Source organism: Gorilla gorilla, chromosome 11 (assembly GCF_029281585.2).
Source record: "Gorilla gorilla gorilla isolate KB3781 chromosome 11, NHGRI_mGorGor1-v2.1_pri, whole genome shotgun sequence".
NCBI lineage: Eukaryota > Metazoa > Chordata > Mammalia > Primates > Hominidae > Gorilla > Gorilla gorilla.
This window is the reverse complement of record NC_073235.2, coordinates 124869171-125013349: the sequence shown is the minus strand read 5'-3', so window position 1 is coordinate 125013349 and position 144179 is coordinate 124869171. Positions and strand designations below refer to the sequence as shown.

At 41.6% G+C, this 144179-nt stretch overlaps 2 protein-coding genes and 1 long non-coding RNA gene across 5 annotated transcripts; 2 read left to right on the top strand and 1 right to left on the bottom strand.

The window, feature by feature from the left end:
* The first annotated feature begins 14214 nt into the window (after positions 1–14214).
* RNF228 (ring finger protein 228) lies at positions 14215–20704 on the top strand. The gene has a single exon (XM_055380554.2). It carries the CDS (start codon positions 14778–14780, stop codon positions 15813–15815), a length of 1038 nt encoding a protein of 345 aa, XP_055236529.1. The 5' UTR covers positions 14215–14777; the 3' UTR covers positions 15816–20704.
* Positions 20705–30585: 9881 nt separating this feature from the next.
* Positions 30586–31068, bottom strand: LOC101153313 (coiled-coil domain-containing protein 140). Its single transcript, XR_004069647.1, has one exon. It is a non-coding gene; the product is annotated as a coiled-coil domain-containing protein 140 (long non-coding RNA).
* A 4898-nt stretch (positions 31069–35966) lies between these two features.
* Positions 35967–134956, top strand: PAX3 (paired box 3). Of its 3 annotated transcripts, none has more exons than XM_019021643.3 (9): positions 35967–36434; positions 37740–37975; positions 39300–39426; positions 40656–40790; positions 102642–102847; positions 113522–113687; positions 114554–114768; positions 132661–132907; positions 133414–134956. In XM_019021643.3, exons 1-9 carry the CDS (start codon positions 36350–36352, stop codon positions 133446–133448), a joined length of 1452 nt encoding a protein of 483 aa, XP_018877188.1. In that variant the 5' UTR covers positions 35967–36349; the 3' UTR covers positions 133449–134956. The 3 variants fall into 3 exon arrangements, with proteins under 3 accessions (XP_018877188.1, XP_004033318.1, XP_004033320.2); XM_004033270.4 differs by having other exon boundaries at positions 39297–39426; XM_004033272.4 differs by lacking the exons at positions 102642–102847; positions 113522–113687; positions 114554–114768; positions 132661–132907; positions 133414–134956 and having other exon boundaries at positions 35984–36434; positions 39297–39426; positions 40656–40852.
* Positions 134957–144179: the final 9223 nt, after the last annotated feature.

Genomic DNA, 144179 nt, shown 5'->3' with positions numbered 1-144179 from the left:
TTTATGTTGTCTCATATGTCATGTAGGCTTTGTTCATTTGTTTTTATTAATTTTTCTTTGTTTTTGTCCTACTGGGTTTTTTCAAAAGACCAATCTTCAAGTTCTGAAATTTGTTTTTCTTTTTGGTCTAGTCTATTGTTGAAACATTTGAATGTATTTTGTGTTTCATTTAATGAATTCTTCAGTTCCAGAATTTCTGTTTGCTTTTTTTATGATATCTGTCCCTTTGGCAAATTTCTCATTCATATCCTGAATTGTTTTTCTGATTTCTTTATATTGTTTTTCTGATTTCTCTTAAATTTCACTGAGCTTCTTTAATATCATAATATCATTGTTTTTCATAAATTTCTTTTTCATTGGAATCTGTTGGTGGAAAGTTAATTTGTTCCTTTGGAGGTGTCATATTTCCTTGTTTTTTTTTTTTTTCATGTTTCTTGTGTCCTTATATTGATATCTGTGCAGCTGGCATAATAGTCACTTCTTCAAATTTTTAAAATTTGCTTTCATTGGGGAGAAATTTTTTCTGAAGACACATCTATGCTATTGGTTGGTTAGGACACTTTGGCCTTGATTCTAGGTGTGTGCAGTAGTGTGGTCTCCATATGATTTCTCTGGATACAAACAGTGTCAGTAGTGCCTATGATTTCTTTAGTGGCTTAGGGGGCTGTTATTAGTGGGGGCTGTGGTAAAGTTTTGCTGTGAACAGGCATGTCAAGCAAGCCAATCCTTGGGTTCCAGTGGTGACAGCAGCAGTCCAAGCATCCCTGTCCTTGGGCCCCACAGTAGTATACACTGGCACTAGTGTTAGTGGGTTCAGGTCAGCTGATTATTGGGCCACCAGGAGGATTCCTTGGGTGTTGGCAGTCACAGCAGTGAGCCAAGTGGGTGGGAGGGTCCTTGGGCCCCTGGGCATCAAGTATGGCCTGGGTGATGGCAGTAGCAGTGGCAGGACAATCTCTGGCTATCCTGGTGTTGGTGCTGACTGTGTTGGGCAGGGTGGGCTTGTCCCTAGGCCTGCAGCTGGGGCATACAAGTGGGTGGCAGCTGTGGTGGTAGTGGCAGGTTGGTGGGGCTGTCCTCAGGCCCCTGGGAGGGGTGCTTAGGTGCCAATAATGGTAGATGAAGTTGGGCAATCCCAAAGCACCCAGACATCATGCTCAGGCACTAGGGGAAGGGGGATGGAGCCGGGTCAGGTGGGCCTATCTTCAGGCCCTCTTGGTGGTACATGTAGGTGCTGGCTGTGGTAGGCCAGAATGTAGTGATCCCAGGCCATTGGCAGAATGCCTGGGTGGGAGCAGCAGCAGCTGTGCCAGGACCCTGCTGCTAGGGAGGGCAGGGTTGCTTTCAGTGGCAACAGTAAGGTGGCTGGGGAGCACACATTTTGGCCTCAGGTGGCTGCTGTAAGTGAGGTAGCCTTTTTTTGGGATGCCTTTAAATGCACAGTGGCCCTGCTACTGGAGGCAGCTGGGTTACTGACAATGACTTGCATTTTGGCCTTGGCAGCAGAGCCAGCTGCGGTGGTGAATAAAGGTGGAAAATGTCAATGGGGCTCCAGGGATGTGAAGATACAGGGGCTATTGGGCCCTCCAGCAGAATACAGTATGATAGGGGCTGTGTTCTCAAAATGGTGCCTTCCTGTAGCTGCTTAGGATTTAGGAGCTGTGTAGGACCCTGTGTGAGCTTCCTCTCAGAAGGAATACTGTGGGATAGTCTCCAGGCAGCTCCCTATGTTAGTCTCAGGGGCTGCTTGAGTTGAATGGCTCAGGGTCCAGGCTAGGATTTCAGGAGTCCATGGTAAGAAGGTGGACCTGCCGGGGGTTTCTCATTCACCCTTTTCCCACATTGGAGAACTTCTCTAGGCTCCCAGCAGATGCCTGCTGAGCAGGCTGCCTCCCTTCCCCATCCTTCCTTGTCTTACATGTTTCCTGTCACTTCTCTCTTAAATTCCAGCATTCTCTCTCTCTCTCTCTCTCTCTCTCTCTCTCTCTCTCGGTGATCTATTTGAAGTGTGATTATGCAGTCACTATCTTGGTTCTTTGTGGAGAAGGCAGCTCCGGATGCCTCTGGTCAGCCATTTTGAAGGCCCTCCTTGGTTGATTAGATTAATAATCTGGCCAGCTGGGATACAGTCATGTACCTGTCTTTCATGTATTTGAATAGTTTCTACATACTCTGTCCCTTTAGTTCAATATGCAAATGTGCATTCTTTTAAAAGAAACAATAGCAACTCTGGTGAAGAAAATTTGAGTTTAAACCAGAAGTGGATTTACCATGAAACCAATGAAGCTTGTTTCAAGGCCCCTTATTTGAACTTGAAGTGTTCCCATGTCCATATGTTCTCATAAAATTCACAGGAATATATTTTAACTGCAAATCTTTAAGACCATTGTTTCTTTCCACTTCAACTTCCCCTTGTTAGGGTTAGGTAGCATCGAAGAAGCCACGGGCATTTTTGGACCGTGTTTAAGGAAGTTGATCTTTGGTTTTGGTTTAGTGAAATATTTATGCAGTTCACAGATTCTTCCGTGTAGAGGTTAGCTGTCCCAGTGCAGAAAACAATTTTCAGTCCTAATCTTACCACTCCCTATATCTGTGCATCTAACTTTATAAAAGGAAGGTGAAGGGCCCCATATAACCCTCATAATATGCCACATTATTAGGGACACCAAAGACAAGCTGGTCAGTGAGTGTCGTCAATTCAGAGTACTTAAAATTACTCCCTGCAACAAACAAATCCCTAAAATGCCTTGAAATTTTACAGCCCATATATGAAATTCACTTGAGATAAGTGTTTCCAAAATTAATAATAATCCTAAAAATGTACGCGCCAATACCAACAAATTGTGAAGCCAAAAGGAACCTTTCCGTACTATTAATTTTTTAAAAATATGTTGTTTGATCCACCATGCTAGAAGAAATACTGATTTCTTCTTCTAGTCTCTCCCAGAAAGTATGACAAAATTCTTGTGGCATGAATAGACAATCAAATAGTATGCAGACAAATAATTTTATTGAGGGGTATGTCAGATAGCTAATTAGTTGAAAAAAATTTTTTTCTGGATTTTGAGATTGTTCCTGAATTTATCAACTTTAAATGTTTTGTTGTGGGAGTGGTTTATTTTATAATTCTAAATGAATACTTAACTTCTTACCAAGCAGTTTTAATTATTTTTCTTAAAAAGGACCTCCAAAATGGTATAAGCTTCAGGTCCATGGGCTTGCCCCTGGTTGAAGTGAGTACCTCACCCACATACTCTGATAGTGGATGGGAAAGAACCTAATGGATCTGCGCTTTACAACTGCCTCAGTCTCCTGAAAACCAAATCTGCTTATTATTAAGTCAGCAAATGCACAGTTGATGGATTGTAATGACTCTGAAGGAATCTGTGTGGCCAGAAAGATAAATAATACATTGTTTAAAGGTTTTTGAATTCTTATAATGTTTTGGAAGAAGACATTCTTTAAAATACAAAAGAAATTAAGAGGGAGGATGTATCATGGTCAGAGACAAAAATACGTAAACAACCAATTACGATTAATCATGCTAGATGAAAGGTGATTTGTCTCTTATTTCCGTCTATGGGAAATATTACAAAAACATCATCATGTGAAGAGTCAATTAATCAGATACCATCTAACAGAGGCAGTCTATCTTGGCTCAATATACCCTTAGAATCTCTTTGTTTCTTTTCAGCAAGGGTACTGCTGCACGTAGGATGGTACATGGCTTCAAATAGATGATGCGAATGGCATATGGAAGAAATTAGCCTGTTTCTTTATTGTTAACACATCCGGTTCTCCATACATGTTGAATCTCACTCCCAGCTTTAGCCCTTTATAGGTATAAAGGGAGAAGTCGATTCCTATGTTGGTAGATGTGCCCCTTTTTCTTATGCACTTTCTCTCCTGCACCACTCAATATTTATAATGCAGCATCTGAACCTGTTTCTTTAAAATTCTCTTCTCTTAAGGCTTTTAGTCATACCTTAGATACAGGTTTACTAAAAAAAAAATTTTGAGGCTGTAAAAATTTGATAAACACTTGTTTATACCACATCGAACTGATTTCTTTACATCTTTGTAACAGTACTTCTCAGAGCCTTTAATGAGTAGAAAATATAGACTGTAGTTTGGAATACTTCCCAAATTATTTGATGACAAAAACTCTTTTTGAGGAACTAATATTTTAGAGACCATAATTTCAGGAAATTCTGCTTCAGACTATAATGAAATGAGATAATGGAATTTAAATGCTTTGTTTAACATAAAAACCAAAAAATTATATGGTACTTTGATAATAACTATTATTATTATTAAGACTACCATGTTCAAAGGAATCAATTGTTTCTCTCATTCTTTTCTAATAGGTGTCATTTAAACTGTATGTATAGATCTGAAAAGAAGATGCACTAAGACAAACATATTTGCTTGCATAATTTTCTGCTGCAATAGTTTTGTTTTACAAACAGATTGAGAAAAATTATACAAGCTTCTAGCTATCGAAATTTTTCCTGTGGCCTCAGTAGTTTTCACTATGTTTTTAAGATTCTTCACTGGATTTATCAAAGAACAGTGACTATCAATGCAACCCCTATCAGAATTCCAATACTTTTTTTGCAAATGTAGAAAAATTCATTCTAAGATTCATGTGGAATCTCAAGGGGCCCTGAATAGCCAAAACAAATTTGGAAAAGAAGAACTAAGTTGGAGCATTCACACTTCCTGATTTCAAAACATATTACAGAGCTACAGAAATCAAAACAATGTGGCACTGTCACAAACACAGACAAATAGACCAACGAAATAAAATAGAGAGCCCCAGCTGGGCATAGTGGCTCACGCCTGTAATCTCAGCACTTTGGGAGGCTGAGAAGGGCGGATCACTTGAGGTCAGGAGATCCAGAGCAGCATGGCCAACATGGTGAAACCCCATCTCTACTAAAAATACAAAAATTAGCCAGGTGTGGTGGCACACACCTGTAATCCTAGCTACTCAGGAGGCTGAAGCAGGAGAATTGCTTGAACCCAGGAGGTGGAGGTTACAGTGAGCCAAGATTGTGCCAGCACACTGCAGCCTGGGTGACAGAGTGAGACTTTGTATCAGAAAAAAAAAAAAAAAAAAATAGAGAGCCCAGAAATAAACCCATGTGTATAATCAAATGATCTTTGACAGGGGTGCCAAGATCACTCAAGGGGGAAAGGACAGAGAAATGGAGAAATGGTACTGAGAAAACTGGATATACGTGTGCAAAAGAATGAAGCTGACTTTTATTTTATACCATATACAAAAATTAAATCAAAATGAATTAAAGACCTAAAAGTAAGACCTAAAATTATAAAACTCATAGAAGAAAATATAGAAGTGAAGCTTCATGACACTAGACTTGGCAATGATTTCTTGGATACAATACCAAAAGCACTGGCAACAAAAGCAAAATAGACAAATGGGACTGCATCAAACCTAAAAACTTCTCCACGTTGAAGGACACAATCAACATAATGAAAAGGCAACCTATGGGATGGGAGAAAGTATTTGCAAATCATATATTTATGGAGGTTAATATCCAGAATATGTCAGGAATTTCTACAATGACTCAATGACAAAAAAATTTAATAACCTAATTAGAAAATGGGCCAAGTCATTGAATAGACATTTCTCCAAAGATGATATACAAATGGCTAACGGGCATACGAAAAGTTGCTCAGTATCACTAATCATCAGAGAAATGCAAGTCAAAACCACAATGAGATTTCACCTGAGACCCATTAGCATGGCTATCAAAAACAACAGCAACAACAACAAAACCCAAAAAACAAAATAATAAGTGTTGGCAAGGGTGTGGAAAAATTGGAATACTTACATACTACTGGTGGAATTGTAAAATGATGCAACTGCTATGGAAAACAGTATGAAACTTTCTCAAAAAATTAAAAATAGAACTGCCCTATGATCCAGCAATCTCATTTCTGGGTATATGTCCAAAAGAACTGAAATCAGTACGTCAAAGAGATATCAGCACTCCCATGTTCAGAGCAGCATTATTCACAATAGCCAAGAGCTGGAAGAAACCCAAAGTGTCCATTGATGGTTGAATGGATAAACAAAATGTGATATACACATACAATGGAATATCATTCTGCCTTAAAAAGGAAGGAAATGCTAACACATGCTACAACAAGAATAAGCCTTGAGGAGATTATTCTAAGTAAAATAAGCCAGTAACAAAAAGACAAAAAGCATATAATTCCACTTATATGAGCTATCTAAGTGGTGAAGTTTACTTTTAATGGCAAGAACTGCAATTACTTTTGCACCAACCTAATACAAACAGAAAGTAAAATGATGGTTACCAGGGGCTGGGGGGAGCTGGGAAAAGGAATTTGTTCTTTAGTGGGTATAGAGTTTCTGATTTGAAAGATAAAAAGCTCTGGATATCTGTTTCATAGCAATGGGAATATACTTAGCATTACTGGACTATACGCTTAAAAAAGGTTACGATGATCAATTTTATGTTATGTGTTTTTCACACACACACACACACACACACACACACACACACACACACACACACACACAACCATAAATAAAACAGTGACTGTCTGGGAGCTCCTCAAAGATGAATGAAGGCTATTTATAACTAGACTTTCTAGAACAATTGACTTTTTTTTTTTTTTGTGACAGAGTCTCACTCCATCACCTAGGCTGGAGTGCAGTGGCACAATCTTGGTTCACTGCAACTTTCCCTTTCCAGGTTCAACAGATTCTCCTTTCTCAGTCTTCCAAGTAGGTGGGATTACAAGTGCCCACCACCATACCTGGCAAAGTTTTGTATTTTTAGTAGAGATGGGATTTTGTCATGTTGGTAAGGCTGGTCTCAAACTCCTGGCCTCAAGTGATCCACCTACTTTGGCCTCCCAAAGTGTTGGGATTACAGGCATGAGCCACTGTAATCTGTGTAGAACTGTGTAGCCACTGTAAACTGTAGGCCAAGCACACTGTTAACTGTGCTTGGCCTACAGTTAACTCTTGAACAATTTAGAGGTTAGGGGAACCATCCCCCTGTTCAGTCAAAAATCTGCATGTAACTCTTGACTCCCCAAAAACTTAACTACTAAAAGCCTACCATTGACCGGCAGACTTATAGATAATATAAATACTTGATTCACACATATTTTGTATATGTTTTATAAGCTGTATTCTTACAATAAAGCAAGCCAGAGAAAAGAATATTATTAAGAAAATCATAAGGAAGAGAAAATATATTTACTATTGATTAAGTGGAAGTAAATCATCATAAAGGTCTTCATCCTTGTCGTCTCCATGTTGAGTAGGCTGAGGAGGAGGAGGAAGAGGGGTTGGTCTTGCTGACTCAGGTGTGGCAAAGGAGGAAGAAAATCCATGTATAAATGGACCCACGCAGTTCAAACTCATGTTGTTCAACTGTACTTCTCTTTCTGTGTACCTTTGTTCACTTTTGTTCTAATCAAATGAGTTCTTTTAATAAATTCCCCTTGGAGCCAGGATACTTAAGAGATTATAAATAGACGGCATATGTGTATAATGGGTGTTAAAAGTGAGAAATTGACACCAAGTCTGAAATGTTTTCATTTGATGTTTCCTTTCCTTTCAAATTTTGCAACTGGTGATCAAACACATCAAGGACTGCTTGGCCATACAGTCTGTGATGCCTTTTACTACTTAGATCTTTGCGAAGTATCAAGGAGACTAGAGTCTCAGAAGCTGGGCCATCTCCTCACCTCCTACAGTCCATGGGAACCTACAATACCTCTTCTTTCAGTCAAAGACTTGATTAGACTTAACACCATCTTTGGCTTTTATTCTCCCTCAAGGTCAAGACCATCCCTGGTGTCAGGTTGGGAACTTGAGTGCCTTTAGTATTTCACAGCACTAGGGCAGCCTTTTGAGTTTTGAGAATCATTGCTTTGATAGAAGTGCCAGGACAAATAAAGGTAAGAAATGCAATACAATTGCAGCTTCATTTACTCCTATTTGTGGCATCCAAGAAGGTGTATTTCTTTATATTAAAAGTGCTGTATTTTACTTTTATTTCTCAAAGAGAATATTCATAGCTCAAAGAGAAAGAGCTTTTGCAACTTCAACACACATTTTTGACCTGATAAAGTGTGTTTATATTAATAGCATCAAATAAAAGGGTAGAATTATAAGAGGGAAAAAATTTTCTGGCAACAATGCAGACTTGATTGAAAGAGTCCAGGCTACAGAATAACCTTTCAGAAATAAAGTACATTGCATGTATTTCCATTTGATCTTGTGTTGGCATACAAAGTGTAGGAAATATTAGAAGGGAAAAAGCTATTTTAGAATTGAGCCTGTAGCTGGTTGGCATAGAAAGCATAAGTTCATGAATGGCTTCCAGATATTAAGGTAGGGCAATCATTTTCCCAGGTGAGGAGATGACCCAGCCTCCTAGACCTGCATCTTTTAAAACTTTGAAAAGATCTGAAGAGCAAAAAGCTTCAGAGACCATGTATAGATTAGAAACAGGTATTTAAACAAGTATTTCTTCCACGGTGGATTTAGTAATTCTTACAAAATCCACCGTGGAAGAAGCTCCTATTTTTCCATTATGCCATTTTACCATTGTTCTATTTATTATATAACATTGATAAGCTCCCATATTTCTTCTTCATCTGCTTTGGCCCATGCAGTCTGGGTTTTGGAGCAATGATATCACCAATGCCTTGAGTGATAAGGGCAGTGGTCTGAGGTCTGAGCAGAGCCTGTGAAGAGTGGAGAGAGGAAGAGAAGGACTCCTAGGACTAGTGCTGGGCAGTGAGCTCAGCCTTGATTTTCCTCCCTGTTTCAAAAAGGGGACATCTGGGCTCCCCTCCCGCTTCAGCGCTTCCTTGAATTCTTTCTGTTTTGTTTTTGTTTTGAGATACAATCTTGCTCTGTCACCCAGGCTAGGTACAATGGTGCAATCGTGGCTCACTGTAGCCTTGAACTCCTGTACCCAAGGGATCCTCCCTCCTCAGCCTCCCTTCATAGCTGGGACCAAATGTGCACACCACCACACTTGGCTAATTTTTATCTATTTTTATATTTTGTAGAGATAGGAGCTGGCCATATTTCCCAGGCTGGTCTTGAACTCCTGGCCTCAAGTGATTCTCCCACCTCTGCCTCCCAAAGTCCTGGAATTAAAGGTGTGAACCACCACCATTAGCCTTCCTTGATTTCTTTTTTCTCTCTTTCTTTCTCTCTCTCTCTCTTTCTTTCTCTCTCTCTGCCTGCCTGCCTGCCTGCCTTCCTGCCTTCCTTCCTTCCTTCCTTCCTTCCTGCCTTCCTTCCTTCCTCCCTCCCTTCCTGCCTGCCTTCCTTCCTCCCTCCCTCCCTCCCTCCCTCCCTCCCTTCCTTCCTTCCTTCCTTCCTTCCTTCCTTCCTTCCTTCCTTTCTTTTCCTTTCTTTTTTCCTTTTTCTTTTCTTTTTTTACAGTGTCTTCTCGGCTGCCCAGGCTAGAGTGCAGGAGTGTGACTCACTGCAGCCTCAAACTCTATAGCTCAAGGGATCCTGCTGCCTCAGCCTCCTGAGTAGCCGGGACTACAGGCTAATGTTTTAGTTTTTTGTAGAGACAGTCTCTCTGTGTTGCCCAGGCCAGTCTTGAACTTCTGTCCTCAAGTGGTCCTCCTATCTCTACCTCCCAAAGAGCTGGGATTACAGGTGTGAGACACTGCACCCAGCCGTAGATTTCTTAAAGACGACAGAGAACAAAAAAAAGGGCAAAGGAAAAAAAATGAACAAAAGAGCTAGATTCCAGATTATTTTCTCCAGTCCCTCAAAACTAATGTGCTTAGTGAGGTCTTCAAAAATGTAGGCATTATTTGTGCTATTTTTATACAGATGATCCCAATTTTGAGTGTGTCTCTAAGATTGATGACTGTTATGAACATTTTTAAATATCACGGAAGATAGTAGTGTAATGAGCATCTGTATCCCTATCATCTAGCTTTATCCATTTTCATACATTATGACAGTCTGATTGTTGACTCACTACTATTTACTAAAGTCCATGCTTTAGTTGGATTTCCTTAGCTTTTCCCTAATGCTCTTTTTCTGCTCTAGGATTCCCTCCAGGATGTTACTACATCACATGTAGTCATCCTGCCTCCTCAGGCTCCTCTTGGCTCGTCTATTAAATTATTGGGTCCAGGAGGCCAGGTGTATTATCACCAGCACCAATGGCTTCTGGAATAGGACCTCAATAAATGTTGATTGAATCGACCTGGTTTCTATTTTAAAATGTCAAGGCTTTGACTGAACCATCTAGTACCTGCTTCTGAGTGGCATGATCTGCCTATGTATATATATTCCTCCAATATCTACAGTGAGATTTCACTTTGTCCTGATGTTTTATGCAGGGCTTTATTTATTGCAAGTAGTAGATCAATAATGTGTGATTAAATTCATAGGTCAGGCCTCTGCCTGGTCTTCTTGATGGAGCTACTACCTGTATCTCTATCTCTGAAATAACAGAAGAGATGCATGAGAACTACTTTGCTCCTATTGGCTGTGTCACCTTGCGCTGATTACATAAACTTTCTGAGCCTCTCTCACAGGGTTTCATAAGAATTACTGAGATCAGGTATAGGAACCACTGACATAGATAATACTGAGTGTTAACAGCAGCCCAGGAGTCTTTGTGTGTTATGTGTACAGCATATTCAATCTTCACAACAGACTTGTGCAATAACCACCCTTATCCTCATTTTACAGTTTGGGAAACTAAAGCACAGAGAAGCTAAATAGCACATCTAATACTACACAAATGATGAGCAGCAGAACTAGGATGTGGACTCAGGACTGTCAACTCACACTCTATGTTAATGCTTTTTCCCCACTAAGTCCTTTGTGAGACAGTAACCCCAAAACTAAAGCATTCTCTCTCTTTAGGTGGTCAGTAGAGGAAATCTACGTAAGAGATTGCCTGAGACCATGGCTGTCTCCCATTTATACACAAATCTTCAAAAATAAAACAATTCAGCAAATAGTGGATGTCTAATATGTTCAAGCATGAACAAGATTCTTGCAAAGCCAGTTCAAATACTGACATAAATACAGGATGAATATCCCTTATCTGAAATGCTTGGGATCAAAACTGTTTCAGATGTCGGATTTTGGAATATTTGCATATATATAATGAGAGAGCTGGGGGATGGGATCCTAAACATGAAATTCATTTATGTTTCGTATACTCCTTATACCTATAGCCTGAAGGTAATTTTATACTCTCTCTCTCTCTCTATATATATATATACATATGTATATCTAAAAATGGTATATGTATACATTACATAGATACATATTTTGAGACAGAGTCTCGCTCTGTATATATGTGTGTGTTGTGTGTGTGTGTATATATAGATATATATATATATATATTTTTTTTTTTTTTTTTGAGACAGAATCTCTGTTGCCCAGGCTGGAGTGCAATGGTGTGATCTTGGCTCACTGCAACCTCCCCCTCCCGGGTTCAAGGGATTCTCCTGCCTCAGTTTCCCAAGTAGCTGGGATTACAGGCGCCCATCACCATACCTGGCTAATTTTTGTATTTTTTCTTAGAGATGGAGTTTCACCACATTGGCCAGGCTGGTCTCGAACTCCTGACCTCAAGTGATCCACCCGCCTCAGCCTCCTAAAGTGCTGGGATTATGGATTTGTGCCAATGTACCTAGCCTATATAATATTTTTAATATTGTATTAATTTATATATGCATCGCATGAGGTCAGGTGTGGAATTTTTTCACTTGTGCCATCATGTTGGTGCTCAAAAAGTTTTGGATTTTAGATGTTTAAATTAGGGATGCTCAACTTATGCCGAGTTCTTTGTTTCTGATCCCTTTCAATACATCTTTCTCTAAAGTGGAACTCTAATTCCTACATGAATGACCAGGCTTTACTACTTAAACCTTCAGGTGACACTGGCACTGGCCTGACAGTCTATTAAGACAGGTGTCTATGGCCTGTGTCACACAAACTCACACTCTTTAGCAATGTCACGCCTCCTCCCTGTACCTACAGAAGCCCCACATGGCATTTTTATGAGTCCTAAAAATGAATGATTGACTCTAGGATATAAAATAATTGAAGATTTGGGCTCCTCTGAAAAACCTATCCAAACTCAGACAGTAAATTTTACCATGGTTAACCAAATTCTTGCAATTGTTTATGACTCCATCAACAGGATGTGTTATTGACAAAAGCTGTACTGGACCTCTCAAAGAGAGTTCAGTATTATCTAAATGACCATGAGCTATAGAAGAAATGCCTGTAGTCATTAAATTCTTTGAGAATGCTATCTTACACTAGTTAGGAGCTGTAAGATATTACTGGTTTTGGTTTCACTTTAACCAAATCTGTGACTTTGTGGTAGCTCCATGGTCCTCAACCAGAGACATTTTTGGTTGTCACAACTGGGGAGAGGTGTTACTGACATCAAGTGTGTAGAGGCCAGAGATGCTGCTAAACATTGAACAATGCCCAGAACAGCCCCGCATCAAAGACTTATCCAGCTCCAAATGTCAATTATGCTGAGCTTGAGAAACCCCAGTGTCATCCTACACTCTGTGCCTCAAGTCTGTCATTCAATGGTGAGAATGCATAATAAAGTGAAGCTTCAAAATCTTAAGTGTTTTGCCCATATGCACACCATATTGAAACATATAGACCTTCAGAACTATTTTTAGTCACTTGGTATGGAGGCCACACTAGCCCTCCTGTTCATGTGCTTCTCTTCTCCCAGATACTCTGTTTTAAATATGTCCTACATCAGCATTACGTCTCTTCTCAGCACACAGCTACTCAAGGCTTAAAGCACAAGAACCCAGTTTAACACTGTGCATAAATGAGCATTTTCAGGCTTTTCCCAGTCATACAACTAAATGAGGGAAAGAGGACAGAAAGCCACTTCCTATAGTTGGGTTAGTGTCACTTTGTAATATTCCAAGGCCAGACTAAGGCCTTCTCAGGATGTCCCCTCAACCCACCCTCTCTGATCACCACCCCATCACTAAGTGAAATGCTTAAAAAATTGAAAGAATGTTATTATCCCAAGTAATAATTACAAAATTAGAAACTAGGAAATGGAAAATAGTGGTTTTAATGAGCTTCACTTAAAGCCCTTCAAACTGAAGACATCACATTCACTATTAGCATGGAGTAAAACATTTATTTTCAAATGTCATAGAAACAATATTTATAAGTCCTCTTCTCCACCTCTTGTGTGGTGATTTACTCATTTCTCTCTTTCTTTCCTTCTTTTTCTTCAGCTTGCTTCCCATCCAGTCATCCTTTTTCACAAACATTCCCTGGGGGCATCTTGCTGTCTTCTGCAGAGAATCTGAAAAAAAAAGTAGGAACATTCCCAGCTGTGGGAATCCAGAACATTCCAAAGTCATCTTTTCTTTTGTTGAGGGGGAAGGTGGGTTCCCTGCTCACAGGGTGAGGCCCAACCTGGAGAAATCGGGGGACAGACTTTCTGGTTAGGAGTATCTGAACACCACCCCTCAGTTGGTCCTCAAGCCCACCACTCCTGTCACCCAGTGCTTCTTAAACAAGCCCTATTTCTTGCTACCCGGTCCAGTTGATCTTCTGTTTTCATTAAATCAAGAGGACCTGTCCCATGTTACCCCTAGAGTTTCAGCTGTCTACATGTGTACGTTAAAAGTTTAAGTGGACGAAGCCAGTGAGGGAGCCCAGGAACTCGGTTTAAGCCGCACTTTGACAGTCTGTGAACCTGTTTGACAACTTTCTCCCCTCTCTGCCTCTGTGAACGCCTGTGCACCAACGAAATAGCCACCTAGATCCGCTGTGGTCAGCGTCAGGAAAACAGCAAGACCCAGCTATGAATCTGTTGTCTTCGTCCTCCTTTAAATCTCAGCAATATTTCAGAGAGAGAGAGGGAGAAAAAAAATACTGTTCAGCTCAAAAATTTCCTCTAAATGATACAAGGAAAACGCCGCCGCTCCGTTTGTACCCTAGATGTGGGCTGCAGGGCTGCCTGGGCTCTGCTAACAAAAGCACAAAGCGTGAATGGCCTGGTGATGGCTGTTTTTTCGCCCTTGGACGGAGAGATGAGATCACGATTTTCACGAAGAGAAGAAACCGCCGCTGCCAGGCGGTTGAGGCTGCCGTTTCCCCTCCCCGCGCGGGTCCCGCATTACATCACTGGTGAGCTCTGGCTTGGGGGTGGGTGGGTGAAAACGAGGCTTCGCCAGGGACCCAGCCCCCGGGCGAGGAGGATAAACAGAAACACACTGGTGGGGAGGTCGTGTCGAGGAAGAGAAAGAAGGAAAACTCAGGAACCGGTTTCCTGCCACCACCCCGCGTAGGGGGCGGGGGACTGCTGGGGTAAAAGGCAACATCTTTATAAAGCAGCCGCACCCCAAATCTCCTTCCCGCGCGCCTCCAGGCCGCCCTCAACTCCCAATTTCAAGTCCAACAAAAACCGATATCCTAAGCTGCTGGGAAAGCTGCGTTGAGGAGGCCGAGGGGGACTGCAGAGGAGCCCAGGGACGGGGAGGGACCGTGGTGCACGCGCCGGGGGCGGGGGGCGGGGAGGCGGGAGGGGGAGGCGGTCGCTGCTGCGCCCCCGCCTGGCCCAGCCAGCGGTGCCTCCCCCGCCAGGCGACAGCAGTCAGAGGGGGGAGGCAGAAGCGCCTCCTCCCCGCCCGGAGCCCAGGCCGCGGTGCAGGGGGAGGAAGGCACCTCACCTTGCCCCCGATGAGGGGCGGATCATGCCATGGCAGCGCCGGCGAGCGACAGCGGCGGCAGCCAGCAGAGCCCAAGCAGCAGCCCCGGGAGCCGGGAGGGAGCTGGGGTCGCCGCGAAGGGAGCCCCGGACTGCGGAGACGCAGGAGCCCGGGACGCAGCGGAGACGGTCTCCGGCCTCCCTCCGCTTGAGGACTACGAGTGCAAAATCTGCTACAACTACTTCGACGCGGACCGGCGCGCGCCCAAGCTGCTGGCGTGCTTGCACACCTTCTGCCAGGAGTGCCTGAGCCAGCTGCAGCTCCGCGCCGCCGCCGCCGCCGCCGCTGCCGCCGCGCCTGAGCGCCCGCCGCGCCCGCCGCCCTGGCTCTGCCCGCCCGGCGCCATCGCGTGCCCGGTGTGCCGCCACCGCACGCCGCTGCCCGACAGCCGCGTGCACGGCCTGCCCAACAACACCAAGCTAGCCGAGGCCTTCCCGCTGGCTTTGCGCGCAGCGCACGACCCGCTGCCCCAGGACCGCCTCCCGCCGCTGCCCGCGCGCCTGCCCGCGCCCGCTGCTGCCCCGCCGCCCACCCCGGCCCCGCCACCGCCGCCCTCCCCCGCCCCACCGCAGCCGCCGCCGCCGCCGCCTGCCGAGGACGCGGCCCCCGGGCCTCGAGCCCGCCCCGGCCTGCGCGCCCCGGGCGCCTACGACAGCTGCCAGAACTGCAAGCGCGCGGCGCTCACCGCCGGCTGCGTGTGCGTGGTCTTCTCCTTCCTCTCCATGGTGGTGCTGCTCTTCACCGGCCTCATCTTCGTCAACCACTACGGCGGCGGGGGAACCCCCGGAGGCGGGGCGCCCCCTGGCGAGGCACCGGCCACCGGGTCGCCCTCGCCCTCGCCCGTGGGGCCCATCTGCCTGTCGGTGGCCAGCATCCTGGCACTCTTCTCGGTCGTTGTCACCTGGGTCATCTGCTGGCTCAAGTATCGGCCCGAGGGTGCGGCCGCGGGCTCGACGGGGGGCAGCGGCGGCGGCGGCGGCCCGAGGGCACGGGCTGCGGCGGGCGGCGCGCGGAGGAGCGACACATAGCCGGGCCGCGCCGCGGAACTGGCGCCTGCACCTCCAGCCCCGCGCGGCGGGAGAAGAGGGGGCCTCTGGCTCGGTGCGCTCGAGCTTCTGCACCCTCTCCCTATTGCCCCCGGGCTCTCCTGGACTCACACCCTCTCCCAACTCGGCCACTGAGAAGCCTCGGTTTTCTGTCCCTCGGGCTTCTGTCGCCCCTCGCCCTTCGCGCTGGGCCAGAGAGGGAAACTGAACAGGAAGGGATGTTGTTGGGGGGGGGGGGGTCTCTTTTGCCTGGACTGTGCAAAATTGACCTCCGCGTTATGCACCACCCTCGTCCTCGTCAGAATGTGCGGCCATCCCTCCCTAGAGCACAAAGATCTGCAGAGACGAAGCAAGGGGAGGGGGAGCCCCACCGCCCCGCCTGAAAGCCGGTTTTCTGGCCGCCAGGACTTGAGAGTTTCTTTAAAGGTGCAGCTGCGCGCGTGCACACGTGCATCTGTGGCGGCTGTGAATGGACTTGAATTGCCCGGAGGAAGAATGAATGGGATGTAAACGTGAGAGGAAAAGGGTTTCCTGCTTCCTAGCGGTCCTGGAAAGGGAGAAATCCTGAGCGCTGAGAGTGACGGACACTCCCCGCCGGCACAGCGCGGGCGTGCCGGGAGCTGCTGGAAGAACAGGCAGGCAGCAGCTGGGCGCGATGGGGCAGGTGCACGGCGCGCGTGCGCGCTCGGAGCCGACTCGGAGTGGCCGAGGCGGCGGCGCGCCCAGAGCGGTGGGCCCTGTTGCCCATGGCCGGGTGTTGTCTGGAGCAGAGCCCAGAAGTCTCATCTCCTGGAAGCTTGTGGTTGTTTTATTCACGGTGTTACTGCCAGGAAGTCATTTCATCTTCTGTAACTAGACTCAGGGAGCTTAAAGAGCCTGTTCTCCCTTCTCTCAAAAGTGGCTTACGGTTGCCCCCACCTGGAAGATATTGAAAGCTATTCACACAGAATGTAAACTAGATTTTCTCCTTCCCCTCGCCTTTTTTTCTTAATTTCATTTAACATATAATTTATTTTTGAATATATAAATCTGAAAATTTTTGTGCATTAAGATTTCCAGAAAATTGTTTGATAAGCAGTGACATTATTCCCATACCTCGAGTCCAAATACATTTCGAAATTAGGAGCAGAAAATAAAAGCCTGTTGGTAATTGATTCAATATTTTATACTGTGAAATAACTAATGACTTTTAATTATCTGATAAAATGTAAACTAGTGCCCAAAGATGAAATCAACTAACTGAAGGTCTTTCTGCCTTTGGCTACAAAGATATATATCGTATACACTTATTAGAAAGTATTATATGATTTTGAATTTAGCTGTTTGATATTGTTGGAATTACTGAAATGTTCACATACAGTCACATGAGATGAAAAATAATATATATCTATCTGATTTTGTAACTACAAAGATGAATTGCCAGTGTATGTTGCAAGTGGGTTAGATGCCTTTTTTTTTGAGAAGGAAAACTGTTCCAAATGTATTTTATATGAAAACATTCTTTATTCCATCTTTTGAAATTTGGAATAAGACAAAGTTTTCATGCTTAAAAATCACGGAAGCTACTGAAGGTATGCTATTATTCCTCGAGTATTTATGCAAGCTGTCTGCATGATATCCTGACACTATTCTATTAATTGAACTTGAATCGAGCATTTGTATCTATCATAGGAGTGAAGTAATTTATTGGCCATTGATAAGTGGTTTGGCTGCAATGTAGAAACTACAGTATGAAGTGTTTTATGTCTGCATTGTCTTAATAATAAAAACAAGAGGTATTTATAGAAATATCTATTTTCATGACATTAATTTCATGGTAAAATTGCTCCATTATTTATGTGGCACTTCTCTTCCTTAAATACTGTCCCCATCTAAATCCAAATTTCACATTTTTAAATGGGGCTGAGAGAGAAATAACTCACACATGGAAATGTGCGTTGCTAAGATGGGCATTTAGTGGGATTATTTCTAGGAATAATGACCCTGGAAGGCCCAGTGAGATCTGTTGTATTCTGAAGAGAGAAGTAACTTACATATTTACTACCACAACGTCCACTAAAACTAAACTCTGTTGTCAGACTTTGTTCTTGCCTTCTATGAAATGTTTTTAGGTTTCTATTACCAAAAATCACTTTTCGGAACTTGGTTTTAATTTATTTATACCCCCACGTCTTGTGTTTTACTTCTATATCCATTTTTACCTCTTATTCATTCTTTATTTACCTCCATTGCTAAGATTCTGTTTGCACTAAAAACTGTTGAGTTGCACAAGTGCAGCTACACATGTATATATGTATGTATTAGGTTTATGTTTAAAGATATATTATGTATAAAATATATGCATACTGGTAACAACTTGGCTTTGTGGCTGTAACCATTGTACATGTGCACACACACATGAGTTTTTTATGTGTGCTAAACTGGCAACCTAGAAGTCTGTCTAAGGTTACTTTGGGCACCAGGTTTCTTTTTAGAGTTTAGTTGTGCTCCAGAGAAGTATGCCAATAATGTAACCTAAAAGATTCCTCATAACTGAGAAATACATTCTTGAATCACCTCGATGGCAACAAAAGCCACATTTTGCTTCTCTTATAGATTGCACGTGTAAATTTCATGTAATTGAAATTTGAGTTAGAATACTTTTAAGTCAAAGAGACACACTTAGCAGATCAGTATCTAAACATGGAGAGATATTTTCTGTGGCTTACCATGCTTTATTGCTAATTTCTGATTTTGCTACCAGGAACTGAGTGGCAGGATGTGGTCATGGAAAATATGTGTCTGGTTTCTAGTGATTATCTGGCACTCAGGTCTTTCTCCCCTCTCTCCATTCAGCAGATTGGGTTTAATCATTTATATTTACGTGGAAACACCTATACACCAGCACCACCTTAGACAAAGCAGGAGTTTAAGAAGTAATTGTTGAAATAGCAAGTAAGTTGTCTGGAGGATTCCTGGTGAAAGTGGTATTTTTTTCCCTTCCCATGGCAACTCTTCATCTCGGAAAAGCTTGATTCAATCCTGGACACCTCTACTACCAGCAGAGTCACTACAAAAAGCCAGGCCTGGTCTGGTCTTTGTACCTGCTTGGAAACTCCTGGTCCCCATGGGCCACATTCTGCCTAGGTTCTGGGGCTACAGGTTAGACTCATCATGCTTTCATAGGATCTACATTTCAGGTGAAAGAAACTCATGATGCAGGTGGTGAATTAAACATTCAGTCTCTGAATACAATATGATTTAGTGAACAACAGGCACATCTAGAAAGCACATTGGATTTGGGGTCAGTATCTGCAGGCAGGAGGTGTAAGCCTGAACATTGGTTCTCTCTTTAGTCGGAAAGACCGTTAAAAATCATTTAACCTCCTTTGAGTCTCAGGCTCCCTATCTATAAAATTAGGGGTGGGGAGTATCAGCGCCCCCTACCTCATGGAGTTGGTGTGAAGATTTGTACACATAAGAGGGTAAATTCATGAAAATTCTTTGGAAACTAAAGCCCTATATGGACCTTGCTTTTATTTAGGTCTCCAAGTGTCTAATATTACCTCCCCAGAGAGGTCTGCCCTGGCCACTCTATTCCCAGTGGATATCTATCCCAGTTTTACTTTCTTAATGAGATTTACTTTGTATAATATGGGTTATACTGTTTGCAGTAGTCTTAGTTATCAGTTGCATTTTTCATCACTCTCCTGCAGAATGTAAAGACATAAACAGGAACTTTGTCTATCTGGTCATCCATTTGATCCCCAAAGCCTTAACCAGTTCTGGGCACATAGTGAGTGGCTGATAAATGTTCTGTTGAGTCTGCTGAAGGGACACTCTGGAATTAATCTTAAGTGACTTGGCTTTCCAGACTCACACTGACCATAACTCCTGAGATCCTGGGAGGCTTAGGTAAATAGTTTCCTTCCTTCATAAGAATTTTTGAAAGGCAAAAAAAAAAAAATGGCAAGCACTTTGAGTTTTGAGAAAAATTAGCACTATAATAGTGGAACTCTTACTGTTTTATATTCAGTGATAGGAACCACTAGAGAGACTAAAGGACATTTGGCCTCCATTTTTAATCAGTTCTGCATTGTGTGACATTTTAAGGTACCTTTGTGAACATGTCTACATTGTCGCCTCCAAGGCTAGCAGCACCTGCGTAACTGGGAAAAAAGCACATTGCAGTGGAATTTCCAACATGAGAAAAAGATCTATTAAATTTCTTACTATTTGTTACTCCCTGTTTTCTTAAGTATTCAATCTTTGCCATTTTAATAAATCATTATTTTTAGAATTGCTAATTTTATGATCTTAATAACTAAGCAATTTCCCAGTTATTATGATCTTAATAACTAAGTAATCCCCCAGTTATTCTGTGATTCAACTCGTACCCTCTTTAATCATTTAATTCCTGTTAGCTATATTTGTATTTCACATTTCTGCTATTATACAAAGATGATGAAATTCACTTTATGGACAATGAACTGCATGCTTGCTAAATATGCATTACACTTCTTCCTTTGAAATCATATGTTTTTTATTGTATTTGTTATAGTGCAAGTTTATTTGAGGAGCAGCTAATATTTACAGTAGTATCTATTTCTGAAATGAATGTTAGAAATGACTGCAGCCAGATCTTAGTTTGAAGTTATGTGAATGAAGAAAGTGTAAGAAATTGAATTTATCCTCTGCTAGAGATCTCTTTTGATTTTCCATATAAGATAAGCTTTGTAATATATATTGGCATTGTTTCATCCAATCAGTTTTGATTCTAAGCCTTCTGTACTCTTAAGCAGACTGAAATATGCCAAAGAAAAACAAGTTTGTTTCTGTGATGAATTCACAATAATTTCTGATTATAAAATATACTTGGAGAAGTAAGAATATTCAATGCCTAATTTCCAAGAATATTCCTAGGAGCTGAGGAAGAATGTGCACACTTCCTTTTTTTTTTTTAAGCTGTCTTTGCATGTAAAATTGGATTATCTTTGGTTTAGAAATACCACATCTCCATGGGGTTGAGTGGGGGATATTGAAGTAGGAAGAGAGTGGAGAAAATATGCAAAAAGTTCCTTTAGCTTTTAATCTTACAAACATACCACAAAATAAACAGAAGAGAGCATGTTTAATCACTGCAAGAATAGCACAATTTTGTTTCAACAACTATGATTTCAAGAACTGTGGTAATATATGGTCCACTCAGCTATCTCATAGCACATAAACAAGTATTCTCCATCATATATAAATAACACATTTGTGTCACTACTGTGTGACTTTAAAAATATTTTGTAGTCAAATTTGAGAGGTAGAGAGCAGGTTCTATCTGATGCAAAGTTTGGGGAAGAATTAACTTCCAGTGAGAATTAGACAGTCTTTGCTCGGAAAAAAATTGGAGGGCCAAGTTCTGCAAGGCAACTGATTTGTCCATAGAAGCTCATTTCCTATTAAATTCACACATAGCAAATTTATCCACCGACGTGAGCTTTATGGATGTTCTCAACCCTATTAGCACGTTAGAATTACCTGGAGAGCCTTAAAAAGAAATTACAGAAGCACCCTTCCTGCCCCCAGAGACATATATTTAATTGGTCGGGGCAGCGGAGAAGGACATGCATCGGTATTTTTTAAAGGCACCCCATGTGAGATTATTGTGCAGCCAAATTTGAAAGCCATTACATTTAACGTATTTACTGAAAGGCGACTGTCTTCCTAATCTCACTTTAATGAACTAAACGCCACCAGGTGCCCTGTCTTAGAAACCGATTGGGAGATGCTGAGGCAATGCTTAGATTTTGAGTTTTGGAAGTGGTCTTGGATCACCAAAGGAGGGTTATTTAAACGTTGCTTCTCTCTCTCTCTCTCTCTCAGACACACACACACACACACACACACACACACACACACACACACACACACACTCCGGTTACCTTTGCGTTCTCAGGAAGGTTAAGTAAATACTTGCATCGGCATTTGGCTGCTGGGCTCTTTTCTCATATGGGAGGGGTGGCGGTTGCTCCTTCCCCCATCAGGGGGCTTTTCTGTGGGCTTCCCCATCCCCCACAAAATAGGTGCTTTCCAAGTCCCCCGTGTCATCAAAATGCAGTGACAACGAGGGGATTTGAGGACGGATTATGCGGATAATCAGGGAAGTCTCGAGGTTAAATTAACAAAACATCGCCAGTGATAGATGTGGGTGTCATCGCCAGTGACAGCTGAAAGGGGAATCTCAGCTTGTCGGCTGGTCGCTGACAGCTGCCGACGGGCGAGCTGATCTAGCGCAGAGTCCTGTTTTAAAATACTCGCCAGGAGAGCTGTTAAAAAGATCCTTTTTAATAGTAGCCATTCAGCGTGTAAATTAATTCCACGCTCTTGGGTGCAGGTATACTTTGGTTTGCACAGAGGCCGAGCTTCCGGCAGTCGGTGGGAAGAGGGGATTACCTCCATTTCTCTCCTTGTGGGTGCGCACGCCGGCGGTGGCTCGCAGCTGAGCCCAAGGGGCAGGGCGCGCGGACCGAGGACTGGAGCCCCTGCTTACTCTGCGACCGCGGCCCGGGGCAGCCACTGCCACTGGGACACCGGGGGAGGCTCTCGGGTGGGAGGGGCAGAATCCTGCACACTGGAGCTGGCTGGGTCTTCCTCCTCCCCTGCAGCCTCTCCGACTGCAAAGGACCCAAGGCCGCCCGGGGTGACAGGCGTTGAGCCCCTCTCGGCCGGGCCAACGACGCTTTAGGCTGTCCCGTTCGTCCCACTTGCCAGCTCCATTACGGGTTAGTTTGAGATCGGAAAGGCAGAGGAGGGCTCGGGGACAAATCGAAGGCACAAGGACGCTGTCATGATCCCACTTATCACGCGTGGAGGGAACCAGCGGCCACACTATCTTGCCAACCCCATCACTCGGCATCCCGGCTGAGTTTGGTTTGCCTTTGTGCGAACCTGGTATTCAGCCTCACCTGTGACGTCCCGTATTTCAGGGGCTGGGGAGTAGGTTATTTACAACCGGATGACGTTTTTAATATTCCAAGATGCCCACGGGCCGCTCCCAGAGCCCGCCCGAAAGCTCCGCGTTCGCATTTATTTGTAACAATAGCAGAGGTGCCCCAAAAAGTAAATTAAGAATAAAACAAACGCCGGGTGCGGTCCCTGCGCCCTGCGGGGAGTCGCCTTCGTTTAGTCCCAGGTTTCTCCGGCGCTTTCGGCCCCCAGCAGGGGTTCGAGAATCTCAGCCCCAAAGGGCTCCTGAAAACCTGCTCCCCGTCGAAAGTCTCCTATTTCCTCCTCGGCTTCCAAAGACGCAAAGAGCATCTTGACACACCCTCTCATTGTCCGAGGGCGGGGCAGCGTGACCTGGACACGAAAGTTGGAGGGGGGACTTGGAAACACCTTAGGAGTCTTGAGGTGCGTTAGTAAATTTCTTCCCAGGGGCCGAGCCTGCGTCCTCACGCCCAGGGGCCCAAGACCCGGCCTCTGCAGCAACACAGTCCTTATCCCAGACCTTCTACGAAGTCTGCACAATCAGACTTGGCGGTCGGGAAGAAGGCGAGGTTCTCTGCGGGGCTTGCAGCGGAGTGGGAATGACTCAGAACGCCCGCAAAGACGCCGCATTCCACATGCAGAGCAGATCGGCTGTAACAGGAAGGCGAGAAGCTTAGAATTCTTACTTTATATCTTCATCTTCCGCCTGCCATTGTCCCGACCGACTTAGAGGCGGAGGGTTGAGGCTGAAGTGTCTCAAGTTGTTTTCTCACGGCAATATAGGCTAATAAATCTTCCCCGGGAAGAAAAAAAAAAGTTGTTTAAAATAAGCAAACACTTTAGGCAGGGCACAGTGGCTCACATCTGTAATCCCAACACTTTAGGAGGCCGAGGCCGGAGGATTACTTGAGGCCAGAGGATTACTTGAGGCCAGGAGTTCCAGACCAGCCTAGGTAACACAGCGAGATCCCCGTCTCTAACAAAAAATACAAAAATTAGCCGGACCTGGTGTCACACGCCTGTAGTCCCAGCTGCCTGGAAGGCTGAGGCGGGAGGATCGTTTGAGCCCAGGAGTTTGAGGCTGCAGTGAGCTATGATCCGGCCACTGCACTCCAGCGTGGGTGACAGAGCAAGACCCTGTCTCAATCAATCAATCAATCAATCAAATAAGGAAGCACTTTAAAGTGGGACTATTTGATGTATTTTAAAAGGGAAATGAGGTGAAGTAAATTTCTAAATTATTTCCAATCGAGATAAGTTAGTTTGGTGTCTCCTAAACGTATTAAAGGTGACTTTTGTTGACATTTACTTACTGCCACAACAAGGCAAACAATGAAAGACGAAGTATTTAGGTAGCTTCCAGACCTCGTGCTTTCCGGGGCTGATCAAAGTAGTAGAAAACTAGTACTTTCTAATGGACCAGGACTGGTAACATAACCTTGTCCTGATTTAAACCCTAACACAGCGGCTTCTTAGCTGTATGACCTTGGGCCAGTTAATTAACCTATCTCTACCTCCTTTTCTCATTTTAACTAGATATAACCTAATTGATTTGAGCAGTAAGTAGATGAATCTTTGTAACATACTGAGAACAATACCATTACATACTAAGCACTCAATAAACATATACTTTTATGATTCACCATTATCAAGTACTATTGTCACCACATATGGATTTCCTTAGTTCTCCTGAGATACCTTATTCAGCTTATTTGGATGGGGACCCCCTGCAGCAGGACCAAGAAACAGCAGGCCCTCCAAGCTCTCGTGTTGCCAGCCCCAAGACACCAAAATATCCTCCGAGAAATTTCATGAAGGGTGTCATCTTATTCCCAAGACAGAGACTGAGACAGGTGAAAGGTGAGATGGCTTAGCAGTTCGTAATGCTAAGCAGGGCATAGTGGCATCCTCTTCCCTGATTCCCCCATCCCGGCACTTCGGTGACTTCTACTTTAAAAGGGTTTATTCCAAGTATTTGATTTATTTACCTTCACCTTTTCTCCTATTTTTCTGCACTTTTGCAAGGTTTGAGCAGGCAAAGTCCAAACTTGATTTATTTTAAAACCTTGGGAGCAAAACAAATAGGTTTTTTCTTAAGTCAGTACAAAGTGAGGGTATATGTAATTTGTCTAGCCCATGATAGGATCATAAATATTGCATTTTCCTTTCTAATATCTTTTTCCCCTATTATGGAAGAGTGAATTGGGGATGCAGATCAGTTCTCCCAGTGCAACTGTGTCCTTCAAATTGGCAATGATCATTGTTGCCTAGTGTAATATACCACCTGGATTCCATGTAGAACATCAGTTAGGATTCATTTTATCAGAAATACCTTAGTAATTATATTCTGATATTTGATGCCTCCCTCTATTTCTCTCTCTCTTCCTCCATCGTTCTTTTCAATTTGGAGCAATCTTCTCTTTTTCCAGGAGTTTTTCCCTTTTTCTGTCTCTAAGATTATCCATTCCTAGGACTTTCCTGCTTTTTGAGCTTGGAAAGCTTCTCTGATTTTTCCTGCCACCCTGCTTTTGAATGTCCCGTGGTCTGGCTCCTGCCCTCCTGAGTCATCCTCCTCCAGTGAAACCCACACAGTTTGCTCTTCTGAAAGTCAAACTGCTTCACCAAGCAGAAGAGTGGAGCAAAGCCCTTATCATGTGACCTTGTACTGAGGGACCAGAGATTATCTTCTATTACAGGCACGATTCTCATGTCCCCATTATGACAGAGGTACCTGGTCTTTCTGAGAACCTCTTTGGATTGCTTTGGAGGTATGAAGATTAGGTTTGGAGATGCCACGAAGATTCCCTTTCAACATGGGCCTTCTCACCTCTTCCACCGGTATAGGTTTCTGTTTACTTCCCTGATGAGCAGCTCTAAGTTATTTATTGGTAGGTTTTACTTTATCAGTAGTTCTTGTGATAAGTAAGTACCGCTCTCTTTGACTATGAAGCACTTCTGCATATTGATCTGAGAAACCTGTAGTGTAGTCAGGTGCGCATGGTGGCTCATTCCTATAATCACAGTGGCTTTGGGAGTCCAAGGTGGGAGAATGGCTTGAGACCAAGAGTTCAAGACCAGTCTTGAGACTCCATCTCAAAAAATAAAGGGGGGGGGGGGCGGGAAGAGAGAGAGATAGACAGACAAGAGAGAGAGGAAGAAGAAGTAGTGGATTAAGAACAAGAAGAAGAACAAGAAAACAAAAGAAAGAAGGAAAGAAAAAAGAAAGAAAGAAAGAAAGAAAAAAGAAAGAAAATCCATTGTCTTTTTTGAAGCCTCTACTTTTTTCAAGCCTCTACTGCAGGGCAACACACTGTTGCCTCCACTTCATCTGTCGCATTCCTTGGTCCCAGACTTCTTAGGCTTTCAAAGATGTGTTCAAAGACTTTGTAATAACTTATGAAACCTTGTGAAAATATTTCCTCCTGAATTCTTCCTGCTGGTTTATTTTCCATTTATCTCACAGAAATACCAGCCAAGGAATGATGACTAGTTCTTTAGGGCCTTGGGCTCCTCTGGATTATCTGGAAAGAGGAGTCTTCCACACCCCTCCCACTGCCAAAGTGGTAGTAGCTCCTCCGAATCACCCAGGAGGAAAACACAGACTTGCCGCCACAATGTGGAGCAGGGCACTCCTAGCTTTCCCAACACCTCCCCTGCCTTGGAGGGAGTTTCTTCTCGTATGGGAAATGGGAGTGACAGGTCCTGTAGAGTGGGGATCTGGACACCAAGAAGGTGCGCTGTCATTTTCTGTCAAATAAAAATGCACTTTTCAGCCGATGGGGGCTAGATGAAGAGGCCCAGGTCCATCCTGGATTTTTGAGCCACGATCACTGGAAGGGAGGAGGCTCATACCTCTGGCATGTCAACAGTGACAGCTACCCTACCCCTGGAGGTGGTGAGAGGAACAGAGCTCAAGGCAGCCTCAGCCGGTCCATCAGAAGGTTCAGTCCCCCGTCACCCCTCCCATAGCCATTTTGAAATATCTTCCCAAAGAAGACAATGGGAAACATCTAGAGAGATGCTGGGCCCGCAGAGGAGGCAAGCACTACCTCTTTTGGAGGGAAGCATATCTGCAGATTTGGCTGCCCAGGCCCTGCCAGGAGTTTTCCGGGACCTCAGACTGCCACAGCACAGTAGGCATTCACTAAAGTGTTGTGGACCGCATGGTTTCATCACTTTCCTTTGTCCTTGCCTTTCCTTCAGCCAACACTCCTTCCTTCTCTCCCTTCTCTGCAAGGAGCTACAGCTCCGTAGAGCCTGCCCAGACCACTCCTGTTGAAATATCAACTGCACCCCAGCCTTTCATACCCGCCCACTCACTACCCCACGCTTGGTCTTTCAAGCTTCTCCAGAGCTGAGCCTCAGTCTTACAACCAATCTCCTGGCAGGGTGCATTTCTACATTATTTTTTGCTATTTTCTAGACCATCAGCTGTGCCAGGGCAAAGGCTTTGGTCTGTTTCGTTGCTGTGGCGCCAGCACTCGGAACGGCACGTAGTAGAAGCTCAATAAGTGTATGTGGAATAAGTGAAAGGCCACGTGCGCCGGAGTGCGATCGACTCCAGGCGAAACTGGAAGACTAGCCCGGCCGACGATTCAGTGAGGGAAGAGAGGGACAATAAAATAATCTGGTGACCCGCAAGATTCGCAGGTGTCTCAGGTCCAGAGATGACCCGTGAGCAAAGGAGCCTGAGAACTTTCAGAGGGAGAATGAATGATTGAATGTGAGAATGCCGGACACCGGAGTGTGCCCAGCTCCAGCACTAAGGAAACAGCAGGGAAGAGGGAGGTGCTCCAGGCGCTGCTAAACCCTGGCGGGTGGTGCTAGTGGGCCACTCCCACACGCACTCTCGTCTCCGCTAGTGCAGCCCAAGCAGCACAATGGGGCAGGTTCCTTCGCCCGCCACCGGGTGTCCAAGGCTGCTGGGGCTCAGTAGCTCCCGGCAGAGCGCTCGAAGGAAAGGCTCAGTGTGAGGTGCGACTTTCTGCTTCCCGCGGAGGCTCCGAAAGGCCCTTGAGCCAAGGGTGCCCGAGGACGTGAGGGTGGGCAGGCCAGTCCTTTAGGGTGGGAACCAGCTGAGGGCCAGACCTCTGACGCCAAGCTTGATCCAGCTTTTATAATTTTTTTTATCCAGTAGAATCTCTTGAAGGGACGATGGTCCAGGCTCAAAGCGCAGAAAGGTTAGGACCTACTAGTATAGGGTGGGACTAGGGAGCAAGGTCAGGCCAAGAGGTCAAACCCTGCTTTGCTGAGAGAGGTGGTCGCACAGGACACCCCGCCCCAAGGCGTTTTCCCTTGAAAGCCCAGGGTAACCTGCCTTCAGCGGACAAGACTGCTGCGGGGCTGCCCGGAAATAACCTGAGTTTGCACCCACCCCCTCTAACCCCAATCTCCAGTCAACTTTCCCACTTGCGACCCGGAGGCTGCGAACTTTCCTGGTTCTCTATGGCAATAACTGGAGGATCCCTCTCTCTCCCCAAAACTCACTCCTGAGCAGTGTGCTGGTCCTATGGCAACCTGGTCACCTGGGAGGAGTTGGTCGCCCTGACAACAACTTCTAAGGTCTTCCCCGCCCCATCCCCCAGAACAGTTTTTCGGGGCGTCCTGGGGCAACAGGAGGTTTTCTGCCTCCCGCTGTCACTTCGCCGCAGGCTCTTTTTTAGGGGGTCCTAGGGAAGAGGAGGACTGAGAACCGCGTGGTCCCCACTGAGCCTGAGGGTGAGGGGACGGAGGAAATGGGCCATGAAGTGTCCGCGCGAGTCCCTATGCGAGTTTCTGCGTACGAGCGCGTGCCCAGATAGTGAGTGGGGGTTATTTTCCGGCCTGTCAGGGGATCTAGAGCGGTCCTGCTAGCGCGCAGCCAGCCGGTATTTCAGGAAAGGCCTCCCTGCTCGCCGGGTGAGCAGCCAGCGCCAGGCGAGCCCAGAAAGGTGGAAGTCACGGTGGAAACGCCGGCCACGCGGCTCCTTCTCCAAACGCGCTCTGGGAAGGGATTAGGCGCCCCCTGCACTTTCGCTTTGGGCGTGATTGATGCGAACGGCGCGCTAAGGGCTGCGTAATTAATAAAGATTACGCCGGTTTTGTCGAAACGTTCCTCTTAATTAATGAAGAAGGGGGGCGCCAAGGGTGTTTGATTTGCATTTGGAAAATTCCCTCGGCGGCTCGGGCTCAGTGGTGAAGAGGCCGCTGGGATCCGGGACTAACGGGCAACCTCCAGGCCGAGGCGTTCTTGTTCCGGATCAAGTGTACCCGATCCTGTTCCCCTCGCCCCGAAATCTACCGGGCCGCACTCCCTGGGGCTCAGGGCCCGACTCAAGTCTGTCTCCATCCAGCCCTCCTCGAGTGGGCCTCCTTGCCTTCTGCGGACATTGGCGGGCACCCCCGCCCCCCAGCCCCGCACACTTCCCGCAGAACCTCCTGATCCTTCCCCGTCCTTACCCCATCTAGAGGGTACCTCCAGGAGCCCAGATCACCGATCCTTGGGCTCGGCCAGGGCTTTCGTCGCTGCCCTCTGGAAGGGGGCCGAGGGATGGAAAGAAGAATTTATTCCGTGTCTCTAAGACCAAAGGGCGCTCAGGGAACGCTGAGAACCCTCCCCGCCCTGCGTGATTGTGTGTGTGTGAGTGTGTGTGTGTGTGTGTGTGTACATGTGTGGTTGTTTGTGTTCCTGTGTGGGTCGTATACGTGTGTTTCGGGGAGTGGTTCGTTTTGTTAAAATACTACATTTTCTCGGGCCTTACTGTCCACCTGCTGCAGCCCAGGATAAAAGAACCTCCTTTCCCCAGCGTTGCCGCAGTGAAACACACTTTCGCTTTAATCATAGACTCCTCCACCCTGGTCCCGGGTTGGAGGGGGAAGCAAATGCTCCCTGCCCAGCAGCAGCTGGGGGCAGGGAGGTGGGAGAGACCCACTGGCCGCGTGGAGGGCCCGAGAGCCGAAAAGCGGCTTCAAAGGTTTTGGTAACGACTCTTCGGCCTTTATTTATGCCCCTATTAATACAATATCCATCATGTAGATATCGATCTTTATCCTTTAAACTGATACGCTGAGAATCAATTAGCCATGCAGATTACATTTCCTACATATCCAAATGTTAGTCTCTTAGGCTGAGAGCCGGTGATAATGTATTTTTGCAGCCAGATAGTATTAGATTTCGTTTAGAAAAAAAAGAAGACGAAGAAGAACAGGAAGAAAGGCTCTCTGAGTCTCCTTCCTCTTGGGGCTACTTGTCTTAACTCTTGGCCCGGCTGAGGCTGGGGTGCCCCTCATAGAGTTTTCCGGGGCGAAGAAGCGAGACCGCGAGGATGATGCGCGCGCAGGGCCACCGTGGGGAGCCGGGCAGCTTTCTGCAAGAGGGCTCTGGGAGGTTGGCGGGTTAGCAAGGAGTCTGCACTTCTGCCGCGTGCTCCCTCCAGCTAATCAACGGGTCTCGGTGGCCCCTTTCGATGGGTTTCTGTGTCGGAGATGGTCAGTTTTCATCTTTTTAGAATTTTTCCACCTGGTTCTCCAATCTCCAAGGTTCTGGATCAAAATTATTCTCCTGTCCCTCGCTCCCAAACGTACGACTTGTTTAAAGGTTCATCTCCAGAAAAAGAAACTTTATTTAAAAGAGGAAATGGGTGTTTTCTTGGGTGACGGGAGATGAAAAAGTTTAAGGTCTAGGAAGGAACTTAATGCAAATCATGTGTAGAAATTCAGGAAGCTTAGGCCTCCTGCTTTGGTTGTGGTGATGAGAGTTTCTCCCCTCTTCTCTCCCCCGCGTTTTACCTCCATTCTTCCCTCCTTTTATTATTTTTTAAAATTTCTTTCCTTCTTTCTCTCTTTTCTTCTCTCTCTCTTTCTTCTTTTTCATCTCCTCCGCCTCTTCCCCAATTTTGAAAGAGTGAGGGGTCGGGAGAGGACGTGTCCTAGGGCGGGCAGCCCTCCCGGGGTCTGTGGACTGTGCGCTCTCAGGAGACGCCCGGGTGGAGTTGGATATCTCCGAGAGGCAGGTGCGCGCAGCACTCTTCAAAACGCCTCTCTGCAGTCCCAGGTCCGCGCTCCCCAAGAACTGGCCAGATCGCGCCGGGCTTGGCCCCTGACAGCTCTGCCTCCTCCACCTGTTGCGTTTACTCCGTTTAGTTGGCTGTGCAGTCTCTGGCCCCAGGTGTGCTTTTAAAACTCGAGGAACGCGGGTGCTGGACTCATTCGCAGCCTCTTGCCTCTGGTTCCCGTGATCCCACGGTGGCGAGCTTCCAGGCTCAGCGAGGAGATCTGGGTTTGAACATTCATCTCCCATGTTACTCTTTTCTTGCTCCTCGCGTCACTGGCCCCTCTTTCCTGCCGCTGAAATCCATCTCGAGGAGAAATTTTCTAACAGACCCAGTTTGAGAAGCGGCTGAGGCTCACTGCGTTGGTTCAGGAGCTGGGGCCGCGTGGAGTCAGAAGGAGTCCAGTCCTGATCCGAGCGAAAGAAAGACCTGTTAGTTCCCCCTTCCCAGTACCCTCCTCCCCCAAGAGCAGGACACACAGCTCCAGCTCTTTATGTACCGGCGCCCGGAGGCAGGAGTTCCTGGAGTGGTCACTCGCCTACTTTTTTGCTCCAGGAGTCAAGGAAACCAGCGGACCCCAAGGTTTCTTTTATTCACTTCCTCCAGCTCTGTTCCCGCCCCCACCTCACTCACAGCCTTCACCTGCCTCCGCACAGATCAGATTTTCTGGTCTTTCCAAGGCCTAGGCTGCCCGCTCCCAATACAAGACGGTCCCCCAGCTAAATAAGGCCCTTCAACCCTTACCCCTTTCACACACGCCAGATTCTTTCACACACACACATACACACACCCGGAATACACACACTCCCCGAATACACACACCAAAGAGCAGTTACCGAAGAATTTCTCTTCTAAACATCACCCCCACCCCACCATGAACTTTTACCTAATTGAGCAGAACATTTTTTGGAAGATTAGACAGGACTTACTTATTTTTTACAAGACATCCTATTCCTCCCGCCCTGGAGAATCGGGCGGCGGGATCTTGTCTTCCTTGTTTGCCTAAAAATAATTTTCTCAGACCCAAATGAACTAGGACACCAGCTGCTGTGAGATTTATTCTTCTCTCCCTCCCTCACTGCCTTAAAAAAAAAAAAGTACCTCTCTCTTCTTTCCCTCTTTTCTTTTTCCTTTCCTATTTTCCTTCTCCCTTCCTATCTTCCCACAAACCATATGCTCCTTATTGTAAACCCGCTCACACGTTCCCTGGGGCTCCCCCAGCTGAAGGAGCAAACCCACTTCGGCTGACCTACACCACGTTTCAATGAGATGTCCACATCCTCATCTAGTCCCTTAATCCGAACTCATCCCGACTGATTTTTCGATGGGGAGAAGAGCGGCGCCAATGATTTTGACAAATAACTGCGGGGGGCCTAATGACGGTCACTGAGGCAGCGGCTGCGAAGGACCACGGGTTTAACCCGGGCATTCACCAATCCTGTATCATCACATCCGGACCGGAAGCTCATGATCACGAACCTGGCGTTTTGATGTCCTCCCCGTGAGCCCCCGGCAGGCTTTCTGTGGGATTGAGGGTTTCTCGGCGTTTGCCCAACTTTTACTGCATCCTGAGAGTCACGCCTGGGGCCGGGCGGGTGGCCAGGAGCTTCTCTGCTCGACCATGTCAGCCTGCCAGAGCTCGGCCCTTCAAACGGGAGGAAAAAGGTCTGGGTGGCAGACGCCACCCCCGCTCCCCACTAGGTCAGGGACATTATTTTGCATAGATCATAATTTCCTCTTAAGACCTGTGTCTGGCTGAGTATGAAGTCAACCCTCAGAGGCCCTGAGAAGTCCACGGGCCATGAAACCCTTGTGCCAGTGTCCTCAAGTGCGGAGGCTGTGCGCTGAAGGGTGCTTCACAGCCCAGGCCGAAGTCACCCAAGTGCGACTGGGCTGTAGACGCACGCATCCAAACGGGCTGCGAGGGAGAACCTTCAAGCTAACAAGGGCACGCTCCACTCAGGCCTGGACAGCCAGCCCGCTGTTATTTTCACCTGTAGTGTCTCTGAAACTAGGGGCAGAGGCGCAGAGGGGACAACAGAAGCTATCTCCCCCGCCCACCTTTTTTTTTTTTTTTTTGGTCACATTATCCAAATATCGTCTTCAAGGCTCCAGTTTCATTTCGAACGTGCACAGAGCGTGAGTGGACGCTACACTCGTTCACAACACCGTTGTGGAGAGTCCCACTGATGCTTTCTGGGTAATTTGTTAGCCCAGGGAAAAGTCACTGCCTCCCAAATCAGGGTTCAAGGATGCAGGGCGCGGGCCCTCGCCTTCCAAGCCCCACCGCTGGGTCATCCCTTTACCAATTAGCGCCTGTACCGCGGCCAAATTTGGCACCAGGACTCCTTGGCCCACCGGCTGCGGATAGGGAAGTGGCCTGGACTCCCATCCAGCTGCGGGGTTTGGGTGTGGGGTGGCTTGGGCTCCGGAGAGACTTCAGAAAGAAATAAAGGGGAGGCCCAAGACTCGGAGACAGAGAAAGAGTGGCTGGAATCACCCGGCATTCCTGAGACCTGTTGCGCCCTGTTCTGCGGAGTCACGGCTCTGAGCCGGGTTAGGTTTGGCGGCGTGCGGGCGCCCTAGGCCAGGCAGCCTCAGCCAACTTTGCTGTCCTGGCCATCCCAGGTCGGACTTCGGGGACACAGGCCACAAGAAATTTAGATTCATTAAGTCTTTGGCTGTGGCCCAGCTGTCCAGAGCCTAAGGGTGCGCTCCCACCCCTCTCCGGGTCTCCAGGGACCTCTGGCCACTGGCCGGTGGAGAAGGGCCGGGCTGATCATCTGGGTACATATGAACCTCAGAGCGCTCAGCAGAAAAGAAAGAGGCCGGAAAGGAGAGAAAATGAGTCGCCTCCTGATTCCGGAGCTTTAGGCCCCCAGCACCCCCACATCCTTGTGGCCTCCATTTGTACATGTTTATAGCAAGTGACAGCTAGTTTATGAACCAGCCCCCATGGGCACTTAAGACCCAGCTCAGCCGGCAGTACCTCCGTTCAACGGTCCCGCGGACTCTGCAATCTACGGGACCGGGAGAAGGAATCTGGCAGCAAGCGCCTCCCTCCAGCATCTGCCGGCTCTTAGGAGAGAAAACTCCCGGCAGGAGAGAGACGGGTGGACGCTGGGAGGGCTTGGAGACCAAGCCTCCGGCTCAAAAACAAATGAGACTCAGCCCTAGATGTTCTTTAACTGCTCGCGGGGTCCAAGAGTTTATTTTAGCTGAGAGTTGAGCCTACTTTTGCCTTCTTGAAATTACACTTCGGGTACCTCCTTCACCCAGCAATTACCGCTGACCCCAGAAAGTGCTCTGTCGACTCTGCTCAACCTTTGGGAAGAAGAAAACTTGGAAAAAGTCTAGCTCTCAAAATGCTATCGCTGAGAAGTGGCTTAAAACGTACGGACACAGGCTTTGGTGGCCCGAATGCCTTAAAAAGAAAATGAGAAAATGTTCCCCTTGAAAAATTGAATCATTTTATGTAAAACCAGGTTAAACAAGGCACATGCCTCCTTCATGGGTCCAGACATTTTTGGGAGTCTCCTGAGACCTGTCTCCGTGGCTCTGAGGGTCAACCAAGCCTTCTGGCATCAGGCAGGCTGAAAGCTTGCCTGGTTTCCCCAATGGTGAGTGGGTTTTTAAAGGGCCAACTTGTGGACTGCTGAGCAGCTATACCCCACACCCCCCTACATCTTGCCTTCTGAGTTTGCCTTAATTAGGGAATGGGGAAGTAGGGTTGGGGGCCCGAGTTCACGTCAAAACTGTCAAAGGGGGTGGGGGAGGGGGACAGAGAGAGAGGAGTGGAGAACTCCCTCCAGGGGCAGGAAAAATTCAAAAATCGTAAAAGGAAAAGGGGGAACTTGAAGCCCAGAAGTCATTGTTTCCTTTATTTCAAGGGAAAAACCTGCCCGATTCTCATCCTTTTGATTGATTAAGGCCCTGAATACCTCGCGGCCCCGGAGTGACAGTCCCTGAATAGACTCGAGCGAATAAAGCGCAGTGCAGAGCGCGGGGCTGGCACTCGGGGGTGTAAAGGAGGCGAGTTCGCTGGCACTTACCAAGTTATAAATAAAAGGCTATGCACAATGGTACCTTCTCTAAGGACAGACAGTCTTTACAACACTCCTGGCGTCATATCCTGCTGGGGACACTTCAGCTCCTAGCCAAGACTTCGTTCCTTTTATTTTTCCAGCAGTTTAGTCTGAATGCCATAATAAATTCCTGAGAACAAACGCTGAACCCGGGCAAAACTTTAACATACAGACACATCTCTGTCGACGCATCGGGGATCTATACGTAGAGATTTAGAACCGCTGCTTGCCAGAGCGGTTTTTACATCAAGAAGAGGAGCCAGGTTTTTTTCTGCACCCTCCCCCACACCCCCAGCCTTCAACTAACGAGTGCTTGGGCCTAGCGACGGCTGCCTGTGCTTCACATTAGCCCCGCTTGCGGACGGAGAAGACAAAAGAACATCAGCGCACCCTGGACTCCTCCCGGGAGGAACCCCATCGGGAGGACCCCTTAACAAGCCTAGGCCAAGGGGCACTGACCACAGGAAGGAAAGCTAAATATGTCTGGGGCCCCAGATGCTTTCTTATTGGAATTGTGCCCCCTCCAGTGGCAGTAAGCCAAGAGAAATGAGAGCGAGACCTACAGGTAGAAAAAATGAGACATAGAGAGAGACACAGGAAATCACAAGAGGAGTAGAGGCTGAGCGAGACACACACACAGAGGCACAGAAAGAGACAGAGAGGGAAATAGAAAGTCAAGGAAAGAGTGATCAGAGAAAGACACACACACACACACACACACACACACACACACACAGTGACAGAGACAGAGAGACAGAGAGACAGAGACAGAGAGACAGGAACTTCTCCGCCCTCAGCAACTGCCATCTCCCTGGGGCTGTCTCTCTCAGTTTCCACCAGGCCAACCTTCTCTCCTGGGCAAGGGGCGCAGCGCGGGTCCCCCTCGGGGCCAGCAGAGGCCTCGGCACCACCAGAGATGGGAAGAGAAAGTGGTTGCTTTTGCCCAATCAGCGCGTGTCTCCGCCACCCGGGACGGTCTCCCCGTCGGCCAATCGCAGCTCAGGGCTCCTGACCAAGCTTTGGGTAAAAGAACTAATAAATGCTCCCGAGCCCGGATCCCCGCACTCGGTGTCACCACAGGAGGAGACTCAGGCAGGCCGCGCTCCCGCCTCACCAGGCTCCCCGGCTCGCCGTGGCTCTCTGAGCCCCCTTTTCAAGGACCCCAGTCGCTGGAACATCTGCCCAGACTCGTACCAAACTTTTCCGCCCTGGGCTCGGGATCCTGGACTCCGGGGCCTCCCCATCCTCCCCTTTCCCGGGTTCCAGCTCCAGCCTCTGGACTAGGAACCGACAGCCCCCCTCCCCGCGTCCCTCCCTCTCTCTCCAGCCGTTTTGGGGAGGGGCTCTCCACGCTCCGGATAGTTCCCGAGGGTCACCCGAGCCGCACTCGCCTTTCCGTTTCGCCTTCACCTGGATATAATTTCCGAGCGAAGCTGCCCCCAGGATGACCACGCTGGCCGGCGCTGTGCCCAGGATGATGCGGCCGGGCCCGGGGCAGAACTACCCGCGCAGCGGGTTCCCGCTGGAAGGTAAGGGAGGGCCTCAGCGCGCCGCCAGGATCCCAGGGCCTGGGACCGGCTGCCTCACCCCATCCCCAGGCTCCGCAGGCTCCTTTGGTGCTTCCAGGAAGCCCATTCCCCGGGCATCCCACACCCCAAGAAGCACCAGTCGGGGGCGAGGACCTACTCGATTTCCTTTCTGCAAATGGAGCGCGCTGCTCTCTGCAAATCCTGGCGGAGCTGGGCGGCCAGGCCTGCAGCGAGCCGGGGAGACTTGCCCCTGTTGTTTTGGAAATGCCGCGGTGGAGAAGGAGGTGAACCGGCTTCTGAGCGGCAGAAGCAACTTCTCCGCAATTTGTCCGTTCGAAATTGTCTCGAAATTGTCCCGGCTGCGCCCACACTTGTGAAACATATGTTAGTTCAGGAAGCATTTTTTTTTTTTTGCCCTGCAAAGTTGTGGTGGCTAACGCCGCGCCATTGTGATTGGAATTTTTAGAATAATTAAATAAATTAGAATTCTATTTATCTCAAATAGCATCTAGAAGTTTCTATAACTTGTTTAGGAATCGCCTTTCCGTCCACTTGAAGATTCTGGGAATCCCGGGGAGGCAGGAAGTCTTGCAAGCCTGAGCCGTTTTCAATGGTTTTCCAGGTTAGGGCGCCCCAGCAGAGATGCTCATCGCCCCCCTACACACTCCCTTCACACCCAGCCTAGAGTAGAATGTAACACCCAGAGCAAGAATGGGGGCTGGGGGCCCAGGAGCAGCCCTGCCGCTGCTGTGGTCTCTGTCCCAAGATGTAACAGGTGACACAGGCACTGCTGCTTGGGCCTCCTTTCTGGACCCTCTTTGACCCTTGGCTGCTGCACTTTTGGCTAGAAACCCCAAGGGCTATCAGCTGGCCCAAGTCCCTTAGAAAGGGAGAGATCCCAATTGGACAGGGATCGGTGGGAGCAGAGTTCATCAAGGCCAGCTCCTGGGTGAACTTCTCTTCGCCAGGAGGCTGTTTCTAGAGCAAGCTAGACTCTCTACCAGCTGCAGGGTCTCCTAAGTTGCCACTCCCCGGGCCCGAAGGGGAAGACGCTTTCTCTGGGGAGAATTATTTTGCCCCACGTGCTGTCTTTACACAAGATTACATGCTCTATATTGCTGAATAATTTGAACAAATGTGATTGAAAGGAGGTCTGTGTCTGGGAGTCCGATGTCGAGCAGTTTCAGCGTCGGTGCTGTAACATGAGGATAGGCCAGAAGACTGCGAAATTACGTGCTGCTGTTCTTTGCTTTTTATTTTCCTCCAGTGACTTTTCCCTTGCTTCTCTTTTTCACCTTCCCACAGTGTCCACTCCCCTCGGCCAGGGCCGCGTCAACCAGCTCGGCGGCGTTTTTATCAACGGCAGGCCGCTGCCCAACCACATCCGCCACAAGATCGTGGAGATGGCCCACCACGGCATCCGGCCCTGCGTCATCTCGCGCCAGCTGCGCGTGTCCCACGGCTGCGTCTCCAAGATCCTGTGCAGGTACCAGGAGACCGGCTCCATACGTCCTGGTGCCATCGGCGGCAGCAAGCCCAAGGTGAGCCGGCGGGCCTTGCCCTCCTGGCTCCCAGACTGTGGTCCCCTGTGTTGGGGAAGAGCGGGCGGGGGGCAACGGCTGACATCTGGGGCTCTCCAATGAGTTATTTCTGAGGTTTGTGAAGGTGTGTAAAGGGGTGTGTGTGTGTGTATGTGTGCACGCGCCCTGGACACTTCTTGATGAACACTTAGGGAAAGCTCTTGCCTTTTTGCAAAGGAAAAATAACATCTGTTTTTTAAAGCCCATAAGCCTTGCAATCCTCATCAAATTATTTTGATGGATAAACACCTAAAGCAGGCAAGCTCTATGTGCCCACCTGTTGCCAATTTCTTCCCTAAGTGTCTGTCTTCCCGGCTCCCACCCATGGCACTGTCCTTTCCAAAACGAATGTAAGGAACTTCTTTAGGTTTTATAATGGTTTGTCTCCCAAACCCCGCCCTCAGTCTCCCCCAGTGCAAATTGTTTTCAATGAGTCAAATACTAGGGTGATCAGTTTTCTTTGTAATAAGCCAATGACTCCATTAAAAAAAAATAAGCAGTTTGGTGCTATCCTTAAATTATTTTTGGTTCTGTTTTTAAAAAGAAAGAGTCACACCAGCTAGGGCTGAGTGGGAGGGAATTACACAAGGTCTGTCTTTTCTTCTAGTTGCCACCGGGCAAAATCAAGAGGGTTATGGTAAACCGAAGACCTCCAAACACCCTCCTCTTCCTTCCCACCTACTGAAACTCTTTCACAGCCTTTCTAAGAATCTTTGGAACCTTCTTCTTCTTTTTAAAAAATATATATTGGGGTAGAGAGAAGAGTCAGTCTCTCTTAATTAATATTTGTTATCGACTCGACGTTTTAAAAACCCAAATACATACCTTTACATTTCAGTCTTCACTTTAGCATAAATATCCCTTTGGAAAAGCACAAGTTGCAGATTTAACTTGATTTTTCAGCTCCTTTTTCAAACACCGCTTTTTTAGTTTCGTTTTCATGTTGGTTCTGTGTAAGCAGTTGCCTTATTTCCAGGGATGAGAAAGTATAACCCCACCCCACCCTCATCAAGATGTTATAATTCTTCTGAATTTATCCTGGTTGTCTGGGGCTTGTCTGGGGAAGTTAGAGGCTTCCCAGGCTGCTCCGGGATGGGATAGGACTTGTTCTGGTCTGCCCCTTTCTAAAGTGCCTCAGAGAGTTCAAGTCTTTTTGCTCACAAAGGGGGACCGTCCCAGAGGATTCTGCGAGGAGCATCCCGACAGGCCCAGAGGCGGTGGGGCCGCCGCCACCTGGTCCAGGGTACCGGGTACCAACGCCTGCCCGCCTGTTCTCTTAAAGCAGGTGACAACGCCTGACGTGGAGAAGAAAATTGAGGAATACAAAAGAGAGAACCCGGGCATGTTCAGCTGGGAAATCCGAGACAAATTACTGAAGGACGCGGTCTGTGATCGAAACACCGTGCCGTCAGGTACTAGGCCCATTAACCTCTCCCCGAGGCGCGACAGTCAGTCGCTATTACCCCGGCACGTCGACCCAGACGTAATCACCCCAATTATCGATCTCAACTATTGGGAGGTGGCCTCTCCCGAGGCCCTGAAATATTTGCCAACCCGGTGTTCTTGGCACTTTATGGAGGGAGGGGTGAGCTGCTTATCCTGGGGGCGGAGGGTGGGGAGATCACCGCTGAGGACACCCCAAAGAAGATTTCTGTCGAGGAGGCAGGGCAGGAAACGTGAGGCGGAGGCAGAGCGTTTATTAATATTGATGTTCCCTTTTAAAGAGAAACAAATGTTTTGGTGACCCCAACCGAAGGGAGATGGGGCCCGCGCCGGGAGGGACTTTGCCGTGTGCGCAAAGCCGTGGAGGCTTCCACAACGGCCCCGATTTCCTCCGAGAGTCTCAGGGACCGTCCGGAGCCCCCCGCCACGGCAGCCTGGGGGGAGGCGGAGGGAAAAGAGGGGCGAGCACGGGGCCAGCGAGAGGGCGCACGGGAGGGTTTGTTTTTAATTAAAAGGAAACTCCCTTTTTCCCTCTGTGAGAAACATATTTCAGAGCATGGATTTGTTTACCAGACTGGAATCTGGAAAAAATAAGTGGGAGAGAGTGCATTTTCTTTTGATTTTTACAATAGGAAACGATTCTGCAGTTGAAATTTAAACCCTTTATAGCCTTAAAAAAAAAAAGGGAAGAAAGGAAAAAAAAGAAACTTGATTTACGGGGGGGGGGGGGGGTGGCGGGGGCGCGGACAAGTCGGCTTTGGTTCTTCCTCCCTTAAGACGAACCGCAGGATCCACGCATTCAGGTGGGGAGGAAGAAGGGTACCCGGTGGGCTGGTGGGAGAATTCTCTTAGATTGCAGACCTAGAGCCCAGTCTTCGGAGTCCAAGAAGGGAAATGCTTCCTGCCCAGAATCGAGGGACAAAGATGGCATCCGGCCCTAACTTGGAGGCACGGTTTTCCCAGCCTCCGTCTTTCAGTACTGAGATACAGATAATAGGGAGGGGGGTTTGAGTGGCAGGATGAGAGGGCTGGAGAAGGATGAAGATGTCCAGAGATGCAGGAGGAGACACCCGCGAGCAGTGCAGGGCAGCGGCTCTAGGGCCCTGGCTGGTGTTTGGGGGTGGGGGGTCCTTCCCGCACAGCCACGCTTGTCTCAACCATGTGCACTCCCTTGCTTCCTTCCTCCTCCCGCCCCCAGTGAGTTCCATCAGCCGCATCCTGAGGAGTAAATTCGGGAAAGGTGAAGAGGAGGAGGCCGACTTGGAGAGGAAGGAGGCAGAGGAAAGCGAGAAGAAGGCCAAACACAGCATCGACGGCATCCTGAGCGAGCGAGGTAAGCGGTGGCGCCTTGGGCGGCCCACTTGCTGGGGGACTTGGAGGGCATCGGCTACCTGACATTGGTGATCTGACGGCAGCCAAGCCCAGCTCGGATCAAGGTCCCTTCATGCGCGGTGTCTCTGCGCCTGAGTAACGTCATGGAAGTGAAAGACCAGAGGGACACTAGGAATCAAAACAAACATTTCTATTGTGCTTAGTTTTTCTGTTTTGTAAATCTTTCTTTCTTACCACTTTCAGCCCCTGGGATTCTAGAACTGTGAATTGTGCTCTGTTGTAGGGGGCAGGGGAAGCTGTCACTCTCTTGCCATTAAATGTATGAGACTGGGCATCTCTGAGCAATTGTAGGGCCGGGGATAGAGGGTACTTGAATCTTCAGAAGTTGAAGTAGCTTTTACGCCCTCAGGAAAGGCCCTGGTCTCCGGAGTTTCCTCGCATTAAAGGAGAGAGAGAGAGAGTACTCTTTTGGGCAAAGGCCCTCCAAAATTGCCCCCACATTGGCTGCCTTATAAATGTGTGTGTGTGTTGACTGGTTTGATTTGTTTGAAGTTGATTTTCAAATGTGAGGGGGTTTAACCTGTGTGTGCCTGGGAATTGAAAGGAACCTAAGCTCTGGGTTACAAAGTGAAGGGATCTGGGTTCTTAGAGTGCTGGCACCCTCTGTCTTCTAGGGGTACAGATCCCCATTCCTTTTCGGCTGTGCACTGTCGGCACTAAGAAAAAAAATCTCCCCCATGGGAGACAGAAGTGCAGCTTGCTTCCCCTTCACCTGCTGCAAGCCATCCTCAAACTTTAAGGGTACAAACACAAAAAGAAAGAAAGAAAGGAAAAGAAATGCTGAACCAGGAAAGGATCATTGCAGCGGGAGACGGCGGGGGGAGGGGAGGATTGTGTCTCAGTGGCTTTGGCCTTGGGGGTGGTTGCCCCTCTTCCAATGCACAAATGGTCAAGAGTGGCCAGGGGCCCCACTCGTGCCTGAAGTTTCCTCACCTGGGACTTGGAGTTCATTGGGCAAAGTTAGTTTTGGAGTTGCCAGAGGGACAGGCGGCTTTCCAGGTGGGCTCACAGCCGTTGCCGACTGTGACTAGCTGGGTCCGAGCCCTTACCAGAGTGGCATCCAGGTGGGACTTCTTTCATCTTCATTGCCCAACTCTGTGGCAGCCAGTGGCTCTCCTGAGCAGCTGCTTTACAAAGCAATGCAAAATCTGCACACAACCTGGAAGGAACATTTAGATTTGGAAGTTACAGATCCAAATGGCTGATTTGAGGGAAAAACAAGTGTAGATACTCTGATGCACACAAGAAATCAAAGACATGTCAAACCACAGCAGGTTGGGCAGGGAGATGCTTCCTTTGCTTTATGACAGAGGCCTCCTATGGACTCAGCCTAAATCCTCTTTTTGGAGAGGTGCATTTTTCTGCCTTGGTCTCTGAGAAGACACCTTGGCTTTTATCCCAGGCCTAGCTGCAGAATAGAGGTGCTGAGAAGGGAGGAAGGCAGGGAGTCAGACAACCCCAAACCAAATGTGCTCCTGTGGGCAGTGGGGAGAAGAGCCCAGAGCAGTCACAGAGGCTGGGGACTCACGGCTTTACTACTTGTTGCTGGAGGCTCCGGCGCTGGCAGACTGGCTGCTCTCTCGCAGTACAGGCGACTGAGGCCCAGGAGACAAAACGTCCCAAATGAGCTGGTCAAACATTTGTACAACTTTTCCAGCTTTTACAAAGAAGGCCTTCTCTACACAATCTACACTTGGAGATGAACTTGGGAGACAAAGCCTGGAGAGTCCATTGAAACTCACACTTTAGCTCAGCCCAGACAAAGCTCCAGCTCGGAGCAGCTTGATGTGAACAAAGGAAGGCAACCTTTTTATAATTCAAGGAGAAAAGAAGAGAAAACAGCACCACAAAAGGCTGAGAATAGACATTATGGGCTTGCAATGAGGGATGAATTATTCAATGAGCCCCAGTAGCTGCTGCGCCGGGAAGTTTTATGGACTCTCCAGCGTGGAAAAAGTGGCCATTTCACCTACAAAATGTTTCTAGTCTTTTGGGCTGTCTAGCTGGGCCGGCTGCTATTCAAGGGCAATTGCTACATTTTTAAAATCAGAGTATTCTCCCCAGTGGGGGCTGTGCTGTTGGAAACACACACACACACACACACACACACACCTTGGAGGCTGAAGCCTGATTTAATTTGGGGTTGTCAAGGAAGATGCAGTGTCTGTCTCTTCAGCATCTCTAGCTCCTTTTTAGATGAGCCTCGGAGGGCAAGAGGGGCCCAGAGAAAGGACAGAGTGAGGTGCAGTTTGAAGTCTAGAAACTTCAAAAACTCCTTTCTGTTGTTCGGGCATCAAAAATCCCAGGCTGCCCGCTTGTAAAATAGAATGAATGTTGATAAAGCGCTCTTAGCGCCCTGGCAGAGGGGGAGGAGAAAGCTGAGGGAGGAGGGACTTTGGGGTCCCCTGACCAGTGTGGTGTATTCTTGCCCTTTTCCAGTTAGTGGGTCTGGTGGGTGCTGCTGAGCCTGGCTTTTCAGGGGACATCTTTGGCCTGAGGTCTGCTTGGCAGACACTAGGACAAAAGGGTCGAGCCACCTTGAATGAGGTCAGAATCACCTCATTCTTCTCTCCAGTGGCTTTCTCCCAGATGGTCCTCTTAACTTTCCCAACTTTCCCTTTTCCCTCGCTCAATTCAAGAGCTGAGCCGCTTGCGGTGCTGGTGCGCTCAGGCCCGCGCTCCCTAACGGGCGCGCGCTAAGCATGATGCACCCTTGCTGGATCCATCCTTCCAGCTCCATAGCCCAGGAGAAAGGAGAGGGCTGGGCGGTTCACTAACACGAACCCCGCCCGCTATCCCCAATCCCCCTAGCCCCTGGCCCGCGCTGAGACTGGAGCAGAGGCAGCCGGGGGAGCCAAGTCCTGGCCGAGGCATCCGGGGCTGTGGGCACGGCCCTGCGCAGCGGCCGCTCAATGGGCGCCTCTGTTCCTCCCCCGGCTCGGCCTAGCGGGCCCGCGGGCGCCGCCACAATGGGCTGGGCCCCCACTCCTGTGCTCTGCGCCAAAGCGCCGCGCCGCGCCGCCCCCTCCCCTACTCTCTGGCCGGCTCGAAGCTTAGCTCGCCGGGCTGCAGCCGACTCAATTGCCTCCTTTATGTCCTTCTCACTTTCATCTAGACACAGCCCGCCTCCCCCTTCTTCTCCTCTTTTTTTTTTCCTCCCTTGCCTGAGGCTCACATTAGTGAAATTTCTGCAACCTCCCCCCATTTTTTTCTTATTTTAAAGAAAGCCCTTAACACAAAAGCGGTGACTAATCAATAGAAACTGCCCCTTCATCATCTCCTCCTCCTCCTCCACCCCTCCTTCTCCCCCTCCAGCAGGGTGACGCTTTTCCTGTTTGTGAGTTTTGGGAAACATTTTTGCTTTGTGCAGTAATGGAATTAGAGGACAGTTGAGGACTGTAAATGGACACGCGACTGCAAGACTCTCGCTTAAATATTTAGATGCAAAGTTACAATTACTGACTTGTTGTAGCAGCTTTGAAGTGGCAGCTCCGGAGTGCAGGGGGAGAGAGGCCAGATTGCCAAATTGATGTTTTGATTGGGGACTGGCGATACACTCTCATAAGACTTTCCTCCCTTTTAAAATCACAAGTGAGCGTGGGAGGTTTGCAACAATTTAAAAGATCCCGCTAAGAGATCTCAAGCATAGGTTGGTTGGGGGCTTATATTCCTTTCCTATCTGTTCCCTCCTATTTGACGTTTACAAAAAAGAGTGCTTTCTTAAAAAATTGGAGAAAGTAAAAGTGACGAAAGCTTTGCTCAAGTTTCCATTTTATTTGTAAGCTTGTCAGCTTTTGTAAAGTTAAAGAGGACGACTTCAGCTTTTTTGGGGGGAGGTAGGAGAAGATTAATCAGTTTAAAACGCAGAAAAGCATTAAAGGTATTTGGAGTATTTTATTTCCAGTGAAATCATGAAAAGAGCACTCTTATCATTAAGGGACTGCTGAAATCAAGGAAAACGAAGGGCCGTTTCTTTCCCGGTTAGTGAGCAGGAAGGGCCATTTTGGTCCAAGGCTGGGAGGAGGGGAAGGCGGGGGACGAACTTTCCCATAGATTAAAATCATTGGGTATAAGATCATAGGTTTATGGCATCGGATCCTTTATTCAAGTGGACAGACCAGCCCACTTTCCAAGTCCATTTGTTAGGATCACGAATTTGACCTCAATGTCGTTTCGATTCTTTAGAGAAAACTTCATATTTTCTGAAGTCCTTGCAAAACTCAGCAAAGAAATATCATCCATTTAAAAAATATTGGAAGTATCAGAACTTGAATTCTATTAGAACACCACGCCGTGTTCTATTTATTAACGTCGCGGTAACAATTTTCCTGCTGGAACAATTTGAAAGGAAACACCAGAGTTCAGCTCCTAGCTTTTTCTTTTTCGCTTGTTTGGTTTGGTTGACTGCTGTGTGCTTACCTTCTAGAGCTTTATTGAAAACAGGCAGATTTTCTAATTAATGCTTGAAATCGTATGTTTATTTTGGGGTTTGATTTGATTGTTGATAGCACCGGAACCAGGACGTAGGGGCTTCTACTGAGTAATAATTACTGAAGGGTCATCTAAAAGTCCCCAGGGCTGAGCAATAAAACCTATCCGGGCGGTGAGGCGGAACCAGTCAGCGCGCGGCGGTTCAGGCGAGTGGAATATGCAGAAATCGATCACGTGAATAGGAGTGTGGCCGCTAAATCCGAATGGCTTCAGCATCCATGAATGCATATATTTTGAGAACAACAACAAAAAATTCTTCCTATGAGACTAAATGTTTAAGTTGTACATAAGTAGATGGCCAATGAAAATGAAAAGCTGCAACAGTAACAACAAACAAACGGTGAGAAATGAGAGTTTGGCTTGGGCTGGAACAGAAAATGTTTTACGTTCGATTGGATTCTGTATGACAGGTAACTTATCTATGAGGGTAAATAAAGACTAAAGAACCATTTAGAATGTACATATATAACTAACCAGACACTAAAAGGCAATTAAGCAGTCAGTTTAATGTCTTATCTCACTGGCTGCTCTGGGGTTGTTTTACAAGTAGGAATTAAAATCTGAAAAGGAAGTTTTCAGCAGCTCTGGCCAAATATTGATTAAGTAGCTGTTTGTTGATACCATTGTTACACATTAAAAGGCCGGGAGCGCGGCCCCTCGGTGGTCATCTTCCATTGTGAGGGGTTCTTAACCATAGAGATCAAAGCGGGATCATTTCAATTTATCTGTCCTGGAAAATCCTTCTTTTCCTCTGAAATCTCTAAGGAGGAATTGACCAAATTCTCTTTAAGAAATAGGAACTGAAACCAGTTACATGTTGTAGGTTTGTAGAGAAGACTCATGGGGTGTTTTTAATTATCCTATCGTGATTTCTTACTTAGAACTGAGGCTATGATGGTGAATTTATCATCAAATAGATTCTCATTTTGGGGGGGGGGGGTGTGGCAGAAAGCATGGCAGCTACTATCCGCCTGTTGCTAAATTTCTAAATACAAAAGTTTCCCTAAAATTGTCTTCCAAGCTGGAATGATTTAATGAAAACAGCAGATTTTTATGTAAAAGTAGGTAGGGAATAATTAAATACACAGGAATCTGAGAGTTATATTGACTACATCTCTCTACACGTGTTTCTATAATTTCTGTGTTTATAGATGGTTAGATGACTCTCATGTATATTTCTAATCCTCTATAATTTAGGAATACATATGTGTTTATGTGTATGTATGTGCATTGTTAGAGTTTATTTATTACACTAAGAATTATGCTGGCACTAAACTATATTTAGTTGCACAAAATGAAGATATGTTTGTCCTATGGATTGCACTTTCTAAAGTCATCAGAAACTGAGGTAACAGCACAGCCTCCCAGTTGTTGAATGCCAGGAGAAATATTTCCTTGAATCATTTTATGACTCTTTTAAACTGTTGATTTTGGGATGAACTATTCGACTTTTGTTTGTTTGTTTAAGAACTCAATATATTTGCATAGGTTTTTCTTTTATTATGAAAGCAAAAATCCTGCAAAGGAATCTTTTGGAAATACTAGCTCTGTGCTCAATTTGCAAATTCCAACAAATAGCACTAACTGAGGTTGTAAAATTCATGCCAGATTTAGGCTTTGGATATGTAACTGCATCATGGATCTGCCTGTGTGTGGGGTTTTCAAATCTCTTTCTTTGTGCTCATTTCAGTACTAAAAAGTTGTGCATGAGGCTTTATTGTTTTATTTTTTACTCTTGTTCACTCTTGAGCAAGATGAATCTTGACATACAGAGCAGAATTTTGGTGGGTATTATCTAATATTTTCTATTATAATCCTCCTATTAATTAATAATCCATCTGTGCTGAAATGCTCTCTGATGTAAAATATTTACTACCAAACATTGCAGTGTAGAACAACTGCCTGAAATAGATTAAGCTAGAAGTTACAGTTAGCTCAGATTTGTTATGGTTCCCATGTCCTGGGTCCAGATATAGCATTAGATAGTTCTTTGCCATATATTTCAAATGTATATTTCATATACATACAGAGTTCAAGTAACTTTTCTTCCTTGGATATTAGGCTGTGTATTCACACACTGCCCCAGGGACAGCAGCTTCCAGCTCCAAGTTGGGCCTGATCTTAGTACCAACTCAAAATTGCTGACCCAAGAACCGGCTGCCTTTAGTTGGGGAATTGTGAAAAGGAATTTCAGATATTTCTGAAGAAAATTCAGGTATTGTCATCTTTCTGGAAGATAAACACCAAAGCAGCAATAGGTGTTATAATTCTATAATAGGTGAATAAAAGGTGTTATAAATTCTTACCTTCAATACCTATTTTCTTTCTTTCCTTCCTAATAAAGGTTATTGAAAAGACTAATCCCCTAATGGCCATCCTCTGCCCTATTGGGAAAGATATTTTTGTCCCATTCACACCAGTCTTCGGTAGAGCAAGACACAACTCAGCTTTTAGCTCTACCCTACAGTGTTGGGAAATACTGAGCTCCAATAGCATTGTGAGCTTTTGCTGGAAGCAGAACACCTCTCCTTTAGGAAGGCTTTCTTCAAATTATCTAAGCTGAGATCATGCTCCAAAATGAAGAGAATATGTATATTTCCAAGTTTTAGTTGGAATATGCACAGTTATCAAAATGCCTGTTTAACATCATAAAACATCAATTCATGAGAGAAGAATGAGAAAGTTCACCATTGTCAAAGGGAGATATGAAAATCATGAAATATAGTTATTGAAGACAGTTGAGGAATAATAGGTGTTATAAATTCTTATCTTCTTCTTTTCCTTCTTGCCTTCCTGATAAATCTTTTTAAAAACCACCAACAGGTAATTTCTGTTGTTGAAGTGGCCACTTGTCTTTGAAAATGAAATTATATTGAATAAGGGCAACAGTGTTAAGAATTTGATTTGATGCGCATTTCTTCTAGGGGAAAGGAAAATCTTGAGAAAGCATTTTGCCTTGCACGTTGCATACAGCAAAGTTCATACCATTTTACATTTTGCTGCAGGATTTTTTAAGTGAAACAAAACAAAACAAAACACCTCCACTTTGTGGTAAAGTAAGTTGATCGAAGTAGTCTGAGTTTTTATGTCCAGCTCTTACTGAGGTGATTGATAAATTACCTTCCCTAGCAAAACAGATTAGAACTCAAGATAGGCAACTATTAAACTAGCTGTATGTTTGGCTCCTTAAACTCATTCAGTAATTCCTTGACTATACTTTCTTATGTACTTTTATTTGGCCATATTTACTGTATCTGTAATAGTATGTGAATATCAACTGAATTCTGGAAGACAATTCCCCACGCATCTTGGACCTAATCCAACATATTCTGTTTAAAAATAGCTGATCAAGCCGCCTGGTGCAGTGGCTTACGCCTGTAATCCCAGCACTTTGGGAGGCCGAGGGAGGTGGATCACCTGAGGTTAGGAGTTTGAGACCAGCCTGGCCAACATGATGAAACCTCATCTCTACTAAAAATATAAAAATCAGCCGGGTGTGATGGCACACGCCTGTAACCCCAGCTACCTGGGGGGCTGAGGCAGGAGAATTGCTCAAACCTGGGAGACGGAGGTTGCAGTGAGCCGAGATCGTGCTACTGCACTTCAGCCTGGATGACAGAGCGAGACTCCGTTTCAGGAAAAAAAAAAAATAGCTGATGAAAATGCTTTGTGACAGGGATGGGAGACTTTTCTTGGTTGACCAACATAGGATTGAGGGAGAGGAAATACCACTGATTTTCAGCATTTAAAAATTTACAGGATCATATGGACAATTCAAGTAGTATAGTTTTATCAAAACTTAAATGTAGATTTTCAAAATTTTTATAATTGAAAAGTAGGCATATTTATGGAAACAACTGTAGAATTAAATGTATTTGGTCTTGTGTTAATGGTTGGAAATAACAAGGAAGTTAGGGTAGAATATTAAGAAAGAAAAGTTAATTGCTATGAAATTTGTATTGCAACATGGAATTATTGTGTACTCTCATAGTAAATGCTGATATGGTCACATACACATTTGCATTTTAAAGAGAAAGTCTACATTTTTATTTTGTGATTTTTACAGGCACACAGATATGCTAAATGTGCATATATACAGAAAATGCAAATGACTTTTAAACATATCCCTCTTCGCCCCTACCCTTTTAGTGGCAAACTCTACTGTAGGCATAACTTACCCAGTTCGCAGGCTCTTGGTTCTTACCCAGTTCATTGGCCCTTGCCTTTGAGTACTAACTTCCTAGTTTCCTTCATACTACCTCTTTCTTTCAAAAGCATTTTACTTTTAAATGATTATAGATTCATAGAATCTGTCTTCAAACATATATTTAAATTCTTCCAATATTCAAATGTAATATGATGATTAAGAAAATCTTGGCCAAAGAATGTGTGCATGTGTGTGTCTCAATCATCACGGTTGAGCTTAACCTGAACTAAAGAAAATTAATTGGTCCAATTCATTTGATTATAAGAAAAGCAATAGGTTTCTTCTTTATGAATCCCCACTTGGCCAGTTTCCCAACTGAGGTTCACTAAAGCAACTGAATGCTTTTTGTCTTGTTTGATTTAAACACACTCCAAAGTACCTTTTCAGATCTTTCTTGCCTTAGAAAAACACAGTACCCAAGGTGAAAGTGGTCTGTTCTGGCATCACCAATTTTGCTCTAAAATTGAGACCAAGCACATTTTAGTTGTGACCTTTTGAACTTCAGTTTTGACATCTCTAAGATAGGGAACTGCATACCAGCTTTCCAGGATTCTGTGAGAATGAAATGAGAAGGTGCATATTATGTGCAAATTACACCTAGCAGCAAAACTCAAAAGTCCTGGTCGGGGGGAAAAAATCTCTGAACACTCAGAAAGTGACCAGCCTACAAACTAGCAGATGGGCTCTGCCCAAGGGCAGATAAAGCCTAATTCAGGGCTTAGAAGCAACAATGAAGACCAAACACACACACACACACATGCACACAGACACACACCCTACACCACTAAGTCTGCTTTCACCAAGTCAAAAAATTGAGTTTATGAGCAACTATTAAATGTAAAAAACTTCGATTTAATGGGTATAAAAAATAAAATTCTAAAACCATTAGCTGAGATGTCAAAACATGCTTCTTAATTACTTTTCCTCCCAGCTTAAAAGGTTACTTTTCTCTTTTAGATTAACTTGGCTTTTTTTGAAACTCCAACTCAAACTTTTCTTTGTATTTGGCACAGGTTTTTTCAGCAGATCAGGAATTGACAAATACGTTGCTTTTTTGAAAACGAGTCTCATACATCCATTCTTATTCCTAAAATGCTGTTGTAGTCTTTCATTTTGGGGAATTGTTTTTGCACAGTTTCTCATTATATCCCCTCTTCAGCCTGCTTCATTGTTCTTAAAGGTCTTTATAGCTCTGCACGTGAGGTTGTGTGCATTCTTTTTTCTTTGTGCATGATTCTTCTTAATTCCCTCTCCTTTAAAACTGGAGCTAAGAAGTTTTAAGGACACCTTCCAAAGTAGCATTCTTCAAGCTGAAGGATACATTTTAATGACCTTTCTGTTCCATTTGCCTCCATTACGTCCCAAAACGTTGGGGGCTCCTGTGTTATTGGGGTGCAGTGTGAGAGTGAAAAAGAAAATAGCCTGGCTAGTAAGGCTCCTAGGAGCTGGAGAGCTCCTGCCCCCATGTTTCTCCCTCTGGCGCAGCTTGGCAGTGCAGCCACTGGCTGCAAGGAAGGTTGTTTTCTTATCCCCGCATGCACTGGTCTGACCTGTCTCCAAAATAGGTCAGGCTGGGGCACAGCCAGTTTATGCAGCTGTTGCGGCTTAGGCTTCGCAGCAGGCAGCCGAAGCTCCTTGGCCAGCCGGGCCCCCAGTGAACTGATAAAAATTCGCTGGTGAGCCATGGGGCCTTCCTTCTGGACAGTCCTGGCCCCCTGAAGGCTTTTAGATGCAAGAAGACTCCTGGATTATGGGGGCCATCTCTCAGCCACCAAAGGGAAATGTTCTTTTATTCTGAGGATTGCACTCTTGTTGACCCAAACACTCAAGTGAAATATATACTTTGTCAGATTAAAAAAAAATTATCGTATTTATTTTTGACTGGGTAAAACACTCACTTTGCACAAAATTCAAAAGATATAAATGGATGTATGGTGACTAGTTTTCCTCCCACCTCTGTCTGCTAGTGGCCAGTATCTTGTCTATTTTTCCAGACACTCTATGCCAACCAAGCAATTACATTTCTCTCTCTTTTTAAAAATATTATCTTCCCCCTTTGGCAGAAATGGTAGCCTACCTACAATATAAACTTTTCTGCACCTTGATTTTTTTTTCCACTTTAGAATATATCTCAGGAATTATTCTGCATAATGTCTTGTTTGTATAGCTGCATAGTACTCCATCATATTGGCAAAGGATGACTTATTTAACAACATGTAGATTGTTTTCAATCTGACAGCACCATTTGGCACACGTGTGAGTTTATTTGTAAAATAATTCCTCCCTGGTAAGGACAAAAGGAATGACATTTGTAATTCTGGTAGCTTTGGTGGAATTTAGCTTCTGCATTGAGACCAAATGGTGGGGAAGTTCTTAGAAATCATGGTGTAGGAGTGTGTTTGCCTTTGGGCACTGGCACAAGAAAAATGATACGTTTTCTCCTATCACTATATCTGAGTAGGAACATAGGTTTCAAAATTACTGCTTAGAGTTGTTCTGCTAACAATGACTACCTTCTGGACATTCCTCCAATATTCTATTGCTTCTTCAAATGGAACAGTCTCTAAATACAAGGAAAACTTCTTTCTTTGACTTATTGGTTCCTTTTTAAAAATTCTACTTTTTCCCTATTTACTATTTATTTAAGTTTGGCACCATCAAAAGTAGTCTCTTTATGTTAAGCATTTTTATTTTTCTTTGTAAGCCAGAAAAATTGTGGGTAGTTTTATAACAACTTAGAGGCAACTTATTATAATTATTTACTTACAAAAGAAAAATTGTCTCCAAGATCACTAAATTAGGGTTGAACTAGTAAGAGAGTGGTTTATGAATAAGAAAATACGGTCTTGTATTTATTTTTCAGAAGTGCTGCCGGATGCTCTAGGGGTTTCTTGAGTTTGGGAATGGCTGACTTTTAATTTGTAAATTTTTAGAGAGTATATATCCATGCCCATCTCTGCACAAAAGACTTTTTATGTTTTTTTTCAAAAACCTTGCTTCCCCCAAATCATTTCAGTCTATTTTCCCTTAAATCTGATGCTATGGAATTCAGTTGTTGTCCTGCTGAATACCTGGTCTACCTAAGCTAGACGTTTCAGCCTGTGAAATGAGCCAGAAAGGACTCTGCTCCAAGTATACGAGAAATACAACCCCCTCAAAACCCTCCCGAGAAAACTGGAGCTATGATTGCCAACGAATATTATAGAGCAAATGTTTCAAATCATTTCTTCTTAGGAATGGGCCTTTCAGAAATAGGAGAACAAGTTAGGGGCGAAGGATTTATTTCTGGAAATCAAAATCTTGATTTGGTTTTAAAAAAATAACAAAAAACCAAAAACACGTCTTCTTTCTTGACTGTTCTTGCTGCCAGGCCCGGAATGTGCAGGATGTAGTGGGCCAGTAAGGCAGGAGGATGCATTTTCTTAATTCTAGAACTTTCGTTTGTGCTTAGATGGAAGATGGCTAGCAAGGTGCCCTCAATTCCCTTCTTGCTTTCTCTCTGACTTGCCTATGGAAATCTAAAGGGGTCAGTTAGGGGATGGAAACAGGCCTGCATTAAGAGTGTCTACAAAGAGCTAAGAAAAATCAAAAGCAGCTTTTTAAAAATTCCCTGCTCTGCATAATTTGGGTTGAATCAGGTTCATAGTTTGTGGCATCTGATTACTACCTGTAAAAGTATGCAGCTCTCCACACAGGAAGGAAAGTCTACAGAGGATTAATATCAACATGGAAAATTTTCATTTGCTCCTCAAGTTGCTGCGATGTTCTCAACAAACATTTAGACCATATAAAATAATTTGCTTCTAGGCCCATAGTGGCCAAGCTTTAGTTTACTGACAGATCATCACACTGCTTTTATCCATACAGGTGAAGGGAAGTGGCAGGCAGTCATCCTCCAGGGAACTTAAACCTCCAGGCTTAATGTCAGAGAGCAGGTGTTTTCTGGGGAGAGCAGCCCCTTTGCTTCTGATTTATAAACGTGCAAGTTTTTAAAAATAGGAAGTGGAACATAAATTCATCTGGGGAAAATGTTTCAGTTTTCCATTTCGTGATTCCCAAGCAGATGGGATCTGGAATTGTTAGTTACATTTTGGGAAGTTCTGGGTCATCTAAAACACCCTCTGAGACCATTTCTAAAGAAAGCTGAAAGTCCATTTCAAGTTGAGCAAATAAATGGTGGTTTCCTCTTGGTGCCCCCGGTGGACTAGCAGTATGCCAGAGCAGAATATCATTTGGGAATTGATCCAGTGTGGAAACTTTCCAGGTGGTAGATGTGCTTGGCTTTTATGCAGACAGGGCACATCTGGGGCACGTGTGTACATGACACACATTTATCAGAGGGCAACAGAAAGGCAACTTTTACAGTTTCTTACTAGAAGCCAGTGCCTGTTTGTGGTCACTGGCCCTGCCAGGCTCTAAATACTTGCTGAATTTTTGTCTGAGAGCAGAAGTCGAATGGAAGACTGGGGATTTAGCATCATGTCAGAAACTACAAAGAGCTAGGCTTAAGAGTGCAGGGGTTAGAGGAATGCCTGGGTACTGGGCAAGTCCCCATTATACAGGCAATTCGCTCCAAGTAGGAGGCCAGGATGGGAACTCAAGGCCTGCTCTACTTTGGATTCAGTTTCTGGGCTTCTCAGTAAACTTTTTGGGCCTTGGCTCCTCTGGGTCTTCTCCTTGTCTATGGAAAGTATCAGCTGGTCTTTCTTGGGGCATTCCTGAACATAAAACCAATGGATAAGTGGGTTGACCATTTCATCTTGCTTTTGTAAGAGGCTCAATGAGTTGTCAGTAAAAACTAGGGAAATACAACTCTTGTGGAGGTCAAAGCAAGTACTCACTCATTTCCCGGCATACCTTTGTCTTATATTATTTGTCCTTTTTAGGAAAATTGAAACTAAGCCATTGCACAGGACTCTTTCTTTCTTTCTTCCTTCCTTCATTTCTTTTTTCTTTCTTTCTTTCTTTCTTTTTCCTTCCTTCCTTCCTCTTTCTTTCTCTCTCTCTTTCTTTCTTTTTCTTTCCTTCCTCCCTCCCCTCCCTTCCCCCTCCTCCCTCCTTCCCTCCCTCTCTGTCTCTTTCTCTCCTTCTTTCTTTCTTTCCTTTTCTTTCTCTTTCTTTCTTTCTCCCTCTCTCTCTTTCTTTCTTTCTTCCTGACAGAGTTTCCCTCTTGTTGCCCAGGCTGCAGTGCAACAGCACAATCTCAGCTCATTGCAACCTCCACCTCCCACGTTCAAGCAATTCTCCTGTCTCAGCCTCCTGAGTAGCTGGGATTACAGGCACGCACCACCTCGTCTGGCTAATTTTTGTATTTTTAGTAGAGATGGGGTTTTACCATGTTGGCCAGGCTGGGCTCAAACTCCTGACATCAGGTGATCCACCCACCTCAGCCTCCCAAAATGCTGGGATTACAGGTGTGAGCCACCATGTCCAGCCTTGGACTCTATTACTAATGGGGTGCCAGTATATACCTTGGTCAGATAAGGAGACCAACCATTTCTTTATTATAAAATACAAATGACACAGAGAGCCAATTTTTTTTCTGAATCTTTGTTGGCTAACTTTCATAATTTTATTGAATTACTATAATTTAATGTTACTAGTTTAAACTAACATTTTTTCCCCTGAAATGAATCCTTTCTATTTTTTTGCAACATGAAAACCAAAGTTAAATTCATTAAGTAAGACAACGACTATCTTTCACATTGAAATTTCTGGGGCTTGGAAAATTCTTATGGAAAAACTTCAGGAAAAATAAAAAGAACTGTCACTCAGACTACAATTTATAGGAAAAGATGTTACCAGAACAAGTGTAGGCTTTTCACAAGCATACTTGAAAATTCTCCTACCACCTAACCCTCCTCTACCAAACCCTTTGAAAATGTTTTTCCCCACTTTCCTTCCATAAAGGGCCCTGTGGGCTGACCTTAGGTGAAAAGAGTGAAGTCGGTCTTGGGTGCTGTTCCCTCTCCTTTCCTGAATCCCTGTCCCTGCCATTTGTCTTGTACATTCCTACTACTACTACTACTACACCACACACACACACACACACACACACACACACACACACACACACACACATGCACGCACAGGCTTGCACTCAGCTCTACCTCATTCACATAGATACTCAACTGGTTGGCTGGGCATGGTGGCTCATGCCTGTAATCCCAGCACTTTGGGAGGCCCAGGCGGTCGGATCACTTGAGATCAGGAGGTCGAGACCAGCCTGGCCAGCACGGTGAAACCGCCCCATCTCTACTAAAAATACAAAAATTAGCCAGGCTTGGTGGCAGGTGCCTGTAGTCCCAGCTACCTGGGAAGCTGAGGCAGGAGAATTGTTTGAACCTGGGAAGCAGAGGTTGCAGTGAGCCAAGATCGCACCACTGCACTCCAGCCTGGGCAACAGAGTGAGACTCCATCTCAAAAACAAATAAACAAACAACAAAAACAACAAAAACAAAAGAAACTCAACTGGTTAAGCGTTTAACTGGTTAAATGGAAAGTATTTGCTCTTTTCTAAAGGACGCTGAGAGCTGACAACATAGCATGAAGGAATGAATCCCTAAAGGTAGAATTTCAGGTGTCCGTGTTTGGTAGGGGCAGGAGATAGGTTCCTGATGCCCCTAAAATCACACCTCAGCAGATCCTGTCTTCACTGTGAAAGGACAGGATTAGTTCTGCTATGAAGGAGCTCCTTGCTGGTGGGCAGGACCTGCTAGGGCACAATTCCCCATTGAGCTGTCTAGAAGGAGACACAGCCAGGTTGGACCAAGAGCATCCCTCCACCACAAGTGGATTTCCCTCACTTCCTCAGTGCCAGGGAAGGGCCTTGGCTTTTGTCCCTTTGGCTCCCTGGCAAAAAGCAGAAGGACAAGAAGGGTCTTTTTGGCCAAGAGCCATATACTAGGAAGGAACTGTGGGGCTCATCTCACCTTAGAACTCACAGCCTTCCCCAAGGAGCAGAAGTCTGGGCTGAGCTCTTAAATCCCTAGTGGCTCCTGGACAGTTGTCAGAGGTCTGAAGAAATGAGACTCCCCTCCTCTAGAGGACTGGGGTACAAAGGATGTCTGTCACGGATCTACTAGTTGTGGCTGGGGGTGGGGGAGGCTTCTGGCCAGGGAGGGCCAGAGGCTTAAATCTCCAGAGATTCCTAGACTCTCAGTCTTCGGACTCTTGAGATCCTTAGAAACAAATCACTTTGGAGCATGTAAGCCAAAAGGGTCTCAGTGGAACAACTGGGATTGAGTCCACCAATGATATCCGGGATTCAGAAATTGCCAGTGTATTCATGGACCATTTTAATCAGGGTGTCCAATCTTTTGGGCTCCTTGGGCCACACTGGAAGAAGACTAATCGTCTTCGGTCACACATAAAATACACTAACACTAACACGATAGCTGATGAGCTAAAAAAAAAAAAAAAAGAAATCACACAAAAACTCAATTTTTTTTTTTTTTTTGAGATGGAGTCTCGCTCTGTTGCCAGGCTGGAGTGCAGTGGCACGATCTCAGCTCACTGCAACCTCTGCCTCCTGGGTTCAAGCGATTCTCCTGCCTCAGCCTCCCGAGTAGCTGGGACTACAGGCACATGCCACTATGCCAGGCTAATTTTTCTATTTTTGGTAGAGACGGGGTTTCACCATGTTGGCCAGGCTGGTCTCGGTCTCTTGACCTCGTGATCCGCCTGCCTCAGCCTCCCAAAGTGCTGGGGTTACAGGTGTGAGCCACTGCGACCGGCCAAAACTCATGTTTTAAGAAAGTTTATGAATTTGCTTTGGGCTGTTTTCAAAAGCATCCAGGGCTGCATGTGGCCCGTGAGCCACAGGTTGAACAAGCTTGATTTAAATGATCTTGTGTTCCTATTGGACTGTCAAAGTGGGCACTCAGGCTTGATTTGTGTTTTATAAATATTAGATAATGACAGGGAGTATGAGCGTCTAGAAAAACGGTCCACGTCTCCCCAGGAGGGGTTCCTGTAAAAGGTGGGTTCAGCAAGGAGCTAATGAACCTATGGGAATCTCACCTTTGAGGTTTGTTTCTGTGATTTGTTTCTGAGGATCTCAAGAGTCTCAAGACTGAGAGTCTAGGAGTCTCTGGAGATTTAAGCCTCTGGCCCTCCCTGGCCAGAAGCCTCCCCAGCCCCCAGCCACAGCTAGTGGATCCATGACAGATCACCTAAAAACATTTCTGTGTCATTAGATTTTTGTAAATATTGCAAAATTAAGATCTATTGTATTTTTTTTTTCAAGAGCAGCCCCCTAAATTGTAAAAGCTTCAGGTCCCACAAAGCCGCATCTACCCTTGTCCTTGTTCAGCAGAGGTGGGGAGAGATGGTACGCTTCTGTGTGTAAAGTGTGAGTCAGCACAACCATGTAACAGCCACATACTAACAGTGCCAACTTGTGTCTTGCACTTTAGAATACGCAGGGTGCTTCTTCATTTCCTGTGCCTTATCTTGTTTGCTTCAAGAAGTCAAAGTCTGGGTTTGACTAACAATTTACCCATATGGTTCTTACTCTACACAGCATCCTCTGTCTTTGTAGGGAGCCCCTTAGAGGGGATCTTGGACCGACTCCTCACAAGAAGATGAGAAATATCCACTCACTGCATAAGGGCAGGTGGGCAAAACCCTTAATTGGAGGATGCAGGGAGACTTAGTTCCCTTAGCCGTAAAGGTTGTGTTAGGCAGTTTCTAGATGTTTCTTGTAGGTCTCTGAAACTATTACTGCGACCTGGTTGCTTTCCGTTTCTGGACCTCATTCTCCCCTCCTCTGACAAATGAAAGCTCTGGGTGAGGTGAAGGCCACGGTCTCTCCCAGCTCTAGCAGGCTGTGGCAGCTGTGGCCCCATCCACCTCTCAGCAGACTTGTAGAAGGTACAGGCAGCCGCTTGAGGAAATCGTGGGGCCCCCAGGCAGCCAGGGAATCAGGGCAAGGATGGAGAGGACCGGGACCCTTCATATCCTAGAAGGTGAGCAACTCCTACCTTGCCTTGTCTTTGAGGGGAAAGATGCCTTTAGGTGCTGGAAGGAGGTGGGAAATGAAGCCTGCTGGGAAGAAGCATTTCTGTGCAGTATCACAGGTGAACACACCGGCTCTTCTCCATCCATGAAGGGAGATGCGTGCTTTCTTGCCCTTCTTGTCAAAGCTGTGGCTTCCAGAAGAGGCTGGAAAGGCCTCTGGGTATTGTTTTGAGAGCTTCACTTTCAATGGGTTGCACATGATTCTGCCGGGAAGTTAGAATTGCTACACAGGAGGGTGACATTCCCTCTTTCGTCTATGCCTGGACGATTTCTTCCTGTGTCCAGAAAGGGACACACAGGATTTCTGGCTACTGACCACAAAGCTAGAAGCTGTCTGGTCTTGAAGAGAAGGAGACTCAGACAATAGTGCATTCACTTCAGATGATTCTAAGTCATATCTTAAGTTAACGCCCTAATGGCTCACACTTAGCGGTTGTCCCAACTGATTGGGGCAAACAAGAGTTTGCTCTTAACTAAAACACACACATATACACTCACATATTTAAAAATCTTATTTGAATAAATCAAAATTTTCAATGCCAACCAGAGTTTCAGAGAAAACTCACGAAGATTAAACAGGAGAGCATTTCAAATCTGAAAACTTTTGTTGTTTTTGTAAGAACATTGAAGCATTTAAAAACTTGGAAAGAATGTAAGAAATATTTTTTTTGTTATATTGAAGACAATCCAAAGCAAAATGTCATAGCCTATCAAAAGGAGATTTTACTAAGTTTCATCCTTCCATTTTTAACTATTTTATTTTTGTGGAGGAAAATTATTTCAAAAATCATCTACACAACATATTGACTTTTCAGCTATGTATTCTGAAGGTAGACAATGATTCATTCAAATATTACACTTTTTAATTGCAAAGACTGAATGGTAAAATTAACAACGTAAAATGCACTTTGAAAATGTGGTGCGCTTTTTTTTTGTTCGAGACAATTTTAGAGCATATAAAATATCCAAACTAATATTTGCATGCATAATTTTTTGTATGTACCTGATATCTATGGCTCAAGCTTTATTGTAGTTTATCTTAAATAGGTTTGTGGAAACACATGTAAGCAAATATTGCCGTAAAATATTTACTAATCTTTTAAAATAGAAGCCAAACATTATAAAACGAGAATGTTAGGAAGAGGAACTATACCCTTTGTACATTCAGAATAATAAGCCCTGCTATTTACCATATGAGTTTGTCTCTATTTTTCTTAGTGATTATCCTGTACTCAGATCAAATATATTGCAATTTTGAACTTTGAATCGAAATTAAAATTTTTATTTAATAAGAGAGAAAGTCACTACTTGACTTTTAGATTAAAGAAGAAATCTGATCTTAGCCACTTCACTTCTAGCTAACATTAGGATTTTTGTTGAGTAATTCCATACAAATCAAAACAGTTCAAATTATTGACTCCTTTTTCCATATCCACAGACAAAACTGACTGATTCTGCCACATGAATTGGGTCCTAGCAGGTTTGAAAAAGTTGAATTTGTGAGAGATATGGCGTGAATTTGTTTAATATAGTTTGAATAGCAAGATAACTGTATAGCTTTTAAAATGGCAGGCATTCATGATGCTTTGCCAAGCTTGGGGTGGTGAGCAGTACTCCATCTGAGTATTGATTTCCTCTACTTATTTTTTTCCATGTTTTCTTAGGGAAGTGCTAGTTGAGATTCGAAGAAGAGTTGTTATTCTGTTTAACTATATAAAAACATTAAAACATTTTAGGGAATGCGAAAATACATATGCTTCAAGTTAAAATATTGAGACATCTTGGATATTTTAAAAACATTTCCTCTCTAAAGTAGCAAAAGCAGACTTTAAAAAAAAAACAAAACACTTCCTTTATAGAAGTGGTTACGTTTGCTGGTTAAAATAATTTGAACATTTAGGAAGAACGCTAACTCTACAGCGTTGAGACATTTACTATTTTCCATTCTCTATTAAAAGAGATTTTTAAAAATTTAAAGTACGAAGATGATTATTTTTACAGTTGGTCAGAGGGATTTTAATATTAATATAAATATAAATTTATACTCCTTAAGGGAACTGAAATCAACAAATGCTAAAATGAAACTATAGAATGACTTCTACAAAAGAAGACAAATATATAGTTTGTCAAAATTACTTATATTAATAATGTATAACAGGGCTTAAAGACTCTGTTGTACAATTCATTTTGGATGTTTGAGATTAAAAATATCCTTTTAGAATTTGGAGAAAATGAAATTGTTGCATTTGAGAGGAGAAGGAGCTGCAGAACAGAGCACAGTGGAGAGAGCATATTAAGGATTCTGTATATTTTATTGCACAAGTCCTTTGTAAAGTGAATTTCTCACATTAGGATTAAAACACTAATTTTTCTAGGAACCAAATAAGTACCAAACTCCGAATTTACTTGCAGAACAGATTACAATTTATACCTGCTTTTATTCAAATGATGGCCATTTTCTAATGAAGGGAATGAATTGAGGAGCAAATTTAAAAAATTATAGCACCGAATTTGCCATGTTTTAGTTGAATTTTTATTTGATTATAGTTCTAAGAGCTGTCAAATTACCTAAAGGAAGCAATGAGTTTCTCAAGAGGAAAAAAAAGAAAAAGAAAGGGAAATGATCCAAAAATGCTGCAACTAAATAACAATTGTTTCTGCTAAGCTTTGTGCAGCTTTAAATACAATTGAATATTAATTCTTTCAGACCTAGTTGACTTAAAAGCTAGGATGGATCAGGAGCTGATTTTTGGCATTCCTTCATTTTTCCACTCTTTTGTTCACTTGACACACAGCTTTTATACATTGGCTTTTCAGGAACCACTGGCATGATCTCCGAACAATCTGTTTGAGGAGGAAAGGGTCCTTCCAACAAGCAGCCAGAGTTTTAATAAAATACTGCCCATCCTATCTACCTTAAACAGTAGGAGAAATAGCTGTTGGCATAAAGGTACCAATGAACTTATGTTTCCTCGTGTTAATAGAGCAAAGAACCTTCTTGGTGTTTAAACACACATGGACACACACGCGTGTGCACACACACACAAGCCCGAAAATCATGTGGTTATATTTTTTTAGTTAAGAAGAGTCACAATGAAGCCACAACCCTGTTCCATACTGCTAGATTCAGTATCATGTTGTAAGGAACATGCTGGTTGAAGAAATTATTTTGTTTATTAATTCAGGTTATGTGTCCTGCCAGGCTGGCTGGAAGAGAAAGGAAAGAAAGGTGTAACTTTAAGCACACACTGATTTGTTCTTATTACATAACAAAAGTCTATTTCTTTATCATGTTATCATTCAGTTAATAAAAATTAGCTACAATAACAGCATCAACTTAAAAACCCCTCAAAGTCCAGGGGATTTTCTTTCACAATGAACATGAATACGGTTCAGAAATACAAACAGTCAAAGGATAACTTTAGGTCTGAAAGAGAAACCTGGCAAGGGTAATTGAATAAGCCTGGGTCCCCTGACTGTGTCATGGTGAGGGCAGTCAACATGTCATAATTAGGTTTATTGAGGGCCATTCCAACAATCTGCTTCTATTCTTCCTGCCTTATTGTCCACAGCTAGGCAAATAGCCAAGGGACAAAAGGAATCAAGTGCTGACAAAACATGAAAGAGGAAAAAGATTTAGCTGCTTTTATCAAAGAAACTGAGAAGGACTTTGTGTAAATAAAATAAGTGACTGGCCATCCCGCATTTAGGCAATGCCGTTTTCATTAGAATTAATTCTTGACATATTGGAAGAGTTCCAAGGGAAGGATTTCTACTTCTGACAAGTTTAATTTGTAAATTAAAAACAGTTGGTTAAACATGAGCCTCCATCAACAAAACTTAACCAAAGCCATACACGGTAAAGGCCTAAGCAGGTGAAAGAGAGAATTACTTTGAAAACAAAGTCTTCCCCAAAATTATGCAAATTCTTATTACTTCATAACAAATGTTACCCATTGAAGCCTACAGCAGGATGTCTGTTCCTAGAGATTTGTTTAGATCACATTTTCTTCCCCTTTAAGCCTCTTTAGTTGACATAACACTTACTCCATGCTTGGGAAACATGCTGGTGCTTGGGAGAAGGGGCAGCAAGATTAGAAGAGGTATAATGACATTTTTAAAGAACTAAAGCTAATGCAACTTTTGTAACTCTACACATTTCAGAACGGCTTGCTGCACTTTTTTTCTTTTTTCCATTGAAGATGAGGGTTTCCTCTAAGTGTGTCTCTGATTCCTAACTGGGATGAACAGTGGCGGCTACTATGCAGTGTTTCCTGAACTAAACATTCATCAGATCCCAGGTCAATGTTGTCTGGTAGGACAGTTTCATGCAACACGATCAGCTTTGTGGTCATGACTTGGTGACGCGAAGAAAGTGAAACCTTCAGGAGAGAGGTCCAGCAGGCATCTGGACAAGGCTTTCATTTAAGTCTAGGAAAATTCTTTGATAAAACAGCTCCTTGTGAAGTTGGAACACCTTTCTTGTTGCATTTTTGCAGCTTGCAGGTTAAGCTTTAGAAGGCTTCTTTCATGTGGAACTGAATTTCAGAAGCATCTTTTTCAAACTGCCAATGGGAAGGTAGCTAGGAGGAGGATGCTGTCATGAATGATTTGTCCCTTGGGAATATAAATTTTACTTGGGTATCAAATACCCCTCAGCTTTATTGAGAATTACATAGGAAATAAGAAACCTATTACTTAGGTAGCTTCAATGACTAGGTTATTTAGGTTTAAAAACTTCAAAATGCTTTACTTCCCTTGGCATCAAGGCACATTGCCTTATTCCTTGACACTTAAAGTGAAAAAAAAGTTTTTTCCTCAACTCAAAGAATTATATGGTTACACCAAATAGTGAGTGTAAAAATACTTTAGGAAGTGCAAAGCCCTAGACAACTGCAAGATATAATCGTTACTGTCACCAGCACCATCATCATCAGCATCACCATTATTACTATGTTTGGGATGGAACTTGTCACAGTTATATTTACATGACCATAGCATCCTGAGGAAGCATTGCAATATGCGTTCCAAACATTTTTCTTGTGTCTTGTTGAGCTGGATTTGCAGAGGTCTTGAAGTTTATTCCACTTACGGATTTTGGTAAAGAATCCATAGGACATCAGGCTGCCCAGGTCTAGTTCTGCACCAGATATAACCATGGCTTTACGAAAGGCTTTGGGGTTAAGAGATTTGTCCTGGTTCACTCTCTGAATAGTTGTGATCATGGAAAAGTCACTATCTGTTCTGAGCTGGAGTCCTTTTCAATGTAGGCGATAATATTTGCTCCACTACCTCAAAGGATTGTTGTGTTAGTGACCGCGAACACATCAGAAGTCCTGAGCAAATATAAAGTATTATTTACTTAGAATCTGTTGATTGCTTTTGTACTCATTGAAACAAGGTTTGGTAGCTGATTGATTTGCCTTCTTGCTGTCTCAGAGTGCAGTTTAACAAGGATTAAGTGGATCTTCCTGTGGTCAGTCTAAAATAGACAGAACTAATTCTATATCTAGGACATAAGGGACCTAGTTGCTGGGATAACATTGCTTTATTGCAAAGCAGCACACCGCTGCATATCTAGTGAAAGACTAGTATGGGAGAAACTGCTTTTAAGGGTTTGAATTTGGGCAAAATAAGTCTTTTGATTTTCACATTGTTCTGATGTCTGTTGGCTCATGTCACAAGATTGGAAGGCCCAGCAGGCCAGGAAGGAGTTTCTCTGGAAGGAGTTGGAGATTTATGCAGATTGGCTGACTCTCTGACATTTATTTGCTGCCCTTTTTCACTCTATTTTGGCAACTCTGAACCAGATGGATAAGCTCATGGAAAATAAGGCCAGTGAGGAGAAGATGCTTTTGATTTCCCTGAAGATAAGGGAAACCTCTCTCTTTTTCTCTTTCTTTTAACATAGCAGCGACAATTTTATTGCACGAATGCAAAATTGGCAACTCACTTTTGGAGACCGATGGAAACATCTGAACAAGGACCTCCCTTGTACGTCATTGAGAGTAACATAAACTCTGTTTACCAAAGCATCCAGTGAGGGGAGAAAGCCCTGACAATGGTCTGAATGTTATGTCTACCAGGAGGCCAACGGTTCAGTTTGTAGCTGAGCACCAAGGATGCTAGTCGGAGCTTGAGCTAAGATGATAATTCACCAGGACTGAAATCCTTCTTTAATCATCAACCTCTCTGCAAGGAGAATGATGAAGAGGGGAAACAGGGCTTACTATTTCACTCTGTAATCATTTATGATTTGAGCTGTATTTTACCTTGTGTTGACCTCTGGTGCTGTCGGTTTGCTCATTCTATAGCCTCAGCTACAGTGTTGCAAGGGGACAATGCAGACAGTGGCCACTGCATGGTGATTTCTCTGTAAGAAATGGAAAAATATTGTCTAAATGTGTAGATAGAGAGATACAGGTTTACTATTTTAGGCTCGAACTAAATTCTTTCTACTAAAAGAATTAAGTGTTTAAGCACAAATGTTCATTTCAAAAGTAATTATGTCTTGAGCTCACTAGGACATTTTTTGTGAAAGTGGCATTTTTTCCTTCTATGTTAAAGTCATCACATTTTCCCTCTGTGCTACGCATGGCACACAATTTCAAACTGAAAATACTTTATCTCGGCATATTGTTGAACTTTGCCCTTGGAATTTAAATGTTGAAATATGGTATTAAAAATGGTGAAGGGATTTGATGATTAAGTACGACTTTTTTTTTTTATGGAAAGGTGGGAGAGAAATTTGCAGCTTGAGAATTTAGCCTTATTATTTATTTTATGTTGTCGTTGTTTGTAGACTTTTAAAAAAATTTGTTTACTCTTGTTTGTTTGCACTAATCACTACTTAAGGAAAAGTAAGTCACAGGCCAGCCTCCTCTTCACGAAGCCTTTAGCCATGGTGACCGTTCAGGCATAAAAACGTGCTTATCTGCAAATGAATGGCAGCTCTTTGCTTCATTAAAGCCCCTTTCTCTTTTGGCACTCGCATTGTGACCCTTTGATATTAATTCAAAGGGCAATTAAAGAATGCGGGCCATCTTTGAAGTAAGGCATTCAGGGCAAGGGTAGGGACGAACCTGGGCCTCTGATGGACTGTGCGCATTCAACAGGCCTTTTCAAGGCAGTTTGAAGTGAGTCAAAGAAAATGGGCAGGAGAAGGTCAAAGAGAAAAAAGGGGCTAAAGAAACAGTCTGTATTTGTTCGGAGTATTAGCCAAGAAAACTGCAAATAGCAACAAAATGAAACAGTTAATAGAGCAGCCAGACAGAGCCATGTCAATCACTTAACTTGAACAGCGTTAGGCTTACCAAGGCTCCTCCACTGTGTTACCTAATTATCTTGGGAAAAGCAGTAACTGGAAGTAATGGTATTGTATTTCTTTCTGCCTACTGCCCAGAAAAGGTGATAAATACTCACTGCTCCATAATTATGCAACATATATACATAAAGGAGTAGGAGGGGGTGGAAGGGGGCTGGGGGCTCGGAGACTGCCTTGAAGTCGGGTTCCTAGTAAAACGTCTGAATATGGCACAAATATGGCATTTTCAAACATTAGCATGCTGGAGAATCGCTTAACTCGTTTCATCTGGAGCTGGCTGAAATATGCATGATCTCTCCTGGAACAACTCTTAAAGACAAACACGTTTACTCATCTAGGAAAGTTCTAGTTGAGAAAAAATAAAATAGCCTGCAAGAGCTGTGCTCAAATAATATGAAGGATTTGGCGAACACTCCCCTCTGCCCCCTAACCCCCCTGTGGAAACGAGGAGATTCAGAGTGAGGTAGGAAACTCAGCTCTTAGCTTTCCCCATTGTGCCTGGTTATTGAAACACCCTTGGGGAGAGGCAGCCGGAAAGCCCTCCGTGGTAACCGCATAGCCGCAGCGAGTTGCATATGTTACCTAGAGAGCAGGCGGATAGTAGGTAGGGCTGGGGGGGTTGATTGGATATTTGATTGCTTTCTATTAGTGTGGTTAGGATGGATATTTTTGGATTCCACTTTTATTGGTCATGATAAAAAGCAAAAAAACAACAGAAGCCAAGCACTTCTTTGAAAGTGTGAGCAAACCGGTTGAAAAACTATTTCCAGATTCCCCCAAGGGTGTATGGGTAAGGGAGGAGGAACCCAGGCACGCACATAAATGTCTGCAGATAGGTCGAATATGTGTTTGTAATTGCAAAACATGACCAGCCTTTAAAGAGGCCCCCAGGACTCTGCTCAGATTATTTGCAATATGGGCTGCTACAGATTGTTGTTTGATGTTGCATTTGTGCATAACAGGTTTTGTTTGGAGGGACAGTAATAGATCTAAAGGATCTGTTATGCAGCTTTTTGACATACTGTTACAGAATGTAGCTATTAATATAAAAGTTATGGCCTTTGTAAAAAGTCCATTATTGAACTAAGTACTCAGTTGCTCTGCATTTTAACAAAACAGTCATATACTTATGCTTGAAAACTTTCCTTTTCTTAAAAAATTCCAATTTGCCAGTCACCCAGGGTAAGTCGTATATAATATGATGAATCACAAATTATATGATTTTTAAAAAACATATTAGCAACTTCAGCTACTCAGTAGGATCAACCAATAAATTATGCCTTCTGTCTCGTTTAATGGTACAACAGAACAATGTTTGAGTGGTTAGGGGGTGTCACTATCTCAGAGACAGTCAATAGAGCAGTAGCTGCTTAACTAAACAGGAATCAAGTTGGTGGCGTTGCAAATTTCCTTAGGTGTCTTGGGAAAAAAGTACCACAAAATGTACCAAATAATAATAAAAATGTAATTTAAAGTAAATTATAAAAAAAGGGGAAACTCAAGTAATAGAATAAGCTAGGATACTTTTACCAATAGTAAGCAGTAACTCTCTTCCACTTGCAGAAAGAATAGATTTCTTTTTTTGCAATAATTTTGAAAAAGTGTTTTATTTAAAAAAATACATAGCGTATTTTGATGTCTTTTGAAAGGGTGACTAAAAGTCATATATCTGGAAAGATTAGGAAATGTCCATCATCTTATAATACTGAAAATATTGATGTACCTTGTAGCTCACAATCAGTGACGTGCGAAGGGAAATATGGAGTACTTTTTAATTGTATTCCTCCTCACACCTCCTGGGAGACTTGCACATTTTCATCAACTTTTGTCCTTCTAGTCTCTTTTTTCTTACTCCTTTTCCATGCAACTCAAAAATGTGTGCTATGAGGAGTGAAGGCTGGGGAACAGTGGTGAGAGAGAACACTTTGAGTTACTTTTTGTCTCCCATTTTAACTTTTCCCACCTTCTTGAACTATCAGTTAGAATCATGTGCAATCTCCGGGTAAGAGTGTGGCTGTGAATAAATTTATCAAGATAAAACTGGTCACTTGTTCTGCTTATGCTTTGGTGAATTTGGATTGAAGTGGCTCTATCTAGCTTACAGAGCAGACTTACAGTTATTGCACTTGTAGCGCCTGCTGTATACAGGTTCAATGCCACGTGATTTCATAGGTTGCAAATGCAACAAACTGATTCTGTTATTTCCTAAGCTGCTTCCTAGAAGTACATAAGGAATTCCTGGGATCTGTATGATCTTTGGGATCTCATGGTTTCAGTGGCTTTCTGAAATCATAGGGGAAGAGAATTTTCTCTCCCACATCCTTTGGACATACATTTCTTCTTGGATCTGACAGGCATTCCCCTTCAAGGGCCAGGCAGATAGCCACAAAGCAGAAATAATAATGTACTAATTGTAAAGCTAAGGAAGCAGAAGTTTAGAGAGATTGTGTAGCGGCTATTAAGGGGCAGAGCTGGGCTCAGAATCCAGGTTTGCGCAAATCTAGAACCTGCAATTTTAACTGCCACATTATGTGATTGGCTTGTGCCTTCTGGGAAGACAAGTGGTATTAAGAAATAACTGAGGAGGGGGCTACTTTCAGGGAGTGGGTCTAGTGTCTCTGCAGCTGGTAGCTCTATAAAGTGGGGCCAATAATAGTATTTGCCTTATAAAATTGTGGTAAAGACTATATGAATATACAGGGGTGCCAAGTTCTTCTCAATAAGCATCAGGTATTGTTCTTGTTAATCTTATTTGTAGGGCCTGGCCCAGAGGGGGCTTTCCCAGGAAGCTAACAGAGCCTAAACTTTGGGACTCTTACACATATGAATTCCTGAGTGTGCTGAGGGTTTGTTGAGTGCTGTAGTGTTCTAAGTGAGGAGGGGAAACCAGGATGCAATCAGGATATGTTTCCGTGTAGGCTCCAGCAATTTGTTGTGATTTTTTTTCCCGTTCTAAACAAATATTCACTTTTCAAGCCAGATTTTGTACTTGTAAATCTGTATTCTTTTCAAAAGAAAGTCTCCCAAATTTTACAAGCTTCAAGCTCTGCAAAACCTGGATCAACCAACTACTGGCTGTCCCCACACTATTGGATTAGCCCTGCCTTCAAACCCTTCTACAGGTGTCCCTGAGCCAGATTCTGGCAGGTTGTAGGAGTTTGGTCATTTTGCTGATTGGTTGATTAAGAGTTTGATTCACCCACAGGTATGAACAAGAATTCTAGCCGTTCTGTCAGATTCTGTGTGTATATGCATAAACTAAAGAAGTCAAAATCATCATCGTATTCTGGAATTGTTAAAAGTCTGACTTGCTACATATTCTAACTCTCAGTGTCCTGAAAAAGTTAGAGGAAAAATAAAAATCAATCTTCCTTCCTTCCTTCCTTCCTTCTTTCTTTTTTTTGATGGAGTCTCACTCTGTCGCCCAGTGGCGTGATCTCGGCTCACTGCAAGCTCCGCCTCCAGGCTTCACGCTGTTCTCCTGCCTCAGCCTCCCGAGTAGCTGGGACTACAGGCGCCCACCACCACGCCCAGCTAATTTTTTGTATTTTTAGTAGAGACGGGATTTCACCGTGTTAGCCAGGATGGTCTGGATCTCCTGACCTCATGATCCACCCGCCTTGGCCTCCCAAAGTGCTGGGATTACAGGCCTGGCTGAGAAGAAAAATCTTGCTCCAAGTATTAAGGATACACAAGAGGCTAACAGAACTACTGGGAAAGCGTAGAACCTAGGGAATAATACTTTATTTTAAAGTAAGGGTAACAGGAGAAACTAGGCGTTGCCCAGAAACCAAGTTAGAGCCTTTTATGAGACATGTACAGCAAAATCCACACAAACAAGCCACTCTTCAATGCCTACTCTATGCTAGATACTGGAGAGAATAGCGATTAATAAGATATATTCTCTCTTTTCCAGAACCTATAGCCTGGAGGGGAAGATGGTCACATGAGCAGATCACAACAATCTCATGTGTTTAAGTACTTTTTAGAGTTCAGGGCACTGTAGGAATGCGGGGGATGGTCGTCTGGCCATCCCCAAGTTCAGGAAATGCTTGCTTGAAGAGAAGATCTCAGAGCTGAGTGTTAGAGGATGACTAACGAGCTGAAGAAGCAAAAAATAAATGGTATTACTGGCAGAGTGAACAGCATGGGCAAAGGTATGGAATGGTCACATGGTGCATGTGAGAATGGCAAGAAGTTGAAGACAAGAGGTCCTGTCCCCAGAATGCCTCAGTCTTCAAAGGCAAAAGCTGTGAGTGACCATTTTGTAGGAGCATTTTGGGAAAGAACAGAGCCTGGTGCACTGAAGTGAAAAGTCCTTTGGAATTTAACAACTTAACTCTTCCTTTGTGCTTTATTCAAGGAGGTAATCTAAGCATGGAGTTACAAATTATTATTTTTTTTCTGGTTTCTTTTTATGATTTTAAATTTATTTTTTGAAATTATCATGGTAAAATAGACTTTTTTGGATTACTTTGTGTGGGGGTGAAACTTGCATAACACAAAATTAACTATTTTAAAGTGAACAATTCAGTGGCATTTGGTATTTTCACAACATATTGCAGTCACCAGATCTATCTAGTTCTAAAACATTTTAATCACCCAAAAAGAAAACCTGGGACCCATTAAGCAATTGCTTCCCAATCCCCCATCCGTCTCCTGGCAATCATCAATCTGCATTTTATCTCTATGGATTTAACTATTCTGGTTATTTCACAAAAATAGACTCCTACAGTATGTGATCTTTTGTGTCTGGCTTCTTTCACTTAGCACTATGTCTTAGAGGTTCATACATATTGTAGCATGCATCAGTATTTCATTACTTTTTATGGCTGAATAATATTCTATTGTATTATATATCCTAATTTGGTTATCCATTCTTCTGTGATGGACAGTTGGGCGTCTACCTTTTGACTATTATCAATAGTGCTGCTATGAACTTGTATTTGATCTTTTTTTGGAGTCTTAACACATGCTAATTTATGCAATCATCATCACTACCAGGATAGAGCACAGTTCCATCACCCCAAAAACCTCGCTTTGAAATTGTATTCTCTACTGCTCTTAGTCCCTGGAAGCTGGTGATCTGTTCTCTATCAATGTAGTTTTATTCTTTAAGAACATCTTATAAGTGGAATCATACAGTATGTAACGTTTTGAGATTGGCTTCTTTCAATCAGTGTAATTACTTTGAGATTCACCCAAGTCATTGCATGTGTCAATATTTCACCCCTTTGTATTGCTGAGTAGTATTCTACTGAATGGGTATGCCACAGTTGTATCCATTCACCTGTTGAGGAAAAACAACCAATTGAGGGTTTTGGCTATTTCCTTGTTTTGGTCATTATGAATAGAATTGCCATAAACATTTGTCTAGAGGTTTTGTGTGAACACAAGTTTTCATTTCTCTAAATACCTAGAAGTGTGATTTCTGGGTGATATGTTAACTGTATGCTTAACTTTATAAGAAACTGCCAGACTGTTTTACAGAGTGACTCTATCCTTCTGCATTCCACCAGCAATACACAAAATTCCCAGGTGCTCTGCATCTGTGCCAACCCTTGGTATTGTCAATATTTTTTTATTTTGCCATTCTAATATATTCTTAGTGACATTTAACAACAGTTTTAATTCATTTTTCTCTAATGGCTAATGATGTTGGACAACTTTTCATGTCCTTATTTGCCAACCATATATATCCTCTTTGGTGAAATGTCTATTCAACTCTTTTGCTCATTTTTAAAAATTGTTAAATATTTTGTTTTCATATTGTTGAGTTTTGAAAGTTCTTCTTATATTCTCAATGCAGATCTTTTGTCAGATATGTGATTTGCAAATATTTTCTCTCTATCTCTACATTGCCTTTTCATTCTTTTAACCATGGCTTTTGCAGAATTAAAGTTTTATTTTGATGAAGTCCAATTTGTCAATTTTTTATTTTATCAGTTGTGCTTTTAAGCATCACATCTAAAAACTATTTGACTAGCCTTGGTCCTGAAAATATTCTGAAAATATAGACATTACATTTAGTTCTATGACCCATTTTCAGTTAATTTTTGTATGTGGTGGTGTTAGGTTTAGGGCAAGGTTTATTAATGTATTTTTTGCATCTGTATGTCTAACTGTTTCAACACTGTTGGTTGAAAAGTCATTCCTTTCTCCATTCAGTTGCATTTGCACCTTTGTCAAAAATTGACTGTCCATATTTTTGTGGTTGTTTCTGAATTGTCTGTTCTGTTCCATATATATATCTGTGTCTTTCCTTATACCACAATGTCTTGATTACTGTGGCTTCAGAATAATTCTTAAAATCAAAAAATGTGATTCCTCTAACTTTATTCTTCTTTTTAAAATTGTTTTTAGCTATTCTAGTCCTCTGTTTGTCCACATAAATTTGTTAATTAGTTTGTCTGTATCTACAAAAAAAAAAACCTTCTGAGAACAATTTACTTTCAAAAGTTGTTTTATATTGGTTTTAAAGAGTTTTGGAAATCAAAGAGTGATGAAAAAAATGAATCTATTTATATTACATACCCAATTAATAAAATTATCTGCCAAACTGAGGATGTCATTTTATTATAAATTTTTCCTCTATGCAAGTGCTCAGTTTTAGTAAAATGGTGAGGGGGGTTGAGTAAAGTATGATAACTACACCAGAAAAAAATGGAATTGTCATGCTTTTTTTTGTTTATTTGTTTTGTTGTTTTTAAAAAGAATGGTCATGGTAGCTTTATTTGTTATAGTGCATATAGGGAATAATCCCTAAGTCCACCAACATAAGAATTGATAAAATGGATAAATAAATTGTGCTATATACACTACATTGGAGTCTTGTTCAGTAATAAAATAAGAATGAACTACTCACATATGCAACAACATGGATGAATCTTAAAAATGTGATTTTGAGCAAAAGAAGCCAAACATATGAGTCTACATATACTGTCTGATTCTACTTATCTGGCATTCCAACACCTGCAAAACCAATGGATTGTGGTAGAAATTAGAACAGTAACTGCCTCTTAGATGAACTGACCAAAGGGGCACAAAGAAGCTATGTGGGGTGCTGGTAAAGTTCTACTTTGGGAACCCACTGGGATACTGGCTGCCTGTCATGCTTGTTTAAACTGCTTTACTAATTTGTCAAGCAACACTCAAAATTATTTTCAGAGAACAGGAAGGCAAACATGAAACATTTAACGTACATTCATAAAGAAAAGGTCAATCTCCTCATGGCTTTTATATCATTTATTTAATTTATATAGTTGTAAGCATTTGGGCCCTCTCAAAAGCATTTGCAAATGTGCAATATTATAAGGTTTGCAGGCCAATGTTCTGACTCATGCATTAAAAACTGCAATATCAGGAACCTGGGAAGAGAAGTAGAAGGTAAGAAGTTGGTGTTTCTTTTTCTTTTTCTTTTTTTTTTTTTGTTGTTGTTGTTGTTGTTTCTGCTTGAGTGAAGACAGAAACCCACCCTCTGTTCTGCCTCAGAAGAGGACAATTAGAGAAATATTACAATCTTCTTCGTATCTTTTCCTCCTAATGTAGAATTTCATTGCATAGTTCCAGTGAACTTTGAACGCTGTGTTGTAATGTTCCATACAAATTGACATGTGTGCTAGGTATTTAGATTTTTTTTCCTAGCCGTTTGCTAACATTTCAAATAGGATTAAAATTTAATACTTAAAAAGTCAATGTGAGCATTATGAAAATGAGCTTAAAATATAATTAAGGATTCAGCAAGTGAGCCTCAAATTTGGCTGAGGCTGCCTGTGAAACCCTTGGCTTTTTGAGGGAGGCTGTTAGCAGTCGGTGGCTGTGGATATCCTGGCAGTCCACGGGGTGCATGGCAGCTCTGACAAAATCGTTGTTTGCTGATATAATTTTGGAACTTTCGGTTAGATGAAGTCTGCATTTCAGGTTACTTTGAAAAAACTGTATATTGAGATGAATATCTAAGGATAAAGTTTATCAGTATAGTAATTTTAGGAATTCTCCATTGAGACTGCACTCACTGCATTGAAGGATGTGGTGCTGAGTGCTTCTGGCCACAGCCTGAGTCCATTTTAACTATTTGTAAAAAGTCTAAGTGACTCTAGGTGATTATTCAGTGGTTCTAAGGAAAGCATTATTTTAAAATCTTGTGTTGCGGCATGGTGCAGTGGCTCACGCCTGTAATTCCAGCACTTTGGGAGGCTGGGGCAGATCACTTGAGGTCAGGAGCTCCAGACCAGCCTGTCTAACATGGCGAAACCCCGTCTCTACTAAAAATAGAAAAATTAGCCGGGCATGGGGGTTCACACCTGTAATTCCAGCTACTCAGGAAGCTGAGGAGGAGAATTGCTTGAACCTGGGGAGTGGAGGGTGCAGTGAGCTGAGATCATGTCACTGTACTCCAACATGGGCAACAGAGAGAGACTTTGCCTCAAAAAAAAAACAAAAACAAAAACAAAAAAACTTGTGTTGCTTGAAATCGTTTTTTCATTCCTCCCCCATGACCTTATGGTATTGAAATAGAGACATGTGTAAATGAAAGGGAGTTTGATTTCTTAGTTAAAGAACAAATAGAAAAATAGCACAGTAAAACTATGATCATCCAGCAGTGATCATTATGAAGCTTTCTTTTCCTGTTGTTTTCTTTTTGAGAAAGATCTTGCTCTGTTGCCCAGGCTGGAGTGCAGTGGCATGATCATGGCTCACTGTAGCCTCGACCTCCCAGGCTCAAGCAATTCTTATTTTTCTATAGTTTTTTTTTCACATGTAGTCTTAATTTGCCACTTCAATCTTGTGATGTACAACAGAAGAGCATTCAGTTCCCCATCTTAAAGATAAACAGACCAGGCATGGTGGCTCATGCCTATAATCCCAGCACTTTGGGAGACTGAGGCAGGAGAATTGCCTGAGGCCAGGAGTTCCAGGCCAGACTGGGCAACAAAGCTAGACCTCATCCCTACAAATTTTATTTTTTAAAAAATTATCCAGGCCTGGTGGTGTGTGCCCATAGTCCCAGCTACTCTGGAGGATCACTTGAGCCCAGGAGTTTGAGGATGCAGTGAGCCATGTTTGTGCCACTGCACTCCAGCCTGGGTGACAGAGAGACATCCTATCTCTTAAAAAAAAAAAAGAAAGTGAGGATCAGAAAAGTTAAATGAAGCTAACTTCACTAGTAAGTAACTGCTGGTAAGTAGCAGAATCAAGATGATAACCTCATTCTCACAACAATCTGAAATGGCATTTTACTTTTAGGTAAAGCAAATTCCTATCTATGTCTGTTAGAAAAGGGAAAGTATGACCTCAAAGTCCTGAATTTCTGATCCTGAGGCAAAAGTTATTAAGTTTTAATTTTTTTTCCCTTTATGACAAGATGAAAAAAAGGTAAGAATGCTAAATTTTGTATCATCAACTCTGGCTTTGAAATGTTTAAAAAATATGGACACTTGAATTTTTCTTTCTTTAAACACAACCAGTGTTATTTCCCAATGTCACTTCTCTGTTTAGTTATAAACCCCCTTGATTTTGATGTTCTTAATAGATGTTGATTGGTAGAATGCTATGCCTAGTCTTTATATTTGTATATATCATGTATTACCTGTAAAGTGCTTATTTGTTTTGTACAATCTCTTGGCCTTACCTTTTGATCTAGATATAAAACAGGCAGAAGCAATGTGATTCCTGCCTTTAATGTCATATGATTCCAGGAATTAAGAATTTCCATCTCAGAATGTATCAGGAAGTGGAGAATGGGCTTATTCAAACAATGATGTTCTGTTGGATAAGTTGTGTTAGTTGCTTCCGTGTGTGTGCTCATTTTGTGGTAGGTGTTCATTTCGAGGTAGTAAAAGTAGGTTTTTCCTTTCGCAAGAAACCACTCTTGGAAAGTAGATCTCAGCTGCTGCAGATGTGGCAAAATACAGAATAAATTTAGTTGAGGAAACTTGAAATGTTAAGAGTATTTTTTTGAAAAAAAAAAAAAATCTTCAGGAAGGAGTTTCCTAATTCTAGTCTTCTTGTTGACGCTGGCTTAGTAGCTCACTCCACAGTATGCTTCAGGGTTTGGGATTTGTATAAAGTGTTTTAAATCAGTGCCACACAATCAACCCCAGATTTGGTTCTAGAGAACAAGACTCAGGAAAAAAAGAAATCTCAGCATCACCAATAAGAGACTTTTTGTTGTTGTTAAGAAGTGAATTTCAGATCCACACATTAGAACATTAGAAAGGTATAATCCATACTCCATAAAACTCAGATTAAGAAAGTCCTCCATGTATGCCATATATTCTGTAATTGCAAACAGTATGCAAGGTTGGGAAATCAAGTCCCAAGCTTAAAGGTTCTTCCTGGGGAGCTGCTGCAGAGGAAGGGGAGAAGCATATAGATGCATGTCAGTTTCCAGACTCTGGGGTGAGGCTGTTGTTCTTAAAAGGAACAAGGCGTCTTCAGAAAAAGTGTGATTATCAAACAACAGGTCAAAGTTTATCTCTAGGTCAACAAAAAGGCAGGGGCAGGGTGGTGGTGGTGGTGATGGTGATGGTGTCATCATTCTGGCTGTGACTATAAGCTCCATATTTAAATAAATTTGTGGTAATGTATTCAGATTTTTTTTCAAATTACCCTATTAGGTTTACTAAGTATTATTTAATAATGAAATCAGAAAATTGTTCTTACTGATAATAATCTAATAATGGATAATAATAATAAAGTTTCACACACATTACCTAACTTAATCCTCACAGCAATGCTATGAGGTAAATATTATTATTCCCACTTTGCAGATGAAATAATTGAGGCTTAAAAACATGACTGCTTCCTTTAGGCAGACAAATATATTGTTTTTTCCACCACTATAGTTCCCTCTGAAAAAGCTGGATGATGTAATATGGATTCATCTTTTTCGGGTTTGCTTTTATTTTTACTCGTTTCCACTAGGGTTGGAGGATTCATCTTAATTGGATTTAACTTAAAATATAGACACACTTGAAAGCACTCTAGAAAACTAAGTTTTAGAATGGAAGGGTGTCTCTTGAATAGAATATTCCTCTTTTCTTGGAGCAGTTCTTTTTTCCTTCCTTTTTCCCCAGAAGGGTTTGCCGTCCATCCCTATTACAAAGCTCCTCTGTGCCCTGCCTGGATGTTCTCACAGAGGTGCTGTGGGAACTCCCTGAGCCGGGACGATGCAGTCAGCAGCGTGGGGGTGACCGTGGGGAGGCCCTGGTGGGCACAAAACAGCCCCATTTCCTGCCCAGCCATGCGCTGCCTTGAGCCTCAGGAGGCCCCAACTTCTGACTTCTGCCCTGCTGTCAGATGCGAAGGGCCCTCTAGTCTTTATCACTCTTTATTGTTTTATTTTTTTAAGCATAATTCCCTGGGAGAACATATCATACAGTGACCGGTACATGCATTCTTACTGGCATTTGAAAAGATGAATCGAGACAGGTAGTCAATTTAGATGACTTTTTCAACACAAAATGAAGGTTGTGTTTAAAATAACGTCTGGAAAACAGGCACTATCTCAGTGAAAGTCCCTGAGAACAAGTCTCAATAATTAGCATGGCAAAACAGCAAATAATTATTTTTTGAGCATTCACTAGCTATGGAGTTTCAAATTTTTTGTAGCTGCTGGGGTAGAAAAATAATCATTCTAGCATAGTACTATGCTTAAAACATAAAAGTACATTATTGATTGGCCCTTCATATTTGGCTCTATGAGTTAAAAGACATGAAAACAACATACATCTTGAATTGTTACAGCATAAAGACATAATAGTAAATTTCAATAGTAAGTGAGTGTGAAGGAACAGAAACTTATCTGAAGGTCAAAAAAAAAAAAAAATGCTGAGCCATTTATGCAGTGGATGTTTACTGTGTCCCTGCTAAGAGCAAGGCACCTGGAGACATTTAAGCAAAGCATAGACATTGTAAAATATATATCTGTGTTGAAATTATCTTTGTCCCCAACTACTATTTTCCCTTACCATAAAAGAGCCCATGGTGTGGTGTGTCTGTGTGTGCCCATTCTGTGACTATTTCCCAGATTTTACCTACGTATTGATTATATTTATTGTCTCAAATTAGCTTTATTATACAAAACTATCTCAGAAGTACAGGGTCCATTTCAATGATACAATGGAAGCAAAGTTTAGAGTTTAGTGGTAGGTGGCCCTATCTGTCTTTTTAGAGGTAGAATAAGTTTTGGGCCAGTCTGTCGAATTTCAAAATGGAAAGCGAGTTCTTCAAATGCAATGACTGCTTTCTGAGATGATGTCAGGTTACTTTCTCTAAAACAAATTGTGTCATTGAAGCATAACATGAAAAATACTGCATTATTATTCACTTTATGATGTTTAGGAAAAGAAAATAAAAGAGTATTAGTTTTAAAAATGCTGTTATATACAGTATTTAATTTTGCATTCATGAGAAAATGAGACTTCCAGACTGCTGGTAATGAAAAGTTAATTCCTTGCAGTAGAGAAATCAAAGAGCAGTTTCCGAGTCTCTGGGGCCGAGGGACTTGGAGGAGGTTAGGGGGTCTTTGTGCCTGAGGGATTGTCTCAGTGGGAGTGGAGAGGGAGAGGGAAGGATCAGGAAGTGCCTGCCTCAGTGTGAGCCCAAGGGATCAAGGAAGGACAGCAGGGGTCTCTGAGAGGGAGGGATGGCATTATTGGGATGAGAGGACGTCCTGCTCCTATCAAGGCGTCGTCCAGAGGATGGTGAGCACTGTCTGCAGGGCTGGCTGGAGGGAAGAATGGTTTTTTGTAAACAGAGAAAATCTTCCTGCAAATTCTGAAAACCCTTACAAGGATCTGCCTTACGGCCAGTTTACCTCCTTGGAATGTAATTGATTCTGGCACGTTCCAAATAGCAGAGGAAGAAAGGAGCCCATGACTCTAAGGTTTCGAAGATCAGGGTTTGGTACAAAACAAAGCTCATCCTCAAGGTAGGTGCTAACAACTTTGAGTAAATAATATAATCGGGGCTGGGCGTGGTGGCTCACGCCTATAATCCCAGCACCATGGGAGGGCAAAGCGGGCGGATCACGAGGTCAGGAAATCCAGACCATCCTGGCTAACACATGCTGAAACCCCGTCTCTACTAAAAATACAAAAAAAAAAAAAAAAAAAAAAAAAAAATTAGCCGGGCGTAGTGGCATGCACCTGTAGTGCCAGCTACTTGGGAGGCTGAGGCAGGAGAATGGCCAATATTGTGCCACTGCACTCCAGCCTAGGCGACAGAGTGAGACTCTGTCTCAAAAAAAAAAAAAAAAGAGTATAATTGGGCATACCGTTACTATTCTATTACAGACGTGTGAAATAGCATGTGCTATGGCCACACTGCTAAATATGACAGATCACGGAATTCACTCTATGTGCATCTTCCTTCAAAATCTAGGTAGGTCAGTACTTTCCTAACATCAAGGTATCTGAGTTGCCTGCAAGAGAACCTGAGTTCCTATATGTAAAATGCCAAGAACACTGACCGGCTGACATGGTAGATGCTAGATAGGTGTCAGTATTATTACAATTAATTTTTGAGGCCGTTATTTAAAAAGAACATTTCTGGGACCACTTTAAGTGATTTTGATGTTGCAGACTGAGGTGGGGCCCCCAAGTCTTCCTTTTTAACAAACAGCTCAGGTGATTCTGATGCAGGTGCTGGTAGATGATTTGCATGAGATCACCTAGTAGGGATTCTCCAGCTAGGAGGTCTCTATACTGCTCAGCCTATCTCCTTGAAGTCTTCACGATATTTAGGCAGGGCAGGCATTTTCTATCACATGCCTCCATAGTGGAATGACCTCATTCAGCATCAAAATCAGATCCCATGACTCACATTTTTGAAGGCTGCACATTCTCTTCCCCACTAGTGAAATCTGTAAATGAATGTGGCCTGAACAAAACAAAATCTCAGTTTGTATTAATGCTGCAACTTGCCCTGCCAACTTCCTGAGTTAAAAATGTAAAGCTTGCCAGGTGCGGTGGCTCAAGCCTGTAATCCCAGTACTTTGGGAGGCAGAGGCAGGTGGATCGCTTGAGGTCAGGAGTTTGAGACCAGCCTGGCTAACATGGCGAAACCCCATCTCTTCTAAAAATACAAAAATTAGCCAGGCGTGGTGGTGCATGCCTGTAATACCAGCTACTTGGGAGGCTGAGGCAGGAGAATTGCTTGAACCCAGGAGGCGGAGGTTGCAGTGAGATGAGATCATGCCACTGCACTCTAGCCTGGCCAATAGAGCAAGACTAAGTCTCAGAAAAAAAAAAGAATAGAAAATGTAAAGCTTAATAGTGAGCCTTAAATATATGAGAGTCTATGATAAATGCCATGTTGATGTTGAGTTTTTGACATGCTTATACTGTAGAGTATCATCAGAAACATTAAACAATATGAAATAATCGCTCATTAACTCTCTCTAAGGGATCTTTTGGTAGTTCTAGCTAGCCACAATGTTCTCTTGCATCCTAAGTAATTATGACACTGATGGAGACATCAGTTTAGGGCAGATCCAGAGATGGGTCTGCCAGATGCCTTTTTGATAAAATAATACTTAGTGACTGTGGGAAACCCAAATTTCCAAAGGTCTTCCTGGTCATCTAAGAAACTCTGAATTTCAGACCCTTAGGGTAACCTTATATGTGCGATGCACTGGACAACGCTTATTGCAAGAGGAAGCATGTCAGAACAAACGAGCATATTTCATACAACGAGACCAATCTAAATACAAGGTGAGAAAAGACTGACAAAACGTAAGATGAAAAAACACTGTGACAGCTACCCTCCTTTCCCCAGGCAAATAACATGTCAACTGAACACAAAATGGGATTAGAAGTCCAACTATTATCTGGTTAACCATCTAACATGTCTGATTGAATACTTAAAGTGAAACTTTCTGTTTAAAAAAAAATTTGCAATAGGCGTTCCTGGAGATTGGATGTCATATTAAAAAAAAAAACTTGTCATTTGCTGTACTGTGAGCTCTGTTCTGCTCAGCTTTTTATGTGCGCTGCTTTGCAGATAACTGGAAATAATGCAGGCACTGCGTAAGTATTTGGTGAATAAATGAATGTAAATTTAAAGAAACATTTTGGAGAAAAAAAGGCCAGGTGTGGTGGCTCATGTCTATATTCCCAGCCACTTTGGGAGGCCAAGGCAGGAGGATTGCTTGTGCCCAGGAGTTTGGGAACAGCCTGGGCAACATAGTGAGAGCCTCATCTCTTAAAAAAAAATTAGTGGGATGTGGTGGCATGCTTTTGCAGTTCTAGCTACTCAACTACTCAGGGGGCTGAGGTGGGAGGATCACTTGAGCCTAGAAGTTTGAGGCTGCAGTGAGCTAGGATCATGACACTGCACTCCAGACTGGGCAACAGGCTCTTTTCTTCTATCTCTAAAAGAAAAGAAAAAGAAAGAAAAAAAAAAAGAAAAATTTTCTAGTGAGGTTGTTAAAACTTTGACTTATTTTTTTCTTGGGAAAGAAAACGTATGTCTAAATGTATGTATGTTGTAGGTTGTGTCCTATTCTCTGGACTCTGGTTACATCTTTGACAACTTGTTTTACTGTTATTTCTGTGGTGCATCACCTAGGTTTATTCAGAGTCTTAGTTTGCATGAAGTTTTGGATGCTAAGTCACACTCTAAAATGCCTAAAATGTCTTTAGGGTTTGAGAAAGTCAACAGACTAATGTCAAACCAGGATATGCATTTCATACCTCAACACTATATTTTACCTGTATTTTACATTCTACAAGCACTCTGTGTTTTCCAAAGTCGGTTGATACCCCTGTAAATTTGTTCCTCAGAGCTACCTGTGGAGTGTTAGTACTCCTTCACAGATAGGGAATCTGAGAGCCATACCATTTAGGCAGCTCACCCAACTGATCATCTGGGTTGAGAACAGAATCCTCGGAATAGAACAACAGTTCTTTCTTTCATGCTGCTTCTAGCTTGTTTGTTTACTAAGTAGGTAAGCTTACTGCTCTGGTGGTGGCCATTTAGATAGAGATGATGGAAGTAGCCTATGGGTCACCAGGGCATAGGATTGGGGAGTGAGGTGACAACTTTGGTTCTAGCATTTCTGGGAGAGTAGTTGGTGGTTCATGTCAGAGGTCACTGAGTCTGAAGTCAAAGCAATGATCATCAGTAAGCTAAACTAATCATAGCACCAAGACTCCAGGCCACTTAGAAAACTACTGTCCTGTTAAAAAGAGTTTCCTGGTTCTCACCCTTTTTATGAACTGAGCAATAGCTCAGTTTTGGGGTATAATTAATTCATAAATTAAGTTGGACACCTGCCCTATAAGGTTGAGTAACATCACAGAGACCTGGGCCCTCATGGGAAAAAAGTTCCACACAACTCTGGATTCATTAATGTCTGAACATAGGAGAATAACACGAGATAGGGCAAGGCATCCCTCCATCCACATGGCAGAGGGATTGGGACTTGCATTATGCTGTGGATAATGGGAGTTTTGAGTCTTCGATGGTGATAGTGATGATGGGCTTTGGTGGTAACGGAATGTGGGGATGAAGTTTGGCACAAAATTCATAAACACAAGCTTCTGCATGAGAGAGATTGAATGTTAATTCTACCTTCACTACAGACTAGCTATTAGTATATAACCTCTCTGAGCCTCATTTTTTCAATCTGTAAAATGGGGGATAATAATAATGTTGATTTGAAAATTGGATGAGGGAAAGCAAGTAAAGATGCTTGGCATGGCATCTGGTGCATAGCAAGCACCTATAAAATGTTGGCTATCATATAGACTAGGCAAATATCTTCTGTCAAGGTCCATATAGTGAATATTTTTGGCTTTTTTGGGGCCACTGGCCTCTGTTACCACTACTCAGCTCTGCTATTGTAGCATGCTGCCATAGAAAATATAGGAATGGATGAGCATGGCTGTATTCTAATAGACTTTATCAACACTAAAATTGTATGTAATTTTCATGTGTCAATGTTACTCTTCTTTTTTCAACCATTAAGTAATGTAGTAACCATCCTTAGCTCAGAGGTAAAAACAGGCAATGGATCACATTTGGCTGACCTTTGGAATAGTCTGTTACATCTTCAATTTGGAGGTATTGTTTTGTCTCGTAGCACTCCATTTATGTTTGTGATGATTTTTCTTAGAGTTCTGTTGGTAAATTCTGGTTATGTAGCAAGGCAATCTCAGAAAGCCATGGTGAAATTGTGATGGGTAAGAGAAATGAAAATAAAAACCACAATGAGATACCATCTCACACCAGTTAGAATGGTGATCATTAAAAAGTCAGGAAACAACAGGTGCTGGAGAGAATGTGGAGAAATAGGAACACTTTTACACTGTTGGTGGGACCGTAAACTAGTTCAACCATTGTGGAAGTCAGTGTGGCGATTCCTGAGGGATCTAGAACTAGAAATACCATTTGACCCAGCCATCCCATTACTGAGTACATACCCAAAGGATTATAAAACATGCTGCTATAAAGACACATGCACATGTATGTTTATTGTGGCACGGTTCACAATAGCAAAGACTTGAAACCAAGCCAAATGTCCAAAAATGCTAGACTGGATTAAGAAAATGTGGCACATATACACCATGGAATACTATGCAGCCATAAAAAAGGATGAGTTCATGTCCTTCGTAGGGACATGGATGAAGGCGGAAACCATCATTCTCAGCAAACTATCACAAGGACAAAAAACCAAATACCGCATGTTCTCACTTATAGGTGGGAATTGAACAATGAGAACACATGGACACAGGAAGGGGAACATTACACACCAGGGCCTGTTGTGGGGTGGGGGGAGGGTGGAGGGATAGCATTAGGAGATATACCTAATGTTAAATGACGAGTTAATGGGTGCAGCACACCAACATGGCACATGTATACATATGTAACAAACCTGCACGTTGTGCACATGTACCCTAAAACTTAAAGTATAATAAAAATAAATAAATAAATAAATAAATAAATAAATAAATAAATAAATAAAAATGTATTGTGATGGGTATTTACAGTGTTCCCCCTTCACCTGAGGGTGGTTATGACCACAAAGTGGTTACCACTAGAGGACAGTGGAAGTGTTGGGGGAGGTAATTCTTTAAATGCAAATGTGCATTTTCAATTTTGTTTATAATCCAGGAGCAGTGGCCGTCAGCCCAAAACTTCTATGTTAAATAAATCTCCCTCAAATGATCATGTGTTGGAACTGCTGAGATAAGTGAAAATTTGTGTTTTATTTATTTGGAAGTGTGAAGAAATGTAGAGAAATTTAGTTTCTAATGAATCATTTGGGGCAGAACTGCATGAGGTCCTGTGTCATATTTAGAATTTAAGAAATCTCAGAAGAGAATAAAGCCACATCTTTGGATGCAAATAAAGGAGAAATATAAAGATAGTATTTAGGTAAGTGAAATTCTAAAGCCCTTGTCCTTGAAATAACCAACCAATCTAACCAAAAACATTCTTTTTTCTTCTAAATTTCTAATTGCCCCAATTCTTCCACTTCAGTTTCCAGGGTATTAAGTCTGGCCTATGTCTGGCCCATGTTCCCTTTTTCATAATACCTTTTTCGAAGTTTCTGTGGTAAAGGTATTTCCTCCGCAAGATGTTACAAAGTGAATTGACATGCATAGAATTTTTAGTGGTATTTGATTTTTTTCAAGTTTGGGAGGGTACTAGCAGTATCATTTTTTAGGGACAAAAAGATTATACATGCTGGCTAAAATCTTGAATTGACTCAAGGTTGTTTGCAAATTCTCATGAAAATACCAAAGCTTTTTGGGGGTTACTTCCCAATAATGGAACTACTTCCATTGCACAAAAGTAATACATATTCACTACAGAAGATACATTCATAATAGAATTTCACAAACTATTTCAACTGCGTTCTGAGGCTTAGTGAGTGTAAAGACATGCACATGGAGGAAACAGAGTGATGGGAAGGGTGCAATCACGCTCATAAGATCCCCCTACCTGTGATAAAGTCCAGGTTCTCAAGACATTTCTTTAAGGGTAGGACATAAAGCAAAAAATAAAACCACAGTTTTATTCATGAGGTTCTCTGAACTATCCATGACCTATATGTCTCCATTTACTCATAAGTCAAGGTAGGTTGACTTCAAGTGGAATTGGGAAAGAAACCCTATTCTCCTATCAAAGACTCTAGGTAGCTTATAAGCATGAATGATTGACTTGATTGTTCCTGCTATTTGGGGATCAGAGGAGGGCTGTCATTACTGTTATTTAGGGATATTTTATACTGTGTCATTAGCAGGAAGGGCAGACATAGAAGGAAAGTGTCTTTCACTTGAAGACTGGCTTCACCAGAGGTTCATGGGCAGAAGTGAATTTACAATGGAGAGAACTGCGGGACCCCGGGGGCAAGGGCTTCTTCTGAATCTCTGCAAAGGGCCCTTATAATGTGTCACGTGGTCATGTGATTTTTTGTAGACTATGCAGAAGAAAGCTAGTTTTGTGTTCTTAAAGTGGATCTTCCCAAATCGGAAAAGCTTCAGACCTCTGCAAAACATGGACCTACTTCTAACACTGCACTTTTGGGCTAGGATTTACTCAAACCTTTTTTGAAAGGGGAGAAGAAGAAAACCTCTTTGTTGACAAATATGTAGGACTCTGGAAGTTGAAGAGTAAACCTTTCCTAAGGCCTAAGACTGAAGATGAAAACGGGAAAAGGAAAGATTTACTCAAGGAAAGGGTCTGAGCTGAGAGAGGAATGGTATTGTTGATGTCTTCTTGTATTCAAAGAGAAGAATCACGACATTTGAGAAAAAAAGGGGCAAGTGTATTTAGTTGATCAGAGAAAATGACTTCATACCCTTATGTTTTTATTTTTTGTAGAAACTGAAAGGCTTAATATAATGCCTCTTCAATTTAATTCTTGCTAATAAAGTTTATTTAATTGGTGCTTTATTATCTACTGTAATAATAGTCTGGTGGGGGTGCTGCTGCTGCTGAAAACATGTAAGTTACATGAATGTTACAGTTTACTAAACACGTTCACAGTTTTTTTCTCCATTGGTAAATACTGAAACCAAGAAAGAGCCTCCTTGTCTACTGTCTGTGAATGCCTCCAAAATTAACTGCAAGGCTATGAAAGACTGAAGTAGAATTGATCACACAGTCCTCAGTCACTTTCCTTATTTTGTGATAATGCTGTATCATACCATCAGCCAGTTTTTCCTCCTTTCCTCAGATTTTTTGTAGCACTGTGACCGTCAAAATAACCACTAAACTTTAACACACAAAGACATTTCTCTTAAAATGACCTCTAATTTTTTGTTTACAAAACTACTCAACAGGCAAGCAAAGAACCAAGCTCCCTCAAAACCTGCTTTTAGTAAGGCAATGTTTGCATTTTTTAGATTTGTCTGTATAAACTTACTAGTTGCTTTGCTGACCTCTGACTATTTGACCCTTTAAAATGAAAAAGTACTGCTGGGACACACAGCTAAATGGATACAAATTCAAGGAAATGGTCAATCAGAGAAATAAGTGTGGTTGCAACAAGAGTTGACCTGCAAGTTGTAGTCAATAGTTTAATTACCAAGGAAAGGCACTGTGTGTATGGAAAGTACAAAATGCTCTTGCAGTACAGAGAAGGGAGGGGCATTGATGGCTGTGAGGTTCAGTGAACGCTTTGTGAAACCGGGCTTTGAGACCTGCGTGTGGCATTGTGTGAAGATGTGCAGAAAGGTATTGAAGGTAGCGCAGACAGTGAGGGAGCCAAGTTATGACAAACAGTTGGTCCATTTTGGCAAGCACATGAAATTCTGGGAAGTCGTTTTGTTCCACTCTAATGAAAACTTTAAATGCCATAAAGTGAATTCCTAGCAGATTTTTGTGTACATGTTCAGTTTCACATTAATTACTAGTTTTCTATATTTTACAGCTAATTTACTTTGGAATTTATTATTATTTCTTATAAAATTGGTTATTAATCAGTAATTGAATATACATGTTATTTGAGTGAAAAAAATTTGTGAATAATACTAAGCAATAGATGATCCAGAGGACATTTTAATGCATATTTAGAGTGAAGACTGATGATTATCTTTGAAGCTCTGACATGTAATTGACCCGCTGAGACTTTGGGCAGGTTCTTTTATCAATGTCATTTTTAAAACAAAGATAATATCCAACTCACAGAGTAGTTACAAAGATGTAATGAGGTAGATATAATGAGATATAGTGAGAATTTAAAAATCAGAAACAAAACAGCATTATATAATGGTTAGATGTAAATAGAATGGTTAAGATGCTAAAAAAAATTTTTTTTTTCCTCTCTGGGCCCAATTATGAGTCCACCTCATTCCACTAATTTTCAGATTCAGTGGGTTTGTTGGTGGTAGGAGGACTCTAGCTACCATTAGAAAATAGGAGTAAATTCACCTATAGATCCACAGAAAAAAATGAGTTGATCATGTGATAAAGTGAAAAAAGCCAGAATTTAGAACTCAAGAGATATAGGTTTGAAATTTAACTTGCCACCAAGCCAGTTGATGATGGAGGTATCATTTCATTCCTCTGAAACTCAGTTTTTGTTTCTTAAATTTTTCAAATCTAGAGTAAAGAGTTTTCTGCTGATATTTAAAGTGATTTCTAGGTTTTAAAATTCTATGCTAAGCAGCACATTTAGCACAAAACATGAACATCTCTGACAAATAGTGGGAAAAAATTTTAAAAAACTATTTCTAATTTTCTCCCTGCAGTTTAGTTACGTTGTTAGTTACCTGGGATTTGTCTTCCTGTGCTTCCACTGGTTTTCTTCTCTTGTCACTCTCTCTGTGCAGAGGCTTAAACTCAGCCATTCACACTCTCATCCTGCTCTAGCTTCTTCTATCAGAAAGAAGAAAATATTTGAAGAGCCCCCTCCTACTTCATTGAGGCCTGAATAGGAATAAAGACATGGACTTGGGAGGGATGCTGTAAGGACAACAATCTCTGATGACCCAGCCCTGGACAAGCTTTCTTAAACTTGTGGCTAACTTTTTGTGAGAATAGAAGGAGAGATGTATAAGTGGGTTCAATGTTTGTTTGGATGAATTAGACACCTGAGTTATACAAAGACAACAAGAGTATATGTGCATTTGTCTCAGCCCTCACATAGAGAAATTGGCAAATTTTCATATCTGGACATCCAAATGCATTTACAGGTAAATATGAACAAATCAGAAGGAGTAGTGCTTTATAATCTCAGAAAACAACTTCAAGAAAGTTAAATTTTCAAATATAAACAATACTATTAACCAAGCAACTTGTGCTATTGCTAAAATAACAAGGATAAATTCACTTGAAAACTTGCTGGAGGAAAGAGTTTTATTTACCTTTTTAATGTGTAATTAAGAAAGTTTTTAAAAACTTATATTTTGTTAATAATATACACAGAAAAAAAGAATGCCAAGAAACACAGCAAAGGAGTTGGATCTGTCTATATCTATCTATTGATCTGTTGATCCATCCATCCATCCATCCATCTGTATAATCTAATTCTCTAATTTAAAATCAATAGCAATTCTTTTTGATTCTGGGACTATCATTATTTTTTATTTTTATACATTGCTCAAATTTTATTTTATAATGTAATGTACTTTTGTAGTATGAAAACAAAAACACACAATGAAATAAGAAACATATTTTGCTCAAAAAGCTTTTCTTAGGAACAAACATGTAAATTGGGTGGTGAAGAATGAGCTTGAGTTTGAACTGAATTGGCAGTAGTTTCTTTAAATGTTGGCATCTGTCTTGACATAGTGATGGGATGATTTCCAGTTAAAACCATGGGCTGGTGTGGGTGGGAAGAACGGGTGGGGCTACTTTTGGTTTTTACCCAGGAAAAGCTTTAATTTATTTAAAGCTGCCAGGGATTAGGACACATTGTCAGATCCTCAGCCTCAACTTCAGTCCCTCAGAGCAGGCTTTCCTAACTCAGAAAGGCTTGTCAGAGGAGAATTTTGGGGAAAAAGTGGTCATGGTGAACCCATTGACTCTGAAACCACCTATCGCTTTATTTTCTATCCTTCTTTGCTAGAAAGGAAAGTTGATCCTTCTCTCTCTCTCTGTCTCTTTTTGAGACAGAGTCTCGCTCTGTCACCTAGGCTGGAATGCAGTGGCATGATTTCAACTCACTGCAACTTCTGCCTCCAGAGTGCAAATGATTCTCCTGCTTTAGCCTCCGGAGTAAGTGGGATTACAGGTGTGCCCCACTACGCCCGGCTAATTTTTTTTTTTTTTTTTTTTTTTTTAGTAGAGATGGGGTTTCACCATGTTGGCCAGGCTGTTCTCAAACTCCTGACCTCAGGTGATCCACTTGCCTTGGCCTCCCAAAGTGCTGGGTTTACAGGTGTAAGCCACAGTGCCCGGCCTCTCTTCTCTTCTTTCTCCCCTCTTTTATTCTCTTCAGTTATTTTCTCTTCTCTCCTCCCCTCCTTTACTCTCTCCCACATATCACTTCCTTATTCATTTCCCTCCAGTTCTGCAAGATTGTCCCTGAAAAGGCAATGTGGAAAAGAAAGGCAGTTGTTCAATAATTCATGCAGAAACCTGCTACTGAAGAAATTCTTGTTTTTTTCTGGTGTTGGGTACCTGACCTATTCACATTGGTTGTGGACACTAATAAAAATGATCAGATGGTGAATTGCTCACAATTATACTTTGTTTTGCCTGTGCAGATCCATATCAGTAGACACAGAGAAGACAAGAATTTTCCTCCAAGCAAACATATTCAGGTTTTGCCCGTGAAAATCAAACTAAATGTTGGCTTGTGCTTAATTTCTTTTAGGCTGGTTGCCTGACTTTTGTTAAGCTTGGCCTTCTTGTTTAGGCCCTGAGGTATTTGGGAGCACTGAATTTATTTACTTTCATAGCTACCTTAATTTTATTCTATTTCTTTTCTTTTTCTTTTTTTGAGACAGTCTCGTTCTGTTGTCCAGGTTGGAGTGCAGTGGCATGATCTCAGCTCACTGCAAACTCTGCCTCCCAGTTTCAAGTGATTCTCGTGCCTCAGACTCCTGAATAGCTGGGATTACAGGCGTGCACCACCATATCCAGCTAATTTTTTGTATTTTCATTAGAGACAGGATTTTGCCTCATTGGCCAGGCTGGTTTCATACCTCTGGCCTCAAGTTACCTGCCCACCTCAACCTCTCAAAGTGCTGGGATTACAGGCATGCACCACCACACTCGGCCTAATTTTTGATCTCACAGTACAGATACAGGTCCTGGGTTAGGTGAAGTTGAGTAACTTTGATCTTTGTTTTGGATTTTTAAGGGAATTGGGAATGAGCAAGAGCTGAATATCTTTTTTTTTTTTTTTTTTGGTGAACAATATACTGTCTGACTATGGGCGGGTTCTTCTGAAGAGGAAGCAGATGGGAGATTGGATCATGCTTATTGTACACATTCGGGGACTTCTACAAATACCTGCAAAGCTTTGGTGATGATTTTTCTCTCTCAGTCTTAGCATGTAGGGAACATTCTTCACATGCTATTCCCTTATGCCTGGTAGGACTGGTTAACAAGAAGGGGAATAGGTGCAGAGGGAATAACATTTGCTGAGGATAAATTGTGTGTCAGGAATTGTGTTATGTTTTGCAAACTATCTCCTTTCCTTAAAAACCAGCCTTTGGAGCAGATGTTTTAAACCCTACTTTGCTGATGAGAAAATGGATTCAGAGGGTTAATAAGCTTGTCCCAAATCAGAGAGAAAGGGGCTATCTGGGTATTTGAAGTAGTTTGGCCTCTCTCCTAAGCTGTAGGACACATCACCATGACATGAAACTTCCTTTGCCCAAACCTTTGATATCACCTCTTCTAAGTTCAATGGCAACTGTTGCTTAGACACAAAAAGACAAAATTTCAAAAAGCAGCTGTCCCTACATAAGGCTGGTTATAAATCATTTACATCATCTATTTAGTCATTTTGACTGGTTTGCCAATTCCTCCCCTAGGTCCATTGGTTGGATGTGACACTAATCTGGAGGACCACCTTGTAGACAGGAGACTTATACTTTTGCGCGAGGAAGGGGAGGAATCACACTCTCTTCTCATTCATTATCCCCTCTTCATGGCCTCTAGGGAAGTACTTCTTGCACAGTAGGTATCCCAAGCATGATTTCTGATGATGACCTTGATGTTGCTGCTAATTCCTTTGCCAGCAAGGATTAAGCTCAGCCTTCTCTGTAGCCTCCAGGAAAAGAGTTTTCTCCTATGTTCAGTTATTACCTCTTTCTATCTTCCAACAAGAAATAATTGACCCAGATAAGATTTGAATTTTCAAAACAAGCTTCCTGTGCTACCCTTTTTCTTTTTTATAGAACCCAAGAGAAGATGGGAAGCAAAGAAACAATCTTGAAATGCCATATGGGAAGTGTCATTAAAAGCATTTATGTATTATTTTGATCTTTATACTAAAGATCACAGAATCTATGCCTCTGTTTCTTAGTAAATAACATATCTAGGTTTTTCAGCTTTGACGGGCTATTTAATTTTTCTGTTGCCACAGGGCATGACTAGATTAACTCCTATGTATACGGACAATTTCTTTTGCCTTAGTGGAAAGAGTACTGGAATGAGAGTTTTACTTTTTGAGTTTAGGCTCCATATATTATTCATATTTGCATCCCTAGTGCCAAGGACAGTATCAGCCACATCTCAGGCATTTAATAAATGTTTCTTGCATGATGTGTCATTTGAGATAACCTCACTTGCTCTCTCTGGGCTTCATCTGTATAATGAAGGGATTGGTTCAGGGCTCCTTTCAAGGATTCTGCAATTTTGTTAATGCTTTGTCTTGGCATTTTCAATTCTCTACTCATTTGTCTTCTTACTTCTTTGCATAGGCTTTTGGCACAAAAAGTGTAGTATTTAACTTTCTTCTAAAACCTGCCTTTCTTTTATTTTCCAAACATCTCGTGTCATGCTAATCTTGGCAAAGTTTCATTGTGGATAAAGCTGTTTAGGTTTTGTGTATCTTTGGGTAGTTTTGTCCTAATAAGGGTGACAGGAGAATTCTTTTGTTTTCTACCTGCTCCAAGAGGCTCTCTGTGTAACTAACTTGTTATCTCCTTTACATATTGAACCTTTGTTTATTTGTTGACTTTTAAACAACATATGCACACAACAGCAAAAATATTTGATAGTGGAAAATAAGGATGAAGGCAAAGTACTTTGTGTTGGTCAATTATATCATGAGACTTATTGACACTCATGTCTTATTCAAAGTTCTGTAAATATAGCTAAGGTTTAGATTTCATAAGCAGAGTTCTTTCTTGGTAACTGTACGGAACATAATTTCCACCTACACCAACCACGACTGAAACTATTACTCACCTTTTATGCTTATGTTTTCACAACTGATTTACAGGGTTGTGATATCTGAGTCCTAGCTCAGTGGATCAAGAAGAAAGAAGAAGTGAAGACATTGGCCACAGTTTTTCCTTCAACCCTCATCAATCCTATTTCTCAAATGACAATGCTGATATGATTTTATATTAGGGTAACCTCTCTGAGTTCTCATGAATCAGGTAGGTAACATCACTCTAGACCTCATTTTTGCCCATCTGTAAGATGGGGATGACAGTATCCCTCCAAAGAGGGTTTTGTTAAAGGTGAAAGAAAATGCACAGCAAGGACTTCGCAGGGAGCAGGGATTGGGCGGAGGAAGCTGTTAGCAGGTCAGTAAGTAGCTGCTTTTCTTATATAATAATTACTATTATTAAGTTAATTTTGTCCATAATGGTAAAAAGTCCATCACAAGAAGGGCTTTGAGAGATCTGTGTTCTGCCTCTAGTTAACCAGTTTACATAGCTATGATTTCAGAAGTAAGTTGTTCAATGGACGAAACACACTTGGATCAAAAAAAAACGTGGTTTCAATTCAGTTGTAGTAACAAAAACATAAGTGAAATCCCCTCATAAAACTAGTCTTTTACAACATGGTTTTTCTTTCCCTATTAAAGAAATATTTGTTTCCAAAGGAAGAAGGTATGTTGAAAAAATGAAATGGCTAGAAACAATAACTTTAATCGGCTTATTTTTTGTTCGATCACTGATTTTGTTCTGTCATAGTAATCAACCCAGAATGACAGCATTTCTAAAATTCTGCAGTTTTGAATAAGTAAGATGTAAATGACAGAAAGGTATATCATTACTACAGGGAACATGATCTTATGTCCTATTTCATAGAGTTAATTATTTTCATTTATAACATCTTAGAAATGCATATTTAATTGTGAGAGATTAAAAACACCCATTGTTCTTTCAAATTGTTTGAAGTGTTCTTTCATTCTGACTCAATTCCATTGAATATCTATGAGTTGTCACATTTTTAGTAAGTAATAACTGTGTCAAGCTGTGCTGACAAAATGTCCCAACATAACTGTTAATAAGCATTGTCATTTTAAGCATGAAACAGTTTAGCTAATGATTTATCTCTTATAATGCAGCACTCGGGGCAGCTGTATGATTTGTCTCTTTAGCAAGTCAAGTAATTTCTTTAACAAAATGTTAAGCACAGATGGGCCATAAGCTGTCAGTTAACTATTATTGTGTCTGCATCTGCTTGCTTTCAACGCACTGTTTTATGTATTCAGTCAGTTACTTAGCGGCAGCTCCGTGAAAAGCTGAACCTACTCTGATTGGCAAATAAAATGTTCATTTGTCTCTTCTTCCTGTTGTTTTGTTTTGGTAACACATGTCAGCAGCTCAATTACCCAGTTCATTAACAGCTCCCAAAGGACATGATGGCCAGCCCGCGATAAGAGGGCAATTGTGGCACATATGGTCAATAATGGCCTCTCTCTTGGCAATTGTAAATAAAAGTCACTTGGCCCTTTTCCTTTCACGAGAACTACTGTTCTCCTGTTCCCCTTCAGTGTGCAAATTACCTTTCTGCGCCCCTTGCAATCCAATCGCAGTAAACTAGAACTTAGCTTACTGCTTTTAGAGACATGGAGCCTTACTGTAGATAGCAGCCCTGGCTGTTAATTTTAATTATGACTGATTTTTAAGCTCTTAGGTGGGGAGAAAGTTGTTATCATGGGAGACTATTCTTAGAATGCTGTTAGCTGATTAATTAGTTAACTAATCAGTTTTCCTAATTGAATAGGGACACATTTTCTTGTGGACTTTCCTCTCTTTTTCTCTTTGAAATGCTTTGGTGGTAGTTACCATGGCGTTTTAAAAAGCCATTAAAAACAATTGCAAATAGAAATCTTTTGCAGGAGACTGTAGGAAAGGGCGATCTCATTCGTGTTGTAAAAGGAATTCTTGTTACATACATATACACACATAAGAAGCCACTGGGCTAATTTGGGTCAGTGTTAGGGTTCTCAAGCCGATAACAAATTCCTCCTTCACTTTAAGCCTTTGAAAGGAGTTGCTTAAACAGGTACGGGTTGGTGGGTATTTTGTGGCTCCTTTAAGCAAAATGTTGCTTGTATGAGTGGTTGAAAAAGACACAAGCATGGTTTTACATAAACATACCAGTGAATACAGCTACTAAAAATAATCACTAGCAGGGCTGCATGAATGAATGAAGGAGAAATAAGCCTTTCTTGTTTGCTGCTGTTAGAAAGGAGGACTTTTCGATGACCAATGTTCAGGTGGTGGCTTGAGACAGAACTCCATCCAGAGAAAGTTTCCTCAAGGAAATGTGGATAGAAATCCTGCACACACCTGAAACTCAAAATTCTGGGAAGCTTAGGATATTGGGGGGCTTTGGAGCTGCGCAGCTCAGCACTTCAGAGGCAGCTTGCCGTGTCGCCAACCTCTGCTTGTCAGCCCTTATCTTAAACAAACACCCAATAGTCCATGTTGTGCATTAAAAATAACTCCTGAGCAACGGAGCACACGGCCAGGCCCTCCTGTACTGCCCCCGTGGCCGGCCATATTCATAACCAATCTGTACTCTCCTCCCAGGGCAGCAGGCACTCGGGGAGTTGTTGAGTGTCAGGGTTTATTTGTGCTATTTTGATTAGCCCCAACCTGGCAGGAGCTTATTTTCCTTCTAATGACCTCGTGCTGTGAGACGGCAGCTTCCGAGGGAAGGGCTTGGGTCAGAAGGGAGGGGAATAGCGTTACTTTTCTCCAGCCAAAAAATAGGGGACTGCTGGGCAGGAACAAGAGTAGGTAAATGGCTGGAGGGTCTTAATTAGATTTAGTGTTCTTGAAAGAACCTTTGCTCAAGAAAGCTCAGCATATCCTTCCCAAAAATTCTATTTTTTTTTTTTTTTGCCCTTGCTAAAGAGTCTTTTGCTGGAACATTTCGGGGAGAAATCATAGAGGGAATAAAAACAAAATGAGACCCCTTTACCTACCCCTCACCCCCACCACCAAATAGACCACTGAACAGGTTATAAACCATCCCTCCCAGTTTATCAACTAACAATTGTTTATCAAAATAACAATTACTCGGACCTTAGTTCTGGGTTAAGAATTCCGGAAAGTTCAATGTATGGCTTGATAGTTACACAATGTACAGTTCTAGCTACACGTTAAAATTTTATTTTAAATCTGTTTTTTTTTCCACCTGCATATCTGTTTTCTTTTGTCAACATATATACAATTTTAAAATAATTTAAAAATAACATCGCTGATTACTTCTTAGCTTGTGAATTAATGTGGAAGAGAAGCTTCCAGGTGCTGAAGTCTCTCAACTGACTTGGATTAACCCCTACTGTGTATCCATTTCACCCTCCCCCCTCCTTCCCTCTCTGAAAAAAAAACCCACCCCAACCTCCCCTTTCTCATCCACTCCAGCTTTCTTTGTGTCTCCTGCGCCCTGCCAGGCAGGTGTCAGAACCCTGAATGAGGGTAAATGCCCTGCTGATGGATTCCACAGATGGAGCGTGGAAATCGGTAGAATAGGCCTCAGCCACAGGCCATTTCTTGGGATCCAACAAAAGCCTCCAAATAAGTCAACAAAAATCCCAAAGATCACAAAGGGAAAATGTCATTTGTCATTTACTCTGGGTCTGCAAAGGAATATCAGTCTTGCTTCACTCCTCCTGACTTTCACCCGAGTAAACACGAGAGAGGTCATTCACATCTTTCTCAGCGTAAAAGGGCTACTTCAGATCAGAAAACAGTTAGTTGTCCCATTGTACCCTTCACGTTGAATGGCAAAACTCACAAGCGCAGGAGACCTTCTGCAATTAGCCAAGTAGGTGCATCAAACTTCGAGTTGACCTGTTAAAGACCTTCTGGAATATACTTGTGAAATACCCTTAAGTGATCAGACTCGCAGTATAAAAAGGCTTCATGGAGCTCTCAGGAAGGATTCTTATTTTTATCTTGTTCTTTTTTCAGTGAAACACAGCTGGGAGTAAAAGTGCTCACAAATCTAGCTCAGAAAGATTAAAACCGACAAAAAGACCATCAGGTTTGGTATGAGGCCATCTTATAGTAAATAAATTATGACTAGGAAATTCAGCCTCCAGAGATCCCTCCACCTCCTCCCATGTCTGTAAATCACATTGTATTATATCTAGGGCAAACATAGAGTTTAAATGGTTGTCATGTTTTGATTCTTTAATTATTCAAATGAAACGTCTTGCTGAGAAGAAAGACAATGTACAAAATTCATGCTTGTGAATTATTTTGTTTCTCCATTTTTTGCTTGTCTCCCATCTCTGAATTATATTTGTCTGAACACCAATAATTACAGAATTCCACATGAGTAAATCCCTATAAAATTGAGGCAAGATTTCATGTATAATAGTGTTAACTAGGATGAAATATTTCCCGAGGCTACAGAGGAGGTCACAAGGGGCTAACGGACAAAGACATACTCTCTAATTCTGTAATTCCTTCTTTAATTAAACTTCATGGTTAGCCCGCTGGTGGTAATACTTTTGCCTTCTCCTCCCAGTTTGATTTGTCTCTGAAGGAATAGTTTGTAATCCTGTGGGGGTATGACAGTTGCCCTGTGCTTGATCCTTTCTTTCTTTTTACTGACAATGTCCATTTTCCCAACTGTAATCTTGGGAGTTAATGTGAGATCATTAGGATAACTAAAAATTTGGCTCCTGTATCTAAAATTAGCTTGAGATAGAACTTTCTTGTAAAGCACAGAGTTTAAATACTTCGGTGAAAGGTGATGCTTTCAGTCACACTGGAGTTTCTGCTGAATAACCTGAGAATATCCTGATATGTTTCCAGTTATTCCTTCCTGCACTTTTGCTTCAGAAGACCATTTTAGCTCTTGTTATATTTTTATTACATTCATTGTAATACAAAATACCAAAATTAAAACTTTAATAAAGATATAAAATGAATAATCAGTTCACCAGCTTATGATTATTGGCAGGTTCCAGACTGACCCTAGATATCAATGGTCTGTGATGGTTCTTAGTAAAGACTGCAAATGGTCAGATGAACTACTTTGATTTCTTAAATCCATTTAATATCTTAGCAAAGTTGATTTATTTCTTAGTGCCTTATTGTTGTTTAAAAACTATACCTTGGAAACATACAAAGATTTAAATAAGTGTTTGTTGAATTGAATCCACTGGAAAATCTTTTGGATTGGTGTATAATATTGATCCAACTCTAGTAGTTCTGTAGATTTCATTTTATGCAGGGCAGTTTTTCAAAATTTGGGATAAATGGTAGCAATAGTGGTGATTAGCTAAGTGATTGATATTTGAATTTCTGTTTTTGTTCATTTCTGTTATTCCTCTTCAAAAGAACTATGTGTGTGTGTGTGTGTGTGTGTGTGCATGTGATGAAAGACTCAACACTCATTTAAGATACTCTAAGCTAGAAGCAAGCCAGCAAGCATGTCCTCTGAAGTCCCATAGATCTGGGTCAAATTCTAGCTTCCTTAGCTGTATGAACTGAACAACCTCTTGGAGTCTCAGTTTCCTTTTTTCTGTACAGTAGGATAAGTATCTAATTCCCAGGGTTGCTGTGAAGTTAGGGGGAAAGGGAGAGAAATATTCATCCTCCTGGAAAGCGTTGCTCTAGGGTCATTGGTGACATTGAGTTAAACTAATGGGTAAGCCAGATAATGGATTGCAAAGGGGTTTTAATAATAGAGTCAAAAATTTCTAAATCTGATAGCAATATAGATTGGGATAAAATCTACATCTTTTTTGCAATTTAAAGCAATGAAATTTCCATTTAGAATTCTGTGCATGATGTATTAATACGGATTTTCTTATGAGATCTATTCTGGAATTTCAAATTTGGGAGGAGTATCTCTAATAATGAAGGAAATTTTCTTTGTGAAGGCATCTGTAAAATATGATTGAGCAACTTAAGTGTAATTTAGAATCTTCCCTTAATATTAAAGTTGTACAGTAGTAATAGTCCAAAGAGTTTATATTTAATCTAATTGTTGTATCCTGGCAATTTATGAACTCATTTACACAACTGTCCTGCTAACACATTTGTGGTTTCCAAATCATAGCATTAGATATTCTACAGAGAAAAAAGATATAATTTATTTCTATTAAGCTTACTGAAAGAAAGCCTTGTTTTTACTTTCCGTGTAATATTTAGAATTAGATTCTTTGTATCTACTATCCAATTGATTCTAGTAGCTTAAGTAAAACTGAGTATGTAAAATAGATGAAATCCAAAAAAATGGCCCTCCTATGTGCTCTTAAAATGGGATTTAAGTTTTAGTTTTGTTCTTGGTAAAAACTGGATGATTCTGCCAGGTGGTGTGAGTCTGTAGTCCCAGCTATTTGGGAGGCTGGGGTGGGAAGATTGCTTGAGCCCAGGAGTTTAAGACCAGCCTGGGCAACAAAGCAAGACCCTGTCTCTAAAACAAACAAACAAACAAAAATGAAATGATTCAAATTGAGGTGATCATTGTGAATCAAGTGCTGTACAAATAAATTTTATTTCTATTGAATGATATAAGAAATAGTAGTATTTCCATGTTTAGAAATAGCTAGTTTTTCCTAGCTGGCAGATTAATCTTGTGTTGCTGACTTTACATATTTTAAAGCCCACATCCCTTTGGGGTTTACAGATGGGGAAAAGTTAGAATTATCTTGTAAGATTGTGGCTTCATATTGCCAAAAATTATCTGGTTTCTCAAATAAGTTTCCAGCTGAAAAATCAGGCAAATCACTTCCTCAACATCTTCTGAAATTATGCTATATGGCGGTTTTCCCAGTTAGATGCAACCTTTCCATTGCTTTTGAATAAACAGTCTAGAAGTAAGAGTAGTGATTTGTAAGCTTGTTAAAGAGAGTTTTATTTTTGGTGGTCACGGCTGTCCTACTGAACTCTTAAATTCTGAGACTTTTTTTTTCTTTTGAAGAATCACCAGGCCCTGCTTTCATGGCCTATATTTATACTCAAAGTCAGGATCAAGGGAGCTTTTGCCCTTCTCCTCCACTGGAAGTTTCTGTCCTCCCTGAACTCACCTTAGGATACCTGCATTCCTGTTTGACAGGTGTACTGTCCCAAATTCTGAGGCTTTTCATTACTAGCTATGCTAGTTTTCATCTTTAAAAAAGCCCACAATCCTCTGAAAAAATTGGTAATCATTCTTCCAAGCAATGCAGGTATATAAATACCTGCTAAACATTCAACATGATTGTTCAGGCCTCACAGACTTCCAAAGCCCATCTGAATAGATGTTGGGAGATGTCATAAGAGGAGAATTTCCATTTTAAGAATAAAGATGTAAAACAGTGGCAAATAAATCAGTGTTGTAGCAAATCTGAAATTTGCCCCACACTTGGCATTCATTCAACGTGTCCTTATTGAGTGCCTACTGTGTTCTAAGGATTCCAGCAGTGAACAAGGCAGAGAAGGGCTTTGAACTCACCCAGTTTATATTCTGGGGGATGTTGATTTTTAAGGTGAAACACCAGGGTCTTGACCCTCAGGATTAATTCTCGCTGGTGCTTGTAAATCTAACCAGTCTTTTTCTTCAGAAACCAGAGATGATTTTGATTAATTGATCTGACAGTGCATGGCACATCATATTTACTTGAAAGAATTTAATAACCCCAGAGACTCCCAAAGGAAACATGAAAATTTCCACATACTATTATCCTAATGGGATCATAGTAAGAGAATGTGCAAGCAAAGATTTAGGGTTCTCTTGGGCAGAGGAAGTTTTTGGTCAGTCTTTAAACGCTGTTGAGTGTTTCACCTGAATTCACTTTGGAAAGAAAGGTTAGAAACTGGAAGCACTGAAGGAAAATATTTTATGGAAATTTGTCTTCTTAGGGAAATACGTAATTTGTTTCTTAGGGAGCATATTGTTCACAATTTAAAAATATACATGTGGGAGTGACTTTCAGTTAATTGTGGCAGATGTACTTTATAGAGTTGAAAATTTTGAGAGTGACAAGAATTAATCTAGAATATTTTATAGAGGTGGACAATGTTGTCTGGGGTCGGTAGAATCAGCATCAATCACCTGGGAATGTGTTAGACATGCAAACTCTTGGAGCCCACCTCAGATCTACTGAATTGAAACCATGGAAGGGGATCCACCAGTCTATGTTTTACCAAGCCCTCCAGGTCATCCTAATGCTCCAAAAGCTTATGAAACACTGTTCTATGACTCGGCACAAATTATTGCTCATTTAGTTTAGCTTTCATTTATCAATCATACATGTGTATAAGTTGCATTGGGAGCTTTTGGAGTTTATAATGCAATGCATGGCGTATTTTTTAGCATGTTAATAGTCCTTTAAAATATTGTCATAGCTAGAGAAAGTCTAGTTTTCTTTCTTTAAGTTAGTAGTAAAATATCCTAACGTAAGATTTATGTTAAATGAAATAATTTTATATTAAATTAGATAATTGAAAAATCAAAAATAATATGTAATACTTCTCTTTTGTTTTATGCACATGTATTTGTTTTCAGGTATATTTAAAAAATTTATCACATGCATTATTAATTTACTCTATTGCCTCTTAGTTTCATAATATTTAGATGTGAATAAAGTATGGAAGTAGTAAAATGTTAGAAAACTGAAAATCACATTTATGGGTTCATTTTGGATGTGTACCATTTGGGGCAGTTTAAAATTTCTACTGAAATAGAATGAAATTTTAGATTTCTGTAGGGCAGAGTTAAGTTGGAGTTTAAGATAAAAGAGAATTAGAAGTAAAGGACTTACACATATTCACATTGCTTCTAGCACCACCTTCATTTCCCCAGGTCCTATCAGCCTGAGGGTGCAAATAAGTTAGTGTGACATTGACATTAATAATCTACAATTTTCTGGCTTACTGTTGCATTTGCTGACAGTAACCTCGGCCCCTTCTTTACAGGATCCCTTAGTTATTTGGGGAATTTTCAGAGCACATTTGGATGTGTTCAAGAGCCAGGTTGCTCTGGTTCCCCCTCTAGGCTCAGGGTCTATGGCCTGATAACCCTTTGATAGATCTTTGCCCACTACCCCAGTATCTGGGGTCTCGGGAGAGGGCTGCTCTTCCTGCCTGCAGCCCTGGTCTGATGCATTCTCCCTCACACTGCAGAACCCTCTATAGCCAGCGTTGCTCTATTACTGTAAGGGTTCACTTTGCTATGGGATCCCTAATGCATTCCTAGCAGAAACAGGGAAAATGCCTGCTCCACCCCTGCCCTCATCAAATTCTGGCCTGGAAATGGAACCACTTGTGCCCAAGTTTTGCTAGTTGCAGCCACAGATTCAGACCCTGTTCTTACAGGAGTACTAACCATTTTGTATCATTAACATAATTAGTATCAAATTTCCCACTTCCCGCTTCTCTTGCCCATGTACCTGCCCACTCAATTTTGAAATTCCCTTCCACATGTGAGTACAGGCAAATACACACAAGTTTTGTGTGTGTTAGGCCACCACACGGTGGCTTCAGGGACATTTTTGTCTTATGCAGTTGCTCAGGGCCACACACTCAGAAGGCCCTGGGATTGGGTTAATGATCTGTTGTTGCCTTCTTGAAACTCATAATATTTTTTTACAAAAGGGATCATACTTTTTTTTTTTTTTTTTTGCATTGGCTTTCTTAAATAAAGCAGCTGTCCTGGACAGATGCCCACTCAGCAGAGACCCAGACTCTAGTTAGGGACAGTTCACAAGACAATGCCTGCCTGCTTCTTCTCAGGTCAGTTCTAGAGATTTACATTTTAATAGTACATACATTTTCTTTAAAGCATTTCCCCATATCTGGTGATGACATACTGATTTAAATATAATTTTTTATAAAAGCAGTAGAGTCTATAAAGATATAGGAATCTGGGAATAGTTAACTGTTACTGGCTTCTTAGGTACTAAGTCAAGTTTGGAATATTTTTAAAAATCACATTTAACAGATTTCCTAGTGTACATGTTGGTGAAAATTTATCAGAAACAAAACTCAATGTGATCCATTCATTAGACACGAAGGAAGCACCCATTAAGTAGTAAGCATAGGGCCATACAAATGGAATAAGGCCTGTTCCTGTTTTCTAAGAGCTCATAATTGGCCTAGAATGACAGATGCTATGAGCAATTATTTCTGCCTAGGGGGCAGAAAGATAGAGTAGGAGAAGAGATTAAATATTATTTAATGATGCAGGACTGCATGGGGGCGGGGTGCTTGGTGTCCATGGAAGGCATTGGGAATGCACTGTAGACCAGGATTTGAATTATTACGGATTGGTTAGACTTGTTTTTTGATCCACATTTATTTTACTTTAGGTATAGGGACCACTGTAATGGGGTCTTGCAGTCGGAGAGAGAACTTGGATTCAATCTCAGTTTTATTTTTTTGATTCACATTTTATGATGTTTTGTTCTTCTGTGCTTTTAGCCTCAGCACCCCAATCAGATGAAGGCTCTGATATTGACTCTGAACCAGATTTACCACTAAAGAGGAAACAGCGCAGAAGCCGAACCACCTTCACAGCAGAACAGCTGGAGGAACTGGAGCGTGCTTTTGAGAGAACTCATTACCCTGACATTTATACTAGGGAGGAACTGGCCCAGAGGGCGAAGCTCACCGAGGCCCGAGTACAGGTACTGTTGCCCAAACCTCCGTGTCCTACTTCAGTCCAGACAGGAAACAAACAAGCATCTTCTCATCTAAAACATACGTCAATCCCTGCCAAAAATGTATTAGGAATGGCCCCTTACTAGGGATGCATATTGTTAGGACTTTGATTATTTACTGACAGAATACAACTATATCATTTACGACACACAGAAGTCCACCACTTCATGTGACTAACTCAACATTTCAGGAATCCTTATTGTATACCAGCACTATATGGACTTTGGGGGTGATACACAAGTAAGACCAAATAAATTTTTAGTGGTTACTCTGTCCCAGCCACTATTTTAAGTGCTTCACATGAATTAACCCATTGAATCATTATTAAAATCCTAGGTGGTACCATGATTGCTACTCTCCATTTACAAATAAGGAAACTGAGACTTGGACTATATAAGTAACTACCCAAGGTGGCATAGCTGCAAAGTGAGTCTAGAGATAATTGGATCCCATACGCTTCATCTCTGTGACCTTTCAATTATGAAAATGTGCAAAGGTGCATAACATGAAATTCCTTCATTTAAGGATTTTATAATTAAGAAGCATTTCAAGTAATTATATTACTTAAAGAACATGTTGAATTATCTTTTGAACTCTTAGAGGTGCTCTGAACCTTCTGGAAAGGCTACTTAGATGTAATATGTTTCTATCGAGTATAGAATAATGTTTTCATCATTAATGAAGAACTTCTTCCTGGAGCTAGTAAAACAGTGTTTGAAAGACGGCAGATATCTTAGGGTATCTGGAACTCCTCACCACCCTAGAAGTTAAGTCACCTTGTCTGCAAATATTGTGTGTTATTTCCAGATTCTTAACTTGCAGGCTGGGGACTCAGCAGTGGACTAGTCAGTTGACATGGTCCCTAGATTGATCAACACGTTCATAGATGCAGCTAATTAACTCTCCTATTACAGAATTTTACAGAAATAGCCTCTTCCAGGCTGCAGAGCTCAGTCAGAGGGATTGTTTTCTTCAAACTTCCATATGATCATCATAGTGCTAGGAAAGTCAAGGAATGCTAAGATCAATTAAGACAGTTCTCTCAAGGAGTTGCAATCTAAGAAAGGTAAAAAAATAAACATACAAATAATTTAAAAATAACACAGACATGATAAGTGCAGAAAGAGAAAAAGTGCAATGGGAGTTGAGAAGAGGAAAGGATGAGGTTTTTTTTTTTGAGGTGGAGTCTCACTCTGTCACCCAGGCTGGAGTGCAGTGGTACAACCTCTGCCTCCTGGGTTCAAGCGATTCTCCTGCCTCAGTCTCCCAAGTAGCTGGGATTACAGGTGCTTGCCACTAGGCCCGGCTCATTTTTGTATTTTTAGTAGAGATGGGGTTTCACCATGTTGGTCAGGCTGGTCTTGAACTCCTGACTTCATGATCTGGCCGCCTTGGCCTCCCAAAGTGCTGGGATTACAGGCATGAGCCACCATGCCCAACCTTTTATTTTTTTAATTGTACTTTAAGTTCTGGGATATATGTGCAGAAGGGGCAGGTTTGTTACATAGGTATAACACGTGCCGTGGTGGTTTGCTGCACCCATCAACCCGTCATCTACATTAGGTATTTCTCCTAATGCTATCCCTCCCCTAGCTCCCCACCCCCCAACAGGCCCTGGTGTGTGATATTCCCCTCCCTGTGTCCATGTGTTCTCATTGTTCAACTCTCACTCATGAGTGAGAACATGCAGTGTTTGGTTTTCTGTTCCTGTGTTAGTTTACTGAGAATGATGGTTTCCAGGTTCATCCATGTCCCTGCAAAGGACATGAACTCAAGGGATGAGATCTTGAAGGAATGAAGAGAGGTACATGAAGAAGGCAGATTTAATTTTTTTTTTTTTTGAGACAGGGTCTCATTCTGTAGCCAAGGTTGGAGTACAGTGGTAAAAATCACAGCTCACTGCAGCCTACACCTCCTGAGCTCAGGTGATCCTCCCACCTCAGCCTCCCAGATAGTTGGGGCTACAGGTGCATGCCACTATGCCTGGATAATTTTTTGAAGAGATGGGATTTTGCCATGTTGCCCAGGCTGTTCTTGAACTCCCAGGTTCAAGCGATCCACTGGCCTTGGCTTCCCAAAGTGCTGGGATTATAGGCATGAGCCATTGTGCTGGGCCCAGAGGGCAGATTTAAGATGAACTTTCCAGGCTAGATAGATATTCACTGGACCAGGTGCATAAGGAGAGTATATTAGTAATAGGGAATTATATGAGCAGAGGCACAGAGAGGTAGAAGTGGTGGGCTACATGTAAGATAACCTTTCTTTTTCACTCTAATCATATTGGGAGAATAGTTAGTTTGATTAGAATGTAAGGAGTGGTAGGGTGGTGGAAGAAATAGGGTTTGGTAGGTAGGCTGAGGATATCCTGTGGAGGTCTTGGGTTTCAGGCCAGTGAGCTCACATTTGATGTGACAGGGAGTGGGGGCTATGGCATGAGATAGGTAGTGGCAGTGGGAATGGCAAGGAAGAGATGGTGGTGAAGGTATTCAGAGGTAGAATGGGCAACCGATTGTGTAATCTAGAAGTGGGGAGGAAGGTGAGTGAAAGGAAGGGTTGTAGATAGACCAAGGTTCACAGGGCTGGTGTTGTAAAGTCGGGAAACCTATTATCATTGGGAAACAGAGTGTTTCTCCCCACCATACAGTGTAGAAATAACCTTTATTAACTAAGTCATAATACTTCAATAGAAAAATATTTTAATACAGTATTGATATAGTAATATTATATAATATAATACTATATAAATATTATATTAACATAACATTAATATTACTATATCAATGTTATATTAACATGCATATTAATATAACAGTGCAGAGAAAAATCTGTATCACAATCAAATGGGCAGACAAATTAAATCATATTATAATAGTATAATATTATATATCACAATGTTATAAATAATATGTTTCAAATCTACTTTGCTTTTATTATAGTTCTGCAATTACCTGCAAATGTTAGGTGAGGTCCAATCATGCCTCTTTTGAGTGGCCACTATATTCCAGGATTTGGTACCTGTCCTCTGTAACTGGCCAAGCCCACCTACTAGATCTGCTTTTTTGTTTGTTTGTTTGTTTGTTTTTTGAGACAGAGTCTCACTTTGTTGCCCAGCCTGGAGTACAGTGGCTTAATCATGGCTCACTGTGTAGCCTCGATCTTCCAAGCTCAAGTGATTCTTCCACCTCAGCTTCCAGAGTAGCTGGGTCTACAGATGTGTGCCACCATGTCTGGCTAATTATTTTTCTATTTTTTTGTAGAGCTGGGGTCTTGCTATGTTGCTCAGGTTGGTCTTGAGCTCATGGACTCAAGTGATCCTCCCTCCTCGGCGTCTCAAAGTGTTGAGATTACAGGTGTGAGCCACTGGCACTAGATCTATTTTTAAAATAGGCCGAGTATCAGCTCTGAACTCAACGTGAGTAAGGAAAAATAAACATTTATTGTAAAGAGATCAGACAAGGAGTGTGATGGAAAACTGAGGAGTGTTCGTTGTTGCTCTCTTTCATTCCTGCCTTTGTCAAAACTAAGGATGGAGACAGAATATATTTCAAACCCACGTAGCTCGTACAGCACCCAGCATTCTCATCTGGCTCAATGAATGTCAAAGGATAATAATAATGGCCCATTAACTTTCAGAGGACATGGGATCAAACCAATAAACAGTAGTTCGTACTTTTCCATATAGTGACCTCCTCTTCGAAGCAGGGCCTTCATTAACGTAACAGCTGTCTTAATGTGGCTTTAACCCGGTGACTCTTGACATTCCTTATGGCTTCTTTAGTTCCCTTGAGACACATCATGGCTGGCACCACGGCTGTGATCTATAGCCTAACAAATTCCCTAGAACACTCAGCATATGGATCTTTTACTTAACCCAGCAGGAAAAAGAAGGGAGTAGTTAATCACTGATTAAAATGCCAGAAGAAAATCCTTTAGTTTTTAGAGGATCTGGGAAAGCAGTAGCCAAGTCAACTCAGTTTGAGTGATAGCCAGAAAGTGTGAGTTAGTTTAATTTGGGGCACCTGGGAAAACCAAACACGAAACACCCCCCAAACCCCAAATCATGTCTACATTTCATTTTTTTTCTCCTGAGGAAAAATATTTCTACACTCTTCTAAATAGAGATGGGACTAAAGCTATAATAACTTTAGCCTCTGTCAGTGTTTTATATAAATTCATTTAGGCTGTAGCTGTGTTGAGTTTATCATAACCAAATCTGAGTACACAATGTAAGAACTGTTGTATACTAATGACTATTTGCCTAGTAATAATAACACTACAAGGTTTTTTTTTTTAAAAAAAGATGATTTGCCTAATTCATCTGTAATGAGGGTAGCTGTTATTAATATCATGCAAATAATGACAAACATCCAAGTTTTGTGGGGAGGAATTACTTGCAAATATTAATTAATTAATTATTTTTTGAGACAGGGTCTCACTCTGTCGCCTGAGCTGGAGTGCACTGGAGTACAGTGGTGCGATCTCTGCTCACTGCAACCTCTGCCTCCTGGGCTCAGATGATCCTCCCGCCTCAGTCTCCTGGGTAGCCGAGACTACAGGCTTGTTCCACCACACCCAGCTAATTTTTGTATTGTAGAGACGCGGTTTCACCATGTTGCCAAGGCTGGTCTCAAACTCCTGGAATCAAGTAATCCTCCTATTTTTTGGCCTCCCAAAGTGCTGAGATTACAGGTGTGAGCCACTATGCCTGGCCCAGATATTTATGATGTGCAAAAGTTTTAGTAAATATTCCATCTAAGAATCCCATGAAGTAGGCAAGTAACATCCTCTTTTACCACGAAGACAATGGAAGACAGAAAAGCAAGTTACTAGGGGAAATAGAATTTAACTAGGAGTCAGATGATATGGGTTTCGTTCCCAGTTGACAAATGTGTTTTGTTGAGCAAGTTACTTAATCTTGCTGGAATCCTTTTGGACTTCAGGTTTTTAATTTTTTTAATTTAAAAAAATATGGGGTTGGTTAGATCACATGATCTAAGCTGGGGTTCATGCCCCACCAGGATAATCATGGGTGGACTTCAGGAGATCTGGGAGATTTGAGATTTGTACACAAAATTTTGCTCCTTTGCTTGTGTATGTGTATATACAACTGTTAACTAGAGAAAGGGCCTCTGGCTTTCATTATGTGCTCAAATACCTTTCTCCCATGCCCAAATTAAAAACTAGTAGAACGCATGATTTCTCAGGACCCTTATAGCATCAGTAATTTAGGATTCCCAAAAAATAACAATGGTGATTCCCAAGGGTCCTGAGAAATCATGCATTTTGGGAATGACCCAAATGCATGATTTCTCAGGACACTTGGGAATGAGAAAGGGAATGAGAATATGGCAGAATCCTTATAGCATCAGTAATTTGGAATTCCTAAAAAAGCACCATGGTGATTTGAAGCCGTCTAACTGATCTGTATAGTTCAGAAGTTCAGATAGGTATAGAATATCCTAAGCTCCGTAATGAAGCAAACGTATGTTCATCCTGAAGTTCTCTGCAGGAGTTTGCTTTTGGGATGTATCAAGATGCAGTTGAGTGTGCTTTTGTGTGTGTCCATGGTCTTTTCACATGCATGGGAGCATGGCCTTCCTCCTGTTCAATCTTGCCCATCCTGTTTCCAACCTGCAATCCAAATGGTGACCAAAGTTGGATAGCAGCAGTGATTGGAAGGCTGGGAGAACCTTTTATAGAAAGAGAAAGGAGGTGAGAGTGAAGGAGAAGGTCCAGGGAAATGAGCAGCTTGCCCTGAATTTCCCTACTTGGAAAGTACTGTACTTGGTATGTCAGCATTCAACATCCTGAGTCTAGTATTTAACCAAACGTTTTACAATCTTGTTGCGAATTCTCTTTCTAAGGATTAACTATTATGTTCTCTCCCCATTTTTCAAATTGCATTTGAAGTAATCCGTCTTGAATAATGTAGGCTGAATTGCCTTTGAGAACACCACCAAAAATGTGAACCAGTAATTTATTGATGGGCAAAATTAGGCTGACACCATGGGACAATTAGCACTAATCCATGAAACTTGGAAGCAAATTTGACCTAAGCCTCCATTCAAGTCAAACCGGCTTTCAATTATTTGAGGTGTTCTCTGGGCACTTTCCTGTTTACTCACAGACACAAAAGGCTTTGGCTGGACACCACAGAGTGAAGGAAGCAAAACAGAGCTTCAATTCTTGGTTTTCTCAGATAGAAGTGTCAGTGTGAGACTTTTTATTTAATAGCTAGCATTTATTGAACATTTAATATCTCCTTGGTATTCTTTTAGAAGCTTAGATTGCATTGCATTTTTAATAGTCACAACAATCTTGTGAAGTAGTTTTTGTATTCCCCGTTTAGCACATGGGAAAACAGAGACCCCCAGATATTAAGCAAATTGTTCATGGTCACAGAAGTATTAATATAAGTGAGGAGCTGAGATTCAACTTTTGCCTGGTCTGCATTGCACACACGTGAATAAGATGTATTGTTGTATCTTTACTGTAGAAAGTACTAGTTTCCCCGCCACCCTCCAACTTGTAATGTTGAGAGTCTGAACAAACTGGTTTGCTTACTCATAAAGAGAAAAAGTATGAAAATTTCTTTTCTAATTATTATCTTCTTTTCCTAGTTATCATGATGTTATAGGGCTCTTTCAACCAATTTAAATTTTGTTTCAAAAAATCATTGGACATTATACTACTAGAGAAATGCATGTAAAGATCATTTTGCAAAGACATGAAATATGGCTTTATGGAAGGACTCAGTAGAGAGACATACAAGTTGGGAAGTACAGGCGGCAGATAAAAATGAACTGGGCTGCAGTTTATCAAATGAAATAACAACTTGCTTTGAGGGAGACTTTTGATGTAATATTATACATGCAATGATAGACAATTAACTGTGTCTAATAATATAGTAGGTTACTGACAAATTTGTGCCTCCTGCCCCCACTTCCTTAACATGCCAAGTGTGATGTGGAAGGCCAGGTAATCTTGTGTGGGGATAGTAAAATTACATTGAATTGTAGATCATAGAATTTCATTCAAAGGTGTATAGCCAACTTTGTAAATCTTGTTCTTTCCACCCTACTGGCAAAGACATTGGGTGGTAAATTTCTGTTCTCTCCTAGAACGTCAGTCATAGGCCAGTTTGCCTCTGTTGCTACTGCTATTCTTTTCAAAACAAGGGGAAATTTCTAGAAAGTGTAACTACTGAGTTATAAATATGTATATTTTAGATGAATTTATTCAGTGTTATACACTCACACGTGCCATTCTGTAGATTATTCATTGATTATATGTTAGGAATTAGTGATACAATATTGAAAGAGTTATCTAAGACTTAGGAGTATCAAGAAAATTTCAGTTAAATGTGGGCTGATAACAGCCTCCTAGGATCACTATGCTTGGTTCGTTCAGGTATTGAAAGTGAAGGTCATTTCTAGGGTACTCTTTTTAGTCTACTAAAAATAGAAAATTTGTCTGTTTTGAGTTTCAAAACATAAAGAAGGCAAAGACCAGCTCTTAATTTGCAAAGTTAGTGTGTTTTTCCTTTAACACTTCTTTTGGCAAATTCAGCTGGTTCTAGGAAATGCAGAAGGCTGGCAATAGTAAGATGATAAAAAATCAGGTTAAATGGCCAGAGACATGCAGGCCAGTCCTCACTAAGCCCTGGTTCTCTCAGGAATAGCCCTCTGGATTTATTTAGCCTAAATTTAAACAACATTTAAATTCCTTCCTTTGGGAATCTCTTGAACCTCTTGCTGAAGGTTTGTTTTTCAGTAAAGATTTGCTTCACAACAATTTCTCTTCATTTTTTATTGTGGATATAATAGATACTGCATTATAAATATAAGGACTTTTTAATCCAACTCCTGGTGGATTTACTCAATGTCTTTGTTACCTATTTATATCATTTTAGAAAATATGAAAACAAACCGCCAAACCCTTATACTCTTACTCTGTTTGGATTCTGTCTTTTGAAGGTATTTGTAGAAACTCATGATGTTTCTTCTTTATTATTTCAGCAAAGATATTTTTGTTTTTAAAAATTGGGTTATGGTGGAGTTAGAGTGAACCTTGAGTCAATAGTAACTTGAGATTGATGGAGAGATCAGACTTCACCACCCCTAGGTTTACTTATCTAAAGGTTACGGAAGGCAGGTGGCACAGAGAGATTGCCAACAAATCTGACAAAAACCGAAGCGTACCTTTCTGAGTTCTTCATAAAGGGTTTCACCAGTGGAATTGAGCATAGTAAATCTTCATGAGTGAAGTTACATCAAAACTTTTGGAAGTCCAGTTCTCCTCCCAGCAATATAAAGCTGGAGATGCACTGTGCATCGCTGGTCTAGATAGTTGCAGAGGACTACCGGATCTGAGCCGGGAGTACCTCCTTAGTCTTGACGTATTATAATATAAACTACAACCACAGTGTGTGGTATGGTACAGTGCACTCAGGCATGAACATGACCCTAATTTCCCACCCTCAGCCTCCCCAAGCTAACACAGTTTGTTCCCAGAACTTTCTTGAAAACGATTTTCTTACCCTGATGCCTTTGGGAGCCGTGGTAACAGGCACTCAGACTTGCAGTGAGAAAGCAGTTAATGCAGACCTGAAGTTAAGTGCTGTTCATGGTTCTATTACCCCAGGTGGCAATTTATTAAGTTAAGTAAAACTCTAATTCAATTATGTATCAACATGGGAAAATATTAACTTACCTCATTTTCCTGTTGGAAACTTAAGGAATATTAAATGTTGATGTTTTGAGGAAGTTCAAACAGCTTTCCTTACCAGTATCTTGCAACAATGGCGAGAGAAGACAAAACTCTTTTCAGACAAATGCTTGGGTGAGTACCAAAAGTTTGAGCAAATCCCTTGGCAAAGGATTTATTAAATTGAGCTCTCCTGCTCCAGAAAAATCTTTTCCTTCCCTCTTAAATGATCTGACTTTAAGAATTACAATTAAGTTGCAAAATTGTTAACATTGTTCTGTAAGGAAATCAATTCTCATCTTCTCTTAAGCTGGCCTCCTGTAACAAGCTGCATCTGCCTGCCCTGTAGGACAGGATGGATGTCACTTCCATCTCAAGCGATCGCTCGTCGAAATTAGAATCAAACTTTAAAATGAGCTGAAACTTTTTGCTTCCACTTTAGAGTTTTCCTGATTCTCTGTGCTTCCAAATGTGGAGTTTCTACCTCTAGCGAGCAATTATTTTGGTCTCCTTGACTGCTCTGTGAATCCCATGAGGACAAGGCATCAAACTACCAGAGTGCAGAGATCCTACTTGATTCCCTTTATATCCTTCCAACCCCAAACACAGTGCTTTCCTCCATATTAAGTTTCAATGGGTGGCTCACGCCTGTAATCCCAGCACTTTGGGAGGTCGAGGCGGGTGGATCACCTGCGGTTAGGAGTTCAAGACCCACGTGGTGAAACCCCGTCTCTACTAAGAATACAAAAATTAGCTGGGCATGGTGGCGGGTGCCTGTAATCACAGCTACTGGGGAGGCTGAGGCAAGAGAGTCCCTTGAACCTGGGAGGCGGAGGTTGGGTTGAACTGAGATCCCGCCATTGCACTCCAGACTGGGCGACAGAGCAAGACTGTCTCAAAAAAAAAAAAAAAAAAGTTTCAATGAACTTTTGATGTAGGAATTAGAATATCTTTAGTTGGTAGAAATCCTCTCTCATTTTAGGGGAAACATCATGTGTGTTCCGTGGAAAAATCACCCCAAGTTCTACATTTAAACTTTGCAGATGTAAGAGTTGGGCAGGAGCACAGGACCCATGAAAGGCCTTATATCACAATTTCTCAATAGTTTAGATATTCAGTTACATTTCTTGCTGCCATGATTGCCCTTTCTCTCCATTGACTCATACAAAATACTTGGGCTTTGAATTATTTGACGACATTTTATTATATTGTATCAGGCTTTTCTGAATGTACGTGGTTAGCATAGTGCTTGACACAGCGTGTTCTAGAAGCTTAAAGCTGTTGTTGAAATAAATAAGACACAAATGAATTATTTTAGATAAAAAAGGCTTTCATTTCTTGAAACACTTACCTCTTTGGCATTTATTTCCACTGAGATCAGTGCAATGTTTCATATTTTGGAAGAGATGAAAAAATGGCTCCACTTATCCTCTGTTCAATTTATATGACCATCCAGAAGCTATACCCATAGTGACCACAGAAATACAGAAACAGACTAATAAGAATATAAAATACAAGGCTTGGTGTAAAAGGCAAGGCCAAATTTAGGACATGCGTCATGCAGGGGTCACAGAGGCTCACGTATCCTCTCCAGAAGGCTGTCTACACGTAGGTGGGTGGATGTTGAGGGTAGGAAGGGGAGTTCCTGTTGTTCCTACTCCTGCTCAGTGATTCCTGCCCATGGTCCTCATAAGGTTCATGGGGGCTGTTGTTGCAAGACCGTGGTGGGTCCCTGAAGCCCCTCTACTGACCTTTGACACTAAACTCTTCTTTTACTCCTGACAATTCGCCCAAACAACACAGAAGGCAGATAACTCTTGCATCTATTTGCCCTTTCAGTAAGAAGCCTCTAATCTGTTTTAGCATAAAAAATTCATTAAGAATGTACTATTATTTCATCAGTGAAATCCTTAAATTTTAAATTAAATCCATAGGTCTGGTTTAGCAACCGCCGTGCAAGATGGAGGAAGCAAGCTGGGGCCAATCAACTGATGGCTTTCAACCATCTCATTCCCGGGGGGTTCCCTCCCACTGCCATGCCGACCTTGCCAACGTACCAGCTGTCGGAGACCTCTTACCAGCCCACATCTATTCCACAAGGTACCGAGGAAGAGTCAAGGAGATTAGAAAGTAACTTCCAGGCTATTTCTCTGGTGGATATTTTATACAAGTGAATCCTTCTGCAGTGCTGACACCATGTTGTTAATTGTAATACATCAGGTTGTCCTGAACGTACCTATCACATTTCAGAAACATAGTTTGTTCTATGATGTATCAGAATATCTCTAGATAAACTGTGCTGTAATACAATTCAATTGCAGTATTTTAAAACAAATTAACCTTCCCAAATAACCCTGGGATTTGCTTTTCTTTTGTTAAAATTTTACCTCTACGTTTTACTCCAGTTTGCAACTAACTGGAATTCGATGATGCTTACTAACTGTAGGAATAATAGAGGGAAGGTAAGCTTTGACAAAGTCATTATTTGTTAGCACACAGAGGTGAATGGGAAAACGTTAAATTGTAAGATCCGATTATTTTGGATTATGAAAGAGCATTCCAGGCATTTGAAACTATACTATTACACAAATATTTAGGTGCTTTAAAAGTATATTTGATAAGAAATTTGAGACTTGCAGTCCTTATATTGGTTAATTCTCATATTGATGAATAACATTCACTACCAAAATATGCTTGTTAGCATTGCTAATATGATTTCAGCATTAGTATTCTGGGTGAGCCACCGTGAGAGTATATATGTTACTTACAAGTATGTGCAGAGATAGGTGTGACTGTATCTGTTATGGGTGATTCTACACCTGCAGGTTAAGAAACGCAGTTTGAAGTGAACATTTGATTTGATCAATAGATGCTCCTGATGGCCTGGTGGCTGATGAACTTTTGCACTAAACTTTCTCTGCTGGCCTAAAAGAAAACATGATGGTTGACAATCTTTTTCATTTCAGCCGTGTCAGATCCCAGCAGCACCGTTCACAGACCTCAACCACTTCCTCCAAGCACTGTACACCAAAGCACGATTCCTTCCAACCCAGACAGTAGCTCTGCCTACTGCCTCCCCAGCACCAGGCATGGATTTTCCAGCTATACAGACAGCTTTGTGCCTCCGTCGGGGCCCTCCAACCCCATGAACCCCACCATTGGCAATGGCCTCTCACCTCAGGTCAGTCCCGTGTTTCTAGACAGACGATTTGCTGTATACCAGAACCAAATACTCAATTCCCTGAGGCAGTAGTGTAATGAATTGCCAAATTTAAACCATAATGTATTCTTTATAGAAGCCACATGATTTCAGTTTTCTGGTTTCCTTTCTCTCCACCCTTCCTACTGGCTTCATCAAAAGTTGTAGCTTAGACTTAAAATTCAAGTGATTTTTGATATAATCTTGGAGACTTTGTGTTCATATTTAGCTGTGAAGGTGTTTGCCATGTTTTGTCTTCTCCATCCTAGTTCTGGGCTTTGGTTAATAAGCTTGCAAACAGTGGCAGGTTTTTTGTTTTGTTTTTTGTTTTAAATTGTATTTAAAATTGATAAGGTTTCAATCAATTGATAATGTTTTAAATTGATGAGGTTTCAATCAAAAGCACCTCATAAGGAAACACTAAAGCTTTGACAAAACAATCAGAGAGGAAGCAAACAAGTCCTGTGGAGAGAGACCCAGCTGATGACTACGAACTCTGGAATAAATGAGTTATAAATGCACAAATTAGGGGAATTACTGCTCTTTGGGACTATATAAATATTTGAATGTTGTAATTGTTTTTCTAATTTGCATTGGACTATGAGCTTTTCTTAGGAGATCACATTAATAAATTGCCTTGATAATTACATGTGAGAGGGTTGGTTAAATTTCCTACATGTGGCATCTGTCTGAGGTTGACATTATTAGCAGTTGTTTAAATACAGATCCCTTGATTTTATTAGAGAGTGCTTGGCCCAGGTGGCAAGGATAGCTGCCCACTAAATTTGGAGAAATGTCACAAGGGGTTGCAATCTATAATTGCAATCGAGAATCTCTTCAGAGAGTTTGAACAGCTTTATCTGTTCTCAACCCCCTTTTTCCTCTTGGTGGTTAGAAAAACAGAGAGAAGCTCAGAATGACACAAATGAAAAGTGAAAAGACAATTATACTCAATTACACACTAATCACTGACTATCACCGCTGCCTAAGCACCAAGAGGGCATTCTAATAGGCAGAAAATGAGATTTTAATGGCACAAAGGGTGGCCAAAATAACGACTCGTATATCTTTGCCTCTTCGTTTTCTTCAACTTGTGGTGTGTGTCTTGGGAGTGGAATTCCTGGGCTCTGCAAGACAGTGATAACTGTGAGCAGCTGAAAAGTTCAAAGCCGGAGGAGTTGAAAAGAATGGATAGCAAAGGCAATGAAATAAACATTTCCGCCTAAAGGCAAAAGTTCATAAATCCTTTTTTGTAACAGTAAATGTAATTAAGTTTCATAGATTCCTATAGCACATCCTGGGATAAAAAAAAAAAATTATGAGGTGGCTTTAAACCTCAGCTGAAAAATAACAACATGAAAACAATGAAAGTGCTTCCTACAGGACTTTAATACATTTTATTTCCAAGTACTGGCATTTGTGAATGTGATTTCTGCATGAAAATCATGGACTTATATTGATAGAGTCATCCTTAAAATACCCAGATTCATGGCATATGAGCTTCTTCCACAACTTAGAAGTAATGTCAGAAGTACTTATCTCCGCGATTTTTTAAGATTTGTAGTTTTGGGGGCTGTAGAAAAGCTTTTCATGAACAAGATTTGGTTGAAAGTTTTAATAAAAGTAAACTCCTGCCCTAGCTGCTTCTGCAAGGTGAGATCCCAGATTCCATTGGCATTTCTTATACCTTATTTTATTCAATAGCAATAAAACTAATAAGAACCTGTATTCTATAAGTGAAACTGGTACTTTCTTGTATAAGTGTATTATCTTGTATGTTATGATGTGTATTCTTTTGTATTATATAAGTATCACATAAGTAGAATTGCTAGAATGTGATCTCCTAACTATTAATCCTTGACTTCAAGAAGCCTGGCTATGATTCTGGAGTTGATGGTAGAGCAAAATCATTCTAATACTAAGCAACGGAAAATTCCATAGGCATTTTTTCCTGTATTTCTTTACTATATCTTACATATTATGGTAAATCCTTATTACATTGCAATATGCAGGGTATTTTGCATTTCTGCCATACATTTCCATCTCAAACCACCACTAGGAATTTATGTTCTCTTGGTTTTTGTAGCAACCCCACTGAGTTAGAAAAGAGACAAATAATATGAAGTTCCTCCTTATTTCCTCAGTCAGAGTTAAAGAGCAAAGGACAATGAGTAAATCAGTATCTTGCCAAACATATTTATGCAACAATGGAGTAGGAGAATTGGATTCAAACTTAGATTTCTGTAGACTTTGGGCTATATCACTTCTCTGTAATGACACTATTTAAACAAGAGGTGCCTACACTACTTTTGCTTGTCTGGCTTTCTTAAAAATATTTTAAAGAAAAATGTGAAGCAAAGAGCTCATGTCTAACACCCTGGTTTACTTGTTAACTAAAGGACAGACTAGAGAAAGGCTTGTGACCTATAATAAGTCACTGCTTATCATAGAGTAATTATGAATATATTGGATCATATAACACGGTCAATGTTATGCTAACTGAGAATAACTAATAGCGTTATGATTACCATTTCTCCTTTTCCTCACTATTTATTCTTCTACTTCCTCTACCTCTGTCTGGTTATCTAATATGCAGAAAAACCAACTGAGGCCCAAAATGATTGTCACCTTCTGCCAGCCAAAGGATTGATAGGGAGGGAATTAAGACTAGAATCTAGGATTCCTGGTTCCTGGTCTAGGATCTTGTCCATTATAGTCCAGAGTTGAATGAAGAGAAAACAGGTTTCATAAAAAAACAGATGCAGGAGGTTTTAGTCATATTATAAAATAATTTAGTAGAGACTAGTTTTTTAAAACTTTTCTGTTCAGGTCAATTTATGCTCTTTTTGCTAAGTTTAATTTCCATTAATCTTCTATCTTCTCCCCATATTAAAAGCATTGGATGTTCATTGTAGAGAAATAAAAAAAATTGCTTAAAAAGTGTCTGTAAAGTAGAAAAAACAACCCCCAAGGCAACTACCATGAGTATCTTTGCATATTGCCTTCTAGCTTTTTAGGTTCTTATGCCTCCTTTAGAAACATAATTGAGAAAGTAGAAAGTAGTGCATACAACTTTGTATCTTGCCTTTTCTCTGTCTTTACGTGTCATCATAGGCCTTCTGCCATCTGTCAATTTACACCGAATTGGGTATAGTTTTTTAAGTCACTGTGATCAGTTCACTGTAGATCTCTCTGGTGGAGCTATTTGACATGTTAAAAATATTTCTGCATTTTATTCGACTTTTTCCCTAGAGCCATTGAAATTGATGTATTGTTTGCCATCCACACTTGGAAATTGTGAGCTAGAATATGTGTGAATGATTGTAGAGTGGGCTTTCTAGTTTCTCATCAAGCAATTAATAGACACTATAAGGATAGCCAAAGCATTTCTCTGTCTCTCTCTCTCTGTGTGTGTGTGTGTGTGTGTTTGTGTGTGTGTTTGTGTATGGGTACAATAGTTGGTTTTTGTTTTATGTCTCTAATGTATCTTTTCCCTGGAGCAAAGGCTGGGAATTACAGCCATTTGCCAAATGGCGCATCATAGATGCCCTCAGTCCTTTCCTCAGAGAAGGTCTCAGCTTCATGAGGGGCTGGTGTGAAGCAGTGTCTCAGGGAGGTCACACCTGTCCAGATGGTCAGAGCTTGGCAATGGACTCATCTGTATTTGTGACAGCCTAAATCTCAGAATACCAACAGCAACCTTTAGAAACTCTGATGTCGTTCCTCCTCAAGTTGCTGAAAGGGTCTGTGCATTATTTAATCACTGGCAAGTTTTTCTTGTTCTGAGGGAATCAGCAACAATATCTGGGGAATATTTTCATTTTGCTTATTAGAAAACTGAGGCCAAGGCAACACAATCATTTAATTGATGGAGTGAGCTAGTGGCAGGGTTAAGAGCCAACTCTATGTCTTGTCTAGTTCTTACTAGTTCTTCTATGAACACAAATTACACATTTTAGTGGCTGGTCACCACCAGAGGAAGCATAATGTCCTAAGAAATTTCCCAAGGGCTGCCCCAGTGATATTCGACTGAATTTTCTTGCAGCCATGGTTGAATGGCTTCACAAATGGTGGGCTTGGCTTTTCATTCTATCGAAGGCTGCATGTGTCAGGGAATTTAAGGAGAGATTCTCAGTGATGCATGAGAAGGTGGAGACAGGCTAATGACCTCAAAATTTTCTACCATCTCTGGATAGCTGTTTGAACTGCATAACCTTTTTGGAGATGGGGCTTATAATGAATGACAAAATACGCTCTGGGAAGGAAAGCATTTAACTCACTGCAACACGGGCTGTCTTCTTTAGTACCATCCTTCTGAAAGTTTCTGTTCTGTTGATGTGAGGACAATATAGTGCATGGGGTAATACAGACCATTTATGTCCCCTCCATCCCCAGAGAGTACATTACCAGCACCTTCCTACACATGCAGGAGGAAAAAGGAATGCTGCCTTGGAATACGGAGTACCGAGGAAGTACTACCATATGCTCAAGATGTGAGGCTAATTAACATTTGGCCCACGTTCTTCTAATTAACTTTTCTTTGCAAGAAATACTACCCTGACTGCTCCCCCACCCCCAAGACACACATAGCCAAACTCCCAAAACAAGACCAATTAAATTAACAAACTTTTATCATTTCATGCCTCACCCCCCACCCAACTTCTACAAACTCCACAGTTCTTTGTTAACAGTTTCTAAAGATTTCCTGAGTGAAATACAGTATCAGTGGGTTACACTGTTTCTAGGAATCTTTCCTATTGTTTTGTAGTATACAAAATGGGCCAACTTGGCTGCATTTAGGGTTCATCAACCATTGCAAATGATTCTTCAAATGTTTTGGGTTTGGTAAAACCTAAAACACATTTTTGCCAAGCACTTTTCCTCCTTAATTTTTCAAACTGTGTATTTTAAGGAAAATTTGATCCATATGGTTTTGATTCATTTACTCTTATATCACTGACATTTTTTTTCCTATGAAGCCGTTTGATATCCAAGAAGCTTTCTGAGCCTTTCCTACATTCATTTTAAGCATTTTCCTCCCTGAAAAGAGGAAGTTCTGTTTGCAACCTCAGAGCCCATAAATTTTGAGTTCCTCTCAATTCAGCAATACTTACAAATACATTTGGTATAAATCTGGATTATTATGTTTATGTTTAGAGCAGATGGGCAGATTTTAGTTTCTGGTTTATGAGTGAAACCAATGACAAAATAAGAAAATAGGCTTAAATTACAAAAAAAAAGTTTTGTTTTAGAGAACCTTTAACTGTTATTAATAAATCCCCATGGTAAGAACTATGCCGTGAGGCCTGGTTTCAAGTTTTGTCCAGGTCTTGGGTAAGATGTAATTGAATAACCAGTACACCTGTCCTATTTCATGGATAATCTACTGAGGAAAGAAAAAGTTCTCATAAAGATTTGTGTACTGGGCTTGAAAAAGCCTGAATGTTTGCCCACCACTCAGCACCACTCAGGAACAAAGAGGAGGTCTGCAGATCTCATCAAGTTTATCCACCATTCATCTAGTAAGTTCGACTGAATCATCACAGACTTGTGTTGATGAGATACCATCTCTGAAATAGACCCAGAAAGAGCAGATAGCTCTTTACACTAATAAGACTGTGGTTAATGGCATAAAATGTCAGGATCGACTTTTTGTTCTTATTCACATTTTACAAAAGCAAACCTTTAACTCTACCACCCATCCAGTTGCTTTTAAAGAATAATATTAAAATTGAGATTATTAGTGTGTAATGTATGTAAATTGCATATTTGGTGTCAGCTACGCCTATTAGGAAGCTTCTTCGTTTCATGCATATATGTATTAGACTATCGTGGTTCCATTTCAAATTAGATTTCAATTGCTCAGCACAGTTCCTTTTGACAAACATTTGTTAATCCTGAAACTTATTAGGAAGAAGCATTTAAGTGTTAATATGTGTACACAAAACTCAAGACTGCTTTTGATTTCACTTGCCATTTTTGGGACCACAGTGCTAACAATGATCTAAAATTCTTTAGCTGCCAAGGCAAAATGATGGTTGTTTGCTCATCCAGGGGGTAAGGACTTGTTATGTGGATGGGATATAGTCATTAAAAATTGTTGCATTGGGTACTTCTCTGTTTCATTTGTTGCCGTTAAAATCTTTCCTACTATGGCTTGGTAATTCCTTGCCTTTCTCTTGTGCTGTTGATATAGGTCAAAGCAATAAGGTTCACCCTGGTGGTACAGCCAGCTTCTATTTCAAGATAGCTAATTTTTGGGGACGTTTTTGGGTGCGCATCCAGAAGCTACCTGATGCTAGTCTTGTTGATAAGGCATTCGTTCCACACACTGGTTGCAAATTCTCTGCCCTTGACCTACCTTTTTCATTGTGAAGAATCAGACAAGCAAGTAGCCTGCCACCAACCTACTTCCCAATGGAGGGGCTTTCTTCCCTTTACTCTTTCCAGGAATTTATCTGTAGAAGAGAAAGGAGTGATTTTGATTAAAGAAATTTGTTGGGTGTCAAACAAAGCTGGGGGCAGAGAGATATTTTTTTACAAAAGTGGCAGCCTCTCAAAGGCTTGAGCCTCTTTCTGTTTCTTTTCTAAAGCAGTTTGTGTGCTGATTGCCAGGGCTTCAGAAGCCTCCATGTTTGTGAAGGCTCAAGAATGTTTATGATCATAAACGAGCCCATTTCAGCTACACCAGAATAACCACTGGCCATTTGGAGGTTTCCATTCTGCCACATTAGGTTTTCGAGATGTTCTGCTCATGGATGAAAACATGGCTGTTAATCCATTTGTTGAATCAATGAGCAGGCTGTAATTGACCTAGTACTTTTGGTTTTTCTCTGAGGCTGTGGTTGCTACTCTTAAGGGTATGAGGAGAGCCCTGGCTTATGTCAGCTCCAGTCATAGCCTCTTGAGTTAGTTTAATTTGGCAAATTGTGAAAGAGACAACGACCTGGCCCAAATCTCCTCTTTAAAGAAAGGGAGAATGTAGCACCCAGTGACTGAATCTTACATCATGTCACTGAAATGAGCCAAAAGAAAACCTTCCTTGCTGAATTAATTATTTTTGTGTCTGCCGAGTTGATTTAAATAGAAATTCTGTCAGCTATGTTCTCCTGTATGTTGGACAAATCAAATGCAACAACCTCGTGTTTTCTTTTTTAGTCCCATTTGAATTCCTCCAGCTTTTGAGTTGAAAAAAAATGAGCATTATTGCTTAGTCTATAACTAAGCAACTAGGATAAAAAGTTTTTCTTTGTAGTCAGCAATACATAGCCGTGCTAGATATTATGTGGGGCCAATGGCCTGAATCAACCCTTTATATGTGGGTGGAATGCGATGTAAAGCTTTTAATTTATTATTGCATTTGCAAAATGGCAATATCTTCAGAAATCTGAATACTTGCATATTTATTCAATTAGGGGATGAATGTGTGCTTTGTACTACAGACACAGAAGACTTGATTTAGTCATTAGTTGTATACTATTTGTGTGTGTGTGTGTGTGTTTGTGTGTTTGTTTTTCCAAAGAATCTGTCTCTGTAAAACAGTCTGGGTTTCATCAGAGGTGTATATTTTTCAATGTATAGTTTAATATTTAAAAATTGCTCTTGACATTTAGCTCCAATTCAGTAAACTAGAGTTTCTGAGATTAGCGATTGCATTGCCCCTGCTGATCAATGGAACAGATGGCAAATTGGGAGACATTTGGGGACAGTGCATTTTGCAGAATAATGGGGTAGCGTGTCTACATTGAAGGGAATATTTCTTAGCTGTGAGATGACTGTTCGGGTAACCTTTAGCACTGAACTAATGAAAGAAGCAAGCATTACTTAAAGAAGTAACTCTTCTTTTTTCTCACAAAAATACTGATGTCTCATTCTGGGCAGATTGCATTAAAAAAATCTAGTTAAACTGTTGCATCTGTCCTGAGATTTCAAAATACCTGCTGTAGAGATGATCCTCTGTTTGTGTCACTCTATGCTTCTAGCTCAATGTCAACCCTTCCATGACTCTTCCAGGCAAAATTTCTTTTTTAGCCTCTATTGATGCCACATTATTATATTTATACCTTGTTGAAACACATACCAGACTCTACTCTATTATAGTGTATCCACACCCCCACTGCCTTTGATTATAAGCTTCTAGAGGAATGATGCTATTTGAATACCCTGAAACCAAACCAAGCCTCATGATAAAGACTTGTTCCCCAGAACAGGCTCTGTAGAACAGTGGTGTGAGAGAAAAGTATTCTGAAGGTAAAATTTGGTAAAAGTCAGAAATTTATCCCTTTACCTTTCAGTGTACGAGTGCACATTAGCCTACTAAATGCCCTGACAAGTCTTGCGGTAAGAAAACATGTTTAATTTTGTTTAATTCAGTGTATTCTAATCTGATTATGGAGCCCTTTTGTTGAATACCAAACTATCAAGTTTTAAGGAACATTTCCTGGGATGTACCGAATAATGGAAAACCCATGTGGAGACCTAACTCTTGATCCATTTGTTTCTAAAATGGCTTCTTGATTTTTTCCACAGGTGAATTTTTTTTTCTAATTAATGTCTGATGGTGTCTTCTGTCTCAACACAGTGTCAGCCCTTTGTGTAAGAACTTAGAGTAGGGGGAGACTAATTTTAAAGAAGAGGCTATAAACTACCTAATAATATTTAGGATGAGGCAGATAAGGGGGTAAAGGAAAAGAAAGAATTCCTATCTAATGAACTGATTGCAGTGTGGGTATAACTCATTAATCTAAAGACAGCACCAATAGAGTTCAAACTTAGCCACTTACTAGCTGTGCATTTTCACATAAACTGTTTAAACTATCTCAGCTTCTTCTATACCTTCTTGTTCAACTTAGACGATACTAAAAAAATTGTCTTGTAGACTTAGGCTGAGGAACATTAAGTGATTTTTGATAAAGTACTAATGCTATTGCAACAGGGTTTCATTATTGTTGACTTAAAAATATCATGTATGGCCAAGTGTGGTGGCTCACACCTATAATCTCAGGACTTTGGCAGGCTGAGGTGGGATCGCTTGTGTCTAGGAGTTTGAGACCAACCTAGGCAACATAGTGAGACCTTGTTTCTACGAAAGATATAAAAATTAGCTGGGAATGGTGGCCTGCACCTGTACTCCCAACTACTCAGGAGGCTGAGGTGAGAGGATAGCTTAAGCCCAGGAGGGTGAGGTTGCAGTGAGCCGTGATTGCACCATTGCACTCAGCCTAGGTGACAGAGTGAGATTCTGTCTCAGAAAAAAAAATTATGTGAATCTCTGACAAAAATATACTTTTGCTTGTCCATGAAAAATAAAGCAAACACGGAAACTGAGTGACATCAAAGGAAAGGTGGTATGTTGGTAAATTGGAGTATTTTCAAGTATTCTACTTAGACATTTCAAAGATCTAAGGATTCATATTGATGTCCATTTAGAATGCAGTAACTCTAAGGTGGCTGGATAAGATAGTCTCCAGAAATATAATGTACTAAGATCAATTTATCTGAGAAATTCTGGTTACAATAGCATGATAACCCACTATAATGAAAACTAAAGTCAACCCTTTATTCCATGGGGCTAGGAGCAGGGAGGGGAGAGGGTCATCCTGTTGTTTTTCTTTTTGTATTCTAGTTTTGACTTATTGAAATATAATATTGACATGAATGTATTTTTGAAAATATACAGTCCATCTTCTATAACAATAGATACTGGGTAAATTAGAAGCAAGATACTTGCCTCAAAGGCAGGGGAATCTGATATGCAGTGATGCTTCTCTCTCACCCGCCAAGGATAAGGGTAGCTAAAACATCATGTACCATCAAAAAGTTTTGGAACATAAGGGACAATCTAAGTGATTTTGAGTTTATCAATTGAGGAGCATTTTTCAAAATCACTAGATTACAAAGATTTTATTTTGCTAGGATCTGCAGGAACAGAATTAGTTTCTGAAGATCAAAGTAGGTTCTGTATGTTGCCAGCCTACATCAAGTTGCCTGTGCAGTAGGAGACATAACCACTGCCCAAATTATGACCATAAGCACAAGTCGTCAGGTGGAAAAGAGGACACGGCATCTTTATTGGTTCAGTGTCCCTGGAGTTAGGTATGGGAGAGAATTAAGGTAAATACGATTTTAGCTTAATGGTGTAGTAGTTTCTAGCTTTTGGGAGACTGTGTTCTCACATGTTGTCTCACATTTGTAGAGTTGGTAGAAATTCCATTAATTTGATTAAATTTAATTTTTTTTTGAGACAGAGAGTCACTCTGTCACCCAGGCTGGAGTACAGCGGTGCAATCATGGCTCATTGCAGCCTTGACTTCCTGGGCTCAGGTGATTCTCTTACCTTAGCCCCCCAGTAGCTGGGACTAAAGGTGCATGCCACCATGCCCAGCTAATTTTTTTTTTTTTTTTTTGTAGAGACAGAGTTTTGCTGTATTGACTAGGTTAGTCTTGAACTCCTGGGCTCAAGCCATTCTCTGGCCTCAGCCTCCCAAAGTGCTGAGATTATAGGCATGAGCCACCACATCTGGCCAAATTCCATGAATTTTAAATGAATGCTTATTCTGCCTTACAACAGAGCCTATGAAACAGACCAGCAAGTGTTTTCTAAAGAGTATGTTCATTCTTAGACTTTTGCAAGCCTGTTCTCCATTTCCCCATGATTACCAGAAATACCTTTCCTGACATTTACTCATCAGTATCACAGGTAAATCAGTATCACCAGGTCTTTTCAGTTGGTTCTTTTCTTTATCTTAAGGATGTACCTTCCTTCACAAGAAAAGGGTAAGGAAGTGTCTTTTCTGTAGTCTTCAGACATTTCATAGATGCAATCTTATGCTATTGACTTTAGGCAGCCACAGAAATATTTGCTTACATCATACATAGTGTGAAAGAAAGAAGAAATTTCCTTGTTGAGCTGGACAACCATTTTCTTCCTTTAGCAGATCAGAATGTCTGCCCTACATGTTGTTAGAGTGGTAGGTAGAGGGAAAACTTTTAGGGAAATGGGAATATAGTATATATAGACCAACATTCCTCTGCTTGGGAGAGGCAGAGTTGAAGCTCTTTTCACTAAAAGGCAGTATTTCTAGTTTATTATAAGTGATTTGTGAGTCTCAAATGGGACTGTGAAGTTAAAGGTCACTAAGATTTGCATTTATGAATGGTTATTAGGGTGAATCAGCCTTGCATTTCCTTACATGGAAGTTTGGTTTACAGGCAATTAGAGAGAAAATTTTGAATGCCATTATCACTGAAGTATGGTGAGATGCCCAAACATAGAGCTTTTCTCTTTCTATATTTAGAATCCCAAGTCTCAAAGGGTCAAGTAATATTTAGCAAAAGTATCCTAGAGTAATCATGAAATGAAACCAAGATACACATTTGATTTTCCACAGTCATGTTCTCAGACTGGATTTTGAAACAGTGATAGGTTTGAGCACACGCGCTTTAGAGGGCTATAGTGGTTGTGAGAAATTTCCTGAAATGAGAAGAGTTAACAGCAGGTAATGTCATTCCTCCCAGAAAGAGTTTGAGGCTCTGTGTGTTAAGTGATGAATGAGGGTATCTGACCCACATCTGTTTTACATTAGAATGGAACATTGCCCTGACATCCTCAGGAGCATTTGTCAAGATTCCCTGGACAGAGCTTCTGTAAATTACATGCTGCAAATGTGTCAGGGTCAGATAAGAGGATATCATTAACTCCTCCAAGTTTACTCAGGGCTCTGTCAGTCCCTCTTAATATGCTAAGGGCCAACAATTTTCCTGAGCCGTTTTGTTATATTTTTCATTCATAGAAGAAAAAAATATTTGCTATAGTCCCCCAATATTGCACATGTTCTTTTCCCATAAATCATATTAATTGTAGACATGGTCACAAAGCATATTAAATGCAGGCATGCGTAAATGAATTAAAACATATGAGAATTTTATTATGCCCATGGTGGGTCTAACATAGTCAAATACCAGTGGTATTAACTGGCATGCTTTTTCATTTAGGTGGAATGAACTTTTTCTTAATGGGCTTTACTGATAATAGATGGACGTGATATGGTTATTCATCACTGGCTAGAAGTAAACTAGAAGTTTTATATATATATATATATAGATATATACATATACATATATACACACTTTAGAGGGAAGGCTAGAAGCCTGAAAAACCCTTTATATCATACAAAATCATAATTCACAATGGTTTTTTAAAAAAACAACTAAATGTGCATATTAAATGTTAAATTAGAAGAACATCTGCCTAGTTAAGAACAAGTATCTATGGTTATGCAACTCATTTCTGCGCTAATTCTCTGTCTAGATTTATATTTTAGTCATCAGTCCCTAAAGAATATTGCTATTAAATTTAACACTTAGCTCTATTGAGCAATAGGTATTCAAAATAATTGATAAAAATAAGCTATTTCTGTGATTGGTCACAGGGCTGGAGAGGAAACATACATAATCCCTTAGAGTTTAACTGAGACAATACTTACTGTACTCTACAATGAAAACATGGAAATGTATGCTGCATATGAAGCACACTTGTCTGGCACTCATACTTTTTCATCATGCATTAAGCACAGCTACTTGTAAAATGTAGGCTAAGGATTAAAATAAAACATGCACAGGTTTTCTATCTGGTTAGGTAAAGGTCAGTCTTGGCCTTTCCCTAACTCTCAGGATGGGTGAGAAGGTCACCACACATACCTTAAGAGAAACTTCTGCCTTCAGGCAACTTCCCTCTTACAGCTTTCAAACAGACAGGACCCAAAATCTAATTATTTAGATGCTAATCAACTGCAGGATAATTCCTAAGGCATTTGAATCTGAGGACATTTTCAGGAAAATCTCTGCTCTTTAAATTTAGGTTTTTAACCTCAAAGATACAGTTACTGAAATTTAACCATTAGATGACTCCAGTAACACCCATATTGGAAAAAACATTTGGATAAACATTTGAACATTTTTGATTGGTTCCGAAAATAAATTATATCTAAATAAAAAAATATAGTCAGTAGATTTTTGGAGGAAAGGATGGAAGAATAAAAAAACTCTTTATGTCATACAAAGCTGTAATTCACATTTCTTTTTTAAAAAGAACAAACTAAATGTGTATGTTAAATGTTAAATCAGAACATCTGACTACTTAAGAACAAGAAAGAAAATAAAGACGTGAACCAAGAATTCCTACTAAAGAAAAAAGAAGCGCCTGGATGTGCACCATAATTTACTGAATCATTTTAGATTTCTGATAAGCTTCAGGCACTTTCAACTGATGGGAAAACCATAATGCTTGTGCCAAGACAAATATTTTCCAGACATGTCATTTTAAAGGTAAATCTTAACTTGGCCCATAGTTTTTATCTTTTTTATTTAATCTTGCAATAGGAAAATTAATTCAAGAGAAATATGGCATGGAGCAATTGTAAGACTTAGTTTTTCCTGAACCATATAATCTTCCAATCAAGATATAAACAACCTATTTGGAATTCTGAAACTTGAGAATGAGTTTAAAGAGATCTTCAGAAAATGTCTCTCTAATAATGCAAAAGATGGAGGAGCTGCTAGAAGAAACGTGGACATAAATTCGGAAGCTTTGAATTTGTTTTTAAAGGCTGTTCAAAGAACAATTTAGAAACAGTATGAGGAACGTATTTCGGAGGTAACAATTTAGAAATCTGCTCAACAGATTTTTTTTTTTTTTAGATGGTTCACAACTAAAAATAAAAAGAAAGAGTTCTCCTTGCTTCCTTTTCTAATGAGACAGAGCAGAGATCTTTATTAAAGAAAAACTCTTTCTGGTCATTGCATCTCCTGGATTTACCTGGCATTTAATGAGTGTGATCAGTGTTCAGGAGACAGAACTGGGTAGCCTTGAATTTGTTTCTTTTTCTTTGAAATTGTTTGTCAAAACTAGGCAATCAAGCTTCTCTCATACCCCAAATTAAAAAAAAAAATTGGTACAAAATGCCAGCCCTGTAGTAGAAATATCTTACTAATAGTTTAAGGGGAGGGCAAAAAAATCCACTTTACAACAAATGAAGATTTGATTTTAGGCTTTGAATTACAAATTTGAAGGAATTTGTAGGAAAAGCGTGCATAAAAGAAATTCTGACATTATTCTTAAAAAGAAAATGTGACTGGAAGACATTCCATAACCATAGTGGATAAGTTCTAAGAAGTTCATTTACCAACTTCTTTGTGCACAGAAATAAATTTCCATAGCTTCCCTTGAACCACATGAAACGCAAAATAGCTTTTAAAGAAACATACATGAAAGTGTAATGGAACCCTTCTACAGAGATTTGAGGTTTTAAATTATGTGAGGGGAGAGTAATGCATTTTCTATTGATGTCCTCACTCCCCCCGCCAACACACATTTTTAAAAACTGTAAAACAGTAGGTTTTTAAAATGGTGTATATTCCTCAAGTTTTCTCAGTGTGAAATATTGAATTAAATCACATTATAATTATTTATTAATCGCAGTTTCAGGCCAAATGTAGGAAAATGTTAGTGCTGTATTCCCCATCCTTTTAAGATTCTTGAGATTATGATTATAATATGTGACCATCACAGTGGAAATAAGAACTTGTGAATGTCTGCCTTGGGGGCTCTATCAGGGAAGTCAGAGGAACAAAAGATAACTGGTCTCTGGTCCCCTCTATGCTCTCACATCAGCCCCTGCAAGTATTGGGCTGCTGTGCTGAGCACTGTGGCTAAAGGAGATGCCCTCACTAGCTTTCAGTGTGTGACAATAGTGACACACAGGAAGACCTTGCAGGTGTCCTTCCTATTTGGTCATGTTTTGGGAAGTCTTAAAGCTACTCAGCCCTGCAACCTTTGAGGAACTATCTTTCTATTGCCCTAATATGGCTCTGCAAACAGGGTATCTTCTCCACCCTTCAGTAGATATACTTCAAGGTCTTAAGAGTTAAATCCTTTCCTAAAGAATTTTCTAACGCAGCGACTGCCAAAAGTTGCTTCATGAACAACATCATAAGCTGATTTTTGCTTATAGGAAGGACATGTTTCTTCTCTTCTAGGACCTTCTTGGGTTCCCCCATCCCCTATAATTAGTTATTGCTGCCTTCAAAGTTATGCAAACAAAAAATGTATGGCAGGGGATTTTTTAAAAAGTTTATCACAAAAATGTACATATAGCTCTTGGGAAAGTGTGCATGTTTTGAATAAAATTCTGCTCTGAGCTCATCAAGTATAACTGTACATAGAGCATTCCATTTCTCCCTTAAAGCGACATACCATTGACTGAATTTCAAGTAAGTATCTTCATGAAGGACAATATTAATTTAGAGTTTATTTTCCTTTTATTTAGTGCCACTGGATATCTTTCCTCTCTGGATTGATATATTACAAAATTGCTTTTTCTAAGTTTTTGAATTTTGCTTAACACAACTTATTCATGGTAAAATATTTGCCCTGTGCGATTGTTCCCTTTCATTAAACAAATCACATTTTTAAGTGTTTTTATGTTCATGTCCAATCTCACCCATCAGGATCGCACACGAAAATGTACTCCTGATTTGAAAGGAGTGTGTTTGGCACCAAACAACCTCTAACTTAAAGACTCTTTTCTTCTAAAAGAAATGTCTAATTTGGGCTGAAATTTCATAAATAATAAATTAGTGTATCAATTGAAGTTCATGAATTTTCCAAGTATACACTTATATAGAAATCATCTATATAAGCTCAAAGAAAGGCAAAAAGAACCCACGTAGATGGAAAACATATCCAGGAACTAATTTAAATGCATTCTTAGTTATGTTGAAGTTTTTTTAAATAGTGAAATGAAGAAATTGCTATAAACGATGCTGGGCAGGGCCCTAAAAGAACCCACATTCTAGTGATTTTCCATCTTCCTGGAATTGTCAATCCTATTGATGCTTACTTTATTTTGTGACTTTCACTTTCTCCAAATCCCCAATAAAACAAAACTAGGCTCTGCCACAAATGATGTTTTGTGTTTTTTTTAAAATATAACTAATTTTTAAAAATTGTAAAAAAGGATGTTTTACCAATATCTCAAAAAATTTTAGATTCCTGGGATGTCTTTCAAAATGTGGGCATTGCTGTGTTGCTTTGCCCACACGGGCCCACCTTCTCATGTGTGTGCATAGACAATAACTCATATGAAAGAGAGACAACAAAATGAAAAACAGGATTTCTGGGGAAGGCAGGGACATCCGTTCAAATTTTCTGTTAAAATGGAGGAAGAGCGGATAATTGATAATCCACAGAAGGTGGATCTCTTTTTCTCTGTCTTTTGGGGCCAGCTGAAGATGGATCAGCTCAGAGCTTTAGTTCAAGAAGATTTTACTTAATCATAAGGATTACGCAAACCCTTCCCAAAGGGAATTATGGGATCCTTGTTTTTGGAATCTGAGTTGAGATGCTTTCTGGGAAGCAAAACTAGACCCGCCCCCGGCCTGACCTGCCTCTCAGATTCCTGCCTTACTGGAACTCCTAGATCTGGGGTTCTATTGCCTGAATTATGAGAGTTATTTTGCAGTTAGCATGAGGGCTTATAGTCAGGGCTTGGTTGTCATTTCTGCCCTCTCCTCTTTCTCTTATTTGCACACTTTAATCTCTATAGGCTTCACACTTCCTAAAATAAGACAGGACTGTTATGGAAATGTTGTGGAATTGTTGGATACTGCATTTAAATACTTTGTAAGTAGATGTGTCTTCGGGGGGGCTCTTGACCTGGCGTTAGATTTCTTTTGCAATTGCTTTTGAACCCTGCCACAGAAGGGTACACAGTTTAGAAAAATCGCTTCCTCTCTCGTGTGGCAGTTTTCCAGCTGCAAAATTAATTATCCACTTACTTTCACTACAAGGAGCTGTAAGGGTCAGGGATCTTGAGTTGGTGAAACACTTCACCATGTTGATCTGAAAGTTATTCTGTCACAGGCTATTTTTCTTTTTTCCAAGTTGTCTTACTCTCCAGGTTATTTACAAACTGAACTTTTTAAGACCATGTTTGCATTTCAGGCTTGTCTTTCCTTTTAACACTTCATATATATATATATGAAATGGTGGTTTAGAGAAGAAATAAAATAATAGGTAATGGAGGCTTTTACTTGGAGAATCATTTACATTTCATTCATTTGGCACTTAATATGTGTCAAGCACTCACTGCTTTAGGTGCTGGGATATAAAGATGAATAGATTGCTCCTCTCAAAGCTCTCACCAGTCAAAGCAGGTGACTGAACTAATGAATATACAGTGGGAGGGGTAAGTAAAGTACCAGAGACCATCAGGAAAGGAGTAAATATTTCTAATTACCAAAGGATGGCCAAGATAAGGAAAGGGGCTTTCTTGAGAGGGAACACTATTTAAAAAAAAAAAAAAGGCACAGAGATCTCAAAGTACATGAAAAATAACTTGATTTGGATTCAGTTATCTTTTAAAAATATAAGCAAATGACTGTTTAAAAATCACATGTGAAACTTCCAGATATAATGTATGAATAGACATTTTTCTATATGAACAGATACAATTTCTCCCTCTTTTCATCCTTTTTTTCCCCTTCTTTGAAATTCCAGTCTGATTTTATCACTAGGGACGTGGTGTAATCTCTCTCTTTCCTCTTCTCCTTCCTTCTTTTCCTCTTCCCCCTCTTCCCCCTCTTCTCCCCTCTTCTCCCTCCCCCTTTCCTTCTTCTGAAACTGCAGTCAGATGTTATCGTCGGGCATGATGTAATATCTCTGCCACTTAGAATTGGGGTCACAGTCTCCTGGACAGCTCTTTAACAGATTTCCAAAGAAATAAAAACTGGACTGTCAAGTTATTCTTTCAGCTGTAGGCTGCAATCTGGATCTCTCTGCATTTTAACCTCTTCCCAATCTGGCTGTTTTTTTAGGTAATGGGACTCCTGACCAACCACGGTGGGGTACCTCATCAGCCCCAGACTGATTACGCGCTCTCCCCTCTCACCGGGGGTCTGGAACCTACCACCACGGTGTCGGCCAGCTGCAGTCAGAGACTAGACCATATGAAGAGCTTGGACAGTCTGCCAACATCTCAGTCCTACTGTCCACCCACCTATAGCACCACAGGCTACAGTATGGACCCTGTCACAGGCTACCAATATGGGCAGTATGGACAAAGTAAGCCTTGGACTTTTTAGGGGGCAATTTCTCCTGGAAGGGAGATAAACTCAACTCTTCCTTAAGAAAGGTGAATTAGAGGCAAGATTAAGCCACACATGCCGGTATCAATTTTTTTTTTTTTTTTTTTTGCAAAGCCAGCTGACTGTTCCAGCAGGGGCTTCCTTATGTAATTATTTTCTTAACTGATGTCAACAACATCTTGCGGTTATTAATTGTTGAGACGTGAAACCTGATTGCCACTAGGTAAAACACAAGGGTTGGCCAAAATGAAATAATCCCTGACATTAGAAACACATGTTCTTAATGAGGTCAGCTCCAGGATCATATGGGGGATAATCCCAGGGACACAAAGTTGTGTCAAACTTGTCTCAGGAATAAAAATATTAGTCTCAAGCCTTTGATAGCACGGTATTAAATATGACATTGTCAGCCTGTAGCTGATCTTGCCCCTGACTGTGAATTGTCCCAGCATGACCTAAAAAGCTGCGTGTGTTTCCTTACAGGTGCCTTTCATTATCTCAAGCCAGATATCGCATAAGTGAACTGTCCACTTGGAGCTAAAACTGGCCCTGTTTCTGGTCTTCGCAGCCTAGATATGAAGAATCTGCTCAGAAAACAAAAAAAATTACCCTTTTGTTGGGGGGGGCGGTGGTCCCAATAGGAGACAAAGGAAAGTGATCGATTTTCTTCCTCCAATAGTTGGTTTCAAATCCTTTTGAACACGTTCGACAAAAGCAGTGGAGAAGAGGAAGACCTGGAGCAATAAAAGACAAATGCAACATTTTAAGGCAATGGTTTCACATGGTTACATATCAAAATATCCCAATTTTTTAGTGCTGATCATCGAGGAGCTAGAACATTCCATTTGCTTGTGTGCGTGCGTGTGTGTGTGTGTGTGTATTGAGATTTACCCAGACTGGTTTGGGCAAGCAGACTGTTCTAAAATATAATAGAATACCCTAAAGTATAACATGTCGATGTTCGATGCTGATACTTCTACAACTTTAAAACTGCTCACTTCATGAAGCAAGAATGGAGGAATCCTTGACTCTTACACACTGGAAATTGAAATAAAGATAAATGCAACCATTTTTAGGAAGCTAGACTAGCTGTAAAGGACCTCCTAAATAAATTATTTGTTACTGTATCCTCATTTGTAATCTAGTTGTCAATAAATGGCCCGGACATGTCTTGCTAACAGGATATGGGCTACCAGGAAGAAGGACTTGTTACCCTTTCCTGTGTGGGGAGAGGTGTGTGACGTTTTTCCAGTTCACATTTATTTGGTAGCCCACCTGGGTTGGAGGAAGGGCATGGTGGAGAGAAAGTGACATGCATTCACATATCTGCTTATCAGTGTGCAATACTGTGTACCTCATGGATGCTTTGGCAATGCCCAAGGCGATATAAACAAAATCAGAAGTATATTTTTGCAGGTGCTTTTATTTTCACAGCCCATAATTCATAGTGATAGAGTGCAGTGATGTTTGCCATTTGCTGGACAACCAACACCCGGGTTGCTCCTTTGATTAGAGACCAGATCAGATAATGATGCTTTTAAACTGATTACGTTTACATTCTTCTCTTTTCTATGAAAGGCAGGGCAAGAACAGAAATGTTCACATGGCTCTCATGTACTTTTAAATTATACAATGATATCCAATATTAAAAGATTATAGGAACTGAGGTTTACATACGTTTGTGTGGTGACATTTTAGAATGTCAATAAATTTGCTTTTTGAGATGTTGAGAGGAACAAGAACGTGGAAGGCAGTGTTATTTATTTCTTTCTATTCTTGGAACCATGAATGAGGTAGGCACAAATACATTCCTTTTAGAGTTAAGAACTATGACGTAGCGAGTTAGTGAGACTAGACATAGTACCGAATTTAGTTCATGCATTGGTCTTAGAGGGTGATGGAACAAGAGAAGTACTATCTTTGTGTTGCAGCCTCAACCAACAACAATGTGTTGTAAAAATGTCTTTCATGTAAAAAGTGCAGTAAATATTTACTATTTATAATGAATAAACAGTTATGAAAACTTGCCCACTACTGCTTTTTTGGGGGAACTGGTGAATGTAGTATAAATGAAAACTTGGCAATGGGGAGCCCAATGTACATGTACTTCACTTCTGGTGGACCCTTTCTATGAGAGTATTCTGTAGACAAATAAGGTTACACAACCCACAGTTGTATTCTCTTGAAGAAGCTTGGTTGAACACACTTTTAAGGATTGAAGTTTATGTTTTTATCAGTGTAGCATCTAGAAAAACCCTTCAGTTTAGCTTCCTTCATCTTTCTTTGGTTCTCTCAGAGTTATCCAATCCCTTTACTGTCACTTAGAGATATGTTTTCCCTGGAGGACCCGGTTCCATCTTCATCTCTATGTCATCTCCACGGAAATTTTTATTTAAAACTCTCATATTTTATTTATTTTATTTTAGCAGCCTACTTTATTCTTCATGAAAGATATTACTGCCTACTTCATTCATTCTTCTTTTCTTCCTTCTCCTTCCCTCCCTCTCCTGATCCTTTCTCCTCTCCCTCCCTCCTTCCCTTCTTCCTGAATGTATTTAATGAGAGTCCAAATGTGCCAGGCATGGTGATTGGCACTTGTGTTATGGCGGTGCTTGTAGCCTAGTAGAGAAGGCAGAGAAGTAAATGCATAGTTACAATAAAGTGTGAGGACTGTTATTTTAGAAGGAATAATCATAATACCTTTTGAAGCTCTTACTTGTATTAACTTATTTATTACTCTCCACATGTCACATGCAGCAAGTGATGTCATTACCATTCCTTTTGTACAGATGAGAAAACTGAGGCTCAAGGAACTTACATGAATCACTCAGTGGCAGAGCTAGGATTTGAACCTAGTACAATCTCAGTGCCCAAGGTGTTTAAACTAATGCTCTTCTGCTTCCTCAAGACTGGTGTGAGAGAACCTTACAGTCAGGAAGATCTAAAAGGGTGCTGTCCAATTCAGAAGCTACTAGCCATGTATCCCTATTTAAATTTAAAGAAACAAAAGTACATAAAATGACAAAATTAGTTCCTAAGTTGCACTAGCCACATTTCAAGTGTGCGATAGTCACATGGGGCAAGAAGCTGCCATACTGGGGATTGTTGCTGTGGAACATTCCACATCACAGGAAAGTTGACTGGTCAGCTGATTGAATGCACATGAGTTCATAGTTTAACAATATCAAAAACTTGAAATGCAGTGGGTAACATTTTCCAAAGTTGTAAAATGCTTTATTTTTTTTTAGCTCACACACTCATCTTTCTGATCAAATGTGTTGCTCTTCTTCTGACAATTATTCCAAAAATAATTTAAGAGGAAAGGAAGATAATCTTTACAGCACATTTACTTTTATTGTCTTGTTTAATCCTCACAATGTCCTGTAAGGTGGGTGTTATTAACCCAAACTTATAGATGAATGGACTGAGGCCAAAGCTGTTAAGCAGTTGGGCCAACATTATGTATAGCCAGAAATGGCAAAAGAAGGCTTTGACTTCTATGCAACCATGTGGCAGAACCTGTTTGTTTTATTTGCCTTTCCAAATGCTGCTTGCAATACCCACTTAATTATATCAGTCTATCCTCATGCCAAACTCAAGTTGCAAACAGGCATTTAAAAAAATCATTCACTCCCAATACATGAGAGGAATGCTGCCAGGATTCAGATTACACAAGAGAAACTCATTTTACATGATCAGTTTTCCTTTCTGTCTCCTGATATCAGAACTTGTCATGAATGGCTTATATCTTATTTTGATATACTTCTTTGTGTCCTTTTCTTATTTCTGCATGTCTTTGAAATCTATTTCTCTGCTGTTACTTCTCATGTTGAAAGTCCCTGTAGATCTTTTTTCTCCAGACTCTTAAAATATCTAATCAGTTTCTGGGGAAATGTGACCTGATTTCTTTCAGTCAGAGTTCCTACCCTCATTTGCTGGGACAAGCAGCCCTAAGAACTTTGACCCTTTGACATTCAACAGAACTTGAACCTGATTGCATGTGGGGGGGGGGGTTCCCCCTTGTCCATGTAGTTATTTGATTTCATTTGAAAAATTAAAAGTAAGAGCTGAAAATTAAAACTCAAATTATTAAATTGTGGATGTACCATTGTCAGCTGCTGAGCCATTCCTTGGCAGCAATTTTTCTAGGAATAGATATCATACATTTCACATCTGTGACAGAAACAAGCATATTGTTTCATGCTTTTGATTTAGCCCAGTCTGGAAATGTGTTTTCATACACACTTGGATGCTTGGGAAACATCCTAGGTTAGAAGGGATCTTCATTAGTGCTGGCATATAGAACCAGAGTAAGAGACAAGATCACTGGCTCATGGCTATAAGTTTAGGAAGTCTTAAATGGAGAAGGAGATGGATTCATTAATGCCTTTTATCTGAATATGGCATGGAAGAATCTATCTGAAAACTACATAATTAAGAGTTAAAATTAATACACAGGACCAGAACCAAAGTATCTATAAAAAGGAAATCTATTTACCTGAGCCTCAACCATTCTGAGTGAATGAGTCTTGGTGTTAAGTCATTCATGGATAAGGAAAGCTGGTGTCAAACATGGTGGGCACAGTAAGTGACGAGTGGCAGTATTTGTGCAAAAAGTTCCACATGGCAAGCCTCAGCCTCAGAAAAGTGCTCATGGAGCTGGAAGTCACTGGTAGATGATGCATGAGAGAAAAGGAAGAAAACAGAGCTGCGTATAGGACTTCTCACCAGATGCCTGTGATATGAGTTAGTTCTCTTTATTCCATAGATCCCCCTTTGGAATTGCTGACCATGGTGTCCCAAGTGCCTAGCACCATGTCTGATCCATTACAGGTACTCAATACATGCCTGTTGAATAAATGAATAAATAAATAGATGAAAAGTGATTTTCTTATACTGTCCCTACATGATCTTCTGAGCAGGGAGACATTTGCATGACCAAAGGTGCACAGATTGCCACCAGGTTAGATTGGTATGAAGTCTTAGGGAAGGAGTGAGAGGCAACTGGCCTAACAAGTCACTCAAAAGCCATATTTCTGATGATTTTGACTGTAGCAGAGGATACAAGGTGGTGATGTGTGGGATTCACCACTGGGAGGATTAGAACAGAAAAGGGAAATAGCCAGTTGGTTTATTGCTTAGAAAAGTGGCTATTAGCCCTGGCTGTTTAGTAATCTGCACATTAAAAACAAAGAGAGAGAGAGAGAGAGACCATTCAGACTACTGAACTCAGAATCCACAAAGACAAATGCCAGGAAAGTTGACAAAGCAGGAGCTCCGGGAGAAGCCTCTGGCTGCATTGCAACCGTGGCCACACCTGACTAGGTAAGTTTTCTGGGGCTTGAAGCAGTAGTCAGGGCTGTTTACCACAGCACACCTGAGATAGGAAATACAGACACAGCTTAGCCTTATCTCCCAACAAACCTCATTACCCCCTCTCAAGCCAGACGGTGAGACATAGAAAGGCAGGAGTTCTGGCCATGGTGCATGAGGAAGAGGGGTGGAGTTAGGAGGAAGAGTCATGCCAAGTTGGTTGCTGTTGTGTTATGATCCCATCGTTTTCCCAGCTGGAGGCCTACAAAGCCCCATCATGCAAAAATGAGGAATGCTTGAGCTCTTCCCCAACAGGCGTGGTGACATCTTTTTCCCCAGGCTCATGTGCTTCTGTGGCGTTTGGGAGAGTGTAAAGCATGGAGCTGAAAACCTAACTGCCTTTCCATTCTGCTTGTCTGGCATCCCCCACTCCATGCCACTGAACATACATAGAGCTCCCGACTCTTAAAAATAATCCCCACAAACCCTGACTCTTTTCACTGCTTGCAGAGTTGAGGGAAATGGGCAGTGATTGTTATTTCCTAATTAATTGCTTAATGCATTGGATACTAACCAAGCTCCTATTGTGCAAGTAGGAGCAGTGGAACTCTAACGGTGAATAAAACACAGTTCCTGCTGTTGAAAGACCCCAGGGCAGAGGAATGAGCTGGATAACTCAGGAAAGAGTTGGAACACAAATAACATGTAAGCAAAAGTTAGTATAAGAACCAACGTGCCTGACGTAGGAGCACTTTTCAGAGGAAGTGGCCCTGGGGCTGAATCTCTAAGGATAAGTGGAAATTTATTGGGTAGATGCAGTGGCAAAGGGCATGCCAATTCATTTGTACATGATGCCAGCTCTTAGGTTATCAGATTAAAGGAGCCAGGAGATCAGACAGGGGCTGGCCCCCACTGATTCTCTAATCAGAAGGGTCCACAGGCAGAGCCTTCTGGGAAATCCTGGTTGATAGGGTCCAGAAGGTCTGAGATGAGGCGCAGTGGGGCAATTTTTTCTTTCCTAAAAACAGATTGAGAGAGTCTCAATCTCAAGGGCCAGTTAAGAAACTCATGGGTGAGCCTGTAATCCCAACACTTTGGGAAGCTGAGGCAGGCAGATCACTTGAGGTCAGGAAATCAAGACCAGCCTGGCCAACATGGTGAAACCTTGTTTCTACTAAAAAAGTACAAAAAGTAGCTGGGCGTGGTGGCGGGCACTGTAATCCCAACTACTCGGGAGCCTGAGGCAGGAAAATCACTTGAACCCAGGAGGCAGAGGTTGCGGTGAGCCGAGATCTCGCCACTGCACTCCAGCCTGGGTGACAGAGTAAGAATCCATCTCAAAAAAAAAAAAAAGGAAGAAAGAAACTAACTCATGGGTGAAGGAACATATGTCTGCTATCATTATCCTCTTCCTAAACTGACCCCCAAAGTTTGGTAGGGGGTAATGCTCACTGTTAGTGGCCCAGCTGCATTTTTATAGGTGGACAACTCTTTATTGGAGGTCTGGAAGCTGCTCCATGCTTGTCCCTGGCATTTGCCTGGGAAGCTGCAATATTCCTCAATACTTCTACAGATTGTTCCAGGCTTACTGGGATGATCCATTCTTACTAATTATCCAGTTGTGTATAACTGGGGCTTTGCCGAGGACAGGCCCCAAGATCTCTTTGCTCGACTTTGTTGGGTCAAAATGAGAAAAACTGCTGTTTTTTTTCTCTTCTATTTTGAGCTCCAAGTTTAAATTCTTCTTTGGGGCACTTTTCCCCTTTGCAAGCACGCTAGTGGGTCTCTTGATTGTGTAAAGGGAAAGCAAATATCTGACTCTGAGATGGAGGGTGGACTACACATAGATGCACATAGGGATGATGAGAAGCTAAGCAGCTTTGTACGAGCATGTCAAAAGCTCAATTTGTAGGTAGAGTTTTATGTTTGCAGATTATATTTCGTTGTAGGAAACCAACTCCTTCTTTCTGGCTTGGAAGAGTAGAGGCCTGCTCAAGGGAAGGAAACTACTCCCAGAAACACAGGGGCAGGCTGAGGACCCGAGCAGAGGAATGTGGGTCTGGGAGAGCTGCTGTCCTCTCTGGCAATCACGGCTGAGTCAGGATCCCAACAGAAAACAGCCGCCACACTTGAATTGGAAATTTAGAGAAGGATTTCTAATAAGAGACTATTTACAAATGTGAAGTGGTGGAGGGAAATCACAAAGGATGATGTAGAAACCTGAGGATAGTTGGACAGCTAAGGAGTGGGGAGGGTGAGCTTACTGAAACCTGGAAATAAAGAGCCGTGTAGCACAAGTGGTTCTGACAGTGACCTCTGAGGAAGGGATGCAGACATCCAGAGGAAACCTCAAAGGGAGGGATCCAGGGGACAAATGTCCTGGTCTAATTTTCCTCTCGTCTCCCAACTCCTGCTGGGGCTTCCATTGACTGAACCCAGTTAGAACCAGAGGGCACAGGAGTCAAGCGTGTGCTCCATACACCAATCCCCTGCAGAGAGAGAGCCAGGTAGAGAAAGACAGAGAAGGATCTGGGAGAGTCTGCAGCTTATGCCTAGGTTTCAGTTTTCTGTTTCGCAGTCTGCTGTGGCCTGAATGTTTGTGTCCCCTCCACACCCTGCCTCCAAATTTTTATGTTGAAATCCTAATCCCCAGGGTAATGGTATTATAAGGTGGGGTTTTTGGAAGATAATTAGGATTAGATGAGGTCGGTAAGGTGAAGCCCTCATGCGTGGGATTAGTGTCCTTACCAATAAGAGTCCCAAGAGAGTTTGCTTCCTCTTCTCTGCCATCTGAGGACACAGTGAGAAGGTGCCATCTATGAAACAGGAAGCAGGCTCTCCTTAGACACTAAATCTGCCAGCGCCTTGATCTGAGACTTCCCAGCCTCCAAAACTGTGATAAATAAACTTCTGTGGTTCATAAGCCTCCCAGTTTATGGTAGTCTGTTTTATCAGCCTGAATGAACTATAACACAGTCCCTTTCAGTTATACCCAACCCTTTAAAAAGGCTTAGACAGCCTTAGCCATCATCCTAAGGAATTCAGGGAAGGATCCATGCCCAAGCTGGGGAGAGATGATGCAATGCATACGGACGCTGCTGGAGGAAGGCTAATCTCCAGAGGGCAAGCATCATTGTGTGCAGCAGCCATTCAAAGTCAGCTGGTTGACTGAGATGACAGAGTGAGATTTAGGAAAGATACAGTCTTTTCCCAGGAATTCCCAGAAGTGTTTGGACGAGAGGAACCTGTTCAAACGCTGTACTTCTTATCAGTAAGTAGTATGGCTCTTTGCACTACAAGAAGCTGGATATGAAAAGGAAAGTGAGAATGGTCCTTTTTAGTCACCATACCAGGAGATCTGGAACACCAGACTTACCCATAGGAACAGTTTCATAACTGTTTTAGATTTGTCTATTTCCTCCATAGTTTAAGTTTTTGGATGATAAGGACAGTGTCTTGGTCATTCTTGCATTTCCAACTTTGTTTTGTTCACTGTCAACCTGTCTGACATGCTTATTGAATGGAATTAAGTTGTTGCTTACCATGTATGCTTGATTATTATGCAGCACATGAATAGTTTTTTATACCTTAAACATAACAGATTTACTTGTTTTTGGCTGCAATTGATTTAAATACTAAAATTCTGTAATTGTGTGTTTTAGTCTTTGTGGTTTTCTGATAATGTAAAAGAGATGGTCCATTACAATTGGAGAAGAAAATACAGAAGGCATTTAGGATGTTATAGAATTCACTGCATTTACTCTACATCCCAGGTGTTTGGGAGATAGACAAAACGAATCATGATTCCTACATTCAAGAAGCTCTAATCTATGGATAAACTTAAAATATAGTTTGTATGATTATATGATAAAAGCTAAAGTTTAGTTAATTTTTATACTAGAAATAAAGAACTTGCCAAGAAAATTATGATGTCAATATGATTATTCTGACAATAATAAGAGTACTTAATAAAGTCAAGTCTTCAAGATCACAGGAAGAACTACTTATGAATGAACAAAATTATATGGCAATTATAATTCAGAGGGCATGTATTTTTTTTAAAAGGACATAGAAATTTGTGTTTGGCAACACTTCTTTAGTTGGCAGCTGAAGTTACTATATATGTTTGATAGTAGTAACCTTTCTTTTCTTAAAAAAAGTTCTATCAATTCAATTTCATTCCAATTAAAAAATAAAGACAACAGTCCAATTTTAGAGAAAGCTTAACAGTAAAGGTAGCCAGGACCCAGTGACACAATGCCTTGTGCTGTATTGTGTTGACACATTTGTATCTTATTCTAAGAAGAAAACATTCCACTGAAGAGCTCTAAGGAGAAGACCGACAACTTAGATTGCCAATTTAAAAATAACTCTATAATTATAATAGTTGTATTTTACTGAGCTTTTACAAGTATGGCCTCTCCAGCATTATGAAAGGGATGTTATATATTATCCAAAAATACTCACAGCAACTCAACAATGTGGTGATATCATCTCATGCTCAGAGAGTTTAAGTACTCTCCTAAAGCAACAGGCAAGCTTTGATGCCCGGTAAGATGAAATCTGACTAGCTCTTTTCCTGTCCTGCTGCCCCAAAGGCAGACCTTCACACTCTTCTTGGATTTTTTCCTCCTAAACCTTACAGTAGTTTACAAAAACAACAATCATAGAGTAAATGTCAAAGCTTCTAAGTGAGCATTGTTCTTACTGGTCTACAGGACACAGTTGTCTTTGATGTGGTATCTAAAATCATTGTGGAGAACAGTTTGAATGGGATTGACTGAAGGCAGGGATTCTAATTTAAGAAGCTATTGCAGTAGTTTAAGGAAAAATGAAAAGGGCTCAGAGCAGCACCGTGGAGCAGGGGAAGGGATTTGGGAGGTATTTAGAGGTAAACTGCTGATAGGTCTTGTTGACAGATGTTTGTGCAAGGTTAGCACAGAGAGGAATCTAGGGTAATTTCCAGGATTCTCTCCTGGGTGATGGGCTGGCAGTGATTCTACTTCTCAAGACAGGGAATACAGGAGGAGGAGTAGGCATGAAGAAGGTAATGCCTTCTTTTTGTGCATGACCTACAGGTGGTAAAGTGACCCTAAGACCTCCAAGGGGAGTTGTCTAATAGGTGGCTGGATACATAAATCTGAAGTTGTGAAGTGATGTCTGGCCAAATATATTTGCTTAAAAGTCATAGATGGCTCAGGAAACAGGGTATTTTTTTTCATAAGATTGGAGAGCTTTAACCATGTTCGTGGGCTGAGGGGAATAGGTTGATAGCAGGGGAAATTATTGTGTTTTGTATTTTGCAACCCCAAAAAATGTATGTTCAGGTCTTAATCCTTGATACCAGTGAATGTGACTTTATTTGGTAATTAGGTCTTTGTGGATATGCTATAACTAAAATGTAAATGAGGATGAGGTCATAGTGGAGTATGACGGGCCCTTAATCCAATATGACTAGTGTCTTTATAAAAAGAGAAGTGACACAGACACATGAGGGGAAAATGTCATGCGAGGACAGAGGGTGAGAGTGAAGGGCTGCAGCTGCAAGCCAAGGGATGGAGAGGACTGTCAGCCACCACCAGAGGATGGGAGAGAGGCATGGAGCAGATTCTTCCAGAGCACCCAGAAGAAATCAATGCTGCAGACACTTGATTTCAGGCTTCCAGCCTCCAGATCTGTGAGAGTAAGATTTCTGTTTTCATAAACTACCCAGTTTGTGGTACTTTTGTTATGGCATCCCCAGAGGACTAACAGAGGTGTTATAAGAAAGGGGGCCGATGGACGGAAGCAAGCAAGTCCTTGCAAAGCAGGAAGGAAATGAATAGGATGCAGTGCACATACAGAAGGACTGGCTTTATCCAGAAATACATGAGTCTTTTAAATATTTTCTACTTAAACAAAGGAAGTGGGAAAGAATGCAGACACATTTGCAGGTG

Excerpts from the sequence above, each read along its gene's own strand:
- RNF228 (XM_055380554.2), top strand. The coding sequence starts at position 14,778 with ATGGCAGCGCCGGCGAGCGACAGCGGCGGCAGCCAGCAGAGCCCAAGC.
- PAX3 (XM_004033270.4), top strand. The coding sequence starts at position 36,350 with ATGACCACGCTGGCCGGCGCTGTGCCCAGGATGATGCGGCCGGGCCCG. Across the intron at positions 39,427-40,655 it reads TCGAAACACCGTGCCGTCAG|TGAGTTCCATCAGCCGCATC; the intron begins GTACTAGGCCCA and ends TCCCGCCCCCAG. Across the intron at positions 114,769-132,660 it reads GCAATGGCCTCTCACCTCAG|GTAATGGGACTCCTGACCAA; the intron begins GTCAGTCCCGTG and ends CTGTTTTTTTAG.